At 36.0% G+C, this 144,179-nt stretch overlaps 1 pseudogene; it reads left to right on the plus strand.

Annotated features, from left to right (window-relative positions):
* Positions 1 to 17,715: 17,715 nt before the first annotated feature.
* Positions 17,716 to 19,307, plus strand: LOC118913466 (DNA repair protein RAD51 homolog 3-like; annotated as a pseudogene).
* Positions 19,308 to 144,179: the final 124,872 nt, after the last annotated feature.

Raw genomic sequence — 144,179 nt, forward strand, 5'->3', positions numbered from 1 at the left:
CAGCTATTCAATTTCAAGTCATATCCTTGACCTTTACATTTCCAATAACAGCGAACTCTCCATCTCAATTTAACACACTTTCCTCCCTACCACTTTTATCTTTCCAGCTTACTCTTTTTTGACACCCATCTCTGACAATCTTTAGACATCATCAGAACTTTTAATCCATTTATTCTACCAACTTTTCAGTGCTTATTATTACCCTCATGTCCTTTGTTCATCCAACTTATCCCAGCTTAAATTTATGGTAAATAATTATAATGAACCTTTATCTTAATGCTTCCCACTTGCTTGACAAAAATTTCTGGTTAAATCTAACTTTCCATCAACCCCAACCTAGAGGAACCCTGAATCTAAACCCAGCTGGAAAAAAATACACAATATTGTTGATTAGTCTATTGTTGTGACAAAAACTTAAGTGGGTCCTTAAGGCTACTAATGAATATTATATTTATCTAATCTTTTCTCACCAACTGTCTTAGATAACTGTTTTCCTCACACTCCAAATGCCTATTCCTATTTCTTCACACCCAGCTATTGACTTGGCTTCCTACTTCAGGGGGAATATACAAGCAGTAAAAACAAACCTTCTATGAACTGTCTTCACTACATTTAACTCCCTGCCAGCATCTGTGTTGACAACACTTTATGTTCTCTACTGTTACTATGGATGCTCATAATAAGGCAGCCCTTCAATTTATGCACTAGTAATTGACTCCAGCAATTTTCTACTCTTGCTTTTGCATTCTCAGCTTTTCCTTTTCCATTGGATCATTCCATCAGGATGCAACAAGCTATTATTTCAGCCATATTTTTAAAAAATTAAATTGCCTAGATCCAATTCCTTCATCTTGCTCACTCATTTCACCTCCAGTTTTATAGCAAAATTCTTTGAAAGAATCTATTCATAATGGTCTTCTGTTTCTTCCTTCACATTTTCTTTTGAATCCACTAAATTCAGTTTCACCATTATCACTTTAAAGAAACCATTACCAACTTCAGCAGTGATCTTCACTTTGCTAAATCCAACAGTCATTCCACAGATTTCATTCTGTTTCATCAGTCAACAATATTTGATACAGTTAATTATTCTCTCCTCAAATTCTCTCTATCTCTTTTTCACATAACTTATAAAACATCACCCTCATGTAGAATTTTTCCTATAGTTTGGCCACGCCTTATCAAAGTCTTCTGCTGTATCTCATTCTGTTTTGTTTTGTTTTGTTTTATCTCTGACTTCTAAATGTTGAAATGTTCCTGGCCGCTGGTCCTTGAACCAATTCTCTATTCAGTCATTACGGTGGTCGTGCTATCTATTTTATGGCTTGGCATATCATATATCTATGCTGATAGTTCCCAAACATGTTTCTACTGGGGCTCCCACATGAATTATAGACACATATTCTCAAGAACTTTGGCACCTCCACTTGTTATTTAATTGACACCTCAAAACATCCAAAACTGCTCTGATATTTCCCTAAAACTGTTCCTCCTTCAGTCTTACTAGCTAATAGTAACTTCATTCTTCCAGGTATTCAAGGTAATAATCATGTTGTCATTATGGACTCAACTTTTTTCCAATCCCATACATAGCTAGTCTGATAACAAATACTATGGTTTTCAATTTCAAAATATACTCAGAATTTTTTCATTTTTCTGCTTCATGTTACTCATTCAGTTGAAACCACTAGCATCTCTCATCTGGATGATTTCCATAGACTTTCTCCAGGTCTTCTGTTTCAGTATTATCATTCTTCATTCTTTTCTCAACACGTATCACTCCCCAGATCAAAACACTCTAACGGCCCTCTACCTCTGAATGAAAGACAAAGTTCTTACAGTGATTTTCAAGGCTCTAAATGATCTGGGGCTCTATTACCTCTCTGAATGTGTCAACTCTTTCTCCTTCCCCTTCTGCTATTCCTACTGCCCCAGTGCCACTGGCATCCTGGTTGTTTCTCAGATAGCCCAGAAATACTCCACATTTACACATGCTCTTTCCTCTACCTGGAGCCTTTCTCTTAGTTGTCCACAAATCTAGCTCCCCCACTTCCTGTAGGTCTTTATTCAAAAGTCATTTTCTCAGTAAGATATTCTTTGGCCACTCATTCTAAGATTTAAGCCAACCATCCTATCTCACCACCATTCTCTGCTTTATTTCTCCATAGCACATATATATGATGTAGTTATATTATTTATGTCTATCCTTGGCAGTAGGGTTTAAGATTCATGGGAACAGATTTTTTTTTTATTGCTTTTATTTACTGCTGTATTACCAGGACCCAACACAGACATTTCCTGGCACACAGTGGACACTTAACAAATAATTTGCTGAATTAATGAAAAAAATGTGTGAAGGAACTTTATATCTATGTCTATAAAATAAAGTGGATAAGAATGATGTTTCATTCTAATAGTTATTTTAAACAAAATTTCCCCAAAAATGACTCATTATTATTTACATCTTTGTTAAACAGTTACTATGTGGTAGGTAAGAAACTGAGAATTTAGAAAAGACAGAATCTATGGTTATAGAAACATATGTGGGCTGCCATGAAGTAAAATCCCCAAATCTCAACAGCTTAACACATTAGAAATGTATTTCTTACTCATCCAAATACAATGTGGGTCAGTGGAAGTTCTCCCATATCTAGTGGTTCAAGAATCCAGGTTCCTTTTATTCTGATATGTCTCAGGTCCAGAGTGTTAAAATTTAGGTGATGGATAGGGTTAATGAGGTCAGAAGAGACAGAGGCCACAACTAAATGGGAATTTGAACTGGGTTTACAGAGATGTTAAGGGACATGATGCCATAATTCAAGGGAAGAGATAACAAAGTGGTTAGTTAAAAACTAACCATTGTTTTTAAATTCCTAAACCCATATGTGTAGATACCACTGCCATTCACATTTCATAGGGCAAGTTTCCTAGTTACAATTTGCTCATTCATAAAATGATATGTAAACTTCAAATAATATTTGTTCAGGAAAGACTCTCTCTATAAAAAAGTAATTGTAAACTATACCAGGGATCATAAGGAAGTTAACTAAATTGAAAAGGGCATAATTACTGAAGTAAACAATGAGGAGTAAGATTTTCAAATGGAACTCTAAGATGAAAGTAAGACTGTGCCAAGAACAAAGAAAGTTTAAAAATTATTGTAAGCAGAACTACTTTAATATTCTACTTTATTTGCTTCTGTGAAGGCTAAGCTACATTTTAATGTTTCTGACAAGTAGTTTGAGACACTACGCATGACCAAAAGTGCAATAATAATATTTGCATGTTCCCCCAAGATTAACATATTAGCTGTTAATAGGTTATGAACATTGGTATTAAATATATGGCTGTTGCTTTATAATTCTTAAAACACATTATTCTAGACCATTATACTCCATCTAGTATGCAGATAGATTCAAGTTTCTCTAATTCTTAGGAACTCTTCTTAAGAGATTTTCTCAAAAATATGCATAAAATCTGCAATTGTTGGCAATAATACTTTAAAACTACTTGGAGATTTTTATGAGGACAACAGATTAACTATTATGATAATACAAATAGCATTATGTGAAATTTAGCTACTACATAATGATTTCATTCCCTATAAAAACTGTTTGTTGTCAAATTGGCATATAAAGTCATTAGAGTATTCAAATCATATCCAATTGGTAAATTTTCCATTGTACTATTTGAAGCTAACTTTTCAATAGACTGCTGTAATGAATGAGAACCTATCACAGACCGCATTTCATTGTCAGTCTCACTTCTAACATGATTCTGTGGCAAATCAAACTATTAGATTTATAGGAAGTGTTCTATGCAGTTGAAAAATGCAGAGAAATATGTATAACCATTCATCTCATTTTATTTTAACTTGGTTTCTCACAAAGATTGAAGATTTTTCAAGTATTAAAAAAAAATCCTTGCCTTCTTGACTGCATTTCATCAATTAAAGTTTCTGATATAGTGAAAGTGGTGCAATTATTACCTACTGCACACATGTCCACAGAAGTGAGCTAACTTTTGCTTTACTCCCAGGAGGAAAACTTACTATAGAAACATTACCAGTTCTTGTTGCTTGCTCATCAATTTGTTTTATCAACAGGGTTAGAGCTGAAATTAAAGTTAAAGGCTGGATATCCATCAGACTTCCACTTCTAAACACTGATATTAGATTGGCTTTAAATCTTAATCATTTACAAATACTTTAAGCTAGCAGTTTATATACATAACATCAATGTAGAGCTATATTATTATTATTGGTTACTAAACACATGGATAAATCAAGGTGTTTCTTGTAGTGGGGATGGAGGGAGAACATGTTTTAGCACTTTAAATTGTGTTTTCACTAGTCTTATTTAGTGCCATAAAACATATTACATATCTCTTAAATTCTTTTTTGTCTTACAGAGAACTTTCCTTCTTATTGGGGAATTTTTTCCCTACCTATGAAAAGGTAGAGTGTACCATGTAAAACGTAGGCTAGACAGCTTTTTAACCTAATTAGCTGGTGACATTAACTCTTTCCAAATATAATGTTTAAGTAGCTGGATTTCAGAGAGAATGTGAACACTCTGCCATAGCTTTCTATTGACTAATCTATACTTTATTCTTCCAATTGATTGGCATGCATTTGCATTCTTTTGAAGAAAAATATATATATATTCAGATAATAGATATTCTTTCAGTAAATTGTGTGCTTAAAATGAAAAAAAAAATTCTATGCTTTGGTGGCTCAAGATTGAACCTGCCTCTGTTTCTTCCAATGACATCATATAGTCATTCCCCAAACTAGATTTAAAACCTAAAAATATTACAACCATGGATTCATACAATGTATCTTCTATTGCCATCTCTTCCTCCACAATGAAATTAGTAACAAAATTTTCTTGCTTTTCCTTTAAACATATCTGTTTGATCCACCCCTTCTGCTTATTTTCTACTTTAGATACCAGTAGCTCCTTCCTTGAAACATTCTATAACCTGAAAAATGGACCTCTGATACTTTAGGTGTGATAATCTTCCTAAACATCAGTTATGTCCTGTTCAAAAGCCTTTAATGATTCCTCATTGCCTTAATTCCTGAAAGTAGGGAGGCTCGTCCATTTTTTAGATTGGCCTACTTTCAAAACCCTCATGAACCTCTGGAGGGCCAAGGGAACTTATAGAAAGTCCTTAAAGAAAGGGAGATGTTAGTCTCAGCTCCAAACTCTAGACTAAAAAATAAAAGAAAGAAAACTTTCATTTTTTGGGTCACATATTTAACTTGCCTGGGTAGAAAGTAGGTGGAATTCAAAGAATTTTTTTTTTTTTAGAAGCAAAAAACCAATGTTTGACTTCAAGACTCATGTGTTGCTCATTTAGGGAAAGGAAAACAGCAGCCAAGTCTTTAAATTCTCTTCCGAATCTTACTTTCTATAATACAGTAATTCTATCAGTGTTATATTCTTATATTTTAATTAGTTAGACATCCAAATTCTGTATTTCAATTGATACCTAGGTTGTAGAAAAACTAACATAGAAGCATCCTAAATTGACCATTCTCAGGAAGTTTGCAATCTTTTCTAATATATATATATATATATATATATATGCAACAAGGCAGAAAAACTTCAAGAAAAAGAGCATCAAGTCCTAGCTTTTGTGGAAGACTACCCTCAGAGTGTGACTGAGTGACCATTGATAGAAAGATGCAGAAGGCCTACAGGAAGAAATTAAGCCTAACTTGGTCCTGAAAGTATACAGGGGCTAGACAGCTTTTTAACCTAATTAGCTGGTGACATTAACTCTTTCCAAACATAATGTTTAAGTAGCTGGATTTCAGAGAGAATGTGAACACTCCACCATAGCTTTCTATTGACTAATCTATACTTTATTCTTCCAACTGAAGGAAAATGGACTGGGGCTGTAGCAGTCAGACAGGATAGCAGAAGGAAAGTTATAAGGTGGTAATGATCTTTAGAAGACCAGACTGATTAGAGGGGAGTAGTCATGATTCAGTCTAGTAGGTAATAAATTTCAGTGGGGAGCTGGAGCTAAGACTGATAAGAATAAAAAGAATTATATGAAGAGACAGATGCTAGAAGTAGAGTAGGAAAGTTCACTCAGAGAAGACTTTCAAAGAAAAATCGAGGACTTAGAAGCACTTTGGTGGTGGCAAGAGTTGTATTAAAGTTGAGATGTTATAAATGAAATCCTTAAAAGCAGCAGAGTTATTCACATTTGTTTAATAGAGGTGGATGAACTGTGTGGTGTTTCAACATCTTTTCCAAGCCTACAGTTCTTTCAACACATACATGTAGTTAATTAATGTTTTGTACAACCTACTCTTGCCAATGTTTGTCTTAGACTTTGAACCTAATATAGAATAAGACTTACAGTATTTAACATGTTGTACCTAAAAAATGAGTACACAGAATATGTTCATGTGAATATGTGCAAATTCTGAAACATGATGAAAATTTGGAATAATTCAGGAAATGTTCACATATTTAAAGAGTATATATGCATTTCTACATCTTAGTAAAACTTACCAGATCCAATTTCCCTGTATCATTATTTTGCTACTAGAATTAAAATGCAATTTAGGAAGTAGCAAAGTGATGATATTCTAGAAATACAATCTAAACAATCTGTGAGTTAGGACCTGGGTTCTGGGTGAACGATCAGGCATGAGGATGACATAAGTGGCATGTGAGTCAAATAATTTTATCTGTGAAGTTACCAGAAAGGTAATTAATGGTTTGACCTTGTTTTATACACCATCATAATTTCATGACAACAAATTAATCAAACGTTCTGTGAAAGAACAAAGTAAGAAAATGACAATTAGAATTGTAGGAGTACTACTATAATATTTGGAAATTACTACTAGTTTGTCTGTGCTTCCAATTTCATTTCAAAGTTATCCAACAGAGATAAAGATCAAAGAACACTCTCCATCTCTCAAAATCACAACAGATCTTGTAGTTGATCTTCAGATAAGTATACATTTATTTACATTTTTTGTCTTATAGAGGTAAATTGTGTAGACACTCTGTGAATATGTAATATGTCTCTCATTAGGATACAAACATGATTTTACATATAATAACTATACTAATCATTTTAATTAGATCTTTTAAAATTAGTGTTCATCTACGTAACACAAATTGCATATTAAGTGGGAAGTGTAATTACAAAATTAAATCAGTCTAATAACAGCATATTTCATACCAAAAAATCTACACATATGCTTATGTAACAAAGCCTGTATTAAAATACCCCTCTTCCATATAACCAGCAAATATTCTATTGTAAACTTTAAGCAATAAACAAAACTCTTTGAAATCAGGTACTTTGTATCTGTCTTTACTAGTTTCATTCCTTAGACATGTGTACAATGGCAATTGTTTGCCAGCACTATTAAAAAATAAAATAGGACTTTTTTTTATTGTGCCTGTCCAATCTCTAATTTCCCCTCTTCTAGTCATAGTAGCCCAAATGTCCTTAGGAAACACCTCTCTCCTGTTCTTGATAATTTATTTTTGATAACTTTGTTTCCTCAAACTCTCTCTTTAAATTGTAGTTATTAATCTATGTTATTTCTTTATTCATGTAAATTTTTGGAAATACCTGAATTTGGAAATAAAGGGAAACAACTATGTCAGTGTTTTTTAATAATCAAAGAGATTCAAATATTCTAATAATCTAATTTTAACTATGAAAGAGAACATTCTGACCTGGTCATATAGAGAATAAAACAGACCTGGTATATTCACTGGAGAAAAAAAACAAAGGAAAAGGTAACAGAGATGTTGCCTGTTTAGCTGAATGGAAACAAATTTAATTCATTAATACTCATTAAACTCAAGAGAGTTTTAAGTGTTTTCAATAATGTTTGGAATAAAAGAAAATGGAAGATTTGGTGAAGTGGAGAAAAATACATCAAATAGTTGCCACTGAAGCTATACATAGTTGTCTTCATGCCTTTCATTCTCTTTGAGAAACATTTTGAAAAGACCAAATTACTCAAAATCATTCTATCCACCTTAGAAATGATCAAGTAGAAGTCAATTTGCCCAGGTCATGTAAGAATCTAAAGGAAGTTTGGAAGCTGACTTTGGGCATAGGAATCAGGGAGAAAGCTAAAATAGAACAGCTGTAATACAAGCCACACAAATCAGAGGGACAACAGGATCAGATAACTTTGAAAAGCTGTTAAGGCTTCCTTGACTTTAGTTTTGTGTGTGTGTGTATGTGTGTGTGTGTGAGAGAGAGAGAGAGAGAGAGATATCTGACTTCTACTTTACTCAGTATACCTTTCTCGAGGTCTTAGTAAATACAGCAGTCCTTTTCACATGCTGGAGGGAGCAAAGATAACAGATATAGATATCCTATTCTAGAAGAGCCTAAAATTGAAAAAGTTGGAAGGAGACTTCCATTCTATATATTCATTTATTCATTAATTAATTACCTAGTTGTTCAATATTCTGAAATGAAGAAAGACCCGTTGTAATTTCCTACCATAAGAAAACTCCATTAATAGGAGTTATCCACTGGTAAAAATATACATAAGAGAACAGTTTAGAGTTAAGGAACTGTTTCAGTGGTGATAGCAGACAGAACTAAGAATTGTGTCCGGTGAGAGGAGTATGATCAATTATGGTGTCCATTTTGAGTGGCAGTTATGAAGGAATGGGGATGCTCAAGGGGCAGAAATTTTAAACTTTATGAGAATATAACAATTGTCAGCTATCTTAACACTGCAGGAAGTATAGAAATATAGGTGAGCCTATTTAGGGGTAAAGGGAAAAATAATTTCATTGCAAGTTTCAAATCTACAATTATCACAGAACTATTAGTTTACTATTAGAGAAGACTTTTTTAAAATAGACTTCTAGATAGATCAACATGTATTTATTTACATGTCTTCCAAAAAACACAATGAAAGAGAAAAGAAATAGATGCAAATGGATTACAGAAACAAATGGAGACAATACAAAGAGTTAGATTAAATAGCATTTATTGAAGGGACAATTTACACCTATGTGGGAAATGTTAAGGGGATCATAAGGGATACTGGGTACCCAGGGACAAGTGACAGTGTAACATCATTACTAGTCATAGACCTGAAGGGCAAGAGGAACAAATGCTGTCTCAGAAGCTTGGAAAAAACTGAAGATGAAAAGAGGAGCCTCTGGAGAGCAGTTGTAACTGGTAATGGAATGCAGTCGCTGCAGGAATTGCAATCAGACATGGAGCAAGTGTGAAATAACTATCCCAACTTTCTCACTGCCTGTCCTTTCCTCATGCCAGCACTGCCCATTGGCCAGACATCAATGAAAGCCAGAATGCAAGGGTTTCTGCATGATGCAATTGATAGTTAGCCTTCTGTGTTGTGGAGAACGGTGAGAATGAAGGACAGTTGATCTAGGAATGCAGAGAATGACAGAGATTAACCAGCACACAAAGAATGTGATTTCAGCTTCAGATTTCCTTGATCTGCTTTGGTTTAATTTTGATCTGTCCACTTGGCTATGCTGAACAACATTTTCCAGAATTCCCTGTCGTGTATGTTTCCAGTTAGGGTGGGCCATAGAAGAGACATCCAGAGCAGAAGGTAGGAGATATCCAGAGCAGAAGGTAGGCAGCAGCCATTTGCAGCTTACACACTTTGTTGCTTATCTACTAGCTCACCTTACAGCATGAGGCAATGGCCAGTCCCATTACTGGGACATATTCCTTGGATTCTCCTTCAGGTTTTCTGATTCCTGAACCAGTTGTATATATTTAGCTCCATGAAACAGTGTCCTGACTTCTGTGAGACACACACATTACTAAGATCGGGGGTAAAAAGAGCTGATCTGTCTACCAGAGCCCAAGCTCATGCTGGTGGCGTCCAACCTGTTCTTGCTTTTCCTTGCTTTGCAGCTATCTTTACTTCCTTGTTGCCTTAACTGTGGATCTTAAGTTCCACCATCAGATGCAAAGACAAGAACCTTGCAGACACTGCTTAGCAATTCCCACAATTGTATAAGGTCAAATTCCTGCACCAAATCTGTTAAAACATACAATCTACATATCTCCCCGTTTTCTACTTCTCTGATTGAACTCTGACTGATACATCTACTGTGAGTCTCCAGTAAAGTGAGAAGATAATAAAAATGTTAGCCAAACACATTGTAAGAATCTTAAAAAAATTCATGAATTAGAGGCACCAGGTAGAGGTACTGGTTTGGTTAAAAATAGGAAAATTATTTGAAAAACTTCAAGACTCTGTAGCAATACAAAAACTCATTCCTCAAACATCAGAAGAGAGAAAGGGTACTAACTGGAAAGACTAAATGAGAAGTTCTGGATTGGGGAGTACATAATGGGAACATAATGGGAACAGTGGGGAGTACATAATGGGAACATTATGTAAAATAATGCATAAAGAAGAGTGAACAAAACTCTCCCAAGTCCTATTTTGATGCACTCCAGATATGCTCACTGCCAAGGGTTTTAACTGGCTTCCCACCTGCTAACTCGGGCAGAAATTTAAGCCTGCTCTTTGAGTGAAGTGATCTATTTGATCAAAAGTGCAGCTACTTACATTTGGTGACCCCAAAGAAAGAGCTGGCACTTAGCTTTTGAGTACCTCACTTTAAACATGAATGGATACTCAATGATCAGTAGGCTCTGAAGAAATCCTCCCCTATGACAGAGATATTTTAATTAGGATAAAGGTTTATCTTAATTAAAAATTAGCAGCAGTTTACACAAGAGGGAAGTGATTTCTCTCTCACATAAAAGTCTGAACTGATATTATGACTTGCTCAAAAAAGCTGCAAGGTCCAAGGCTCCTTATATCTAGTATTCTGCTCTCCATTGTGTGTTGTCATGACCTGACTTACATATGTTTTCCTTTGTCATCTGTACCCCAGCCAGTAGAAAGCAGGGGAAAAAGCAACGTCATGGATTTTCTCTTAAGGGCATGTACACAAGTAGGTCTGTCATATGGCCAAACATAACTCCAAGAGAGGCTGGTAAATTAACTCTATTCTAGTGGTTATGTGCCCTGTTAAATGATGTAAAAATAAAAGGGCAATGGAAAAGGTATAGTGGAGAGACAACTGGAAGTCTGCCAGTTTTCTCTTTGGGGAAAAGAGAAAGAGGTTTCTACTATCTGTGGAAACCCCTTTCTCAAGAGAGCCAACTTCTAAACTGAATCCTATTGATGTACTCAGAGCAAAGCCCAGTATGCCTGTGTGGTAATACAGTCCTCTCTTTTAGATCTCAATATGGCTTCTGAAGAGCCAATGTTCCATAAATAAATACAAGTCACCATTCTACATGCTCATTTTACAGATAAAGTTGAAATAAGATCACAGAAACTAAATCTCTCTTTTGGAAAATGGAAGAATAGGGTGTCCACAGCATTCTCAAATCCTGCTAACAGGAATCACAAAAATACCATTCCTTCTCAGTGGCGAGAGCTTGCTGATTAGTCTGTCAAGCAGCAACCTGACTGTAGCTGGCACTGCAGTATGCCTCTCTGAGAGAATGCACTGCTTTGATAGCACACTTTCAGTTTGTGGAATTTGGGTGACAGGAGGTTGTTTTAGAAGTGATCTGATCATAGCTTCTAAAAATCAAGCTTCTGGTTTCTCTGACAATCTAATTGCCTCAGAAATTTAGTGGGAATTCAGTCACTTTGCTTCTAATCAATTCTAAACTGGAATAAAGACAGACCATATTCTTTCAAGACATAGTTTATAAGCCTAGTAACTCAGATCTTTTTGGCCTTTGAGTTCTACCCATCACCTTGTCTTGTGAAACAATAGGTTTGAATGAGAAGACAGCTCCACTCATATAATACTTGAGCTATAGTGGCACCTGTTACTGGCTGAGCAGTATACTTTCTTCAGTATCAGTTGGCTGTTCTGTTGTTTTATTTTGTTTTGTTTTAACACTTGAGATCCCAAACTATCCAACTCTTGGTCAACTTATTCTGTAAGCTGCACAGAGAGACAACTTTACAAATATATTCACCTTTTCTATATAGAAATATTAAGACAACACTCACGGCATGATCAATATTTCCTAGTTCACATATAGCTCATTGTCTATCTGCCTTCCAATATATCACAAGGAATAGCTGCAGTATATACTATTCCTTGGTATAACAAGGATGCCAGCTTTCTAGCCTCTAACATTTTTGTTCTCATTGTTCCACTATTTCCAATTAATCAAAGCCGTAAATTTTGATTATATCCCATGCATTACCCCTCTTCTGATTTCATAAATATAAAGGGAAATACCAAAAGAAAGAGCTAAAGAGTTTAAAGTTCTTTTCGTTAAGTGTACTCAAGAATAGAAAAATATACTTGACAACTTTTAATTTCAAATAGAATACCATATAAAATACTACACTTCTGCACATTAGCCCAAATTAATGGGAGCCAACCTGGACCCCAAGGTCAAATTTAAATGTATCCCAAATATAAATTTTGCTCAAAAATAAAAGGCTAAGTTTAGACATAATGTAAGATGATAGCACTGTCTAGGACAATGGTTCTAAACTGGGGCCAATGTTACCACCGACCCCGTTCCCAGGGTCACATGACAATGTCATAGACATTTTTGTTGGTCAGACTAGGAATGAGGAGATGATTCTGGCATCTAGTGAGACTTTAATGAGAGTAAGGGACATCCCACAGTAAGCAGTAAAGTCCCCTCCCTGCTGTACCAGAACAAAGTGTTATCCAGTCCAAAATGTCGATAATGCTGAGATTGAGAAACCCTGGTCTATGCCTCTGGATAGAGAAGATTAAACCTATGGATAAGATCTATAAAATCCTAGACATGGTACCCTTTCTCTTCACATTGACCAAATGAATACTGACATCTTAGGATAGAAGAGAGCACCAATAGATGTAATTCTGTCAATAGAGTTGTTAGCATGGGGGTAGAAAGAAGTAAAGATACCACAGTAGTGTTTGGACGGATTCATATTGCTGGCTGCTTGAAAGCCTTGTGGACATGACAGTTGATACTCTCCTGGAATCTGCCAGCTTCTCTCAACATCAGTGTATTAATTGCATTGACTAGGTGAGGGGCACTGAATTAGCATAAAACAACATCAGTTCACTGCAGGAAAATAAGGCACTTCAAGTATATGCTGCACTGATATAGTAGGTCAGTTACTTACTGGAGACTGATTACTAAAGTAATAAAGAGGAAGAAAAACAATTATTTTGATGGATAGATGAACTCCAGAGTGTATATACTAATTTAGTTATTTAATTTTCATTACACTTATGAAAAAGTAAAATTTAATACTAAGCATATTTCTTTGGGGAGTTTCATTTTTAATTAGATATGACTTGAGCTCTCTCTTTTCCCACTGCTGAAATAATGTACAAACTCAGTATGTGTGTGCATCACATACAAGTAGGTCCCTGCAATTGTAAATAATTTCCATTTCTTCACACATAGACCCAGATGGGTCTTCAGCAAAACACAATTAAATAAGACAAAACAAAAGCTATAAGAAATTATTGCAAGTGAATTTATCTGTTAAATTAATCATTTCCCCTGCTAACTTCTAGAGTTTGGTTTCAATTTTACATGCTTTTAAATCTTCTTTCACATGAAAAGTGAACTTCACTTAAAGTTAGATTTTTAAGAAATAACATACAGGTGGTAATCCTAGATGTATTCTATTGCTCCTAAAGTACTTATTCAGTCATGAAGGGGTCTTCTAAAGGTGTAATTTGTTTAATATAATCCTGTTGTGGCCAACTAATGTTCTCTCACTAAAATGATAGTAAGCATTTTTAAAATTCACTATAGTTTCCCAGACTTTAAAAAGAAGGCTAAAAAACAAGTAAATAAAATGAAAAAGAAAAAGAATTAGAGTGTGATCAGCAAATCTCAAAAATATAATTTAATTATCAAAGCAAGTTGCAGGTTTTACAAATCAGATGTCATTTATATAATTTTATACAATTTACTAAAGCAAAGCAATACTGCATGCGTCCTTGGTTATACACACACACACACACACACACACAAATGTGTTTAGAGAATTGGAAAGATACGAACCAAATTAATGATCAAGGATGCATAAACAGGGAAGGAAGGAGCAGGGAGGGAAATCAGCTGGGCCTATGACTGGAACATTATCTTTAGTGTTTTAGTGCTGCAGTGTTTTATTTCATTTGTTAAAGCAATATTTGAACATACTGTGGTGAAATATTAACAATAGCTAATTCTGCAGAATATGCAAAGATGTTTGTTGTATTGTTTTTTGAATTTACTGTTTTTTAAATTTTCTCTAAATAAAAATTTTGATTAATAATGAAATAGGGGCAGGGTATCTGATATACAGATGTAAATATTTACAGACCAAACAAAAAAGGATCACAGCATATATGAGCATCCACAAGTAATAGGGCTTGAGTAGGTATCTTGGGGAGAAGATTATGAGACATGGCTAAGAAAAAGAGATGGTGAGTTTGTGTTAAGAATTTCAGATGTATCCCAGGAATGCTAGTAAGCTACTGGAAGCTAATTGCAGTGTGTATTGGAAATACTGGCCTAATATAAATAAAGACACATTTTCAATAAACTTATCCATGAAGTCTTCACTGAAAAAAATAAGCAAATCTCTGAATAAGAAATACACATTTAATAATATGCCAGAATACATTTTCCTGAAATAAAGCAAAATTTGATTCTGCCCCAAGGAGCGGACCAAGTCCAGGAAATATTGATACACAATGATTCCACCAAAGTATACCCTCTGAAAGTCATTGATATGCAAAAATATAGAGTCATGTAGGTGCCCAGATGGTAAGAGGAAGTCACACAAGAGAGAGAAAGATGAATTGGGTGCCAGATGTCTTCACAGCAGCATTCAGGGAGTGCAACAAAGTAGAAGAAGAACGTTTACAAAATCTGACGCCACCATACTTCTGAGGGGAAGTGTGAACAAAGAATTTTATGCCTTATTGGGTTGTCCTTCATGTCCAAAGTCAGTGGATAGTCTCATACAGAAAATACTATAGGGTCCAGTGAACAGAGCACACATGAATCAAAAAAAGAGCTAGTGTGTCATAAATATTTTTGCAACAAAAAAATAATAAATAATTTCAAAACTCTAAAGTTGATAAACATACTAGAAAAAGCCTATATGGTAAACTAGGAGTACAATTAGAGATCTAAGTCTAAATAATTATGGGTATATGGCTACAGAACAAACTTATCTTATAAAAATTGACCTTATAAAACATTACTTAAAACTTGTTTCAAAGAATGATTTTTTTTATTGTTGACTTCCTGCTATTAAAAAACTAGGAAAATTAGTACGAGTGTACTTCCTTTCTCCTCCCCTTGCTTTCTTTATTCTACCTTTTAATTACCTCACCTTACATTTATTGAGCACACATGCACACACACTTCCAAAAACAGACCATTATTTTTAGAGGTCATATAGAACATACCACATTAAGGAAGAGAGATACAGTTCTACATACATCATCATCCACTCAGATTCCCTGCCCGTGTCGCAGGTAGTTCTTAACGTGATTTTGAAGAATGGTTTCAGTGTCTCCTTTTGGTAGAACACTTGCTGGTATATGAATAATGTGGCCCATAAAAATTGCGCCAAATAATAGAATCATTTGTCTCAATGGTTTTCTATATTTACAGAGATGAGAAATTAGGCAGACTGAGTAAATAAAAAATTCCTTCTTAACTTTGTACTAAATCACCCTCCATTCACTGATCTTTATAATCTGTAGAGAGACATTTATTTTTCTCCTTTCTACAACAGAATTAAAGTACAGCTTTGTTCTTCCAACTACACATACAATGGTATTTAATACTTTTGTGATAACTTATTTAAAAGTATTAATTTTCTACATGCACTACCCCACAGGCTATGAAAGGTTATTTCCCTAGACTCTGTTCTGTAAACAACCCAGAAATTTGATGAAACTCATTAACCATTTGTATTCCTTCTACTAGTTCACAGGTAACAAATTACAATCAGAGTTTCAAATTAGCATTGAAAATATGTAAGTTTAATTAACCTTGTTGCATTGTGAATGAAATGTCATATCTTCAAAGAAAATTAGAAAGAAACCCTTTCAAAACAAAAATTAAGAAACATAAATGCTGGTAATTCATAGACCTCTGTAACCTCAAAATGAATATTAGAGATTTCCTAATATAGACTAAAAATTAAATTTTATTTAATAAAATAAAGTTATTCGATTTCATAAAAAAATAACTTTTTCATACAAGAGATTTTGACTGATATATTTTCTCTAAAGTCACTCAGTTACTCAGCACATGTTCTAGTTATGTGACAAAATATGTTACTTAATATCTATTTCCTTTTTGGCAAAACACAGTAAGTTGTTATCAAATTGATAGCAATTAATTATGTTAATTTTTTTATTTATTTATAAATAATTTTATTATTATTATGCTAGTTTCCTCTCTCCAATCAGACATTCTTTTTATTTGTACCCTCAGGTAGACATCTTAAGGAAGGATTTATCTGAATAACACCAAAAAAATTTTGCCCTTAAGATGAAAAAATGTATTTGACAAATTAACCACCTAAGAAAGCCAAACATTCTCAGGCAGTATGCAGCAACTACATAAATTATTTTGTTGTCTCAAATAATAAATCAAGTGAAGTTTTTAAGAAGAATAGTCATCTTGCATCTATAGTTCATGGTATAATCAACATTCTTGCTAACCACATGTATCCCTTTAAAAACAAAAATTCTGTTGATTTTTCAACATACACTCAAATCAATACAATGACAGCAGGTTATATATATATATTGACTTTTCTATGAAAATTTAACTCCCAGTATGTTGCAAATACAGACTCAACTATTGGCATATCAGCAATTTCTACCCACTTTACATGAAGAGTATCATTTTGCTATCCAAACATTTAATTGTCGAATCCTTCTTCACACTTGCTCCATTCTACCCACAAAATATACATACATACAACTATGCATGGACATCCCTTGCCAACATCTTATGGTAGAACAGTCTATTCCCAGGATTGTGTAGGTAATAAAGGAGGGCAGCATATAGAAAATATGAAATTTCCTAATTCCTCCTGCACAGGGATGCTTCATGATTTCATTCAAACTGAATTTTCTAGGCTCAGCCCCTTAGTTCTTGGTCTTTATCAGTTGTTCCATGACTGAAAGGTCATGGATCAATAAGTTACTAAAATAAACTTAGGGCCTGACATAGTCAATATTTAATTCTGTTATGTAAGAATATTTTTAAAACCATCATTTCATTAAAGATAGGACATTTTAACTCCAAAAATGTAGGAAGGACATAATTTCAGAGAAAAATTAGGAACAGTTTATAATTTTACACCAGTATGGTACATAGCATGACAATTTTACTCATTCCACATCAAGCTCTTCGGTAGTCATCACAGGTGAAATTTATCCATGTATGTTATTAGTACTCATTGTTTTATTTCACACAGCATTTACTCCATATTGCCTCTTACGGGTATTTTTTAAAAGTCTGTTTCATCTTATTCATCATCTTTATTCTGCTTTATATTACCCAAAACACCTTGCCAAGTGATTCACTCATAGTGTGCATCCAGTATGTTTTTGTGGGAGGGATGAATGAATAAAATAATAGACATCTACATATTTAAAATATTTATTTATATAGGAAAAGCTTTCTTAGTCTTTCTAAAGGGTATGTGCCTTTAGACACTGATGGGGAAACCCTAATGGGATATGGGAGAATCACGAATGCAACGGTGTGGATGTGGAAAAATGCGGCATGGTTCCACACAGCAGCAAAGGCCGAGGCCCAGCGCGGCCAGGCGGCAGACCCCGCCCCCTCCGCCTTATGTCAGACGGAAAGGACGCAGGCGCTAGGTGTTCGGTGGCCGGGACTTTAGCTTCTCGGGGTACGCGTGGATGCGCACGCAGGCCTCCAGCTTTTGAAATGCAACGGGATTTAGTGAGTTTCCCTTTGTCTCCAGCGTTGCAGATGAACCTAGTGTCTGCCGGCTTCTGGACAGCAGAGGAACTCCTGGAGGTGAAACCCTCTGAGCTCAGCAAAGAAGTTGGTGTATCTCAAGAGGAAACCTTAGAAACTCTGCAAATAATAAGAAGAGAATGTGTCACAAAGAAACCAAGATAGGCTGGTCCGGCTGAGTCAGGCAGGAAGTGTACAGCACTGGAACTTCTTGAGCAGGAGCATACCCAGAGCTTCATAATTACCTTCTGTTCAGCACTAGATATTCTTGGGGGTTGAGTACCCTTAACCAAAACAAAGCAAAATTGTGGTGCACCAGGTGTTGGAAAGACACAACTATGTCTTGTGTTGTGGCTATAGATGTGCAGATACCAGAATGTTTTGGAGGAGTGGAAGGTGAAGCAGTTTTTACTGATACAGAGGGAAGTTTTATGGTTGACAGAGTGGTAGACCTTGCTACTGACTGCATTCAGCACCTTCAGTTTATAGCAGGAACACATATGGAAGAGGAGCACCCCAGGGCTTTGGAGGATTTCAGTCTTGAAAATATTCTTTCTCATATTTATTATTTTTGTTATCATGACTACATAGAGCTACTGGCACAAGTTTATCTCCTTCCAGACTTCCTTTCAGAACACTCGATTAGTGGTAGTGGACAGTATTGCTTTTCCTTTTCGTCATGACCTAGATGACCTATCGTTTTGAACTCGATTACTAAATGGCCTTGCCCAGCAAATGATGAGCCTTGCAAATAATCACAGATTAGCTGTAGGTTTAACCAATCAGATGACAACAAAGATTGACAGAAATAAGGCCTTGCTAGTTCCTGCACTGGGAGAAAGCTGGGGACATGCTGCTACCATAGGCTAATCTTTCATTGGGACCAAAAGCAAAAGTTGGCAACATTGTACAAATCACCAAGCCAGAAGAAATCTACAGTACTCTTTCAAATCACACCTTAGGGATTTAGAGATGCTGTTGCTACCATGTGTTCATTTCAAACAGAAGGTTCACTGAATTCCCGGAAACGATCAAGAGAATCAGAGGAAGAACAGGAATCCAAAGACTAGTCTCAAAGTGTATATATGCATTGATGCTGTGAGATGTGACTTATACAAGTAGTAGACTTGTTACTTTAAAATAAAAGCACACATTATGGCACGAAAAAAATAATACAGATACGTGCCCTTTGGACATTGCTGTGTGAAGAAATGCTGCTATAATCATCTGTCCACTAGGAGCAGGAAATCCTGAAATCAAGACACTTAGAGAATCAAATAGAGAGGAAAGACGAGGCAACCATGGAACTTTTCTAGACTTCTCTTTCTCTGAGATAAGCAGCTTCATATGTTTGAACCACCTTGGCTATGTTTCTGTCTCTTGTGATCTAAAATAGTCAAACTATGACATCTCCATAATACAAATCAGGAAACCAGAACTCGGAAATCCCATGGCTGGACTAAAGGGGTTTACTGAGTGAGTGGTAGAGGCATGGCTAGAATATAAATTCCTAGTTCAGTCCCTTCTGGTATATTATGAAGTCCCTTTCTTAAGAACTGGTTGCTTGCACAAAACATTGATTAGCAATGCATTGTATAAAAGTACAACTTATACACTAAATAAAATGTTTTGTGCAATAATGAAGCACATACGCATGTTAGCTTATGTTGAACCATATGAAACTACCATGCCTGTGTGACAAAAATGTTCACTTATTGGAAATTTCATGTGGTTTGACCTAACAATTTTATTGCCTTCCCATTGCTAATGTAGAGAAGATATATTAAATTACTATATATTAAATGGTCTTTATTTTTATTTTTAAGTTTGATAATTAGAGTTTAAAGTGAAATTTCCTTCATTTTTCTGTAAATGAGTTTTATTGCCCTTCTTTCAAGGGGAAATTCTAGTTTTATTAAACCAGGTTAACTTTATAAGCCTATCCATCTATGACAATGTTGTAAAGCTATAAGCACCTAAAAGACAGGCTCACTTTTTTTAATGAATACTTGCAGGGCTCAGTTAGAAATTGTAACATGCCTCAGATGATAAAGTTCTATGCATATAATAATATGATCTAAATATATTAAAACATGACGTAACAAGTGAGAAGAATTATACCTCCCATTAGGGAATGCTGTATAATGTTTGTACAAAAGAAACATGAGCAGTGACTTTTTGTGATGTTATAATTTGTTGTGATTTAAAGTAGTATTTTACAACTTATTTATAGTTTTTAGATCAGCCATTTGGGAGTTTATTGGGCCTTTCTCCTCAGTGTGACTCCCACTGATTATAAGAAAGTTCTATCTAGAACTCGACTTAATTGGATTAGCTTTCAGTGTTACTTGAATTGATTAGAATGTAGTACCGAGAGGAGGAATTCAACTCTTTTGCTGAATTCTTCACAGTACTTCCTGTTTACTTCCAAAAGTGTACTTTCTATAAATTGTGCATTAACAGGTTCTACAAGAGCTAAGATTATTTACTTTCAAAAAGTTTAAACACTGGTTTAAATGCATAGAGTTTTCCACAAAAATGAGATTAGCTGCTCAGTATTGCAGTGTAACAATATTATAAAAATTATTACAAAAATCAATAATACTTTCATGTCCAGAACTAATCTGATGGCAAGATCTTGTTTATATAGATATTAAACAAATGCATTATTAACATTTTTTAATGATTTTCTAGAGAAAAAAAGTCTTTTTAAAATTATCATATAGAAGTGGTATAATAAATGAGTATAATTTCTATTAACAGAAAGTTAATTTACATAAAACAAATGCTTGTTGAATTATTGAATATGATAATATCTACATGCCTATTCCTGTTTGTCATATCTTGTGCCTTTTGGCGACGTCAGAATTATAACAATCTGATTTATGCATTAAATTTAATGCATAATATGACACCATACAGATATGTATGCCTTTTAATGTATAATTTAAACATGATTGCTATATATTTCACCCATTCTTTCATGGTACTACCAATTTTCTCATGCAGTCAGAAATCACGATTAAAATGCAGGTTGCTAGATATGAATGTCTGTTTGAATTAATGAATATTTTCATAAAAATACTCCAACTATGAATGTTTTAAAAACCTTGTCATAACATTCACCAAACTTACACATGACAGCAAGCATGTGTTACTGCATTTTCATCTTAAATATTTGATGACTGCCTCTTTAAATCCAAGATTCATAACCCAAAGGCTTTCATTTTCTTACACTATGTGTAATTCAAGGGACATTTATTAGTACAGTCCTCTTTTTAAACATCAAATAAACATTCTGAAAAAAAGCAATATATGAACTTCCCAGAATTTTGGACATATTTTACGGTATTAATTATACATAATATTTTATAATGTGTATACACAATTTACACTCTCTTTCTCTCCCTCCCTCCCAATAGAATAAAGATAGGATTTACAATAAAGATGATTCTGGTTAAACATTAAAAACTACAATACAACTGGAATCTTTTTCAAGGTACATTAAAAATGTGTAAACATTTCATAACCTACCAACATTTCCAGGAAATGATTACAGTGCACAGCTGCAATTTATGAGATTCTGGAAAGCACCAATGCTCTTCTAATAATTTCTTAACAATAATGTCAGTTTCAAAACTACAAATTTAAATTTAACATAGGTAAATAATGGTAACAGGTGCAGTACAGTCATCTTTATTATTTAAGAAGGAAACCAACTTAACAGTTATAAGAACAATTCCATGCTAGGTTGCAGCTGAAGGTTGCCCACTGATGGGTCGCTCTCACTTGACCTTGGGTGTGCAGAAAGGTAGTTCACCATGGAAACCTCGATCTTGATGCTTTCCATACAGTAAATCATTTCAGTCTCTTCATGTAATTCTTCTATTGGCAGTGCAATTGAAATGTCATGCTCCACAAACAGAGAAGCTAGTAATTTCTTATGGGTGATTAAACCACCTTTCTAATGTATGAACTTGGATAAAGTTATATGCAACTATTTTAACACACACTTAGTTCATCATAATCTTTCCTCTGTATTTTTTGAACATTCTGGTAAGCATAGTTTAACATATTTTATGATTCTTTAAATACAGTCTGTCTGTATGTTGTCAAATATCTGATATCACTTGAATTATATGATGGTGTTTCTACCTACAGAAAGAATGTGTGTGCGTGTATTTATGTTTACATATAGAAAAAAGCTCTTTAAGTAATACTGAAATTTCCAAAAGCAGGCAAGTTTTAAAAGGACATTTTAGGCCCTAAGCCAAAACTGACATTCCATCTTTAATTGTGTGAAAATCAAAAGAATGTATGTATTTTAACAACAAATTATGAGAAAATCATAAAAATCATATTTTCTTTAAAAAGCAAGAGTTACAAAATTGCTTTTTCCTTTATGAACCGCTCATGTCAATATCTCTAGACAATCACTCCCTTCTGCTTTTATAGTAAAACTGCTTTTTTAAAGCTCATTCTATTCTACTATATTACTCTCACAATCACATCTGTCAAGACCCCAACCCTCTCTCTCCCACTGCCCAGCCCTCACATTTGTTGAAATCTTGGCACTGAAATCACAATTTTTCTATTCATAATGTATTCTGTCACCCTGGGAGATTTTAAAAGCCACATGGACAACTCATCCTGAATCCTGGCCTCTCAGTTCCTCCAAACCTCATATTGATGACCTTTTCTTTCACTGTCCTCTTTCCTAGACAAACACTGGACCTTGACATATCAGAAACTATTCCAACCATAATATTGGTATTTTAAAGATTCTGCTTTATGTTCACTATGAGTTTTTCTTTTATTTTTCTTTTATTATTTAATGACACTAACTACAACCTTAAAATTCATCACAACTGAAAATTTCAATTTGTTGCCCTCAAACAATATATCTCTATGATTTGTCCCTTTATAACTTCACCTCCCTCCCTACCAAGTTAAAATCTATGGAACATGATTCTAACCATTGTATTTATAAAATCTAAGTCCCCATCTCATCTGCCTTCCCATTTTACTCATTTGAAAGGGTCCAAATTTGGGTTATCCCAATACTCTTTGTTCTCCAGCCCTAACCTCAGGCATCTGAGCTCTGCTAGGTAAAAACAACAACAGGGAATGGCAGCACCTGTATAAAAATTAATAAATCACCAATCTTAATGGAACACTCATTACTTCCTGGAAATTTTACCATGCTTATTGGTTAATCCACTTTCTTTTTCTCCATACATTCTAAACCTTCTTCATTGTGTTCCAACCAGCAGTACTCTCACCAAAATCTGACTTTCAACAGATAGCTTAACTTCTACTACACAGAGTAAATAAATGCAATAAAAGGAAAACTGCCTGCCACCTAACCTATGAACTTGTTTGCATCTGTCCCAGTCTCTAATTATTTGCTTAAATAGGTGGTTTCCTTATGCTGATATTAGAACCCTTTCCCTCCTATTCTCTCAGACATTTTGGAATCAGTGACCCCTTCTCTAACATTGGCAAGTTCTCTTTCTAGAACACCTTTCCCACTTCAAAACTTGTAAACCGATAGTCCTGTAGATCTCTGTTCAAATTTCTTCTTCACTGAAGACTTGCTATATCCTCCAAACTAAGTCAGATCCCCCTGTTTTTCAGCCTTATTTTCCTTTGACTGTATTCCTTACTTCCTGCATTCCAATTGGCATTGTTTATCACAATTTGGAATTCTGCTTATTTAAATGATTATTGAATTAATAGCTGCCCTCCAATAGTGTTGGCACTACAAGGTACCATATGACACATACTAAGAGCTCAATAAATCTTGATAATCAATAACAATAGAAGAAAACACTTACACATCATGTACTATATGCCAAGCACTATATTTACAAAGTAATTTAATGCAGCAACTCCATCTTCATTTTATAGATGAAAAACTTCAGACGCAGGGAGGAGTTGACAGACAGTGTTACAAGAGTTTGGCTCCAGAGTGTATGATCTAAGAACTACATTCAACTGCCCATAAATGGATTAAGTAAAATTACAGTACACCCACCCAAAAAAGGCAAAAATGTTGAAGTGTAACTGTGATGAGATTTAGTCCATACTTTTTATGATATGCAGTATAAATATGAAGTGTCAAAGTTGAAGTATATTAAAAGTTCAGGACTGTCAATCCTTTGACACTGTGCCAAGGGTATATATATGTTTTATATTCATCTTGGGTTCTTTCATTTCACTCTGTTTTTTTCTAATGAAGGACAATATTCTAAGTCAGGTTAACATTAATGGCAAATAAAGAAGGAAGAAAAAGAAAATAAAAATCTGAAATATAGGACGTAGGTCTGTGTGGGTATTACAGCAAATTTCCTTTGTTCCACATGAATCCTCTGGGTTGGAGCAAATGAGTGTACTCACAGGAGACATAGGGGTGCTGAGGGATGACTGGCTATTGAGATACAACGATAATGCTAGAAAGGAAGAGTATCATAATGGAGGAGGCAGGGATGTGAGAGGAGCATTTACAGAGAAAGAGAAAGTTAAATAATATTCCTCTTCCAACCCTGACTTCACACCACTAAATTCTTCAGAGCTCAATCTACATAGCCTTCAAAATATAGGGAAGAATCACACTCCTTATATTTTATTATTCACCAACATTCTATAAAGTATTGAATAACCGAATATAATATCTGATTCAATAATCAAGAGAAGAGGAAGCAATTTTCGACAAAGCCATCCTCCAAGAAAAAAGAAACACACTTGAGAGAATATAAGAAGGCTTTCAACTCAGTGGGAAGGGAATGTGAAAGCACTTCACTGAAGCTCATTGTAGCTTGTGCACAGTTTGCCACCAAGAAATGCTCATTCAATATAGGGAAATGAATTCCCATTCACTAATAAACACAATCAAATGCAAAGCTGCTTTACAAAGTCAAAGTCTATAAATATCTCATAAGTGGTTTATGCCCTAACATATTTTCCCAAACTATATTTTATCACAAAGCGTTTTTCAGTTATTCTATTCTTTTTTTTTACTTCAATTGTTCATGGCACTATCACATGTTCCTTAAATTATTCATATTTTCATGGGAGAAGTCCATAATTCTCCATTCACGGGAACATATAGGGTGAGTACATTTAATTTTGCAGGTATTGTACATATGGATAAACAGAAAGCAAGAAGATCAATTACTAGTAGTGGTAACCATCAGCACCATCCCCTTGTCAACCAAGGCTGAAGTGTCATCTCACGACATGAACATTGACCCAGAAGTCAGGAAAATAGCCCAGGGGTTGCATTTTCCAATAATGTACTGGACACATATGACAAGCTTACAGCCGAGGAGTAAACAGTTCTTAACTCACAAGACCATCAAACAGTATTAAGTGCTTTGGAATCCATGGATAACAGGTGCTACAAGGACTGAAGCCCTCACCAGGTCACCTCTTTCCCTCCTGGTCACTCACCTCTTTGCCCCTCACATTAGGAGAATATCGATGAGAGGAAATGACAGAAGATGCCTTATGGCAAAAAAAAAGGGATGTAACGGAAGCTTATCAATTTCTCATATACAGATTTTAAGCCATGATGCTAAAAGTTCCACAATGATGCATTTAATCATTTGCTGCAATTTTCAAAATCCTTAGAAGATTCTCATCAAATGATAAAACTAGGTTTTATAGACAGTTATGGATTTGCTTTCACATTAAAATTGCTCCTAATAACATGCTATTAGCCAATTTTAGGAAGAATTTTTTTAATAGTTCAGTGAAGTGTAATCATCCAGTAAGATAGCATTACATCCAAATAAGGATTTAAAGTTACTAATGATAATCTAAAAATAGCACTTCAATGAGGAAAACAATTTGGAACTCAGCAAACGCTACAACACTAGTTAATAGAAGTTCACTGATTTACAAAACTCAGTGACTTGAAAATCTATAAAAAGTATTATCAAATAATCTAATTTCTAATTTTAAAAAAGGCTATAAAAGATTTTCTTGAAATGGTAGTAAAATATAACTTGAGTTGAAACAATTACTTCACTAATTTTAGGAATTCACACTTACTGTCATTGGTAAACAAGGTAAGTCTGCACTGTAGTCTAGTCAACTCCTAGGTGTTCAGTCCACTAAATCAGTGACCTCCAAAATGTGTCTTTAATCTTTTAAATTTTTAAAAGAATTCTAGAATTCTTTTATAATGAATTTATATCCCTCCCTTTCTCCATGAAAATCTGGAGACCTCTAAAGCTCAATTTCAAAATCTCTGCATTATAGGATTTCTCCACTGAGCTGTCCACCTTTCCAAGTGACTTGGGGTTCCCTTGCTACTATTTTCCTCACAGACATCAAAAGAAAGAAGAAAATGAAAACATTGTGATATAGTAAAATAGTTTTAGTACTGTTAGATTATTTTTTCCTTAAACAAAATATCAAAATAATATGTTAGAGTAAAATAGATTGTACATTGTTGGTTTTTGAACATGTCAGAAAGGTATAGCAAACCTTACAAAAAAAAAGACATATTGACCTTTCCATCTCATTATAAAACTAATTTGTGTTGTTTGTAGGAAGGAAAATACAAGGGCAGAAATCACCTAAGAAAAATATCTAAATGTGAGAATAAATGTCTTTAAATGTTAGTCAAATTAATTTACATATTTTTCTCTAAATTTAGCTGAAAGGAAATTATATAATTCCAACTTGGCCTTGACACACAGATACAATTTGCAATGAGCAGCAAAAGCAACTCAAATATTCTGACCATACCACACAGCCAGTGTGACGGAGAGGTCTGTGGGCCACTGCCAGGCCCTGGCTGTAGCTCAGGTCTGGGCGTTGCTGACACGGCTTCTCTCTCTGGAGACCGCCTGGATTCCAGCTAGCCCTCAGGGAGGGCAGAGTGCTGTCATCATTTTCTACTCCTAACTTTATAAAAGGAAAGAAGAAAGCTCAAATTTATTTTGTATCTCCACTAAATATCCCTGTTTACAGTAATGACAATTGAAAAATTTTTTGAGATAGTGTTTATAGGACAAACAATATTTTTGAGTGCATCAAATGACTGTTTGGAAAAAATACAAAGTACTTTGGTGAGTTAATATATAACTATGGAAGTCAATTTTTTAAAGTGTTAGCCAAACTGATTTACACTTTTTTTTTCAGAATATAACCTAAAAAAATGGTTATTCATCAGCTTAGCTATAAAACTCAAATATAATGTTCAATGCACAAGAAGAATATGTTGAAATTCAGTGCCAAGTTCAAAAAGGAAAATAATTCTACGAAGTGCCCAAATATTTGCCAACATGTAGGCAAAATAAAGATAGCTTTGCCTTGTTTTGGACAGAATCATTCACTTTAAACTCAGGTTCTGTTTTCTTGATAAACAAAGCTCTTGAATGTTTTTATAACTGTTTTCTGTTTTGTTTTAAGTAAGTTCCACTATGTTGTTATAGCTTAATAGATCTTGTACATGGACTGGAAGAATGAACTTTTCTTTACCAACCATTTATTAAGAATAACCTCAGTCGTACCCATTATAGTACAAACCACAGGTATATTTTGTTTTGTACACTAAAGTTTTCCTTTAAAGCACTGTGTCAGGTCATAAGTCCTGTCTCTGATCTTTCCCCTCCTCCTGCCAGCAGAAAACATAGCTGCCAACTGGATCTGTGTGAGGTGCATGTCTGGTCCTGTCTGTCCCTCTCCCATACTCATTTACTGGCTCCCTGCTGCCTGCTTACCAAATGAGACGCACTATGCTTTTTGCTTGGAACTCATAGGTTTATTTCATCTTCTTAACAACTCCAGAAGGTTATACTAATATTATCTCCATTTTCTATAAGAATATAAATAATTTGCCTAAAGTCACATAGAGATAAGTGGCAGAAAGGATTCCTAGCCAGGACTAGTAGACTCCAAAGTCCATATACCTAACTGACTATTCCAAAAATTTTTTAACATGCCAGAATCTACTTCTCTAAATTGATCTCCCAAGATGCTTTATATAACCCGTGCATACTCCAGCAAGATTGATTTGTCTACTGTACAACTCAACCTAGAGCATGGTAGGTGCCTCTCATTTACATCTGCTAACCTCCAGAGGAGAACATTTGTGACTAAGAAAATGCCATCATGCTAAAGCTTTCAAAACTCTTCCAATTCTCCTATTGATTACAATTTGCTAGTAATGCATAAGTGAGAAGAGAAAATTTTTTTCTTGATTGAGGCTTTCATTAATGTACTGAGAAAAGTATTTATGTTAAAATTTAATGCATAATAACTAAAATAATGGCAATAGCACTTTAAATTTCAAATCAATAGATAATAAGGGCAAATAGCAATGTTATCGATCTAATAAAGTGCAATTAAGGAACATAAAAAGTAGCAAAATCATAACCTCAAAAATATAATACACTAAATTGAAAGAATTATGAAAAAGGAGAAAATCCCAATCATGGTAAGAAATGTTAATACAATTATCTCAATAACTAAAACAACAAGAAGACAAAAAAATCAGTAAAGATATGAAACTTTTGAGTAAGACAATTAATAATCATGGCTTGAAAGTCCTAAATACTACTCAACATACAACAATGAATCAATAATTATTCTTGCATGCACATATGACAGATGTCTAAATATTAATCATGCACTACATCAAACTGCCTCGCCAAATATCCCACAGAAACAATATGATACACACCATGTCTCTGTATATAATTAAATTGAAATAAAAATTTAAAAAACAAGAAAGCAAACAAACATAAATTGTAAAAGATATTTCTACATAGCACATGGAAGGAATAAATAATAATATTTAAAAATATATAACATTGAATAATAATGAAAGTTTTACTTGTCAAACTTTTGAGAAGAAGCTCAAATACTATTTAGAGGGAAAAATACATCCTTAATCAATAATATAAGAACAGAAGTGCATAAAGTAGAAAGACTGAATATTAACAACCATGGAATAGAATAGACAGCCCAGAAATAAACCTGTACATATGTAGTTAATTAATTTATGATAAAGGAGCCAAGAATATACAATGGGGAAAGGATAGTCTCTTCAGTAAATGGTATTGGGAAAACTGGACAACCACATGCAAAAGAATGAAACTGTGCCACTATTTACAACATCCACAAAATGAACTAAAAATAGATTAAAGATATGAATATAAGCTCTGAAGCCAAAAAAGTCCTAGAAGAAAACATAGGTGGCTAGATCCTAGATACTGGCCTGGCATTGAAGTTTTGGACCTTACTCCAAAAGCAAAGGCAACAAAAGTAAAAATAAGAAGGACTGTATCAAACTGGAAAACTTCTTCACAGAGGAGGAAACCATCACCAAAATGAAAAGGCAACCTACTAAATCTGATTTTTAAAATGCACTGAGGATTTAAATATACATTTTTCTAAAGAAGACATACAGATGACCAACAGGCATATGAGAAGATGTTCCACATCACTAATCATCAGGGAAATGCAAATCAAAACCACAATGAGATCTCACCTCACACCTGTTAGACTGGCTATTATCAAAAAGATAAGAAATAACAAGTGTTGGCAAGGATGTGGAGAAAAGGAACATTTATACACTGTTGGTGGGAATGTAAATTGTTGCAGTCACCATGGAAAACAGTATGGAGATTCCTCAAAAAATTAAAAACAGAAATACCATGGTCCAGATATTCTGCTTCTGTCTACTTATCCAAAGAAAATGAAAACACCAATTTGAAAAGGCACCCCTATGTTCTTTGCAGCATTATTCACAATAGACAAGATATAGAAACAACCTTAGGGTCCACTGATGGATGAATGAGTAAAGAAGATATATTATAAAATACGATGAAATAGTATTCAGTCATAGAAAAGAAGGCAATCATCATTTGCAATAGGATGGATGGACTTGAGGGTATTATGCTAAGTGTAATAAATCAAATATAAATATTGTCTGGTGGCACTTATATGTGCATCTAAAAACAAAACAAATGAAATAACAAAACAAAACAAAATTCACAGATATAGAGAATAGATCAGTGGTTATCAGAGGAGATGGGGGTTGGGAGATGGGCAAAAGAGGTGAAGGGAGTCAACTGATGGTGACAGGTCAACTAAACTTATTGCAGAAGAAAGTTTTTGCAATTCATACCAATAACCATAAATTAGATTCTGAAATATATTCTAAGTGTACCACAATCAATAAGATAATGAAAAAAGCATATGTACAAAATTCAAAGAACAGAAATACAGAGCAACCAAACAGAATATACACTTGACTAAAAGAGAAGGAAGAGGAGAATTTAGAAGAAGAAGACTTAAGGCCTCATTTATAATTTAAAAGGAAATCTATAAATAAGAGAACCAAATGCCATGTTCAGCAGAGAGAGGTTGGAAGACAGAACTGAGAGAGTAACCATTGGATTTGAGAATCTAGAATCTAAGTCAGTGTGAAATGCATTAAGAAACAAATGTGAAGAAAGAAAATGCAGACAGAGTAATGGCTTTCTTAACAAGTTTAGATGATCCAGGAAGAGGAGAGATGTAGTAATAGCTAAGTTGGACACCTGCCCAAAGTAGGTTGATTTATTAATTTATTTACTTGATTCTATTGTGGCTGAACCATGAGCTTGTTATTAAGCTGAGAGGTTGCCACAAGAGACAGGAAAGTCCTCAAAATAAGAATGATAGAGCAATGCTCTTGAGAAAGCAATCAACTACACCCAAAGGATGCCTTATTTTTTAAAATTAATGTGTACAGGAGGACACTAGGCATCCATGAAGTTGAGATATATAAGAGAGCAAAGTAAGAGGCAGGGATTCTACCATGAGGTGAAAGAGAAATTATTTAGGTATGACATTGTGGAGATCTAAATAAATATCAGCCCCAAACTATATTTTATTCATGTAAAAAAGAGATTATGCAAAACTAAATTAAATATGGGTCATCATGCCCTTAAGGAGAAAAAGTGAGACCTGTTCACACATACCAAGAAAACTAAAATGCCATTCATCTCTTCTTTCTCAACATATAAATGTGTTTTTTTTTCCTCTTTCATTTTTTAAGATCACATAGCATTCTTTGATCCTTTCTTCCCATTCTCTAAAAGGATACATGGAGGTGAGAATATTTACCAAAGCACCAACATTAAGCTCAGGCTCCCTTCCACAGTTTAGCATTGTGGTTTCTATAGCAGTTCACCAAGGGCTATAGAATGATTTGGGCTAAATGCATTAAAGAGATGAGGAGAGGATAAATCATTAAAATCATTGTATTCCTTCTTCTCTCATACCCAAAAATGCTTCATTTTTAGGAAAAGTGTTACCCTCACTCCCTAACATGAAACTGACATTTGTCACACAGCCAAAATTTTCTAAAGATTTTAAAAATCATTTTTATTGACCATTTCTCAAAATATTGTCCTTCAGTGTTGAAAGTTATGTTTCAGGAAGGTAAAAATTTCAAACTGATATTCCTCAACTTCACTGAAGATTAATGCTGATTAGAACTTTCATCTTTTAGATTTATTTTAAACAACCAAACAAGGGAAGATGGTATTTTAAATACTATTAATATTGGCCTTTGGTTTTCAGCAATAAATGTAGAGACCAGTGAAATTATTTTATTTTTCTAGGACAGCAATGTTTTTCCGTGCATGTTGCTAAAGGAAGCATATTTATCACAGATTTTGTCTTTTATTTTAATTTCTCAGAATCAAAATGATTTACCCAAACTCAAAAGAAACTGTAATTATCTAAAGTTAATTACAACTTTCTTTTCTATATTTAATTATGTTTCCTTCTAAAGAATAAGCATCATTTATTAATTAACTTCACTTTATGTTTGGCACATTACATAGAATTACTGAAGCAGAAGGTAATGTATGAAGAGGAGTGAAAAAACAAACAAAAATACCCAGAACATACAGTTCTCAAACACGCCAAGTCATTTGTTCCTTTTTGCTTTTAAAAATCTCTTCAACATTTCATTAATATTCTTCTTTCTAAGTACTGTAAGAAATACAGAGTGCATGTCTGATACACTCTATTTCTGGACTATACAGTAACAAAGTGCATAAATTCATTTGGCTACTCAGAGTGACATCTTGAATTTACTTAATATATAGTTACTTTCTCTAAAATTAAACAATTAATAAGCCAGCAGCTATGTGAATCATAAATTATTCATACTTAGTCTACCAATGAACATTAATCAATTATAAAGAGATACAGAAATTAAGACCAAGAGAAAAAGTCAACCATAGCCTTTTAATACTGAGACTCTGCTAACTCAGTCTCTTTAAACATATTTGATTTGTATAATAGCATCAATATGCACAGCTATGCTTGCTGCTCAAGTTTCCAACAAAATAACAAATTTATGAGTATACGTATGCTGTCAACAGGTAACAAGAAATACTCATCACAATTCTGCAGTCTTTGACTAAAAGGGCTTATTAGAGTTCTTTCAAATTATTGTACCTCATCAAACATTTAATATTAACTCTCCTGACTTTCCAAAGAATTTGAAACACTGAAAAACATCTTTAGAATCTTTCTGTTTGAATACCAATAGCTTTATACCAATACATGTAAATTCTTAATGATCACAAAAGCAAAATATCCACCTGAACAACGGCCCACGCCAGTCAGTTGTCACACACTGCATCATTAATGGACACAGGTTCAGCAATAGACTTATGACTTAAAATCATCTAATGAGAAGTTTCAACAAGCTTATCTCCAACACATGTGATTTCTAAATTATGCAAGTACGTATTCTGATTAATTTATTTAAAATCAGTTGAAGAAAAGCTTCGGTTCCTAGACTGCATTTTTACAAGAAGTAAACCAATAAAATAATAAAAGTATATGGATGACAAATAAGGACTTAAAAAGGGAAATGGAATTAATCAGAGTATGAAAATTGGAATAGTCATTCATTTATAGCTATCAATCAAATGTTAGTGTCAAATACTACCAGAAATAGGCTTGAAATGATTCTTCAGTTGATATTCTGCAGAAATAATGTGCTTAGAACAGAGCAGGGCTATTGACAGATACCAGTAGATCTATTATCTCACTGTTCCTTGGTAGCTAGAAAAAACAGAGCTGGATTTATAAAATGAGAAATGAAGAACAGCTGAGTCTTTAGTTACAATTTTTTTTTCTATGTCCTTGGGCATTAGTAGAGATATGGTACCTTTACCTTAACCTAATGTGAAATACGGCCATCTCAACAAGATAGCCAAAGAAATATCCAAAACCCCTTAGTAGGAATGCTGAAGTTTTTGCTACTTCAGGTGGGAGAAGAGTAGAACCAGGACAGCTTTCCTGGGACTCAGAGAAGGTATTGCTAGTAGTTCTCATTCAGCAGGTATAACATTGCAAAACCTAAGCTTAGTGCTGTGAGAAATGTAAAAAAATATTGGATGCAATTACAATGCAAAGGAGCCTGCAATTTAATTAAGGAATTAATTTATATTACTAAAAGATAATATAGTACTCTATGAAAAGATAAGTTACATGTCATAATTAATGCCATAGATAAAAAGTGCTGCTAAAATACAAAGTAGATCTCATCAACGACTGCCAGCATGGTCACTTTGCTAGTAATGCAGACCCTCAGACTCCACTCCCAGCCTACTGAGTCATATTCTGCATTTTAGCAGATGCCTAGATCTTATGATTTATAAGCACACTCAAGTTTGAGAAGCCTATCTTAGATGGTTTCCCAAGAAAAATGGTACTTAATTCATCTGTTAAACTAATCATTTGTTCAAGAAAGGTGAAGAAAAACAGGTCAGGAAATCCCAGGCAAGTGATCAGAAAAGAAGAAAAGCACAGCTTGAAAGGGTGTGAGGCATGTTCCAGGAAGATTGAGCTTGCCAAATGAGCTAGGGCAAAAGAGGTTAGTAAGTGAACGGCAAAAGATAAGTCTTGAAATGTACAATGGGCCCATGTATGAAATAGCCTGAAAGTTAGGTGGACGGAACCACTGAGTATATTTAAACAGACCAGTCAGTGCTTTCGTCACCAAGCCTGGCTCACTGTTTAGATCCCACCCTTCAGAAAGGAAGAATTCACTCCCTTAGCCTTCAGCATTGGCTGCTGGTACCCCAAAGCTGAGACCTTTCTTGAGAGTTACCCTCAGCCAAAGGGAGCTGCTCCCCCCAGGTCTACACCCTCTTCCTGGAGGCAGCTCACATCCATCACTGGATGATGCAGGGGCACAGAGGCCTGGCCTCAGGGCCTCAGTTGAGGGTATCTTCGAAGGACTATCCCAGTGTCAGAATTCACTGTAGGGTGAGATGAGTTACATGGTACAAATGCATCTCATTTTGATAACTCTTTCTTCTCAGTCTTGCTCTTCCTCTCACAGGTATTGTTCCCAAGAAAGCTTCCCAGTAAATTTACTGCACACAATTTTCCATATCAAACAGGAGGCGAACACACACAGAAACATCTCAATTTTTAAAAAAGCAAAGATTCCTAGTCTCACCTCAGATTTTCTGAATTAGAATGTCTATGGGTTTTCATTGCTTCTCAAATATAAACATGCATTAATTTCTAAGTTCTCAAGTAATGCTGATGATCAGTGTCCCACACTAGGAATAAAGTTCAAATTCGACCACCGACTGTAGATTGTTACAAAACTCCTCAGAGATTCTGAGGTATAGAGACTCACATTTTTTATTTCAAGTTATACTCATGCTCTACTTTCAGAGATTCTGTTTTAATTGGTCCAGTATAGAGTCTGGGTACTGACTTTTTCTCCTAATATGCAGCTAAAATTGAGAACCACAGCTCAGCTTTTGTTCCAAAATATATACCTATGATACGGTAAAAGCAGGACTACAGTTGTCTCTCAGTCTAGTATCCATGCCATTTTTTTCAAAGCCCCATACTATCTTCCCTGGAAACTAAATAGAATTTCTGAACTGCCTCATTCACTATCCAAATTAGGTTTGACACTGTTAAGTATCTGAAATATATAATGAACATTATTACATGAATTTCTAAAAACATCATAGTAAAGGACCCATATGTGATTAGAAAATGAAAGTGGGTAAATATAATTTAATTATTCTCAGAATTCATTAGAAATCACTTTGAATCTTTAACAAATCTATCCCTTAGGGACATCATCCTCTGAGCAACCATTTCATCATCTCTGGAAACTGCACATTTCAAACTTCCTTCTTTATTTGGAGAACATGCAGTATCTCCACCAATCCCCAATTCTCCTGTAAAATTCTAATAGGAGTATTAATAAAATAATTTTATTTTGCTTACATTTTTACCCCTTATTGTAGCAACCCACAAATATTTCTCTGAAAAATTATAGTCATCCATTATGAAGAGTGAAAAATAGAGGCATAGTTAGCTACATGTGCATGCCACCAGTTTTCAACAGAATAGAGAAGCAGGCGGTAAAGCGCAAACATTTCAGCTGAGGTCTTAGCCACTAGATGCCGCTGATGTGGCTGGAGGCCTAGGGAGTGAATTCTACAGAACGATAAAGGCTTACATCTTAGAAAATAAAATGCTGTTACTATGGAGACCAGCTGAGATTATGGATAATGAGAGTACCATGTTTTCCTCTCTCTAAGGAGCTATTGTTCTCCACATACTGCTCTATGCTGAACATTACTGACCTTCAAAATGTATCAAAATCATTGGGACTTTCCTTTCTAAAAAAAGGGATATTTCATTCAGTACTTCTGTGTGAGTGAGAAGCTGTACACATCAATTATTCACACACATGCAAAATACGGAAAGGAACCATTATTCAATGCATTTTTATGATTTACATACAGAGGAGTGATCAATGGTCTTAACAGTAAATGATGTCATAGTTTCTACAACTTTATGTGTTTCCAGATTCCTTAAAATTCTCCATCTACAAAGACAGAGGAACTGAACTACTCAATAACTATCATCTCTGTAATAGCCTAAAATACCTAGCTGGAAATAATTGTAGGCAAGTGCATGTTTTCAATGGAAAAGGGATATAAGAAATTTCCAGTTTAGTTAGAGAAAATCTTGAAATAGACAGTTATTTTTCTTCTATAGCTAGCAGCAGACTGGAAAACAGAATCACAGGGAAATAGAAATTTTTTGCTAGAAGAACAAATGATAGCTATTGTTTTCTAACTAGTTGCTGATTATTGTCTTTAATAATACAGTAATATTGTGTCTTTTATATAACTCTCTCCAATAGAAAATCTGTGAAATTAATGTTCATATTTATATCTTCTGAAAAATTAAATGTAAGGGAAATGTTAAATGTGTACTGTGATGGTCTATAAGAATATACAAAAAAAATCCCCCCAAATTATTATTTGAACTTGCATAGCCCAAGAAAATATAAATTATTTAACATATCACAAAATTCAAGTAAGGGAAGAATTAATGACCAGATTTTTCATTTGAAGAGTTTATATAATAACTAATGAGTATGAAAAGTAATAAATATGTCATTTTTCATAATATATGATGGATTCTCATTGTCCCAGAAAACTCCACCCAACCATTCCTTTCAAAAACTATCACCAAGCTGCTTAAACCTAAAGTGAATTTGATACGCTATCTCTTTGAGCCTCATCCCTAATGGCATTAAGCAATTTGTGGAAATCATAACTTGATATGTAGTTCTTAACAGTAGTTGCATCTTTTAAAAACAAATAGAAGATTGAGCTGACAAGAAATATCTAGAAACAAATGTCAAGGGACATTTTAGAGTACTAACTTGATATGTAAGTCAATGTTTCCCAAAGTACAGGAAATTCTGAAAGTACAAGTTTGTGGCCACCCATATGCAGTTCTCACTTCCATGAAAATGTAATAGAGCCATTCAAGAGACTAAAACAATAGCATGATTTACCACACAATGTATTCCAACTCTCTGTATTACTTCCCTGGGGCTGCCGTAACAAAGCACCACAAACTAGGTGGCTTAAGACAACAGAAATGTATTGTCTTACCACTCTGGAGGCTAGAAGTCTGAGATCAAGGTAACAGCAAAGCCATGTTCACTCCGAAACCTACAGGGAAAATCTTAACTTGCCTCTTACTAGCTCCTGGTGGGTTGCCAGCCATCTTCGTCATTCTTTGGCTTGCCTTCTGCCTTCATATCATATGGCATTGTCTCTGTGTGTCTGTCTTCATATCACCTTCTTATAAGGACACCAGTCACATGGGAGTAGGAGTACTCCCTATTTCAGTGTATCCTCATTTTAATATTTAATTTGTAACAACCATACTTAGAAATAATGTCACATTCTGAGGTACTAGGGGTTAGGACTTCAATACATTCCCCTGTGGAGGGACACAATTCAATCCATAACACTCTCTCAATACTAGGAAGTATTTGGTATAGCACTGGACCTTATAAATTACTACCATTTCCTTCTCTCGACTTGCAACTGCTTTTTAGGAGATCGTGAGATTTGCAGGTGCTTTATGATACTATACTCAAACATTAAAAATGCACTCCAATGACAAGAAAGCAGGATGGACTAGAGACCCAAAAAATACAGAAGATTGATGACAGTCTCTTCTGACATCCTGCAATCAGGCAGGAACACATCTAAATCATATAATCTCAAAAAAGTATTGACTTTTTTTCCAGTTGTCATTGGCAATTAAGCAATTACGCTATGTGGATAGACATGAATATCACTGAAATTATTTTGAAGATATGCTTAACTCTAATAATGATTGTGGCTTCACATTTACTAAGGAATATATGACACATACCATTCACTCTTCTTTTTCATTTAACTATGTAAATAAGGAGATGCAAAAAAAATGCAGCTTTATGAATCAATGAATTCACCATAAATGCATCCCATGCTTCAATCTCCCAACCAGGGCAGTTATTTTAGTTATATTCAAGCAATGTAACTTTTTTCAAACTTTCATCAAGTATTCCCATCAAACTCCCTTTCAACACTATGCCAAAAAAGGAAACACAAGTGATTTCAAACATTTCAAAAACAAAAATATGCTCATTGAACCACTGAGCCTTTGAGCCTTTCATTCTCATCCATGAGGATCTACCATATTCCAGGCATTGTGAAAGGTACTGGTTTTAAATAGTTCTCAAGCATGGCAATAAAACTAGGGTATGGTGGTACATACGATGAATCCTAACTAGACTATCAAGATTGCTGAAATATTTATTGAGTATACAGTGAGTCCCTTGTATTACAATTTAAAGAAGAGTGCAAAGGCTATCACAAAATATATATTTTGTAAATTACATTTTGATTAGGATTATCAATAGTGATGCTAATGTAATTTTCTTTTAGATTTCAGGGGAAGCTTTGGATTGCTTTTGCAAGTGTTCATTTGAAGAAACAAATATGCAGTCACATTTCCAGTAGCCTAATGGCAATCACTTATATGTCCTATCAATACCACAAATTAAACATGTTCAACACTGAACTCATCATCTTCATTCTCTAACTCTATTTATTTGTATGCTACTGATTTCTCTTGTTGATACCATCATCATTCCATAACCCAACCTCAAAATTCAATCTTATTTTCTCTTTTTTCTTAGCATTCCCTTTATGATTCCTCCCATTCACTTTCTCATTTTTAACTCTATATATTTTTCTAACTATTCACTCTTCTTTATTTCCAAAAACACCACTCTCATTCCCTCTCTCAGAACCCTGGTTTTCCAAATGGTCTCTTAATTTACTTTTCCAGCATATTTATCTCACTAAAGCACAAATTTGATCATGATATCCCATTACATAAAAATATGTTCTTCCTCCCGTTGGTTCATGGAATAAAGGTCAAAGCCCTCTGTCTAGCATTCAAGGTCTTCCATATGACCGGTCTCCTATGACCGTGTCCTGTCTTCCTATTGTTCATCAAGTCCATAACACTATTTTCAAGCTAAAATAAGTGCTAGTAACCTTAGCATTCCAAGTTCATTACAATAGTCAAACAAGCTCCTCAGTGAGAATGTCTTTACATCATATCCAAGTTCTATTATTCAACTGTAATAATTACTATTTTTATTCAACACTATGAAATGACTGAGGTGAGTTACTGAAACCAAATGATATACTTCCAAATCCTTCAAAATCTATAACTTGCTTTAGTATCTCCAAGATGTCAGAAATATATATTTTAAAATCCACAATTGAATGATTTTTCTGCAGATTTTAATTAGAAGAAAAGCAAGAGTATGTATTTTATTATTAAAGACTGATATGTTCCTCTTTATATAACATAAATTGAGATTCATAATCTGAATTTGAAGTATTCCTACTCTGAAGTATTCTATAGCAAAATTCTTCAAGAAAGTATAGCAAAGAGTAAAACACAATTTGCTAACAATTAGTGTCCCAATTATTATTTTGCTCATGTAACTTTAAGTTCATTAGTCCACATAATACTTTCATATCTAAATGTTTAATATGATAGTAGAAGAAACATGTGCTTGGTGTAAAGTAAGAGGAGAAATTAAATTTCCAATTATATACTTGTGGATAAGAAAATTTGCAGTTTAGCTTTGCTACAACCAGAATTATTTTTATTTCAAAAATTTTTTTACTATGAAAACTAAATATATGAGTGGAAGTGGACAAAATCAAATTTACTTCCATGTTAACATAATTTTTCCAAATCAATGTTTTAAAATTTTTGTTTCATTTTTAATAATACTAGAACCTCTAAAGAAGCCAGTTACTATAAGATGAAAATTTGTAAGCAACCTTGTTTGACAAAATTATATTAATATACAAAACAGATGTTTCATTCTTCAGTATTTTTGATATTGCCAAATGGGAAAAATAAGAATTTTTCACTAAGAAAAATCTTTGAAAGTTCTACTAAAGATAGCAAATAAATGTACTTTGTCATATGCAATATGGCCCAAATACATAGTAGTGACTGATAAAACATAAAAAGAGAAAACCAAACATTCACCCAGGCTCAAAACCAAGATAGACATATCTATAAACCAGAGTTCCAAGAGGAATCAGAACAGAAGCCCAGGGCAGCTGGGCTCCTGGATGGAACAGGCACAGTGGCATCTTCTGTTCAGGCTACAGACTCAGGCAATGGTCCAGAAGAGAATGGAAAACCCAGAAACAGAGCCATGCATTTAGAGGAACTAGATATGTGATATGATGATGTATGCCTGTTTGTTCAGGGATGAACATCCTAGTTTATACCTGTTGTCTTGGTGCTTTGTCTGGTTTAGTAAGCATCTTGTTTGCTTGCTTGTTTCATTTTTTTAAAATGATTTCCAATAGGTTCATTAAGTAAAGATGTGATATCTCTTGTACTTTCAGAATTATCCATGCTCTGTCCAGAGTTGTGTGAGATGCATGTGTTATGAATTTAGTTAAACTAGCTTTGCCTCTTTCTTCCCAGATACAATTTTACTAATAACACATATTCTAGGAAGATATGCAGGATGTTTATTGGTAAGTGTGCTCTGAGAGGAGCAAATAAAGGCTCTTTCTAGCTTCCAGGAGTGGTGAAAGAAATGCTTGATGCTGGGTGCTTTTGCAAGCCCTTTATATACTAGCCTGTTTTACTACGTCTCACGTTTTGACCTACAAGATACATACACTGACAGAGCAGTTGGTAGAACATGCCTTGGCCTGAAATGTGTGGATTTTATACACAGTTCAAAATATTTATAGTCTAATATGAAAAACAAATAAAACCAAATTTTACTCACTGACAAATACAGACCATGGATAGTTCTGAAAGTAGAAAATACATCACATCTTTTGTAACATAATTAAAAAATAGCAAAATACTAAAAATTTCAAGTTTAGTAAGGAAATATAGAAGAAGAAAGTCTATAAAAAGGTACGGAGTCTCACATTAAGCAAAATGAAATAGTGAAAAATTCCCAGGAAACAAAAGGCCATAGATCTTCATCACTTTGTGAAAAGGAAGCTATCTGTAGAATCACAAGCTAAAAAAAGAAATAATAGCCCAACTCTCCTTTCTGAAAGTATATTCATGTACTCACTTTACTTAAAAAAGTGATTGAGATAAGAGCATTGGGTAGATTGCCAATTTTCATTTGTAAATTATAAAATAATTACAATGCCCATCATATAAAAAATGAAAGCTAGCCAGTCATGCCTACAAAGGAAATAAAAACTATAATTTTGTGTTTGAAAATTAGCTTATAGAAAGAACAAATGTAAAAACTTTAAGAGAGTGTAGTATTATAAGTTCAAAAAAAAACACTGAGAAACAAGATGTTTGAGAAATAGGAAGATATGAAAAGATAAGTGATAGCACTTAGGCAAGAAATGGATGTAAAAGAAAATAGTACATCAGAGATTTAAGAAAACTAAAGTAAGGGGAATACAAGAGAAAATCAGCAAAATAGATGATGCCTTCAGAAAAATAAAAGATGGAAAGGAGAAAAATATTTAAAGGCAAAAGAAATGAAGAAAGAATAATATAGATTTGAGATATAATGTTAAATATAGAAGATAAATTAAGAAAATTCAATTACCATAAATGACCCCTACAAAAACCTATAGCAATGGAATATAAGAAACGCTGAAAACTGTAATTCAAGAAAAATTTCCAGAAATGAAAGACCTGAAGTTCCTTACCTGGAAATCAGCCTATAAAGGTAAATGCCAAGATATATTCTCATAAGCTATTAGACTCTAAGATCTTTTTTGTTTCTCAGCAAAAAGATCAAGTTTCTTAAAGGGAAGGGAAACAAGATTATTATTAGACCTTTCAAAAGAAACACTTTATGTCAGAAGTCAATGGAGTAACAGTTTAAATAATGAAGAAAATAAAATAGGATCTACAAATGTTATGTTCAAGCCAAACTGATCTTTAATCATAAAAACCTCAGACAACCTGTTATGAAATGCAAGAATGTGTGGGATATTGTTCCCATCAGTCCTCCCCAGGGAATACAAAGACCATGAACTTCAGATAACCAGGAAGTCTGAAGATGATCAACATAAAGCCTAGTGGAACCTTGGGGTCTGGCCTTTCCATTAGCATGGCCAGCACCTGAGAGAGGTTCAAATGCCACCATCAGTTTCAACACCAAACACATCATCACCACCTCAAAGCAGACCAAACTGAGCATGTATTTGTTCCTACTTTTGAGCTTTAAAATCTTGAGTTGCTGGGAACTAACCGTTATGGGGGTTCTGATAGAAGTTACTCATTCAGTGTATATTATCCTTTTTATTTGGTGGCTCTCATGAAAAAGTTCAGGAAGTTATGTGACTAAACTCAACTTAATCTTGTCCACTGGGCCTCTGCAGAAAGCAATCGTGTTATGAACATTAATGCCACTGTACTGACACCACACACAAAAAACCAGGAACTCCTTTCTGTCTCTTTCAATACATGTATTTTTATAATTGGTGTGACTTCCTTTCTCCTTCACTCACTAAATACCATTTAGAAAAAGAATGAAAGGGAGGAGGAGAAGGAGAAGGAAGAAGAAAGAAGGGAAGGGCAAGAGGGAAGAAGAGAGGGAGAAGAGGGGAGGCAGAGGCAGAGAAGGAGGAAGAGAAGGAGGAAGTGGGAATGGGGATGGAAGGTAAGAGGAAGAAGGTGGGAGAGAGAAAGAGGAGGTGAAGGAAGGAAAGGAGGGAATGGGGAGAGGGAGGGGATACTGGTGAATGCAAAGAAAAAGGAAAAGAAGATAGAGGAGGAGGGGGGAGAGGAAGAGCTGATTATGGGAAGAACTATAAATTCAAAGTGTGTAACTGGACAGTGATAGCCAGGTCAACCCCGAGGGCAATGCCACAGCAGACACTGCAGTGTGAGTGACAGGGACAACAGGATCACAGATTACAGTGACCAGGTACAAGGCAAAGAGCAGCATCAGGGTGATTTTCATATCCGCTAGGGTGGCTTTGTGAATCTCCTGGGATTCTGCCAGGAGCTCAAGAGAGGTTTGGAAGGCCTAGAATCTCAATGGTTTAGGCCTGCTGGGCTCAGAAATGATGTGTTTTGCTATTACATCTGTATCTTCACTGTTCCTTCAGATTGATTAGCCTAGAGAACTAGAGATTACTTTAGACTGAAAACCTCAGAAAAAATGTTGTTTACACTATGCCATAAAAAAAAAACCCAAAGATATTAATAAAGTGCCAAATAAGTAGCTTCACACACAGTGTCACTGAATTTAATCCTATTTATGGCATTGTAAGAAACGTCCTTGTGAAATAACACTGTAACTGGTACTGAAAGAACTTACTTTGACACCCTATTTGCTTTGCAGAGCACTCAGAATTAACAAGTTGCATTTTAGTATGTTGAGAGTTTTGCGAAATTCATTTTCCCCTTACTGCTACTCCATAGGCACAATCCACATATGCTTAACTTTGCCTTCCCATGTAACAAATATGAATTAATGGACTGCTTGATAGCAAGAATTTTCTGATTTTTGGAATATCATTAAATAGTCAAAATCTTTAAATGCTCAAGTTAAGCCTTTAAAAAAATCAGGCTATTAAAAATAAATGAAATATGTACTGACATAATACTTATCTATGTGTATATTAACAAACTGAAAGGATTGTTATGAACATCATATATGCATAATAGTGTTCTTAAATTCTCAATGATATTTTCTCTTTCCTGGTACTAAAATACTCATAATAGGGGACTCATGCAGCTAGTATTAAATGCTCATAATAGGGGACTCATGCATGCTATCTGTTAAATTAGCTTGACAGAAAAAAAACTCACTAGAATTCAGAAAATATTGAGAACTAAGAATATATATTGTTTTTTTTTATTTTCAGTAAAAATAAATATCTCCTTGCAGAATTAGATACTCTTAAGATTAATCATACAGAAACTGGAAATTTAAGCATCCTTTCCTAAAGGAAATAGAAGTGTTTTGGTAATACACCAATAATTATAATGATATATATATATCTTTGTTCAAAACATTTAGGTAAACTCTGGAAATTTTATAAGACAAAGGAAACAATCATACAATGACACCTTTTCTGAAGGCCTGATATCACTCCAAATTGACACATGTAATTGCCATTTATTGAATGCCTTCTGTATACTTGTGGGTGGCTTTTTGTCCAGTTTATCTGAAACCCAAACAGGACTTCTCATTTCAGTTTTTTGGATAGAAAAGTTTACTTATTGTGTCCATGTTCACACAGGCCACAAGGTTAGAAACGTAATTCCAATGCAGATCTGACAGAGAACAACCCACACGATTTATTCTATGTTCCATATCTATCATGATCTATTTCCTAATAAAATTCGATGTTTTTTAAATTAAGGACAAACGATAATCTCTACGGAAATAAAGGAACAGTCAACACAATGATGACAGCACAGAGTCTGGTTTCCAGAAGATCCAAGTTGCTTCCCAATGTTTCCTTTACAAGACTGGCAGCGGCAATGACGACAGCCCTTTACAGTGGACGATTTCAACTGTCTGGCTAGGTATTTGCCTTTTACTGTAAGAGACCATTTCTACCCCGGGTTAGAGTGTAATCATATACTAATCACTTATTTAAGCTCTCTATTTTTTATGTAGTGTCCTGATGCTAGAGAAGAAGCAAGAGTTGTGCAGTCAGACTCAGATTCAGACCCTGGCTCCCTCACTTACTAGCTGAAGCACAGGACATTGGAGCTGTTACTCAGTCATTCTTATCTTCATGTCATCATTTATAAAATGGGGAAATTAATTGTTACCATGTAGAATTATGGTGTTGATAATGGCTAATATATACATACACATAAAGGGCATAGCCAATCCTGGATTCATAATAGGCACTGAGCAAAATTTCATCACCTTGATTTCTGTGCTTTGTTTTAACCTCATAATGCTTATAAAGTATACTTTTCAAAAAAATTGCTATAAGCATATAACATGAGAGTTATAACTCCCATGCAAATAATAAATGAACATTTGCCAGAGTATTAGTTAATGTAGGATTCAGTAAGATGTTAATAGTAGTTCAAAAAAGATTTTCAAAAAAATATACATATATAGGCAGTCAAGAGTACTGAAATGAGTTTCCTAATGGATGCAAAACTAGTTAACATGAAATGAAAATAATTTGATGTTTCTAATATTTGACAATAGCATGTAATATTAAGGTTACCTTTTTATGGGATGAAAATCAATCGTTTCTCTACTGGAGAAAATTTGTTTGCATTACTACAGACAAAAATCATCTGCATTGCTATTAGTTTTCTACAGGTTAACCTCAATCCTAAATTGTAAAATAGCTTGGTCAGTAGAAAGTTCATCAACTGTGCATACTTTACAATCAAATAATCCCTGTAGGTACCATTAGACAATCCCTAGTCCTCCCCTGAAAAGACACCTAGCAATCTCTTCTGCACCTTCCCATATCTGGGTGTGCTTAAAGTATAAAGCCTTGGTTTATAATCCTCTATCTCAGTTTCTGAACAAAAACAAAGCTTGTATTCTCTCAATAATAAACAAAACAAGCTTTTAACATCCTAGGTAAACTATACAGATTTATTTTTTAATGTGTTTCGCATGTATTTATATTTTCCTCTTTCTATGTCTTATTTGTCTGTTCGGATAGTGTATCTATTACAATGATTAAGAAAACTTCCTCCAGATGTAATCGTAGTACCTAACTAGGTGTCTAATCATGGGCAAGTCACTAGTAGTCTCTGAGCCTCTGTTACCCTCTCTGAAAAATGAGGAAAGTAAAGGACTGACTTTGTTGAGATGTTGGAAGGGTTAAATGAAGTAAGACATGCAACATTTTATAACCATTTCTGGCATGTGGTAATTATTCAATAAATGTTATTTTCATTTCACTGGAATTTCCTGGAGAGATAGGAACAACATTCATTGAGCCTTTGGTTATAGGGTAGCCACCAGAAGAAAAGGAAGCAATAAAGGCTTCTAGACAATGATAATAAAGATAAATGTGACAATGAAATAAACTTTAGAATCTGAATCAATATTGTGTTTCAAAACTCAGAAAGAGGCACATTTACTGGTTTTAGGTGGCAATTTTCTTTCTTTAGTGAAATGGCTTCATGCATTTTCTCTGGGAAGATTCAGTTATAAAGAAGAGATAAATACACAAAGCAAAGACTGTGCTTCACAAATAATACTCTCCAAAAGTTATTAGCAATGTCATATCGTTGATTTCTTTTAAAAATTTAATTGTATAGGTTATGTTTGGAGTTTATTAATTTATGGAATAAAAAATAATTCTGACTCAAGTAGCTTCCTTTGGCTTTTAAAGAAAAACATATTAAATATTTCACTCCCTTTCAGTTAAGGATGTCCAAACATGGAATGGTCTGATTTATAAGGTGATGAGTTAAGTGAGAATGATGCAAAAGAAATATGCTAAAATACCATACATAACTTCTATTTTTGTGATCCTGAACATACTCTGCTATAGCACAGAACCCCTGAATAATACAGGTCAAACTCAAATGTCTGGATTTTATTTTTTTGGTATTTTTGTTTGGTAATGTTCTTTTTACTCTTCAAAAGTTAGGGTTAGGAAAAAAAACAGTCTGATGCAATATGATGTCTTTGGGAAGAACAGATTTATATTCTATGAAACCTTATTAGGCTTGGAGTTCAACTAAGATGTTTTGAAATTGCTCAAATTTGGATGATATATTAGAATAAGATTCCAAAATGATACATTAACCTTCACTCTTTTTAGAAAAGATATATAAAACTTTGACAAAAACACACTGAGGGTAACAAAGTAAATTCTTGGCTGAGAGATGACTCATATACTTAACAAAAGTCTCTATTTACCCTTAACTCAGAATGTACAAATATAGAACACATTTCATGTGGGAGACTAAATTTCTATGTCCAAAGCCATGAAATTACCAACCAATAACCAAAATTTAGGGTCTCATAAATTAACTGAGTCATATCATACACTGTTTGAATTATAGTCCTCTAATATTTTACTACATAATTAAGCCAAAAATATGTAGTATTTATGTAATTCCATGGCTTAAAATTTAAATACAATTTGGGAAAGATTTTAGACTATATATTATTTAACCAACCAAATTTAATTTGGAAAGCAGTTTAGTAAGGAAAAAAAAAACACAAAGCAAATGAACAAGGAGCAAAGTTTTGACTTACTTTGAACACTCCATATAATAAAAGTTTAGAATAAATGATGAATTAGATATGTTAGACATTGGAAAAATAGAAATTACAAGAAATAAATTCAAAATGTTTGCTGTACTGTAATTTACCAGAAAAGCTACTGAAACTCTTCCCAATTCATTACAACTTTTTTGGACTCTTAGAGCAAGCAATACAGTATGTGAGCAGGCTCATAATTTGAAATAAATGGATATTGAAATGCCAGATTGGGGCGACTTGAGGATACAAGTATGGCCTGACAAATATAAAAGAAATGAAAGTAGAATGAAGATAGATCTTACCAGCTTTTAAATGTAGATTTCTAAAACTACATTTTCCAACTCTTTTTCTTCTCTGAGCTTCCATAAAAAGATTTCAAAAGGCATGTGGGCTAACATAAAAAAATGTACTACTGTGCTTGGGATTTCCTAAGAATATTATCTACTTAGAAGATAGAATCAGATACTAAGTTCAGTGAATCTGTGCCTAGTCACTTTTCTAAAACAGCAGACTTTTGGCTCTGTACCACCTGACAATTTCTTTGTCCAAGCCACACTAAAAATAGGTCTTTACATAATGGAAATGTTGAGGCCTTAGCTATAGCAATGTGAATGAGGACCACTATAATAAGGATTTCTCATCAACTCTTGGTTTATGTTATATTAACATATGAAAAAGCTATTTAAACATTAAAATTAATACATCATAAAACAATGGTAATGTTTCATAGAAAATATAGTTTTATTTGAATCACAACTACTCACAATAGCTATGAATGTGCCCATTCAAATTGCTATCATGAATATTGTATAAAATGAGAAGAATAAACTAAAAGTAAAATTAGAATACTGCTTTATAAATTATAATATGTCAAGCTAACAAATGGTAGACTTGTCATATTGAGCAACTAAATGTCTAAATGATCATTCAGCACTCATAGTGTAGGAAGAAAAAAACATTGGCTTTGTTGCCTCTAAAGCAGTTGCTCGATTTTTCATACTGTCATTCTGCTCTATTAGCAAAGCCTAACACAATTAGGTATGAATATGCAGTAATAACATGCAAATTGTTCCCTCACAATTGCCCTAAGGCAGCAGTCTCAGCCTTTCTAAGCTTGATTCCTTCTACATCATTACCGGCTTGGAATAATTCATCAGAATAAAAAATACCTCAGCCTTATTGCATGTGGCCAGCTAGTAAAATCATCGGAGTTGTTAACCACTCTCCCTCGATGGGTTTGTTAGCGATGCTGTCCCCAGCTCCCTGCCACTCCTGCACTTGTACATGTTTCCCTTGGGTAATGTTAGACACTACATTTGAGCTTGCCAGAACAATTAACCCTACTGTTAATTAGAATGAAATGTCAGGCGCACAGATGGTACAAGCTGGCACCCTGCCATCCCGCCAACTGCTGCTGAAAGCAGCTACCCCACTGCTGACAGCTGCTCAGCCGCGTCCCGAACCAGCAGATGTCAGAACTTTCCAGCTGAGGAAGGTTAAAAAAAGCAAAGAGGAGGGGCTCCTCATCCCAGCAGTGATGATGACTGTTTTACTGCTATTGCATCTATTACCTGTTGTCATACTGCACCAATCAAGAGGAAGTCAGCAAGCAGTGAGACACAAATTTAAAATAATGATGTTAATAATCATAACATAAATAAACACAATATGGCTATAATTCAATACAAGTATAAAAACAGCACAGGCAACCGATGAAATCACTGAACTTTTCACTAAGTTCTTTGTAAGCTGAGTGGCGTATTTCAACACATGTTTTCAGAGACAAGAAAATCTTTTATATTTCCCAAATCGGGCAGTTTAAAAGGCCACAAAATTTTGCCTATTTAATCTTCAGACAAGACTTCACTTTGTGTTTAGGATTTATACCTGGTGATGAAATTTTTACCTTTTTCTAGTGCATTTTGTCATTTCCTAATTTATACACATAATTTATGAGATGATAGTCTATCTTTCCCTTTATCCTCATACACCATACATAGGTAGTCAATAAGATAAGAGAGCAATTAGCCATGAAAATAAAAAGCCTAATTAGACAATAAAATCACATCTGGATATAATTTTGATTAGAAAACAACTTCAGGATTCCGACCTGAATATCGTGTTAATTTTATGGCTTAAAAAAAAGTAAGCATGTTATTAGGAATTAGTTGAAAGTTTAAGTTATTTCTAAATACAAGAGGACTGGATCATAAACCCCTAATCTTATTTTTGACATTAGAAAATGACAATTTTCTGTCTGATTATTATTAAACATGGAAAATGTGGAACAAAGGAAGTAATCTCTGTTCAGTTATGCTATTTTGAGGCATTCTCCTTAACAGTGTGCATGCAGGTGCATATTATAACTTGAATGCCACAAAATTTATAATTCACATTTCTGCTAGTTCTGTTTCAAACAGACATCACTTATTGGTAAATTATTCATTCAGTATTACATAAGTACACATACATATGAAAGAAAACACAATGTAAAAGACTTTGAGTATTCAAAAGGAGTTAAAAATCACACACAGGCCAACCATTCCCTCTACTTAGGCAAAAATAATCATATTACTAACAGATATATGGACCAAGGATCAGTTAGGGTTTTTCTCTCATACATAATAAAGATTAGCTTATACCAAGAGGAGATTTATCAGAAGATTTATCAGAAAAGTATGGAATGATACATTAAAAAGATTTTTGAAAAGTTGAAGAACTGACTTGTAAAGAACAGAGACAGTTTAGGAAACTAGGTGGCAGGAACAGTGGACAACCTAAGACACTTAGATGAATCAGCTCAAATCATTTCTTCTTCTAAGAATTTAAAGTTCAACTGGCCTACTTTAGTTCACATGCCCAAGCTCCACATGTGCAGTGCAATAACAATTCCAAGAGCACTAAAACAAATGTTTAGACTGTTACTATCAGAAGAAGAGCAAGTGGATTCTGTGTCAAGTATGATAGTGACAAAGGTGACCAAATATCCTGGGAGGTCAGTGCTCAGGGATTCCATGAAGAGATTTGACACACACTTGCTAAAACTACAGAGATGAGGGTAAGCAAGCATATGAGGAAGCATTCCAGGTATGATTTTAAGAATAAATAAGATTTTACACATGGTGATAAAAAAGTTGGCTGATTTGAGCATTGAATGTCTCACTACAACAAATCAATATCATTAATAATGACAGTGACAATTATTACTGCTATTATTTCTAAGTACTACATTTCTATAGAATTTTATGGTTTCTAACATATTTTCTTAGCTTGAGTCTTCTTTGATTCTTACAATAGCCCTGGGAAATATTGTGGATAAAACTGCAATATTTCCAGGATCTCTCACTTGGCCTTAGTGCATCTCCATATCAATATGTGTTTCCAAAGGGTGGAGAGAAGTAGTCCATCTCCATATCAATAGCTGATTACAAGGGCAAGCAAGGGCATATCTGGACTGGAGAAATTGGTGGGGTACCTTTTTGCAGCCAGGTCATGAGGGACACTGGCAAGCAGAAGTGGATAACTGCTTCGAAACAATAAACAGATTCTTCCCACTTTATTTCTCCCCTTGACTGATTCTGGTTTTAAATGTAATTTGCCCTGGGCTTGGAAAATATTTTCCCCCTAGAGTTACAATATGTATTACACATGTTCAGTGATTTTTATGTACAAAGAATCACGTGGCATGTTATAGTCACATTAGAGTCAATACATGAAAATACTTCATTGCTAATACACATAAAGAATTTGGTATTTTTCAGATATAGGTTTTTGAAAAGCTGGTAGTGTTTTTCATGCAGCAAAATAAATTAAATTTCTTAAATACCATTTACTATTTCATTATTTTATTCCAAAAATGCCAAACTACCAAATGGCAGGCACAAATCTAGATACCAGGAGTAGTGAAGAAAATGAGATAAAGCCACGCCCTCAAGAAACTCACAGTCTAATATGGAGATACGGTCATGTAAACAAGTGTTAAAATTGTTCATAAATGTTAGACAAAGATGGGATGAGGTGTCCTGTGGTCACAAGAAGGTGGTGGTTATGTCCTTCAGGAGGGCCATCAAGAAGAACTCTTGAGGGTGACAATGACTTTTGACATATTTGAAAATCAGTCTGCTTCAAAAATTCACAAAATATCACTTACCATAGAAAAAGAGGATACAAAAGATATTTATGAATTAAAATAATTACAAAAACTCATCAGAATAAATCTGCTCCTAAAATGCATAAACAATACTTTAAGCAAAACAATAAAATATTCGTGCTTTCAACTCTTTTTTTCGTAAAATATCTCTTTGAAAGTAACATTAAAATTAAGATGCTACTAAATTCAGTGTAGATGTTCAACTGGAAAATGTCTCAATTTTAACTGCATTTTGAGTTTACAATGACATATTAAAGATGCACAGTATACAATATTAAAGTGTTCCTTGACTTGTACAGAAGTTCTAATACTGAGATGAGATGTATATTAAATTGAAATTGTGGGTATGGCTAAAATCTTTTTGAATATTTTTGTTGGACAAAATGTGAAAATAACATGCTCATTTAGAATTAAAGTATATGCCAAGTATATATAAAATTATGTAATTTTAGCATTTCTATTAGAATGTTGAATAAATTCAATCATATTCTATGTGTGTACATGTATGCAAATAAATTTATTAGTTGTAAAAATTAATAAAATCATGTTTTTTGTAGTGTTTTGGAATTTATGAATTGCTTTCATATATAGCATTTTACATAATTCCTACAATGCTACAACACAAAAGATGCTATTAACTTCACTTTTCAGTGAGTTATTCTGGATCACACAGCTAATAAGTAGCAGAGCTAAAGCCAACCTAATGTCTTACGCTTATACTCAAGTCCAGTGCTCTTTCCAATTTAATACCATCTACATGCAACCAATTTATTACCATGCACATCACAAAGAATGGGCAGGAAAGTCCATCAGTGTAATATAACAGTATCACTGCCTTATTGTCAATTAAGCCTCTTTTCATTAATTGGAATCAAACGGTATAGACTTGCCTCAAAGAGGCAAAACACCCGCTCATCTATTTTTTTCTCAGCAACCATGACTAAAAGTCAAAAAAAGCCTGGAAAAATGGACCAGGGATATTTACTTGCACTAATAGTGCAAGTAAATTATTAATTCTCTATCAGAATAAATACATTTAGATTGAAAGATACTTCTATTTAGAAAAAAAAGAAAAGTATTGTCAAATAAAGTAAAACATCTTGCTTAGACAAATCTTTCCTGTCCAACCTAAGCACTGACAAGTTGAGACAGAGGAGGAGGGAAAAAGAGAAATAGATAGATAAATATATATAGAGAGAAGCACAGATGTAAACACACAGGGACAGGAAGTGAGACAATTTAGGGAACTGGTGAGGGTTATTAAGTAGTACAAAAAAAATGCAGTAAGAACCTTAGTTCTGATTCTAAGAAGAAAGATTCTAGGCAGCTCTTGTCTGTGTGGCAGCCTCCCACCCAAAACATTATTCCCCCAAAACACTTAAATTTCATTTATACTTTATTCATTTTGTCACATTATTTTAATTCCACCAGAGGATTATTCTCCCAAAAAAATGTTTTTTTAAAAAAATTTTGAGTATTTCCATGAGGGTTAAAATACTATTACTGTTGGTGGAATCATAGAACAATAAAAATAGGGGAAAAAACTATCTATTGCTTAATTTGAAAACCCCATTTTAAACAGGATGCTGAGTTGAAACTATTTGCTTAAAATCACAAAGTCCAACAATGTCACACCTGAGTATTCAAAGTCTTCTGAAGCTCCATGTAAGGACAATAACAATAATAAAAACAAACATTTTGGAGTGCTCACTTGGAGCTGCCAGTGCTCTGAACTAATTCCACATAACATTTAACAGTATTAAACATATATGATTTTCATCCTGTGTTGAACAGATGAGTAAGTAGTCTTTAAACTCTCTTTCAAGAAATGAGGAAAAGGACAAGAGAATGGATTAATCTTAGTTTCAGTGAGAGAAGGCCCATACTTACCAATGTTAGAGTTGGGGATTTTGCCTAATATTTAAGAGCGTTTCTGACAACCCTCCTTTTAATGTTTCTATCAACACCATTCATCCCTACCACCCACCACCAAGAAAATCCAGTAAACTACACTTTTCTTATATGACAAAATATCATTACAATCTACGACTTGAAGTTAGTGTTCCGTAAGATTCACATTATATGTTGGAAGTCCTCAACAACCTACAATATTACTTATTCGTATATTTCATTTAAACAAATACTTAGAATCTCTACTAGATATCACTTCATAAAATTTACCATTATTCCAAATATTTGAAAGCAACAGAAAGGACTACTCAATAATACACATTTGTGCTGACATATGCGTCTAGTTTGGAGCGCAGAGGTGCACCGTATCTTAGAAGAGGCCTATCATTATGCCTTTCATTTTCTTCAGCATGGTCATTTCCATCCCAGCCTGGCAAAATTCTCTCCAGACATGGAAGTTTAGCTCCAATGCCACTTCTATTACAAAGCCTTCCCAAATTACCCTGCTAGAAGTCATCAGCCCTTCTTTAAACTTCACTTGCAGTTTGAGACTGTCAAAGATTTATCTCATATTATTTTTACTTGTAACCATTTATGTGCATACATTATGTTTACTCCTAGATGAGGAAGAGCTTTGTGGGAACCCTGTACTCTTTATCAGAGAAGCAAGGATATTGTCTTGCAGGACTTCTCAATAAATATGTTCTATTTTTGAATGAATGAATAAATGAATGTTGAGAGGAAGCCATGGGGGAATGTAAAGAGAAAAGAAATAGGAGAGACAGGTTCTGAAAATGGCTAGAGAAAATGCCTTGAAAGTCTTTTATGTTGCCTCACAGTAGAATCACTAAAGGTTATTCCCAAAGTCAAACTTTCACATTAAATGCTTGCCTGTATTGGGATTATCAGAAGACATAGGTAAAACAAATCTGCTTTAAAGAAAGTATCCAAAGATATTACATACATTTTCCGTTTGCTGGCATTAGCTTAAATCCTTTTATCAAGTAAGAGAAAAAATTTAAAAACTGAGTAACCATTGGTCTGGCACAGAATGAATAAGCCCAAACTTCCACCTTCCTATTCAACGTTTTTTTGTGTCTACAGCTTCCAACTGGTTCTTAAGAGAAATAAACATGGAAGATGGGTGCCCAGTACTGTTGAAGTAATATGGCTATCTGATTTAATTTTCTTTTTTTCCTGCAGCTACCCATTGACTAATGGGGTATAATACTTAGCTTCCATTAAAGGAATCTAAAATTTACTTAAACTTTAGAAACAGCAAATAAACTTACATGTGTTTAAAAGAAAATTAAAGAAATGGATTTTGTATTTTTTTGCAAAAAGAAGAAAGAAGTATTTTGGGTGATCATTTAAGTGACAGATATGTTAGTCTTTAGAGTCAGGGAGTTCACAAGAACTTTGTTTTTGAAAAAAATTTAGCTATAGGTTCTTTAAAATTATCATTTATAATTTGTGCAGATTTCTCAATGAATAATGGATGATTTAAGGCTGTAGAGTTACACATTGATTTTTATTTAACCTCTGCTTTAGATTGTGTCTCCTTCATTCTAACAGAAAATAAATCAATTGTTGAAAAACATATATCAAATTAAATATGCATATTTTCCTAAGATTGTAGGCTGATTACCTTATTGGGGCACTTTATATTTGCAATGTTCTTTATGAACAAGTACAGAGTAATCTCATTGGCATTTAAACCAAATAGTTTTGCTGGGATGTTCTGATATATTAAGAGAAGGTTTAAGGTGCCATACAACTACATGTGTAAGTACACCCTTACTGATGACCTTACAATGCACTTAGTATCTTATACTTTGCTAATGCTGTCTCTACTACCACAAGCAATTTATTCTGCCTCATGTTCCTCAAGTGCTCATAAATCAGCATTAGGTCCTTTTTACTGAGTTGCTGATTTTAAGCCAGCACAGTAAGAAGCAGTATTTGGATTCAAAGTATAATATTGGCACACATATTGATTTTAATTACTCTAATTAGTTCATTACACTAAAAATTACACAGATCATTTGTTACATCAAACCTAATGGCATATGATCAAGGATTTAATATGATAATGAAGTAGATCAATTATCACTTATAAAGGAAGTCATTAACAAGTGTAAACATTGTCAAGCTGAATAACATTACAAATTATGAAGTTATAGTGAAGACAATTTGCATATACACCCTAATGTTATTTTATAGTCAATCTTCTTTTTTAAGAACAAAATCATTTTTGTTTTTAAATTCACTTGTGTGTGTCTGTTATTACTAATTTAAGCTATAGAGAAGCTGTTTTTTACAGGTTGGAGACTTAAATGCTTAAGACCGCATCTGGGGAGTTCAGTGGTAAAAATGTTGCAAAAATGATATCAGGGATGAAACTAAAGTCCATTTAGATTACTGAGTTGTTTGGCTTGGTTTTCATCTTGACAACAAAGAATTTGTTCACTCTGGTAGTGGAGTAGTCCTGGCTTATATAACAATAAAAAAACACCAATGACAGTTTTTGAGATACTTGTGATACTTGAGATATCGTGCAGGCTAGCTGATACACTTTTTTTCTTCAATTAAATAATAAAGCCACATATAATTACACTGAGCAAGGACTAAGATATCTGCAAAAAGATTTTAGATTACAACACTACATACTCATTTATTAATGCTCTTTGCCATCTGACATTCCAAAACATCTTAAATAAAAGCAGCCAACTGTGCACTCTGTTCCTAACCCAATGCATTGCCATTTATCATTATTATTGCTATCATTACCCTTTGCTTAGGGTCCTTTCACTCTGTTTTAAATCCATTTGACAATAGTGCACATTCAAGCCATTCAGAATTTATATTTCTGGTGAGAACTTGTAAAGTAGTATATAAAATATTTCCCTGATATCCAGATATATGATCTATTGTCATTCTTCAAATGTTAAACTTCTCCCAAAAATGCAATCTCCAAAATTCTCCTACACCACATCACAGAGCTCCCAGACATAATATGACACATTGTTATTGACAATGATAAATATAAAATCTACATTTGCATTATAAATATTACTGGGTGGTAAACTACAATAGTTTAAATGAAATGCAATGTCCACCTAAAATAACACCTTATTCTGTTGTCAAGATAGCATACCTGGAAGCCACCTTCCATGGAGTCATCATCTGGTTCCTCAGCTTCATTTTGTGTACTTCATCAGCTTCTTGTGAAGATTAAATAAGTATAAATACCCATAAAGAACTTAAAACAGTACTTGGCATGCACTAGTCACTCAGATGTCAGCTATTATTACTAGAAGGGAATAATACTATTCTGTGTTCAGTTGTCTGACATTTTCCTAGGCAAACAGCTTCCTAGAGCAGATAGTTGTGCAATGAATCCACATTGTTCATCTTCTGCATCAGGTAAGTGTGGATAAAGTGAAGGTTCCTATGGCCAGGATACTCACCTGAACCTAAACTACTTGATGATGTAACTGGCCTGCTGCTAGGCCACTGCTTCCACACCTGCAGGCAATAGCTATTATTGACTTGAGTCACTATATAAAGAGGTCTGCCAAGTGCTCTGGGTGGAGGCAGAGATGAAGGAGGAATAAAGACCTGCCGATTGTCGGAAGCAGATGTAATTCTAGTGCTTGACCTATCATCAGGAGAAGAAGCCAGGTAATAAACCCTTTCAATCCAAGAACATTCCATTGTCATTCCTTGGTCTCACTGAATCCATAGTGAACTTGCCCTGGGCTGAAACCCATTGGCAAGATAATTGGTGACATCAGAAGGATTCATTATTGAACAGGAAAAGAACAGGCTGCCCTTACGGAAGGGGTGCTTCAGTGGGGTGCCCCTATGAATGTGGAGACAGTCGATTGTCCCCAAAGGATATATGGTTGAGGTGGCTTGCTTCCTAGAAGGCTGGGCCTACCCCAGGACTGGAACCAGGTGGAGGTGATACCTGAAGCAGTAGGGATGGCCCTTGAGATAATAAGTAAATCCTTTGAGAAACAGAGTGGTGAGGCATTGTGACAGTGGGTTGGCTGATTCTCACAGTATTAAAAAAGTCTACAAAAGAGGAGAACATTCTCCTGAAAGAGACATAAGAAATGGCAGCATGAGAATGTGAGCTGCTAACTGCTGTGGATTCATTAAAGAATGAAATGGCACTGATATGAGAAGAGACAGCACAAGAATGCTGACTGTGAGGTGCCATTGAGGAAGTAAAAAATTTGTTGGTGACTGAAATGGCATCACTAGGAAGTACTATGGAAGAGGTAAAGGCCATGAAGGAAAAGAATGGACCCCAGAAAAATCACAAGAGGCAGGGTGAGAACATGAGCTGTGAGGTCCAGTGAAGGAGATAAAAGATTCCTTACAGAATGAGATAGCAGCCCTGCCAGATGCTCTAAAGGAAGCAAAGGCAATGGAGGAAAAGGATGTACTCCTGAGGGAAGCACAGGAAGAGGCAGCACAAAATGTCAGCTGCAAGACATTGAGGTGAAGGTAAGAGAGCTTGACCCTCACTTAGGGCAGCCCATAAGCGAGGTTACTCATATAGTAACAGACTTAGGAGAAGCTGAAGCAATGAGAGCATGGAAAGAAATAAGGTCTGATATTTACATGAAGAATTAAAAAGGCCCCATGAAGGTTATGAGGACCCAGATGTGGGTTGATATAATATGGGCAGGAAAAGAAAGAAGGAAATTAGATGGGAAGTCAAATAGAATCTTACTGGGCTGTGGCAACAACTGAAACCAGAGCAGCAGTTTCAGCCATTAAGAACAAAGAGGCAGAGGCCAGAGACAGAGCCACAAGCCTGGCCTGTGTGTTTGCAAGACTTCCTACTGGAAAGTGAGCCAACATCACTTGAACCCACACAGGAAGATGATTGGGGAACATGGTCTGATGAGGGAAAGGTGGAGGTACCTTCCCTGAGAGGCCAGGGTGTGACCGGAGGCCACATGTTGAAATAGCTATCCATTGGTCCCCAGTGACCATACAATGTGTCCCGGCTCTGATGGACACAGAGGCTGAATGTTCACTGATTCATGGTAACCCTGCGAGGTTTCCTGAGACCCCTGCTATTATAGATGGATATAGGCAGAAGGCTATCAGAGTGAAACAAGCCCAAATCCCTTTGGGAATAGGGCATCTACCCCCAAAGGAATATACTGTGTATATCTCTTCCAACCCCAGATATATTTGGAGATTGATATCCTGCAGGATCTGTAATTGCAGACCACTGTAGGTGAGTTCAGACTGAGAATACATCTGAAGACAGTTCTGAGGGAACAAGATAGGCACCTGCCCACAGCTTTGCCTGTACCTCGGTGGGTGACTAACACCAAGCAATACAAATTGGCTGGAGGACATGGAGAAACCCTCCAGGAACTGGAAAAGGTGGGTATTATAAAGCCCACCCATAGTCCTTTCAAATCCCCAGTGTGGCCAGTATAAAAGCCAGATGGCTCTTAGTGTATGGCTGTGGATAACAGAGAATTCAATAAAGTCACCCCCCCCTCTGCATGCTGCCATAACCCTCTGTTGCAGAGCTAATGGATACCCTCAGTCACGAACTAGGAACATACCTTATGTGGTAGATCTTGCTAATGTCTTCTTTGCCATTGACATTAATCAGGAAAGTCAGGAACAGTTTGCCTTCACATGGGAAGGTTGGCAGTGGACTTTACCCGTCCTTCCACAGGGATACCTCCAAAGTCCCATCATCTGTCATGGACTTGTAGCCCAGGACTTGGCTGCATGGGAGAAGCCGCCAACAGTGTGGCTGTACCATTATATTGATGATATCATGCTCACGTCTAATTCTCTTTCAGATCTAGAAGGTGCAGCACCTGGACTGCTGTGACATCCAGAGGAGAAAGGATGGGCTGTGAACAGCACCAAGGTTCAGGGACCCGGTTTGTCAGTCAAATTCTTGGGGGTCATCTAGTCGGGTAAGACTGAAGTTATCTCAGAAGCAGTCATAGATAAAGTCCAGACCTTTCCTACCCCTACAACTGTGACATTATTACATTAGTTTTGGGGCTTCTAGGCTCCTGGAGAGTGTTTATCCTGAACTTGGCACAAATTCTGAAGCCTTTTTACTGTTTGGTACAAAAGGGCTTCAGGTAGGACTGGGATGAGACATGTGCGTCAGCCTTTACTACAGCAAATTGGGCAGTTAAGGCTGTGCAGGTTTGAGTATAATAGACCCATAAAGGCCCTATGTGCTAGATTTTCATGTGACTAAAGATGGTTATGCCTGGGTCTCTGACAGCAGCTTGAATGAACTCACCAACCTATTGGATTCTGGTTGCAAGTATGAAAGGGGTAGAAGTACAATACACCTAGACAGAAAAACAACTGGCTGCCATGTATCATGCCTTGCTGGCTACAGAACCCATCAGTGGAATGGCCAGTAAAAGAAATAAACACCTATCCCAACATGGGGTGGGTATGAGACTGGACCCAAAAGCCACAGACAGAATGGTGTGGCACAAACGCATACATTGGTTAAGTGGGATGTGTACCTACTGCAGCATAGCACCATCTCTAGTAGCCCCTTGAGTGAAGAACTCCAAAGCTTATTGGGGCCAGTAACATATACTAGTAAAAAGCAGGAAGAGTTTACTTTAGAACCATTAGTAGCAGAGAGTCCTTATCGGTAGGAAAAAGCCCTTATAGCTAAAGATGCATGGTATAGAGGAGGCGACAGTGATGGGCAGCCTCAAAAATGGAGGACTGTAGCTTTCAATCCTTAAACCACGTCAACATGGATGGAAAATGATGAGGGAAGAGCAGTCAATGGGCAGAGTTGCAGACAGTGTGACTTGTGATCAGCCTGGAGCCCTCCCACATAGTTTTGTGCACTGACAGCTGGGCTATCTATCCAGGATGACTGTGTGGCTACCAACTTGTTACCATGCCAACCAGTTAGTTGGTTACCAACCCCTTTGGGGGCAAGAAATGTGGCAAGACTTATGGGCCTGTTGTCAGACTAAAACAGTTACAGTATGTGATGTGACAGGTCATTTGCCACTGGCATCCCTAGGAAATGATGAAGCAGATCAATTGGCCCAGGTACATTGGCTAGAAGAAATGCCTACCTCTGATGTGGCTCAATGGTTACATCAGCATTTGTTGCACATGGGGGAAAAGACAATGTGGGCTATAGCCCATCAGTGGGGCTTGCCTTTGACCTTTGAAGAAGTCAGTAGAGCCCGGCAAGAGTGCGTTATATGCTCTAAAAGGGACTTACACTGAGTTCCACAGCAACATGGGACCATAGCTAAGGGGCCAATTACCCCTTGTCAGGTGGCAGATAGACAATATTGGGCTTCTGTCCATGTCAGAAGGATACCAATATGCCATGACTTTTATGAACACCAGCTACTGGACTTCCCCTACACATTGTGCAGACCAACAGATGACCAAAAGGAGCCTGTAGCATCTCTTTGCAGCCTATGGCTGACCACAGATAATTGAGAGTGATCAAGGCACCCATTTTACTGTGCATGTATTACAGGAATGGGTGCAACAGTTGGGAATAAAATTGAAGTTTCTTGCCAATGGGTTTCAACCCAGGGCAGGTTCACTATGGATTCAGTGAGACTGAGGAATAACAATGGAACGTTCTTGGGTGAAAGGGCTTATTACCCGGCTTGTTTTCCTAGTGATAGGGCAAGCACTGCATTAGAATTACATCTGCATCTGACAGTCTACAGGTCTGTAATCCTCCTCCATCTCTGCCTCCACCAGAACACTTGGCAGAGCTCTTTATAAAGAGACACAGACAATAATAGCTGGTTACCTATGTGTGTGGAAGCACAAGCCTAGCAGCAGGGCAGTTACATCATCAAGCAGTTTAGGTTCAGGTGAGGATCCTGGCCATAGGAGCCTTCACTTAATCCACACAATCCTTCCACAGGAGACATGATAGAGAGGTACAGTTGTTTGTTAAAATCTGAACTGAACTCAGACACCAATATCTGTGAGGATGGTCAGTCTGTTTATGGACAATGCTACAGCGTTTCAACGAGAAAACCTGAAAGGGAGCCCTGAGCCCTGTAGACATGTTAACACATATTGCTGCCTCCCCAATACAACTGCAAGTACAAACCAAGGAAGAATCACTGAAGCCAAGGTTTGGCCACCAGAATAATATCTTGCTGCCAGCACCACTGCACAAAACCCTGGAGACTCAGTTGAGTTGATGTGGCCTTGGACATTTTGACAAATTGGACTAGTGATGGCTAGCTCTCCTGGCACCTTGGGGACAAGGCCTGGAAGCTGGCCTCCTGTGTATTCTTGAAGTAATAGCAGAGTGGCCCCCAAAGATCACAGTAGTATATCCTGAATGGCCAGAAGGTAGGAGCATCTTACCAGGGAGTTTTGTTTTATCATTATAGCAGTGCATGCACCTCTAGTAGCACTACATATAGACCCTTCAGTAACCCCCATGGGTAGAGGTATAAAAGTATGGTATAATAGACCTGGGTTGGACGCTTTCTGCCACAGTCCTGTCACAGGACCACTCTCTTGTATGCATCCTACCTGATGGACAAAATTTTCCAATGTTGAAGTCAGTAAAACATGTTCTTATCACCTTTTAAAGTCTTTGTGGATTGGGCACACACCCTAGTAAAAAAACCTGCTACTTGCTGTGGTGCATGAGCTCCCTATCCTTACCACTACTAAGTGTGAGTCATGAACTCATCTGTAGAACTGGTTTTGAATATAGCTGAAATAACCTCCTCAGGCTTGAGGATCATTAAAATTTTTGTTACCTGTATCAAAATCTTGTTGTATCTTAATTTTTATTAATATCTTTATGTTGTTGTTATCCTGTATTGCTGTTGTGAAATCTGCTTCAGTTTTCTTGCAACAGGAACCATTGCAGAAGATTGACAACATGTAGACTGTGAGGTGAGAATCCTGGAGGGGTGGATTGGGGGGGATAAAGTGAAGGTCCCTATGGCCAGGATCCTCACCTGAACCTAAACTACTTGATGATGTAACTGGTCTGCTGCTAAACTAGTGCTTCCACACCCATAGGTAATCTGCTATTATTGACTGTGTCTCTATATAAAGAGCTCTGCCCAGTGTTCTGGGTGGAGACAGAGATGAAGGAGGATTAGAGACCTGTGGACTGTAGAATGCATATGTAATTCTAATGCAGTGCTTGCCCTATCACCAGGAGAACAAGAAGGGAAGTAAACCCTTTCACCCCAAGAATGTTCCATTGTCATTCTTCGGTCTCACTGAATCCATAGTGAACTTGCCCTGGGCTGAAACCCATTGGCAAGACAGTAAGTACACCTCAATGCTACTACTTCTTAATGATATCCTCTTACTCAACACTGCCATCTCAATGCATCCTCCTTATTGCCATTATCTTCTAAAACAAAATTGACTCTCTTTTCACCAGTTCTCTTGGTGAGAAGAATAAGGCTAAGTTTAAACTCCTTGTATGGGGAATTTGGGGTTCCTATGGCCAGGATCCTCACTGAACTTAAACCACCTGATAATGTAACTGGCCTGTTGCTAGGCTACTGCTTCCACACCTTTAGGCAAGAAGCTATATAGAGAGCTCGGCCTAGTACTCTGGGCAGAGAGGCTAGTGCTCAACCTACCACCATAGCGAACTTGCCCGGTGATGAAACCCATTGGCAAGACACCTTGTAATGACATTTCTTAATTCTCCCCCATCCTTCCTCTACTCAAGATATGTGTGCACTCACACGAACAGGTTCTACTGCTTCCTAACTGGCATTGTGCATGTAAGCCTTGAGGCTGTCCACATCCTAGTTTGTTCCTCATGGCTTCCCCTTTTCCTCCCTAATAAATCCCTAATGATTCTTCAATATCTTTCCTCTCTAATGAATTTCATTCTTTGGTATGAGCTATATAACTGGGCAAGTTATTTACTTGCTAAACTTTAACTTCTTCTGTGAAATGGGTTAATAAAGTAATTATGAGATTATGTACACAACATACTTAGATCCCAGCACATAATAGGTGCTCTACTAATTGTACTTATTATTACTGTTGTTATTAGCATTGCTATTATGTATCTAGAAAAATGGAAGCCTGGGTTTTTCATCCAAGATACAATGGAGTATATTCTGGGATCAAAACATATGAATCCTTGGGTAATAGGTCCCCAATTCTTGAGTAATGAATGTATCAATAGGCAGGACACCACCAGTGAGCATTATGGGGATGTTTGCTTAATGCTCTATAGCCAAAAGATATACAGATTGCCTTAAGAGAAAGAACTTATCTGACAATAAAGAGGCAATTAATATGGAGGAGGGAACAATTTCAAACAATTCAGTATGAACAATTTCAAAGGCCAACAATGTCAACAAAGCTGTCCTGTAAAACCACAAAAAAAATGTTTATAGGAAACATTTAAATATAGCAAAATTCTATTATATTGTGATCTATGAATACTGTAACATGCCATTGGTTTATGAAGCATAAGTAATGTACCTAGATATTAGTGTACTATGCAAAAGTAAGGAGCAAAAGAGCATCTCCACCTCCGTTCATCATCTGTCATATAAGTGCTGTGCTTTGTCTGTCAAGATCAGGAGCTTTGGTGAATTAGTCATGGGGTTCTTTGTTTTTAATTCAGATAAGCTTACTGTTTGCTTTTGAAGCAGATTGTACAGTCCTGTTGGCAAGTAGAGAAGAATCCCCCTAGGAATACACTGAAGAGTAGCATGGAACCCCAGCCAAAAGCAGAACACAAACTGCTCTCCAGATTCCACTGCATGCACAAACACACTGCCTTAATTAATCCATCATTAACTTCAGAGCATAGCGCTGCGCCTACCACACCTGGTTTGACAGCTGGATTGAAAGCACCATTGACAGCTGGGGCTTATGCACTTGCCTGAAGCACAGGGGCTGATGATGGGCTTGCCTAGGGAGCTAGAGCCCTGCCGAGAGGTTATGTGTTTGTTGAACGTAATAGCAGTAATGAGAATATTTTCTGCTAGAGATTGAGGACTGGTATAACAGCATTACAATAAAATGCATGTATTTGGCAATTCAATGCCTAACCCTGCTAAATAAACATTGTAAAGTCATGTAAACATTTGAAAAAAATGTTTCACGTGGTAGAAAATAAGCTCCCATAGAACAGTATTTTTTTTTAATGAAGATACTATTGATACAGAATCTAATGAAGGCTTCACATGAGCAACATGGTGGCTACAAGATTCAACTGTATTATCAAGTCCTCCCTACACCCTATTGCAGTCACTGTCCATCAGCATAGTAAGCGTAATAAGATGCTACAGAGTCACTACTTGTTTTCTCCATACTATACTGCCTTCCCCATGACCTACCTAAATTATGTGTACATAGAGCAGTATTTTTAATATCAAATGGCAAAACTGATTTACTGCAGGTCCTCCTGGCCTGGGGTGAAGGGTGGGATAAAACAACCACTAAACATCAAAGCAGCTCTCTTCTAATCCTGTGAAGGATAGAGTATGAGAGTGTGAGTTTAATCCCAAATACGTGTCCCTTTCCTAGCTCAGTGCTCAGCATTTATACTTGAGGGTCTCAGTCAGGTATTTCTAGTCCTCACAACAACCAAGGATGATTAAGGGACTTAGTGGGGTGGAATGATTCCTCCCGTTGCTTATTAAATTCAGAGTGCTTCTTTTTATTTGCTACTATAATATAATACAAAAGGGTTGGGTCAGTTTTGTCTCCAGAAACAACAGTCTGATAATGTGCTTTTTCTCGAGGGGTCCTGCTCTTGCTCCAGCTTTGCTTAGCAGCAGCAGCACGATCATGAATAGCTTTACAGAGCCTACGAAATTAAGGCTAACCCCTTATGTGCATTTAAATGATTAACTCACCCTGTCCCTCAGATTCTAAGGGAGCTAAACTGAATTTTTTAGTGTTCTCTTAAAACACACTGCATTTGTTTTTTTCTCTGTATTTTTGTTCACATTGTCCTGACCCATCTTCCACCACTTAGGTTAAATATCATCATCTCCTGATCTTTACATCTTTTGGGCTACATGAAAGAATGTAAGTGGCTTGAACCACTACTGTGAATTTTGAAAGACAAGGCATGCTGCTATTAATCTTTTGCCAAGCATTGGTCAGTCAATATATTTTGAGAATAAATTAATGACAAACTAAATAATAAAACCAGGTCTCAACTTCCAGTGCCTTCCCTACCCCACCTCTGCTCTGCCCGTTACATTATTCTACCACCTGTGAATCAAGGGAAGACATTTAAAAAGTAAAAAGAAGAAAGCCAAATATATCCCTTGAATTGTATATAGTATGTGTCCCTTTATCAATAATAGCAGCTACCAGTTTTAAGTATACTCCTTACACTTTTAATTTCTGACTCATAGTCAACCAATGAGATATTATCACCCGTTTTATAAATGAGAAAAATGTGACTGAGAAAGGAAGTAAAGTAACACTTTTTAATGTCGCGATGGCAAAAAAAAATGATAGGCATTCAATTTCATAGCACTAACATATTTTGAATAGGTAGCATGTTTTAGAAACTATTCTAGGCTCTTTGACATAGTAAGTCATTTAATCCTCCCAGCTACCCTATGAGATAGGTCACTAATACAGATTTTACCAATGGGGCAACTAAAAAATGAAAAGGGTAAATACTGCTTGTCCAGCTGGTATCTGGTGGGACTTAGGTTTAAACTCAAGCAATTCAGCCTCAACCCTTACTGTGCTATAGTGTGAAGCATCTCTGATATCAGGCTCAAACTTTTTAAGTTCTATGAGAATTGCCTTAGGCAGAACTTACCACATTTAACAGTATGAGTGTGTGTGTGTGCGCATCTGTGTGTGTGTGTGTGTGTGTGCGCGCGCATGCGCGTGCATGCACATATGCATGCTTTAACTCTTTAAGGACATGGATGATGAGACTATGGCTGTCTCATCACTGTGTCTCATACAGTTCTAATATTAAGTTTTATAGAGTAGGTTCTCAATTAATATTTGAGATATTGCACTTAGTATTTTGCCTAAATTCAACAGAGAGTTCTTGAGAGACAATTCCCCATGGGTGTCCTAGGTTTCTGCACATCTTAGACAGGCACTGACTATCATTTATTTCAGACTCTTGTCTCATAAATGTTTATATAGCATATAACCTTGAAAAACAAACACAGTATCTTCCTCTAGAATAAAAAGCAAGTGTGCTTCCAGCTCTAGAGAACAGAAATACTCTCTCTTCCAGAGCAAAGAATAGTTATGTATACTGACCATTATAAAACATCAAGATGCCCTCTCCTGACAACAACCCATTAGTTATACAAAGATGGGCCTTATGTGGGATTTGGGGATAAAGAGAACTGATACAAATAGGCTCATGCTACTTGTTGCCCACAAATAATAAAGACCTTTGTCTTGAACTGAGGAATCCTGAGTCATCTTCTAGCAATCTAGGAGTTTCATTAGGCTAACGTGTTAGTGTGCAAGTATGGTAAAGTCTCAGACCCGTCACAGTTCTTGACAAAAACAAACAAGGTCATGAAAACAAATTTCCACTGGTCTCTCTGGGTAGCCAACAAGTTATTCCTGAAGTGGAAATTAGAAATTTTTTTAATTTTTAAAATTATTGATTCATACGTATTTATCTCCTAGAAGAAATTTATTGTCTAAAAAAGTCTGCAATATATATACATTTAAAGATCTTAGGAAACTTTTAAGCTGTAAGTTGATAAATCATAATGAATTTACTAAATATTGGAAAACAAAATTACAGTTATCATTGATTGGATATTGTCTTGCCAATGGGTTTCAGCCCCAGGCAAGTTCACTATGGATTCAGTGGGACCAAAGAAAATAACAGCAAAACGTTCTTGGAGTGAAAGAGTTATACCCAACTTTATTTCCAGGTGGCAGGTCAGTCACTAAAATTCCATTCACTCAGAGCAAGTCTGTATGCAGCAAGCCAGTCTCTGCCTCTGGGCCCCGCTGTCTGCACACCCGTCCCACACAGCCATCCTCTGGGCCTCTCTGCCTGCATAGCCATTCTGCACAGCCATCCTCTGGGCCTCTGTCCTTGGCGCTGCCACCACTCCAGCCTCTGCTCTGCTCTCCTGCAGCCTTGCAGCCCTGCCACCGTGTCACATGCAGAGCACTGGGCGGAGCTCTTTTTATAGAGTCAACAGCCATGAATTGTACACAGGTGTGTAGTGAGCTAGTCAACCAGGGCCAGGTGAGAATCCCGGCCACAGGAACTCTCATTTTATCCACAGATACCATATCTGGTTAAAGTAATGTTTTTAACCATATGTTAATATGTCTTGAAGGTTATGATTTCATCCATAAATATCTACCTGAATTTTCAGTTCTGCTTCCTCAAATGGATAGAGAAAACTCTGGCTTTATTCTTTTTTACTCTCAGGAACTGTGGCATAATATCAAAGGCTTAGGTTAGCGACAAAATCAGTATTAGAACAATGCCTCTTTGTTTATTCATAGAGTGTTGAGTTCCAGGCCCTGACTTAAACACTAGGACCCTGAAGATTAATAAGACTCAGTTTAGTAGAGATGTCTTTATGTATGTTTCCAGTCAAGCCTCTTAAATTCTCTGGACGTTAAATTCTTTATCTATTAAAGTATTTAGTTATAATTTATAGGTATACCACCTTTAAAATTATACGATTTTCTATAAACACTTGAAAGACTATCTTTGAACCATGGACTCAAAACCATCATCAGAAACTATATAGCAAAAATCTGGGTTCTAAAAAATTAGGGTTGTTTAAATATATCCACATTTTTCAAACAGTCCCCTATGTAGGACATTAGGACTGTGAACAGATATCCTGTGAGGTAATGTTAGCAAGACTCACTTATCATCCTGTCTTGCCAATGGGTTTCAGCCCTGGGCAAGTTCACTATGGATTTAGTGAGACCAAAGAATGACAATGCAATGATCTTGGGGTGAAAGGGTTTATTACCTGGCTTCTTCTCGCAGCGATAGGTTGAGTACTTCAATGATGTCTGCATCCAACAGTCAGTAATCCTCCTTGTCTTTGCTTCTGCCCAGAGCCCTGGGCAGAGCTCTTTGTATAATGATAAAGTCAATAATACTAATTGCCTATGGGTGTGGAGGCAGTAGCCTAGCAGTAGGCCAGCTACATCATCAAATAGTTTAGGTTCAGGTGAGGATCCTAGCCATAGGGACCTTCATTTTATACACAATCCACCCCTCCAGGATTCTCACCTCACAGTCTACATGCTGTCAATCTTCTGCAATGGTCCCTGTGCAAGAAAGCAGGAGTGTTGTAACCAGATTTCACAACAGCAACACAGGATAACAACATGGAGATAATAACAAAAATTAAGATACAAGATTTTGATACAGATAACAAAAATTATAATAATCCTCAAGCCTGAGAAGGTTATTTCAGTTATATTCAAAACCACCTCTACAGATGAGTTCATGACTCACACTTAGTAGTGTTAAGGATAGGGAGCTCCATGCACCCCAGCAAGTAGCAGGTTTTTTTACTAGGGTGTGTACCCAATCCACAAAGACTTTAAAGGCAATAAGAACATGTTTTACTGACTTCAACATTGGAAAATTGTGTCCAACAGGTAGGATGCATGCAAGAGAATGGTCCTTTGATAGGACTGTGGCAGGAAGGGGGTCCTGCCCAGGTCTAGCATACCATTCCTTTACCCCTCTCCCTCTGAGGGTTACTGAAGGGTCTTTATATAGTGTTACTGGAGGTGCATGCACTGGCCATAATGATAAAACAAAACTCCCTGGTAAGATGCTCCTACCTTCTGGCCATTCAGGATATACTACTGTGATCTTTGGGGGCCACTCTGCTGTTACTCCAGGAATATACAGGAGGCCAGCCTCCAGATCTTGTCCCCAAGTTGTGAGGACAGCCAGCTATCATTGGTCCATGTGTCAAAATATTCAAGGCCACTTACACTCAATGGAGTCTCCAAGGTTTTCTTCGGTTGGCGCTGGCAGCAAGATATTATTCTGGTGGCCGAACCTCATCCTCAACAATCTTCCTTGGTTTGTACTCGCAGTTGTATAGGGGAAGCGGTAATTTCTGGCAGCATGTTTATGGGGCTCAGGGCTCCTTTTCTGGGTTTCTCATTCAAACGCCATAGCACAGTCCATAAGTGAATTCACCATCCCCAGAGACTATTGGTGTCTGACTTCAGTCCAAATTTTAATGAGTCATTGTACCTCTCTATCATGCCTGCCATGGTAGGATCATATGGCACATGAAACTTCCATTTGATTCCCAACTCTTGTACCAATTCTTACAGTGCATGCCCAGTAACATGGGTGCCTTGATAGCTCTCAATTATCTGTGGTCAGTCATGGGCTGCAAAGAGACACTCCAGGCCTCTGTGGGTCATCTCTTGGTCTGCACAATGTGTAGGGAAAGTCCAGTAGCTTTGCCACCCAAGTCATGGCATATTGGTACCCTTCTGACACGGACAGAAGCCCAATATAGTCTATCTGCCACCTGATGAGGTCCATCGGCCCTTTAGCTATTGTCCCATGTTGCTGTGGAACTCAGTGTAAGTCCCTTTCAGAGCATACAATGCACTCTTGCTGTGCTCTGCTGACTTCTTCAAAGGTCAAAGGCAAGCACCACCAATGGACTACAGCCTACACTGTCGTTTGCCCAGTGTGCAACAAATGCTAATGCAGTCATTGGGCCATGTCAGAGGCAGGCTTTCCTTCTATACAATGTACCTGGGCCAATTGGTCTGCTTCAACATTTCCTGGGGTTGCCAGTGGCAAATGACCTGTCACATGATATACTGCAACTGTTTTAGTCTGACAACAGGCCCATAAGTCTTACCACAACTCTTGCCCCCAAAGAAGTCAGTGACCAACCAACTGATTGGCATGGTACCATGTTGGTAGCCACAGGATCAAGCCCAGATAGACGGCCCACTTGTCAGAGCAGACAACTATTGGGGAGGGCTTCTGGCTGATCACATCACACTGCCTGAAACTCTGCTCAATGACTGTCTTCCCCTCATTATCTTCCATCCATATTGTCTTGGTCTTAGGATTAAAAGCTACAGCCCTCCATCTTGGAGGCTGCCTACTGCTGCAGCTATCTGTACACCATGCATCTTTGAGCATAGGAACTCTTCTCTCCTGTTAAGGACTCTCTGATTCTAATGATTCTAAAGTAAATTTTTCCTGCTTATTGCTAATACATGTCACTGACTCCGATAAACGTTGGAGTTCCTCACTCAAGGGGCTACTAGAGAGGGTGCTATGCTGCAGTAGGTACCACCCCACTTGGACAGTGTAGGCATTTGTGCCACACCACTCCGTAGCTTTTGGGTCCAGTCTCATGCCCACCCCATGACGGGATAGGTGGTTATTTTGATTGTTGGGGTCATTGTAGCAATGGGTTCTGTAGCCAGCAAGGAGTGATACACAGCAATCAATTCTTTTTCTATCGAGATGTATCATACGTCTAGCCCATTCCAGAGTTGCAACAAGAATCCAATAGGTTGGTGACTTCATTCAAGCTGCTGCCAGAGACCCGAGCCATAACCTTCTTCAATCTCATGAACATTCAGCACTCAGGGCCTTGATGTGTCTATCACACTCAGGCCTGCACAGCTTTCACTGCCTGATTTGCTATAGTAAAGGCCAATGCACATGTCTCATCCCAGTTCCAGCTAATGACCTTTCATACCAACCGGGCAGGGCTTCAGAATTTGGGCCAATTGTGGGATTAAACTCTCTAGTAGCCTAGAAGACCCAAAAACTCTTGTAACAATGCCACAGTTGTAGGGGTAGGAAAGGCATGGACTTCATCATGACTGCTTCTGGGATAACTTTAGTCTTACCCGAACAGACCACCCCCAAGAATTTGACTGACAGACTGGGTCCCTAAACCTTGGTGCTGTTCACAGCCCATCCTTTCTCCTCTGGATATCACAGCAGTCCAGGTGCTGCACCTTCTAGATCTGAAAGAGAATTAGACGTGAGCATGATATCATCAATATAATGGTACAGCCACACTGTTGGCGGCTTCTCCCATGCAGCCAAGTCCTGGGCTACAAGTCCATGACAGATGATGGGACTTTGGAGGTATCCCTGTGGAAGGACGGGTAAAGTCCACTGCCAACCTTCCCATGTGAAGGCAAACTGTTCCTGACTTTCCTGATTAATGTCAATGGCAAAGAAGACATTAGCAAGATCTACCACATAAGGTATGTTCCTAGTTCGTGACTGAGGGTATCCATTAGCTCTGCAACAGAGTTATGGCAGCATGCAGAGGGGGGGTGACTTTATTGAATTCTCTGTTATCCACAGCCATACACCAAGAGCCATCTGGCTTTTATACTGGCCACACGGGGGATTTGAAAGGACTATAGTTGGGCTTTATAATACCCACCTTTTCCAGTTCCTGGAGAGTTTCTCCAATTTCTTCATGTCCTCCAGCCAATTTGTATTGCTTGGTATTAGTCACCCACCGAGGCAAGGCAAAGATATGGGCAGGTGCCTATCTTGTTCCCACAGAACTGCCTGCACCAAATGTACTCTCAGTCTGAACTCATCTACAGTGGTCTGCAACCACAGATCCTGCAGGATATCAATCCCAAAAATATATCTGTGGATGGGAGAGGTATACTCCTTTGGGAGTAGATGCCCTATTCCCAAAGGGATTTGGGCTTGTTTCACTCTGATAGCCTTCTGCCTATATCCATCTATAATAGCAGGGGTCTCAGGAAACCTCGCAGGGTTACCATGAATCAGTGAACATTCAGCCCCTGTGTCCATCAGAGCCGGGACACATTGTATGGTCACTGGGGACCAATGGATAGCTATTTCAACATGTGGCCTCCGGTCACACCCTGGCCTCTCAGGGAAGGTACCTCCACCTTTCCCTCATCAGACCATGTTCCCCAATCATCTTCCTGTGTGGGTTCAAGTGATGTTGGCTCACTTTCCAGTAGGAAGTCTTGCAAACACACAGGCCAGGCTTGTGGCTCTGTCTCTGGCCTCGGCCTCTTTGTTCTTAATGGCTGAAACTGCTGCTCTGGTTTCAGTTGTTGCCACAGCCCAATAAGATTCTATTTGACTTCCCATCTAATTTCCTTCTTTCTTTTCCTGCCCATATTAAATCAACCCACATCTGGGTCCTCATAACCTTCATGGGGCCCTTTAAATTCTTCCTGTGAATATCAGACCATATTTCTTTCCATGCTGTCTTTGCTTCAACCTCTCCTAAGTCTGCTACTGTATGAGTAACCTCGCTTATGGGCTGCCCTAAGTGAGGGGCAGGAATGGCCGGCCACTTGAAACCCAAAGAGGGAAGTGGGAGCCATTTGAAGCACATTTCTCATCCCTGCAGTAAAAGGCTCCCTATCTGGTTCATTTTTCTCTGGACTAAAGATGGCATTTTTCATGCTGAGCCTCTGGAACACCTGCCATCTGGTGTTGGAACTCAGTGTACATCTGTCATCTGGAAGGGGAGGATGGGAAATCACCCTGATTGGGCCACACAGCATAGAGTCCTGCAATTAGCCTATCAAGTACACAGTGATTTTCTGGAGTCTTATGTGCATTTTGTAATCACTGCCTCAAGGCAAGATGAACTGCTTTGGAAGCCATATTTCTCATCTCTGATCCCGACAGAACAATTCCATCCACCCCTATATCCCACAGATGCAGGAACCAGGCTGATTTTGACTCCAAGGACTTCTGCCTAAACTGAGATCCCAAATCCACCAGCTCAGCCTGAGTATAGGGGCAAATCATAGAGTTCACCATGACCTGTGGAGGGGGCTGCACCTCTCCTGGAGGAACCCTCAGTTGCTGTGTCTCTAATTTCTTTATGACCACTGGGCATGCTTTCAAAAGAGGAGGGATCAGTGCCCACTGCACCACCCCTTAATCCTTTCCCAGCTCCTCCATTTCCAGGGCTGATGGTACCTTTCTGTCCACTCACATGAGTGCCTCCTTTGCTACATCATTTACCTTTTCTACAGTGCCTCACAGCAATGCTAGCTCAGTCTTCAACAGCTCTCTTACCTTCACTTCAATGCCTTGCAGCTGGCATTTTGTGCTGCCTCTTCCTGTGCTTCCCTCAGGAGTACATCCTTTTCCTCCATTGCCTTTGCTTCCTTTAGAGCATCTGGCAGGGCTGCTATCTCATTCTGTAAGGAATCTTAAATCTTCACTGGACCTCATAGCTCATGTTCTCACCCTGCCTCTTGTGGTTTTTCTGGGGTTCATTCTTTTCCTTCATGGCCTTTACCTCTTCCATAGTACTTCCTAGTGATGCCATTTCAGTCACCAACAAATGTTTTACTTCCTCAATGGCACCTCGCAGTCAGCATTCTTGTGCTGCCTCTTCTTGTATCAATGCCATTTCATTCTTTAATGAATCCATAGCAGTTAGCAGCTCACATTCTCATGCTCTCATTTCTTATGTCTCTTTCAGGAAGATGTTCTTCTCATCTGTAGACTTTTTTAATACTGTGAGAATCAGCCAACCCATAGTCCCCTCTGCCTCATGGGCATGGGCACCCTGTTTCTCAAAGAACTTACTCTACTAAGGGCCAACCCTACAGCCTCAGGTATCACCTCCACTTGCCTCCAGTCCTGGGGTGTGGCTTAGCCCTGTAGGAGGCAAGCCACCTCAGACCACATACCCACTGGGAGACAACTGTCTCCCCATTCATAGGGGCATCTCGCTGAAGCAACCCTCCCATAAAGGAAGCCTGTTCTTTTCAAGGTCAACAATTAATCTTTCCCATGTCGCCAATTGTCTTGCCAATGGTTTTAGTCCCAGGCAAATTCACTATGGATTCAGTGAGACTGTGGAATGACAATGGAACATTGTTGGGGTGAAAGGGTTCATTACCCAGCTTGCTCTTCCAGCAACAGGTTGAGCACTAGAATTACATCTGCATCCAACAGTCTGCAGGTCTGTAATCCTCCTTTGTCTCTGCCTCTGCCAAGAGCGCTGGGAAGAGCTCTTTATATAGTGACTCAGTTAATAATAGCTAATTGCTTACAAGTGTGGAAGCAGTGGCCTCGCAGCAGGCCAGTTACATCATCAAGTAATTTAGGTTCAGGTGAGGGTCCTGGCAATAGGCACCTTTACTTTATCCATACATCCCCTCCTCAATTGTTCTTTAGCAGATACAGATATCTTTGTTTCCGATTGTGAAAAGGTTACCACTAATTAGTTAATTCAGAAGGAACAGATTTCACCTGATTCTGTCCCTTTTAGGGTTATCCCCTTCTAAGAACCTGCCCTCAGGAGGCTCACATATCAGCTTCTCCATTGTGGTAGGTCTAAAATGGCAGAATTTATCCCTAGGAGACTTATAATGTAATCAAAGGAGGCTCCAGTCTGGAGTAGGTATATGCAAAAGGAGAAATACCAGAAACGTAATTAGCTGTTGGTTTTAAGCCATATTATCCCAATAACTTTTGAATAACAAAGCTGACAAACTGATCTTCACCTATAATTATTTTGTCTTGTTTTTCAATTGCTTGGCAACTCATACAAAGGTAAAAAAGTGGATTTTATAAGCCTCAAACTCCATTAAAAACATGTTTTTGCAAAATGTACATAGTTTTGCCTTAAAATGTGAAAAATATGAGCATTTTGAAGTAATTGTTACCAATTCTCTAAGCGCCTCAAAGAACATTGTCTTGCCAATGGGTTTCAGCCCTGAGCAAGTTCGATATGGATTCAGTGTGACCAAAGAAATTGATAGCAAAACGTTCTTTGGGGTGAAAGGGCTATACCCAACTTTATTTCCAGGTGGCAGGTCAGTCACTAGAATCCCATTCACTCAGAGCAAGTCTGTATGCAGCAAGCCAGTCTCTGCTTCTGGGACCCTCTGTCCACACAGCTGTCCTCTGGGCTTCTCTGCACAGATGTCCCACACAGCCATCCTCTGGGCCTCTCTGCCTGCACAGCCGTCCCACACAGTCATCCCACACAGCTGTCTTCGGGGCATCTCTGCACAGTCATCCTGCATAGCCATCCTCTGGGCCTCTGTCCTCGGCGCTGCCACCACTCCAGCCTCTGCTCTGCTCTCCTGCAGCCTTGCAGCCCTGCCACTGTGTCATGCCCAGAGCACTGGGTGGAGCTCTTTTTACTGAGCCAACAGCCATGTATTGCCCACAGGTGTACAGTGAGCTAGTCAACCAGGGCCAAGTGAGAATCCTGGCCACAGGAACTCTCATTTTATGGAACAAACATCTTCACTGCCTGTGGGGAAGTTAGGGTTCCTATGACCAGGATCCTCACTGAACTTAAACCACCTGATGATGTAACTGGCCTATTGCTAGGCTACCACTTCCACACCTTTAGGCAATAAGCTATTATTGTGCTATATGGAGAGCTTGGCCCAGTGCTCTGGGCAGAGGCAGAGACGCTAGTGCTCAACCTACCACCAGGAGAACAAGTCGGGTAATAAACTCTTTCATGAGTTTATTTCACAAGTTCTTTCACTTTCAAAAAACGTTTTGCTGTCAATTTCTTTGGTCACATTGAATCTATAGCGAACTTACCTAGGGCTGAAACCCATTGGCAAGACAATTGGCAAAAGTCAGCAGGGTTCGTTGTTAACCAAGGAAAAAGATAGGCTGTCCTTACAGGAGGAGTGCTCAGCAGGCTGCCCCTGTGAATGGGGAGACAGTGGATCATCCCCCAATGGGTATGTGGTCTGAGGTGGCTTGCCTCCTAGAGGCCTGGACCCCACCCCAGGACTGGAGGCAAGTGGAGGTGACACCTGAAGCAATAGGCATGTCCCATGGTATAATAAGCAGATCCTCGAGAAGCAGAGTGCCCATGAGGCAGTGGAGCTGTGGGTTGGCTGTTTCTCACAGTCTTAAAAAGGTCTACCGAAGAGACCCAAGAAATGGCAGCATGAGAACGTGAGCTGCAAACTTCTGTGGATTCTCTGAGGAGGGAAATGGCATTGATGCGAGAGGTGGCACGAGAACGTGAGCTGCAAACTTCTGTGGATCACCTGAAGAAAGAGATGGCATTGCTGTGAGAGGAGGCAGCATGAGAGCACCAGCAGCAAGGTGCCACTGGAGATGAGATGGCAGCACTGCCAGGTGTTCTGAAGGAGAAAGAAGCCATCAAGGAAAAAGACAAACTCCTCAGGGAAGCACAGGCAGAGGTGGCATGAGAATGTCAGCTGTGAAGCATTGAAGTGAAGGTAAGAGACTGGCTGAAGACTGAGGTAGTATTGCTGCGAGGCACAGTAGAAAAGGTAAACGTTGTAGCAGAGGAGGCACTCAAGGGAGGGGAGAGAAAGGTGCCATCAGCCCCGGAAATGGAGGAGCTGGAGAAGGATGAAGGGGTGATGCCGGAGCCACTGGCACCTCCTGTATTGAAAGCTCACCCAGTGGTTGTCAAGAAAATAAAGACTCAGTGCTGAAAGTTCCCCAAGGAGAGGAGCAGCCCCTTCCCCAGGTCTGGAACACTCTATGGGCCGCCCCTACACTCAGGCTGAGCTGGTGGATTTGGGCTCCCGGTTTAGGCAGAAGCCCTCGGAGTCAATATCAGCTTGGCTCCTGCATCTGTGAGACTTAGGGGTGGATGGAATTGTTCTGTCAAGATCAGAGATGGGAAAGCTATCTTCCCTGACAGTGCAGCCTGTGTTGAGGCAGCGATTACAAAATGCACATCAGACCCCAGGGAGTCACTTCCTCCTCAGTTGACTTATGGCTGCACTTTGTGCTGTGTGGTCCAATCTGGCTGAGCTACCATCCTCTCCTGTTAGATGGCAGACATATGCTGAGCTCCAACAGGTGCTACGAGAGCTGGGCATAACAAATGCCATCTACAGTCCAGAGAATTTTAACCCAGATGAAGAGATTTTCACTACTGGGATGAGAAATATTGTACTTCAAACGGCTCCTACATCCCTCTTTGGGTCTCTAGTGGCCACTCTTTCCCATCACTTAGGGCAGCACATAAGCGAGGTGACACGTACAGTAGCTGACTTAGGAGAGGCAGAAGCAATGAGAATCCGGAAATAAGACCTGTTACTCACAAGAAGAATTTACAGGGCCCTATGAAGGTTACGAGGACCCAGATGTGGGTTGATTTAATATGGGCAGGAGCAGATGGAAGGGAATTAGATGGGAAGCCAAATAGGATCTTACCTAGAGCTATGGCAACAGCTGAAACCAGAACAGCAGTTCCAGCCAGTAAGACCAAAGAGGCAGAGGTCAGAGACAGAGGCACAAGTCTGACCTGTGTGTTTACAAGACTTTCTGCTGGAGAGTGAGCCAACCTCACTTGAGCACACAAAGGAAGGTGATTGGGGAACATGGTTTGACTGAGGAAAAAGTCAAGGTATCTGCCCTTAGGGACCAGGGGGTGTCTGGAAGCCACATGTTGAAATAGCTATCCATTGGTCCCCAGTGAACATATAACGTGTCCTGGCTCTGGTGGACACAGGGGCTGAATGTTCACTGATTCATGGTAACCCTGAGCAGTTCCCTACGACCCCTACTATCATAGATGGATATGGGTGTAAGGCTATCAGAGTGAAAAAAAGCCCAAATCCCTTTGGGAATAGGGCATGTATCCTCAAAAGAGTATACCGTGTAGATTGTAAGGTGAGAGTCCTGGAAGGGTGGAGTCTGGGGAAGTTGGGGTTCCTGTCGCCAGGATCCTCACTGAACTTAAACCACCTGATGATGTAACTGGTCTGTTGCTAGGCTACCACTTCCAAACCTTTAGGCAATAAACTATTATTGTGCTATATAGAGAGCTTGGCCCAGTGCTCTGGGCAGAGGCAGAGATGCTAGTGCTTGACCTACCACTGGGAGAACAAGCTGGGTAATAAATCCTTTCACCCCAAAGAACTTTCTGCTGTCAATTTCTTTGGTCACATTGAATTCATAGCAAACTTGCCCTGGGCTGAAATCTATTAACAATACACTGCCAATTTACCAGAAATGTATCTATTATATTTTTTTATTTATACTTTTATTTCTATAATTATTGTTTTATAGTTGTTTAAGAATAGTGAAAAGCATATTTTGAATATATTAAAAGGTCTGGTCATTCAACTGAATTTGAGCACTCAAACGCATGCAACATTAAGTGGCTGGGAGAGAAATTCTGATTATTGAATTGTTTCAAACACTCAATGGATGAGTCATTTATGGAAATGCATATTTCCAGAATATGAGAACCCAAGTGATTCAGAAAGTCTTATATTCTATACCTCACTCAATACAGAATATTTTACACACAAAGTATTCAATAAATGTTTGTTGAACATGCATCATATAACTCCAGGGGAAAATCCTGGGGCAAAAAACCTTTGAAACCGAAATCAATCAAAGGGAGAAATAAAGTGGGAGAAACCGGTTTATTTCTTACAAGCAGTCATCCACTTCTGCACTCCTGTATCTCTTGTGACCTGGCTGCAGAAAAAGGAGCCCTACCCAACCTCTCTGGTCCAGATATGCCTTCCTTCACCCTTGTAATTACCTACTGATATGAAGATGGACTACTTCTCTCCACCCTTTGTAAACACCTATTGACATGGAGATGCACTGAGGCCAGGCAAGAGATTCTGGAAATACTGCAATTTTACCCACACAAGGAAATAAGTAAAATACTGCATAACCTCATTCCCTCATTGTTTTTTTCCCCAATAGTAATTTTTTAATGAAACTTACCATAAGTTTTGGACTACATGTTTTCAAGTCTGTATATTCCACATTTATTTTTCAAGTATACTCTAGGAGAACAATAAACATGTACATGTGACTTAATTAGGGGTGGTGTTCTACAACTTGGTAATACTGTGGTGATGGATACAATAAAGATAAAAACAGATTAAATTATGTAATGGTTCACCATTGAAAACATCATATTTAAATAACCTCTGTGAAATGCCTATTTGACAGATGAAGAAACGGACGTTCAGAGAGATTAAATGAACACCAGTATGTAGCAGGTTGATTCTTGAGCCCAGTTCATGTGAAGTCAAATCCTCATTGTTTGATACTGTGACTGCCTAGAAACAGGTTTGCAATTAAGACAGTTGTTTAACTGCAAATAATTATCTATCAGCTGTCTGTCATATCTTGGATTCTGCATCTATTGAACTCTTATGCTAGAGTGGGTAAGTCAGAGTCACTGAGGGTGATGTCTGCTGTGCACTGCAAATGAAAAGGACCAGGAAGAATCCTGCTGGCAAAAACCCAGTAAGAATAAAATGGGGTTAATTCATAAAAAAAAAAAAAATCATTCTCAACAATGCTTTAAACAAATAACTACTTTAAGGATGTTGTTTGATCTTGAGAATTAAAGTTTTCAATTGTGGAACTATTTTTAGAATGCAATCAGCATATCATCAGGACATTTAGATTATGTCAATGAGTTCATTGTAGACTATACAGAGGACAGACAAGAGAAATGTGGATGATTTTTTCTTTTAACAAAAACGTGGATCATCTATTTGATTAAAAGTTGCAAGCAAGAAAAAAAACCTTTAGCAAATAAATAGTACACATCCTGAATCATTTAAAATCAATGCTTCACCTATTTACCACTGAATGGTTTCCATCAGTACAATAACATCTCATTCACTGGATATTTAGATACATGATAAATTAATTAAGAATATTTATTGCAAACTATGCCCAAAACATAATAATTTCAATGTATTGATAGATTTATTTTATATTTTTTCTTTTAATGTTAAAATTTTAATGAAATTTCTATACAAAGAAAAAATAAATGTTCTTCTGTCAAATAAGAAAAGGAAAAGAGAGAAGTTAGGCAAAATTCATTGACATTTTCTTTTTAGGGAGGAAATATATATTACAAATATATTTACCCACAATTAGATGGTCTTTTTGCAATTCACAATACATTTCCTTCCTCTATCTTCCATTTATTCCTATAAAACCAGCATTTACTGAGCATCCTTTAGTGAATAATAGTGAGTAAAAGGAAGAAACAAGATGTAAAAAGAAAAGGTTTTGAGGCCCTCAAAAATCTGTGTTAGAGGAACAGGAGAAAGACATATAAAATATAATGGAGAATTAATAGGAAAATAAGCTTACTCATATTATTTTAAAAGTGTTGAGTAGCAGAATTTCGAAAGCACCTGAGGTGCTCAGGAGAATCACCAAAAAATGACAATTGAACTCGTCTTGATGACTAAATATGCATTGAACAGGCAGGGAATAGGGACAGATAAATCACAGGTAGAGAAACACCATGTGTAAAGGCATCAGGCAAGTTTAGGCTAAGGAAAAAGTAAATTGATGTCACTATACATATATACTACACAAAGCTGGGGTTGGGGAGAATAGAAATAAGTAAAGGTGAAAAGGGACATGACTATGAAGAGCCTTTTTATAGGATTGCATATTTTATCAGCTGATAATCAGTGAAAGCTGTGGAGTAGAGAAACTGTAGAATCAACGCTGTATTTCAGGAAAATCACTCTAAGGACAGTGTGGATGGAGATTGTAACAGACACAAAACCCAAAATTTCAAAGGCCAGTTAGGAAGTTATTTGTTCCTTCCTATAAGATTAGGGAAGACAGGACCCAAACTAACATAGTGGTCAAGAGCTGGAGATAGGCTTTGAGATATATTTAAAAAGTGAATGGAGGACTGGATTAAAGATGGCAGCATGAGAAGTGAGAAAGAGTCCTCCTCCTAAAACCATATATAATATGAAAATATAATTAATACAACTAATTCTGAAAGAGCAACAGGAAAGAAGGTTGCACCAGAATGCATACACCTGGAGAAAAGAGCAGACCTCATGGAACAGGGTAACATACAAAGCTATGAGCATACCTCATGGAACAGGGTAACGTACCAAAGCTATGACCCAGTGGGGCCCAAGCCTTTCCCCCACCCCAGCTCACCAGTGGGAGGAAGAGAATCAGAGCAGGGAGGGAGTGGAGGCCTGGGACTGCTGAACACCTAGCAGCAGATATCTGCTCTGGGAGCATGAACCTGCATTGCATGGTGCTCTAATGATTTAGTGGAGTTGGAAAGCTAAGGCAGGTGGAATACCTGGAGAGACAGAGATTCCAACTGCTTGTGGAAAAAAGGGATTCATGTCCAGATGATCTGGGTGTGTAGTCTGAGAGACTTCCTAAAAGTGAGAGGGCTGCTAAAGGGGCAAGGATTGCACAGAACTTACTGCTCAGGAGAAAGGACAGGTAGACAAAATTGTCTGGGTGCACTGTGCCCAGCAGGTTGGGAGGTTAAACGATCTTCAGACGCTCCATTCCCCTGGCTGAATATGCAGCTCCAAGGTCCCCCACTATGATACACAGCCTGCTGTGTTTTCCTCCCGGCTAGCCTGCACTTGGCTCAGGGAGAAGACCCACCTACGGGCAGCTACAAACACAAACCATAGAGGCTTACACCTGTGTGTTCAGCCCACTGGTTCTGGCAGTGGAGACTGGTATAGCAGCCGGGAAGCATGAAACAGCTCTTCCCTCCCACCAAGCACCCTCTCCTGCAACCCCCAACATTGCTCGAGGGCCTGAGCAGCTCCAGAGAGTAGAGCTTCTGGGCACTAGAGGGCACCACAGACAAATTATGAAATGTCAAAGGAACTTGGTTCAAAGCAAAATTATGAATACACCTGAGAAAGATTGAAATGAAATCAACCTCATGAATCTACCTGAAAGACATTTCAAAATAAAAATCATTAACATGCTCATGGAGGTATAGAAAAAAATTCAAGAACTCAGGAACAAATTTAGGATGGAGATCCAATCATTGAAGAACACAATAGAAGGTATTAAAAGCAGATTAGATATGGCAGAGGAGACAGTAAATGAAATAGAAATTAGTGAAGAGGAATAAATGAAGCTGAGGCACAAAGAGAAAAAAGGACTCTAAAAATGAAAGAATATTCAAGAGGATTTGAAAGTATATGGCTGTGGATGACTTAGAGATATAAACCTAAACCCAAATATGGTGATTATGATGGTAGAAACTTGTTATCCTGATTCTTATACCTCCTTACATCTGCTCAGTAGATGTTTACAGTCCTGTTAAGAGACAAAAATTGTCATGAGGCAAAACTTTCTCTTTATTAATTCCTTTTGTGTCATTAGGAAAGGTGTGACTACATTATAGAATAATAGCAGCAATAATAGTGCTTTATATTTAACAACTCATACAACAAACTTACAGAGTAAGTACTATTATTATCATATCTATTTTAGAAATGGGGAAACTAAGGCATAGGGGGGTAAATGAGTTGACTAAAGATATACTGTTAAAAAGTAGCACAGCAAGGATTTGAACCTATTCTTGTGAATCCAAACTCCAAACATTGCATTCTACATGTGACTGCCTGTCCACTCACATTTCCAAACAATTTTCCTGGTTCCACCCCAACAAAGGCCTGTCATATCCTTACGGGCATGATAAAGCACATGAAGAGCTCCAGATTCAGTTCTTTGTGCAGAGGCCTAGACAATCACGGGACAAACAGTACTAAAATTTGGGAGGCAATTCTGACAGCAGCCGATCTTGGAGACAGCTTGCCTTTTGGTGATCTGTGGATACCTAAAGGCAAAGTGATAGAAGCTCAGTGAAAGAGTACTAAGAACAGCAAGTCACAAAAGCTGATTGAGAACTGAATGCAAATACTGACAACTCCTTTCCTTTGAGACTAGGAAAGAAACCAGGGCCTAGACAGAGGTAGAAAGACTAGCTCATGTCATCAACACAGATATACCCACCACGTGAGGTAAACTACAACACCTAGGCCTGTGTTTTAAAATGTGGTGCATTAATAGCAATCTGAGGTATGGTAAGGCCAATACAGCAGGAGATGATTGCTATTTAAAGAGTTCATCACTCACAGTTCCCAAGAGGAAAGGACACATGCTGAGGAGTTCTGAAGAGAAGGGACAGGGAAGCACTAGAAACAATCAAGAGGCAGAGGGAGAAGGAATACTGCAGACAAGCCCCTTTCTTATAATTTCTTTGGGAAGAAATGGATGAGGCAGGATAAGCAGTCTTAAGAATAGCTAGTTGAATGATTTCAGTAGGCTTTGGGGCAGAGGGATTGCCCCTAGTTTTTGGAAACCTAGCCCTACAGTGATTAGGGCAAGTGTATGGTAGACCAGAGGATGAAAGCCTGATAAAGGAGATGGGCTCTGGACTTGGTGGTTTGTATCTGAAAAGCATGCCTGGAAGTAGGACACCTCCCAAGGAGGAGGGGTGATGAGAGAGGCAGGGGGCCAAAGCACCGTGGCTCAGACATACGATCAGCTTGTCCGGACAGGATGTGGCTGGCATATGCATGTGGGCAGATGTTAAAGCATCAGGTTTACAGAAGGTAGAAACATGGTTGATACAACTTGAACATTGGTAAGCCAAAAAATAAAAGTAGCAATTCATCTAAGGGGCACCAGCAACTGAAGCTGGGGCAAACAATGAGCCCACAAATCCAATGAAACAGAAATGATGGAGGATTTGATGAAAAAAAGAATAAAAATAATAAAATCATTTAAATTAAACAATGCAATAGATGACTTGAAGGAAAGAAAGATAATTTATGAGTTTTCACATATGATAAACTTTCCAGGGTTCAGAGAAAAGGTACAAAGGGATGAAAATTATAAGGGAAAAGCAATGAAACGTGAGAGGTAGATCTGGGAGGCCTATAATGGAAATGCCTGACATGAAGCTTTTTGATTGAAGAGGCATCCACTTCAAAGACATCCATCACAAATAAACATGTTGTTAGATGTATGACACAGCCACTAGTCACACAATTTATTAGAAGGCAGGCCTCCCACACCCATGCTGTTCCCCTTTTAGAAAGCACTGGGTCAACTAGCTAACTGACCATTTGAGTGAGCCCACTTTTCCCTTCCTACACCCTCATTCCCACTCCTGTTTAAATTTACCAATAAAAGGAAACCTTTGAAACCTGAGCACCCCATCCTCCTACCCCAATAAAGGAGAAATGAAGCCCACACTCTCTCTCTACCCACAACATCCCTGTGTGTCCCCTGAGTATGCTGTATATCCTAGAACCTGTGAATAATAAATTTTTTTTTCCCCAAGTTCCCTGATGTTTGCAGCTGAGGTGTTTCTTGCAGTCATAGTGAAAAACACAATGGCTGGTCCAAACACAACATTGACTCCTGGCTAGCCACAAGTCAGAGGGGCCCAGGTGAGGGCCCCAGGCAATCTTTGACAATACCATCACTATTAATAAACTAAGACCTATACAAAACAAGCCCTAATATTAGAACAGGAACTCAGAGGGAGGAGAAGAGATAACAGAAAGACAGTAACCTAAAAAGTCTTTGAAGAAATTTTTCTGAGATGAAGAATGTCCTAAATCCTCAGATTGATTGGCTCAATAACTTCTAGGCTGTAAGGAAAACAGGTAACCTCCTATGTGTATAGTAGCAATATTCCTAAACTCTAAGGGTAAAGAGAAAATCTTGTCAACTACCAAGAAGAAAAACAAGATGCATGTAACTGAAAAAAAAATCTGAATAAATTCCGGTTTTTTCCATATAGCATTCTGGAGGGTACCAGAAAGTAGACTAGCAACTACAGAAACTTCCAGTAGGAAAACACTACAGGTAACACTAATCAACCCATCATTTATCTTTTGGGGTAAAAATTAAATATTTGAGGATATGTAAGAATTCAGAATATACACTTACCAACCCCCACAAAAGAAAATGAAAAAAGAAAATTCAGGCACCCAAAACAAATCTAACCAATTTACAAATAAACCCAATTAGAAACATCAGTGTGAGGAGCAACAAAGCATAAAGGATATAGCTGTGAGCAAAGACCTTGATGTTTATAATTACATGTATATTACATATATGATTATGCATATTTTATATCAAGTGTTAAATCTAAACAGGCAAGAGTAGATTGAAAGGTATAAAATAAATACTAAATAAGCATTCTTAATGATAAAGGATATGTAGTAGAAAGCCCTAATCTATCTCAGGCAAAGAGAGCAATTAAGGCAGTGGGGAGAAGGGGAAAGTAAAAGTTTCTACAGAGTTTATGAAAAACAGGAAAATAAAACATGAGGAGACCAAGTGTTATGAGTTGAATTATATTTCCCCAAGTTTCATATGTTGAAGTGCTACCCCTCTCCAGGTAACTTTTTTCATAAATGGTATTGTAAATGTAACTAGTTAGGATGAGATCATGCTTATGGGGGGACCCTAATCCAATATAAATGATGTCCTTATAAAGTGGGAAATTTTGACACAGATGTACACAGGCAGGAAACCGTGGAATAGGAAGGCAGAGATCAGAGTAATGCATCTAGGAGTCAAAAAAAGCCAAAGATTGCCAGCAACCACCCAAAGCTAGGCCTGAGGAATAGGATAGATAATCGCTTACAACTTCAGAATGAACCACTCTGCCTTGATTTTGAATTTCCAGCCTTCTGAACTGTGAAATAATAGCTCTCTATTGTTTAAGCTTCGCACTTCATGATATTTTTTTACAGCAGTGCTAGTAAACTAATAAAATGGGTAAAACTTTGTGGAAAAACAAGCCAGTATCTTGCTTTCAGATATTAACAGAAATATATGTTTCTGACTATATATGAAAACAGAGGAAGGAAAAAGTAAAGATTAATGGAATTGAAAGGAACAAAAGAAAGGAAAAAGGACCAAAAGAAAGAAAAAATAGCAACTGATCAACAATAAACAATAAGGAAAAGGAAAAGAAATGCTTAATAATATTGACCATATCATTCACTTTACTAAATATTAACAGAATGAACTCCTTTCATAAAAGATATTCTATTCAACTTTAAAAAATAGCCATACTTTATTTGCAAGAAAGACTTTATCATAGACATTAAAATATTTAGCATTATTAGGTTCTTCTCTTTTTCTCGAATGCACGAAAGACTACATTCCCAGGCCACTTGTTTTTGCCATTGAGCTGTGAGCCAAATTACTGAATAAGGGAGCATGGGCAACAGCTTTCTCTTTTCCTGCTACAGTGAACATGGGCACCTCAAGTTTAAATGGCAGAACCAAAAGATTAAAACATCCTGGTTTATTGAGACAATAGATAGAGTGCAACTGAGTGGGAAATTAAAAAAAAAACTTTATTGAATTAAGTGAAAGCCAAAAACATACTTTGTGGGATATTTGTCTCTGAATGTCAGGGTCAATTTGTTACTGAGACATAGTTTTTCCTAATATAGACTGATACACACAAATTAAATTCAGCAATTAAAAAAAAAGATTGGAATGAAAAGAATAAACAAAGAGATACCAGACAAATGCAACTAAAAGAAAGCAAGAATGGATATGATGAGGTACATTATAAGGTTAAAGCACCAAAATGGATAAAAAAGTGATATTGTGTAATGGGAAAAATCACAATTCAGAAATAAGATATAAGTAGCTTTAAATACACAAAGATCAATAACATGCTATCTGTATCAACAATATGGTATTTTAAAGATACAGAACAAAGACAATTAGAAGTATAATAAAGTGTTAAATAAGAGAATGAAACTTCAGTGTATGTCTTTCAGAATTTGACAGATCTAATAGACAAATGTTAGTAAGGTCATTAAAGAACCAAATAAGAATTGATTTAATAGAATATCCCTTGAATAGAGAATATTTATTTCCTTTATATGTTTAGTTTGGCCACAGTTTACAGCTTAAGATATTTTAAAAGATTATTTTTTATTAGAAACTAATAAAATAACTAAAATCATTAAGAATTTGTTAAAATGAGTTCTGGAAAAAGAAACTTAACTCATAGCTCTTCAGAAACTTCTCAGTATCACGAGACTCATGTAGTGAAGATAACTCCCAATACTATAATATATTCTAATTTCAGATTACCCTCCACATCTAAACAGCATCTAAGATAAATGATGGCTTATATTTCTTTCAAAATGGAGAAAAGAGAATTTGTTTGCCTAAAAGCCCTGTAATAGCCAGGTATGAAGAAACAGAACTTACACACAGACAACACAAAATACATTAGCTCAGAAAAATTCCTAAACTAAGTTACATTCTAGGCTTGAAATATCCCATCCATACATCACTGTACTGTCTCCATGTAATAGGATGGCCATACATTCTGGTTTGCCCAGGACAGTTGTGGTTTATGCCTGTTGTCCAGGTGTAATTATTAATAGCATTCCCTTTCACTTTCAAAAGTGTCTCCGTTTGAGCAATAAATTTTATAGTCACCCTACCATGTAGTGATACAGACCATTGCTTAAGAGAATAGAGGTCTCTGCACCTTTTCTATACAAAGATTTGTACAGACACTCAGGTCATCTATGAGCTCCTTTTAACTGACTTGAATGAAAGCAGTGGAAGCAGTATTTATGACCCTGACCCAATTTAAAAATAGGTTTATTAAGAAGACAGTAAGAAAATGCTGTGTTCCACTAAATGGGGCTCTACCAGAGAACATGGTAATAACATATTAGGAAAAATATTTCTTATTAAATATATAAAGCACATTTCTCTAAACAGGCAAAACCCATCTGTTCAAAATCAAATAGATATAAACTAGAATATAGTTTATGCACTGTGAAAAAAAGATTCAATATTAATTTGGTCATTTTGTGTATATTTTAAAAATTATAGTAGATAAGTTTTTAAAGTTATTGATAATAACTCTGGTAATATGGTGCCTTCTAGATTCTATTTTACCCCACATTGGTCATCATTTGTGATATGCATATTGACTTCTACAATTTACTTCCATGAGTAAATCCCAGTTAATTGGTTTATATAATAACTATCCCTCTGCTGTCAAAGTTCACATGCTAAAGTAAAATTCATTATTCTATTCTCCATACACAGTCAACAACACAAGGTTGTAATACAACTAAAATCATTCTGTCTACTTGTATTTGGTGTAAGGAACTATAACTTTAGCTGATGCCTGGGCTATGCTTGAATACCTTTTGTTTCTATTGCTAATACTCTCCATTTTATGCTTTCCATTTCATTTTTGCAATGCCTACTATTAGCAACATCTTAACCTGTGTACTTATTTTCAACCCTCAATATGAATATCTCTATTTACAATAAAATGAATGCAATTCTCTTCCTTTTTGGTCATTAGACAGCCAATACTATTGGCATTGTAGCTAATGGCCAACTGGCATTTCCACATTCTTCTTTACCAGCATCGTGTTGATTGGATTGCTTTAGACATTTGTCAATTTGTATAGATAGATGAATTTGTCTTGAATCTCTGTCAAATCAATGCTTAGTCATAGAATCTCTATTTATTTATTTGTCACAGAAATCTATATAACATTTTCCCTCATAGATTTAGTTAATTAGCTAGCATGGGGATGATTATTAAATATTGAATTTGAAGTCTATGATTGTTCTTGTCACCTTCTGGTGGTCCAATTGACCATCAAAGTTATGATAGCAATAGAAATGATAAATATAGATTCTTCTCAGAGAAGCAGTAGAGCGATTGAGGAATATAAGACATTTTATATATATTTTAAATTTGCAGTTTCTAGAATTCAAAAGTAGGACTTAAAACTTGTCCCTGGAAATTTGAGAAAACAAAATGTAATTTTAGAAAAATCAAGTAATCTTTTTTAATGATTAAGAAGTTATATATAATATTGAATATAATTTCAAAATTTATTGAGCTTCAGATTTTATAGGTATGTTATCAATTGAAAAAATGACCAAATTCAAAGCATCCAGTGCCAACATGCAAAGTACACATAAATCAATAAATAAATGCCTTCTATGTTCTGTACAGGATGAAAACCTTTGTTTCAAATAAAAGATTAATTATGGTAACATGTATGTATTTGGGAAGAGTTTATATTATGTAATTAACAAGAAAAGAGGGAAATGTTTTCCTTTTTTAATTTTTATTATAGTTTTATTGATGAGAAATTTTCAGTTTCCTTTGGTTTTGAAGTCAAAGTGAACAAAGTTCAATACATTAGAAAATTAAAACACATATAAGATACATGTAAGAAAAAATATTTGTCCTAAAAATTACAACCATTTGTTGTGCTGATAAAATGGTCTATTAGACACAATATAAAAACTACCTTCTCTAATGAACAGGGAAAACAGTGAAATTTGACTTTAGCCTCTTATTCAGCCAAACTGATTCCACTGTTTCAGCTTAAGCCAAATGCGTATTTCACTATCATTTCTGGTACCCCAGAAATTGTGCATATTCAATGACAATGTGACTATATTAGGTTAACATTTAATATAATCAATTATTAAACCGCGAGGGGTACAAAGCATGTTTTTCACATTCTTGTTAATATCTGAATATTTTCATAATATTCAAGGTATCTTTTGTGGTGAAAATCTGTTTTTGTATGTTGAAATTCTATCAACCAGTTGAAATATAATTGTATAGTTTTTCTTCCCAGAATAAAATCACATGGTTTAATTGATAAGCACCTTGAAAACTCTTCATTTTAAGTGGATGCATTTTTTTTTTAATTTCAAAAAGTTTAAAGAGTAGTTATGATGAGAGTAAGGATATTATCCAGTGGCATCAGTAGAAAGGAAAAATCGACTTATTATACTAACATGTAGCAGAGTGCCTGCAGGAGCAATCTAAAAGCTGGCAGGATTGAAAACTCATTGTTCTTGAGTTATAATGTCAAATCATAAAAGTTTGAACCTTTAAATGTAAATAATTAATATTTAAAGATTTTTTTTAATTTGATAAAATTTAAAATTTATTCTTGTATCCCATACATTCTAGAATGATATTTAGTTTCAACTTTCAGCTAAGTATTGACTTTAATATCCAGCCAGTTGACAGGGGGTTCATATTCAACCCATAGGTGAATAAAGGCTCCCTCTAATTCCCCACTAAGCTTTCCAAAAGTGAAGCTGAGTAAAACTAGAGAGAAGCCTCTCAGCCTTGAAGGTGCCTGGGCATCTCCAGGGAATCTGTGAAATGCAGATTCTGATTCAGCAGATTCTGGGTTGGAAGCTGGGAGTCTGCATTCCTCACAAGTTTCTAAATGAGTTCAGTGTTGCTGTTTGGGGCCCACACTTTGAGGAGCTAGTTCTTAGAAGACACCTCAGAATTGCTATAGACATGAAATGCATATGTGTGATCAACACCTGCACATTCTGAGCCAGACATCCTGAGAACTAACTCTATCCACTCTAGAAAAATTTGTGTTGGATTCTGAGCCAAAAAAAGGGGAAATAGAGGGACTCAGAGATTAAAAGGTAAACTGAGGCATATTAAAAATGTTAAGAGTTTATTTGACCAAAAATTCATTCGGATCAGGCTGTGTCCAATCTTGCTAATAGAAAGGAACACTGAGAAGATGTACAAAATGAAAGACTTCTATAGGCAGAGTGAGTGGGAACAAGGAAGTTATACTAGGTAAAAATGGAGAGAAGTTATTGCAAAGTTAATTTCCTTGAAGGGATGGCAGGGTCTATCAGGCAGATTAGCTAATTAGTGCTGGTCAGGCCATTCTTGATTGACTGGTCTAAGATTTTATTTCTGGGACAGCCAAAATTGTGTCAGGTTAGTGATGTAAGGCTCAGCATAAGTGACTCCATTTTGGGCCTGTAGTCTTGTTTTTTAACATAGGTTATGTCGTGATAGCTTAAAAATGTTCTTCTTAAATATAAAGGAGAAGCCTCAGGGAACTGAACAATCCACAGACAAGTTATATTAAAGACAAAACTTTTGTCTTTTGGGAAGTGACCAAAGTATCGTGAATTATATCATAGGTGTGAAACTTTAAGCAGTACCACATACAATTTCTATTACAAAGCAAAAAGAACAGTTGATAGAAATTCAAGAAAAGTTAACCAAAAACTGACTTAAAGGCCCTAGAGATAAAAAGTAAGAACATACAGCATTAATTTAAACTGAAGAGGAAAAAGACAAAGCAGGATAAGATGCTAATCATAGGATAAAGCAACAAGATGGAATTCTATAAGTACTCTATTCTAAGGAAAAGATGATTGAGAAAAAATAGACCCAATAAACCAAAAGAGGCATGAAATTTATTAGAACTAGAAAATGGCTAAGACACTAAAAAGCACTTCATATCAGTCTTTAGGTAGAAAAATTGAAGAAATTAAATCTGTAGAGCTGGAAAGTACTGAAAAACTAGCAAAAAAAAAAAAGCTATCAAGTCAGATAGTGAAATATTTTAAAATTTTGAGAACACATAAATCACCCAGCCATCACATATTACCAGGAGGATGACATGTAATCTAATATAGAGGAAAATTTAATGATGTTTCCATGGAACTAAATTTTTATTGTTATAATCATTCTTTAATATGTCTGAGCATCAACAATACATTAGGGCTGTATGTAAGGTAGAAATAGCTACTTCTGTATGAATTTATGAGTCAAGCTGAAAGACAAACCACAAGAGAAGAATAAAATACATTCAGGGGAAGGTCCAGAAATAATTTTCCCCACAAAATATTAGAAGATACTACATAAGGATAATATTATTATATTAATCCTTAGAAAAGATTATGAAAAATGAAGGTGATGTTTATAGAAAAGTTTGATTGAAAATACGCTAGTGAAATATAATAATTTCTATCTCATTTAGTCTAGACTCAGGATACTTTCTTACTACTGAATAACCTAACATGGGGAAACCATCCATTATTAACACAAAGGAGTAAATGAAGCACTGTGGCAGTGAGCTACCTTTCCAATCACTAGCTCTCAATTATTGGCTTAATTGAGCCCCATTGTACTAAGTGGTACTTTAACGGAAGGGAGGGCGTGATGCAACTACAAGACACTTGACACAAGAGGGAATATTTACCCATCTGAGAGAATACGTCCAGATACTGCACTGATAACAATCACCTAGTACCACTTCACACAAACTCCTCTCTACATTTCTCTACATCCTATAAACTCACTTTTAAATTCATCACTAGAAAAAAGGGTGATTTTTGCATATTTTCAAAAATGTTCAGAAAGTGAAAGTTATTTTAAACCAAAAGAGTTTTTCAAACTGCTTGAAAGCAACATCTTCTGTGTGACCTGTAGTGTCCAATGTGAAACTATGTAAGTGTATGAGTGTGTGCATTTTGAAATGGGGTGGGAGAAGCAATATGTGTCTATGAGAATTTACATACATTGTAAGTAGTAGAAATACATGAAAAAAAATGCCCTGTCCCTGTCCCTAGGCCATCAAAAAACAGGATTCACTTTGAAGTTCTAATCTCTTTTTGATCACAATAAATAACTCTTGGCTCAGATTCACTTTGCCAGGACTTCACTGAAGCTCCCTTGTGCTTAGAGGACGTGGCCCCATTAAACATGAGGTGGGTTATCTCTAGCTGGGCTGCCTAGAAAGGCTTTAGCAACACTATTCAAGGCAGCAACAAATATCCTTGGACGTAGCTACCTTACTTCTAGGAATTTATCTTTAAAAATCATTGTGGATATATGTGGAGCAAAGGTATACATTTGAGAATGGGTTTCAAAGTGTTTAGTACAAATTTAAATAAACATGCATGTATACTAGTAAAGGACCAATGAACTATTCTCACAATTCATTTTAATACAGTTCTATTTTTCTAGTTAAGTACTAATTAGTAATTAAATAATGATGTAGAAAACATTTAATAGCATTGAAAAACATCTGTTAAATTTAAGTGGATAAAATAAGTTACCATTTAATTTCCTAAGTATCATTTAATTCTGTTATATCTGCATATATAAATGTATAAAATAAATTATAGGAAAAAAGAATGAATGTGCAGGCAGGCGAAAATGTTATAATCTCTCTGGGAATGGTAAAATCACATAAGATTTTGATGCTATGTGTTTCCCCCTCCCTATTTTTCGTATTTTATAAAACAAACACATATAAGACACCAAAATTATATATGTGTGTGTGTGTGTGTGTGTATGTGTGTGTGTGTGTTTGTTAATTATACATCTAATTAACACTTGGCATCATTCTTTCCCAGGTATAGAGTATTTTTGAGAAAATAATTTGATGAATCAAATGAGGCAGAAGGTGAAAGCTGGATGCATGGGAAACCATATCAGCCATATTCAAGACACAAAAGGCGAAAGTAAGTGACTAACAGGCATTTAAGAATAAAACAATCGGTGTTCAATTTAACGTTTTTACATTTGTTGCATGTGTTCCATAAAAACCTTCCAAAAATCCTCAGTAAAGTTCAGCATGCTTATGAATGCTATGTGTAAGAGTCAGTTTCTTAGGTTGACTTTAGAAAGAGTTGAGTTTCTCTCTGAATGTGTGTTAAGTGTAAACCAAAGCTAGTACACAGAGGGAAGAGTTTAGAGGTAGAGGAAACTGTGAGAGCCTAAGCCTGAGAAATTCATGAACATATTGGAAAGGACTCTGCACTTACACAGGACATGGAAATAGAGTGGAGCAGGTCAGTGAATTAATCTTACTACCAACCACCACATTGGTGAGTCCAGAAGCAGAGCAACAAACAAAAGGGGGTTATTTTCAAGCTTTAAGATTTAATGGAATTTGCCTTCCTAGTTTTGGGACTTTTTTGGGACTTGTTATCATTGCCTTCTTTCCTACTTTCCTTTTTGGAATGGGAATGTCTATTCTATGTCTGTTCCACCATTGTAGTTCCAAAGTGCAAAATTTGTCTGGTTTCACAAATTCACAGCTGGAGGAGATTTTTGCTTCGGGACCTCAAGTCTCACTCATATCTGATTAAGATTACATTTAGATGTGACTCTGGGCTTTAGATTCTAGAATTCATGCAGGAATGAGTTAATACTTCTGAGGATGTTGAGGTGGAATAAATGTATTTTGCATAGGAGAAGGACATTAATTTTGGAGGGCCAGAAATAGAATGTGGTGGATGGAATCATGCCCTCCCAAAATCAAATGTTGAAGCCCTAACCCTCACTGTGTTGTTTCTTGGAGATGGGCCTTTGGAAGGTAATTAGGTTTAGGTGAGGTCATGAGTGTGGAGCCCCCATGGTGGGATTTAATGCCCTATAAAAAGAGATACCAGAGAGCACTCTCTCTCTCTTCCTCTCTCTTGTTCTCTGTCTCACTTTCTATTTTCCTCAGCCATGTGAGGACACAGACAGAAGGCAACATTCTGTACATCAGGAAGAGAGTCCTTGCGGAAGAACTGGTCTTGGACTTCTCACCCTGCAGAACTTTAAGGAAGCAAATGTCTATTGCTTAAGCACCCAGTCGATGGTATTTTGCTCTGACAACCCAAATTAATACACTGGTATTAAGGAGCTAGAGTATAACTGAAGCTGACAACTAGATTACAAATTTAAACCAAATAAAACCATAAGAAGTCAGACTCAATAGTTAGCCTGATTTTTGCCACTTTTCTTTCAGAGAGAAATTCCAGTTGTTGGTACTGACCTCAGCCAAGCATTCTGACACCTTTTTTAACCTACTTTAGTTTCTCCACATCCTATAGACTTGTTATTTCAACCCAGTCTCCGACTTTTGCTTAAATGCTTGTCGGTATTCAAAATTGATGTAGTCCTGGCTCGGATTTCTCTGTTTCCAACCTCAACTGACTTAAAAAATCTATTAATAGACTCGTGGTCTAAATTTGGGGTCTTCGTAATATTTTGCTTTTAAAGATTAGTCCTCAACACCCATGGGCATACCAAGCACCCTTGACTTCCTGCTCTGATTTTCTCACCTACATTTTCTCATCTTCAAAACTGAATTCTGCCTACGTACTCATATGAATGTCACTGTGTGGGTTTTTATTTCTTTCAGCAGGAAATTGTGGACTTGTGCCACCTGGACCACTAGTTTGTTGTGGTGTTCCTCCCACCTAAAGTCAACACAATTTGGAAGAAACTACTGGGATTCCTAGAAGTTCAGACTGAAGTGGATGCATAGTAATCAAGACAGAGACTTGGCGTGGGAGGTGGGGGCACACTAGAAAGAGTGCAAGTAGGTGGGAGTTTCAAACAGTGCTGTCTCAACCTAGTCTCAAAGGAAGAGCTCCATGAGGGCAATGTTTCTGGATGTCTTATTACTGATGAGTCTCTTAGGCCTACTACAGTGCCTGGCATCAAATAAGAATCCATTAAATATTTGTATAATGAACAAATGATGAAGTGATGGTTACATCTATATACCTCACTATTGAGATCACTCTCCAATAGAGTATTACTTCTTTATTAGCATTTGATGTTGCAATCCAACTTTACATAATTTGCTTCAGATAATTTATCTTCAGTTTTAAAAAACCATCTCCCCTCAAATTTTATAATAAATCATTGAGACATACCCTTAAAAATTTCTATTACAAAATTCATTAATATTATTTTATCAGATATTTGTGGCATATGCCTTAGTTAATGTTGGGGAGGGTGGCAATGGTTAGGGGTTTTATTGAAAAAGATTTCACTTTAATTCTGACTAGTCTATTCACTAAATGCTACTTATTATATCTGAATTTCAATTTTGTATTGAAATAAAATGAAGTAAATTTTCATTGAAGTACAGTGGAACAATTACATATGATTGTTAGATAGATGATTAGATAGATAGGGAGATACAGATGTTTATATAACCTATAAACATTTAGCCCAGGCTATATTCCTAAAGTAACTCAATGTAATATGAATATAAATATAGCTATAATGATAGGGATTTATCCAAAACCTATCTCTGTTGAATTAAAATAAGCTAAGCTTGATGATGACCTGAAGTAGTCCTAAAACCTTGGCTGCTGACAAAAAGTGAAGAGCTTTTCTTTTGAGTAATTAAACAATGTCCCACTCTATTGTTGTGGTTCCTTAATAGATTAAAATTTCAGCCACTTTTTATCTTTAAGATAAGACTCTGTATTAAAACAAAGTCCTATGTAGCTGAGTCAATTTACAAGTCCACTGCTAGAAATTTACCTGAAAAACCAAGATCTCTTATTCAAAAATTATATGCACTCCTATGTTAATTGGCACATTATTTACAACAGCCAAGATAGGTAAGCAACCAAAGTGTCCATCAGTATTTGAATAGATAATATACAATGGAATATTATTTAGCTATAAAGAAATAAATAAATTTTGCTATTTGCAACAATATGGATGGACCCTAGAGGGTATTTTGATAAATAAATTAAGCTGAGCAGAAAAAGGTAAATGCAATGTGATTTCACTTATAAGTGGAATCTAAAACCAAAACAAAGCAAAACAAATTGAACAAAACAGCACTAGACTCAAACACTGAGAAGTGCCTGGTGATTACTGTGGGGAAGAGATTGCAGTGGGTGGGTGAAATAGGTGAAGGGGATAGCCACAAAACTCAATCATAATCATAAACTTAATTATTCACGGGGATGAAAATACAGCATAGAGAATATATTCAATAGTTCTGTAACATCTTTCAATGTTAACAAATAGAAACTACAGTGGTTGGGGTGGTCATCTAATAATACAGGTAGCTGTCAAATCACTATGCTGTATACTTGAAATCAACATAATATTGTATATCAGCTATAACTCAAAAAAAATTTTTAAATAAAAAATAAACAATATTCCTTCAGATAATTATAACCTCTGGCAGAAATACAGCTAAACAAGACTTGTAATAACCAAGAAGCTGGGCAAAATTGAGCAACACTGTGCTCTCTGTTTCCATGTAACCAGTTTACCAGTAAGTATAGTCAATTCCAGTCAGACAGTTGTCCTGGTCAAGATTTATAAGGGATGATAAAACATTTTTTTGAAATACAAAATTAAGAATAAAAGTTATTTTAGAAGAGGTTCAGCAAAGTACTATGTGTGGTTTCAAGGTAATACCTTGCTAAGTTACTGTGAATGGAAGTGGTATACAAGAATCCCTACCCCAATAAAGAGTGTGTCCAAGTAACAGATGGTAATCATAAATCTACCTGGTTATCTGACTTGTTTGAGTCAGGGACAAAATTCAGCCAGAGCTGATTTGCTGGGAAAGAAGAAAAAGTGCTGAATACTGCTACAGATGATCTTCTCTCTAGATATCTCCCTACAGGATCATTTCTTCAGCATCTTTGTCATCATTTCTTGTGAATAAATGTTGAACAATTTTTTAAAATAAGACTGGTTTGGTTGAGCTGAGTGACTAGACTTCCCCACCATCATATGGTGACCCATGCAGTCCAAGCGAGTCTACAGGTGGCCAAGACTGACTAACTGCAGAACAACTAATTACTTAACACATTTAGTTATGATTGGATCTTCCTAACTCATGTGTGGCATCTGTCATATTACAAAAATTCTTGGTCTCAGCTCTAAATTAGTCCCTCTAAAACTGAAAAAAAGCATGGGTATAAATAAATATAGATGCAGATGTACATAACAGCTATCTACCAGATATTCAAGTCTAACTTAAGAATGCTGAATATTGTGTCTTCCAACCTCTGGTTTTATAAATATTCTGTCACTGTGGCTATTAACTTGATATTGTTTTCTCTGTTTCCTAAAAACATAGTCAGAGTATATATTTGCCTTTGCCTTTTAAATAAATACATACTATCATATATTCTTCCACTGTATTCCTTAATACTCAGAAAATCCAGCAAATCAAGATAATTGGCTCTAACACAATTGATATTCTGCTTTCATCCAGTCTAATTTTGTCTATTTAATTTCTACTTGGGGGTCTTGCCAGGCAAAGAGTAGCCATTCAAAAGTGTTTATGCAATTACCCCTAAATGCAATGTTTTGCCAAATGTCTAGGAAATGTTCCTCAAATGCTCTTCTCAAGCAATTTTTTTTTAATCCAAAACCCTCTGGATAAAAATATGCTTTTGTTAAGAAATGTTATACTTATGATTTATTGGCTGTATAAAATCCAAGATAATTAGGAGTTAACTAGTCAAGAGGTCCTCAGAAATTCAAATGTCCCATTTGAGGTTAAAAAAACGATACCTAGCCTGCTTTTATTACAGCTTCAAGTCATGAAGAAAAGTCATAGATATAAACTGATTTTGATAAATGTGACCCTCAGTATTACAAAAGTGAATAGTAGAAGCCATAAGCCTCCAATACTGAATCAGCTAGGAAGACAGATGTTGTAGGTAGAGTCGCCATTTATTGAATAATCAGCTTATTCATTCAACAAGCTATCAAGTGGCAGGCATTATGCTAGGTTCTGGGCTGGCAAAAGTAACTATCAAATTGTCTCATCCTCAAGGGCTTACAACTTAGTAATGAAAGAAAGGCATAAAAATAATGTGTTAAAAATGTGTTTCAAGTTTGACAATGGAAGTATCTACACAGGATTCTTTGGGAGCTCCTGTCATTCTATCAGTGTTGGAAGTGGCATTTTGTCAGTAAAGGCTTAATGGTGGAAGAAGGGCTTGAGTTAGAGATTGCCTTTCTGACAAGGGAAGAGTGTGAGTAAAAGCACAGGAAGGAGTGTGGAGATGGCAAATGACCTGCTTGAATTAGAAGAACATAGGGTATGATTGGAACCAGCAGAGGTGATCCTGGAAAGATGTATTTATTCATTCATTCAACAAACATTGAATGCCTACCATGTGTCCTGAGGAAATACTTGTCCTTACTGATTTGCAGTATAGGAGCTGGATATATACACTTATATATACATATATAGAATACATATATATATATACATACACACACATATATATTATATAATTTTTATAACTATATATTATTTTTAATTGGGCTAAGCACAATATAAAGTTATGCTACATGATAAATTACATGTGTACCCCTTATAGTCAAAACTTCCTGGAGATAAATTCAAAAAACTTCTGAATACAGAGCTTTAGAAGAAGAATAAGAAGAAGTAAAGCAAATATTAAAGGAAAAGGCACCTCATAAAGATGGGGATGTATGGACACAGGGATGACCTTGACCAGAAACAGCATGGTAAATGCAACATTATCACAAGTGATAAGTGTTATGAGGATAGAAGGGGAAGTAAGGTTAGATGCAAGGCTGACTTTTATGACTAAAGTATTTGGACTTTTATCCTGAAGGAAATGGGGAATTTTTGAAACCTCCAAAAGAAAAGCATCTTTGAGTTTGTTTTCCAAAGTAGGAAGAGGTGAGGGAGATTGCTTCACATTCTGAAATTAGGCTTAAATTAAGAAAAAAAAAAGGGCAAAGGATGGAATGGATGAACACATGGGAACCAAGAGGAGAATAAAAATCACGCTGTGTCCCTGGATATTCCTTCAAGGAAGAAATGCGTTTCAGGAACTAGATCCGAAGGAGGTCTGGAGCAGAGTAACCAACAGACCCTTGATGCTTCCACATCCTTCCCAAGGGAGAAATTGGAAGTTTAACAAAGCTCAATTATTCAGTTTGAGTAACAGCAACCTGATTTTTTATATAAGAAACTTGATGATCCACAAAATCTTGATTTTGGTAATACTGGAGTGAAAAACATTTTGGCTTTATATTTTCATTTTTGAGGAACTTTATAGAATACTTTGAATTTTTCCTGTCATTACTGATGTGTAATTAAGTGACACACCAATGGAAAATTAGTCTTTCAATGTAATTTTCCAAGGGTAATTATATGTATTGAAGAGAAATAAGAATTGCTCCTACGTTAAGATGGTGATCATATCATACCATCATTTATGATTCATATCATATTCATAACCACAGTATAATAAGATCAAAATGAGTGTTTCTAAGCAAGGACACTACACTGATTAAAATGGAAAAAGCTCCCAAAAAAATGTCCAATGTTTAAAAAGCTAACTTTTTCAAACAATATTGCTTCTCTCTCACTTAACAACTTTACATTTCCCTGTATGGCCCCGGAAGATGACTGGTTAGCCAGAGACGGGTAAGATTCCTCAAGGGAGGAACAACCTAAGACAGGCACAGTCGCAGGGGGGCCATCAGGTGAGAAATTGGGGATCAACAGAGGTGAGGCTTAGAACCTCACCCCCCCAGTTTTGAGAGAAATCTACATCCGTGGATGTTTTGTTGCCCTTGTCTAGTTTGGATTAATACTTAGTCTAGAGGCACACACCTGATCATCTACATTTCCCCTCTTACAGCACTAAACTATGTTTTCTACCTTTATCTTGCATCTACCTACCACTTCAGCATTTTATTAAAAATAATAATAATAATAAGGGAGAAATGTGGGATTCACATATAAATCAAGTATAAAAATCAAACGAATATTCACATTTGACCTGATTGTTTATAGTTCATAATGCATGATCAAAACCAAAAGTTTCTGTGATATGACTGCCCTTGCACTGTTCACCATGTAAGAACTTATTCACTATGTAAGAATTTGTTCACCGTGTAAGAACTTGTTCGTTATGCTTCAGAAGATTGGAGACTGTTGAGAATTAGGCTTGGGGTTGATTAATGATTGTGCATTGAGTCCCCTATACAGAATTTTATTGTTGTTACCAACCATTTGATCAATAAATATGAGAGATGCCCTCTCAAAAAAAAAAAAAAAGTCCAATGTTTCCGAAAAAAGATGAATTTTTAGAGCCTGTTGGAAGACAATTCTCCATAGGTTTCTCACATTTCTGAATGTCTTATGAAGTAAGGGATTGATTGACCTTTGTATGTGTCACTAACTAGGCTTTGTTCCAGACTATCTTTTCAAGATTATGTAACAAACAGTCTTGGAAAATAGTGTTTCCAGAGCAAAAGACAGGTTTGCTTCCAGCCTTAAGAGGCAGAGATATGTCTCCCTCCAGAGCAAAAGGTCTATTAGACTTCCCATTATAAAGATTCAGGTTCCCTCAGCTCTGGTTCCTCACTGAGTTTCCTGCAACACATACTGCACCTACAACATCTATCTGGTCCCATACAAATTGCTCTCATTGAACTACACGGTAAGGTAAACTGCTGCAAGTATGCCAATGCTCATGCTGTTCACTGTACCAAGACTAATAGAGTTATTTGTCTCTGACCTAGGAGTCTCATGTCTTCTGTCAGCCTATAGGAAACTGTCACAGGCTTAATTGTTAGCTTCCACATGGAATAAAATCTCAGACCCTTCACATTTTTGGTACAGCCAAATGGTCAAGAGAAACTATGACTGTTTGTAGATAACATTTTACTTGGGGTGAGTCTCTTAACATGACAACTTGACAATAATCATATCAAAATCTATGGTATCTTATATCCTAAGGAAAGTGGGTCTGCAGTATTCAGGGAGAATAGTGTACTGACTCAGACCCTCCTAATTCTACAAGAAAGTACTAAAAAACTGATATGAAAGATATTTCTCTAAAATGGCAATCATTTTTTCTGATTCAGGCACCAATCAGAAAAAACACCTTTCTCCTTTAGCATGTCTCATGGGAGTTATGGGAATAGAATCTGCAAGGAAGATCAGGAGCTTTGGTTCATTATTGCTCTGCTACTCTCAAACAAGCTACATGTCTCTGGCAAGCCAGTTTTCTACCCTCTAAAAAAAATTAAAATAATGCTTGCCTTACATGGTTATTATGAAGAAAATTTATTTAGAAAGAGGTATGATGTCTAAATAGATTGGTTTGCATAGATTGATAGAAAAATACATATAGAAAAATCTGTAAGTATCAGTTGACACAAGGTTGGCACTTAAGATGGTAGTAATTATCATTGTCACTTTTAATAATTAATATAAATCATGCCTACAAAAGTTTGAATTGAGTTTCAGGGGATTAATCAGTCTATAATCTTGTTTATATTTTCATGTGGGTAATACTCTAGGATAGGAATTAAGTTTCAACTGATGATGGCTACTCAGAGTCTATTGTACTGAGTTTCCTAGAAATCATTTCTATATGTGACAGATTTCTCATTGTGTTCACTACATTGCAACTTAAAAAATAATTTAAATTTAACTAATTTATTCAGTACACACTTAGCAACTGAGGAAAAAAATATGACATAGATTTGTTGTGTCAACTTTTGACAGATAGAAGCAAATAATTAAAATAAAATGTGACAATTTTAATCCACTTGCCTCCTTATTTGCATAAGGCCAGGATATAAATAACTAGTAAAGATCAAACATGATGATAACTGATATAATAGAGCAGATATAGACTGCCCTTAAAGCACAGAGAAAGCACTGACTATTCTGAGTGGAGACCTAACCCTAAAGATGACAGGTTTAGGGAATTCTAAACACTATGCTCTTTAACTGAAAGAAAGTTCAAATCAACCCTTCACCCATCCACCTATAGAGCAGATTTAGAATCTTGCTGAACTATCAGAAAGTCAATGTATATATGGTAAGGACATCTCTTCATTGTCTCCAAAAGTTTAAGGTTATAAGAGAAATAATTATGGAAACCCTTCCTTCAATTCCAAGACAGCATGCCTTACCCTTGTTCTTGATTCAAAGTTTTCTCTTTATCTCAAGAATCTTGGTCCATCATTAATTTTCTCTCTCTTTGGTGCAAAGGCTCTTAGCCTAGAAACAATTAGCTTTTCAGAGACACGAATAATTCCTTCAAATAGCATGCTAACATTGGTAAGTACATGCAATATATATTTTTCTGAAAGTGAAGAGATTTCATTAGGTAATCAAAGAATCTGTGACAAACACAAAAAGTTAAGAAGTGCTCTGGTGTTTGCTTAATTGCTCCCTCTCTTCTTGCCCTTTCTCATTAGCACATTTTATAAGAACACTTCACAATCATCCTTTATCTATTACTCTCTCTTTCTCCCCCACCTTACTGAAAAGCTTTTAGGAAAAGGAGTAAATGGCTATTGAATTTATTTATTATGGCTATTGAATTTATTTATTATTTGCAGATTAGACTTCATCCCATTACTTTCTGATTTCTAGTACCACAGCTTCATGCTTAAATTTTTCTTACTAAAAGAACACATGATTTAAGTGACTGAAAGAAAAGAAAATCTTTGCGCAATCTTATCTTACTTGATAACTACATGTGATCTATTTACTAGCCTCTTCTCCTTAAGACAGTCTGCTACTTTGACTTTCAGACACCACCAGTCTTATCTCCCTCCTACACTGGAGAACACCTTCCCTCAAGATATTTTTGTTATTCAAGGATCCATCATTTGTTCCATATGATAATTTGCATTCTTACAGTCTTCCTGGAGGAACTCACCAAATCAACCTTTTGCTTCAATTACTTGTAATTCTGATATTAGTTTAGTGAGCCTTATCTCATATTATAAATGAAGTCCAGTGCCTTATGTAAGATTTCTGTGAATTCTTAAGGGATTAGGTTTCCATGGGAACTCCAGGCTCTGAGTTCCTGGGCCTGCTGGACTTAATCTCACCTATATTTTATATTCTTCAGTTTTTCAGATCTCACTGCTTTAGATGGAAAATTTAGCTGTTTTTTTATTTTCCTTGATTTATTCCAAGGTGATTGTCAAGGGCATGTGTGAGCAGCAGTCTTAGCTGAAGGTATCATGTAAGTGGTGCGTGTGTGTGTGTGTGTGTGTGTGACATGGAAGGAAGAAGTGGCATAATTATATCACAGCATCTCTGGTCACATTTCTGTGCAGGCTGCAGTCCTTCACCATATTCCTCAGAGCACATTCTTACCTTCAAGATTCTCTCCTTGTCTCTCTATGTCTCTGTTTCCAGGCCATCTCACTGTATTAGGAAGAACAATTAAACTTTCTATCTCATAGTCAATTCTGAGTTTAATTTTTCACATTCAAAGATTCATTATAAAATCCATTGAAATAGAGACTTTGAATGTATAAAGAAGATTTAAATAGAAATGCTACAAAAAAGATATATAAAAACTGAAATCATGAACTCAATAAATACATTTAAAATTATATTAGATACAGCATAAGAGAAGATTAGCAAACTGGAAGATAGGTAAATAGAAAATATCCAGACTGAAGCATGGAGAGAAAAATCAAAGAAAAAGAAATGAGCATAGATGGCAAAAAGACTGTGCTGAAATGAGCCACATATTAAGTGCCAAGATCCTAGATAATAAAAAAAATTCAAGGAGCTCCAAAATAATTCCTCCACAAATAGCATTAGATTGAGAAATGTCAGCCAGAATCACTCAATAATTCCTCAAAAAAAAGTTTTTTAAGCTTTTAAACCATATAGAATAACACTAAACATAAAGTTTGTAGTTAGCATATGTAATAACTATGGGAAATAATCAAGCCTTTTGGTGAAAAATTACTGGAATTATCTATGATTAAAGGCATAATTTTAATATATATTACATACCTTATAACCTTATATAGCTACATCTCATTCACAGTAATATTCTATAAAGTCACCAAAAAATCTGAGTTAGCAAATACTGAATCATTGACCCTAGGGGAAACCCAGGCTCTGGTCACATTTTCATTGGCCTATCAATTCATAACCTTGTTTGATGTATGTTTATGTTTGAAGACATTTTATTTAATATATATTGTTGATTCATTGATATTGCATAGCCAACAGCACAATAACTTATACCTGAATGAAGTTCATCTAACACAAGTATTTTTTCACAAGGCACATCGTAGCCTCTTGTGTCTAGGATCATTAAACAAAATTTCATCACTATGTTTCATAGCTACTTTAAACAGTACAAATACAACAGAAAGGACAAACTTGCAAAAAGAGTGGCTCTAAATATGCCATGAAAAGGACACTTGCTTACAATATGTGAAATGAAATAAGAAGGCAAAATCTCCTTGTCCAGTTTCAACTGGGAACATGCATACTAAGTAACTCAAATTTTTGCTATTTAAGTATTGGTCTATGCGTGACTAATAAAGTGACATGAATATTTACTTGGGGTTACAAATAAATGTTAGCAAGTAGGTGAATTCACCAAATACAGAATCTGTGAATAATGAGGATCAACTTTGCATGTGTGTATACACACACACATACATGTATGCACCCACATATAATTTATATTTATATAATTTATCTTTAAATTGTTATAGTTTATATGTATGTACATTATGATGAGGCATGTAGAGAGGACACACTTTCCTAAACAAAAGAAGAAAGAAACTTCAATAAGGCCTATCTCTTCTCATACCTCTACCTCCAGATTCCCAATCCCATATGCCCTGATTTTCCTGTTTCTGTGGAACTCCTTTTCTAACAAACTCTCTGCATTTATTTATTAACTAACTCTCACACTTAATTCATTTATGTTATGTTTATTATCTATTTTCATTCTTCCTCTACTATGATATAAATTTTACAAAAGCAGCAGCCTTTGTTTTGGTCACTGATATATCTCAAGCAAACAATCAGAAAGAAAGAAATTAGCTTTACTGTTTCTTCTGCTCAACTCCTACAAAAGATCAAGGCCCATGGTACTTGCTCAGAGGGTAGTAAGACAGGAGCTATAAAGTAGTGGGAAGAGAACTGAAGAAGTAGTGGACCACTTCCATGCCTGACTTCCCCACTTACTTTGGCAATCTCATCATTCAGTGCCTTGGTTAACTATTAGAAAGAAGTAATGTTAACATGCACATTACAGTGTTAGCAAGTATCAAATTTTAACAAGATCATATAGATTAGGAACATTCTAAGTAAGCACAAAGTTGTCATTTTAGTAGTAATTCGAAAACAACTGTATAGTAAATAATATTTCATTAGCAATTCTTGGATATTTCCATTTAGGCTCAACAAATCACCTCTTCTCATGTCTTTCCCTATTTTTATCTTTTAGTTTCAAGTAATATATGCTTTAGTTGTCTGCTGTGATTCTACACAATTCTACACAAGATTCTAGCCATTTCAAATATTAGGTTAAAAATAGTTAAAATCAAGAAAATAAGCTAACAAAAGATACTCATTGTTAGAAAAAAGGAATGAAACTCAAGCAAACTCAAGGTCTACAAGAACGTATTGATTCACTTTAGTTAGTACATTAGATGAATTAGTTCCCTGCAATAAATGCACCAAGAGAATTTAAAACAGACATCTTATCTATAATCCTCTATATCACAAATGTGGGTGCACAAGGGAAAAAAGTTAAATACCTTTATGAAATCAGGGACAGTACCCTTAATTTCTCTTTTTTATGATAGGACTGTTTTTCTCATGAGATTTTGGCAGGCCCTTAAAATGGTGTCATTTTTGATTAATTCTTTTTGTACTCTGATGACAGCTAATGGAATGATTTGAAAGCTATTTGCTTTACAAAAAAGATCCAATAAAGCTGCCTTTGTGCCCATTCTTAAAGCTTTTACTTCTTTTTCTTGAAATAATTAGCAAAAGGGAAGAAAGATTGCTGTAATTACTAAGCATTATAAAGTATATCTGGGTGCCTGACATTAACAGTAGCTGTCATTAAAATTAGATCACTTGTCTCACTTTAAGGAAATGTTACTTTTTACTATTTTGATGATATAATCTGGAAAATAACTTGACAGGATACTAATTCTGATAACAGAATACAGGCCCTTCAACATATACTTATTTTTCCTTATTCAGAAATCTATAAGGTGATTAAAGTTGTGCCCTCAAATATATCAAGTTCACATGATTGTCATTATAAAAATGAATCAAAGCCATCAATTATTTCATAAGAACAGGTTGAGTTCAAGAATTGTAATTATAAGTCAATTTTAAAGACAGATCAGAAAGTAAAAGGTAAGAATATCTTTTCAATCCTATTCAGGTAATGAACTCCTTTGCTTTAGGGGCAAGACTTTGAGTGGAAAGATTTTAATATGCACAATGATTTCAAGTGTTTCTTTTTCCCTGTTAAAATTAACATTTGTGTATTACAACAATTTTTCATCAGTCCCTTGTTCATTGGTATTAGAGTAAATACTATCTATACAGAATAATTTTTCTTGATTACATAGCAATGTTTCTTATATTACCAATAAACGCATAAATCTTTGTTAACACATACGATCAGAATATTGTCATATGCAAAGAGCAAAAATAATGAAGAGGCAAAGGAAACAATAACCAGCATGAATCATTAAGACCTAAGTCAAAATATTACCAGTGTAAATTCAGACTATTTTTCCAGACACAGAAATATGTAAGTACCTAAATTATATCCTGAAAGAACCAAAGATCTTAAATTACCTTAATTAAACATTCTTACAGTGCCAAGAAAAGTCATAAGCTACACAAACATAAAGCTCTATAATTTGTTGAATAATTAGTCTTTAACAAGAAATTCTGTTATGAATCTTATATTTTCATGTTACATAGGATACATAATTATGGCAACTATGAAAAACAATAAAAACATTCAAAATTAATGGTACCTAAAGTTATGCTGGAAATTAATGCTTTTTCCCACTCTGAAACAACAAAATTGATTCTGTTAAACATGGTAAATGAAATGTAAATTAAAATTTTAATAAGGTGTTCGTTATCCCGTTTGTTCACAGCTAACTTGAACTCAGTTAAATTAGCTCCTTATTATGAGCACTAGAGATATGATTTCTTCTAAATCTCAAGGGCAAATAACTGTTAGAGGACTGCATGTCCCATGATAGCTCTATAAATTGTTATTAAAATTATCCACTGGACACTTTTTCTGTGAAGCATTTCATTTGGAAAATCAATTCTGTATTGTTAAAGATAGTAAAAGTCCTCTAAGAGCAATCACACCACCAGATACAAAGGCAAAATAAATCCACATATGGCTACCCTGGGATATTTATCATTGCCTTGGTTATTTTATCTCCATGAATTGCAGAAAACAGTTTCAACTTTCAACTAATTATAAAATATCATATGGTTTCTGAGACAGAGGACTTGTGGAAAGTTTGAAAATATTTTAGTATTTCTTAAATGTTCTTTTTAATATCCAGGATAATGTTTCTAATCTTTAGGCACTTGCAGACAGATCATCTAGTTAATGGGCAGTGTGTCTAGTGTATATCTATGGGTGGGTGGGGGAAGAGGATGAAGGGAAGAAAATAAGTTAAAATAGTTACGTTTTTCTAAGAAAACAATTTAAAACTGATAAGAAAATTTTTAATGAGAAAAAAACAAAGATTTTAATCTTAAAATAACAGGTATATAATGATTAAATAATAATTGATGAATTTGTTTTCAGTAAATTGATATAAAAATATTTAGCAGTTAAAAAATTCTTCGTGTATATTAAACTAAGAAGTTAATTAATAAAGGTTAACTAAGATGCTTTAAAATAATATGTAACTAAGCACCATATAAATGTTTAAGAGGTTCATGTCATTATGAAATAATGTGTCATACCTGAGTCCTCAAAGCTCAGACTGAGTAATTGATTATTTTGAGTCCAATCAACTTTAATAACAAAATATAAGCTCCACATTCTCAAATTTTCTCTCTCGTTCTCTTCACTTTTATGGTAAGTCTATTGTTTGCCTTGCCTTTCTAATGCCATGAAATGAAAACGTCAATAATACAGAATTGTGCCAAAATATTTTTTGATATTTAAAATATTAAATATTTTGATATTCAAGTGTTCACTATCCAAGCCATAGTCTGGTAGCATTAATCAGTAACTGATATTATGTGTCTGTTATGGAATTAAAAATTTCTCACAAATAATACACATTCAAATGCTTGTAAGAAAGACTTTTTTTCCCCAGTTTTGTTAGGTTTTAGAATAGGGAACAGATAAAATAAGAACTATTTGGGGATACATAGATAAACACAAGGTCTGGGTCTAGATTAGAACTTGAGTTCTTTCTGTTGAAGCCACTGGGATGTGCTATTGTAATGTATTCACTGCCAAGAGATACATTACTGAGCACATGATGGAATCTATCATATACAGAAAAATTGACTTCCCATCAACTGCATAATATGAAAAGAAAAATTATATAATGAGAAGCAATATCAAAATGTGAAACAGTACAAAATATAATCATCATTCACATATGAAAAACAAAGAGTATTACCTGCCCAATGCAGACTCTTAAAGGTAATGAACAATGAGAAGAGCCTCTTGTTTGGATGACAACATTCACATTTACCTTCTGCTATATTTATTGGCCATTTTTTAACTTTAATAAGACCTGAGAAAAGATTTCAATAAGGCCATGAGGTATAGAAAAGTTTTACCCATAAAGCAATAATTACAATACAGCATAGGTCAGAAAGCCACTAGCTCCCAAATTAATATTCATGCATTTCTGGTTAAGGCTAGTATTACAACTAAAAGAAAAATGCAAGCATTTATAAATATTTATGTATTTTGTCTTGATGGTACAGACAATTTTTTCTTTCTTTTTTTTGAAGACCAAAAATGAAAATCTTCAAAATGCTTTCACAGAAATGGAGACATAATATTTACTTTTTATCCATCTAGTCACACTTACATAACATTTAATAAACTCAGTATTGTTGTTAAAAAATTAAGTACCAAAGCCAATAAAATCAGAATGCACAAAACCAATAAATACTTCAAATGAGCTTATCCATATCCCTAAGGTTATATGAAATGTTTTCAAGAAAAAAAAACAAACAGAAATTGAGAGAATTACTGTTTTATATGATATTCCGCATAACCATTTTAAAGCATAATGACAAGTTTAAGATGTAAACATAATTTGTAAGACAACAAAAAAGTTTGAACTACTCTGCTAGACAGAGACCACAGTCACTTTTTGCTCTTCTACTCAGTCCCATCCAGATGGGGAAAATGGATTTCTCTCCTAAATGGCAGATAGTCAGATTATCCCACAGAGTTTTAATTATTTATCTTTTAATGTTTTACTTCTTTAAAACTGTGCCTTATTTTATTTAAATGCATCCAGATTACATGTAAAAACTATTTAATTTCTAAAACCTACTAGCAACAAAAGGATAAAACATAATTTGATGTGATTTTCCAAACTGCAGTCCACAAAAGCTGAATCTCAGAATTTTAATGGGAAATTTCCAGAAACAGACAACTAATGGGAGACACAACAAATGTCTTCCAATGTGAAAGAAGCAATAGGAAAAAAAAAAAAAAAAGCTGCTTTGCCTCAGAAACAAGCCTGATTCATTTGGTACAAATTTCAAAAGGGTAGATTTTCACTCAAGATAAGAAAAAATGTTTTAATAATTTAAAATATCAAATGATTTACTTGCCCATGGTTGGTCATGTTCTCTTTCAACTGAGGCGGGGGATCACTAAAAGATATGATAGCTATCCATCAGGTTGCTATAGAAAATAGTTCCTCATTAACGGTCAAAATAGAAAGAAAACCACTAATGTCCCTTAAAGTTCCAAATCCTGTGATTTAAAGACAACACCTGTCTGCAAAGTGTTACCTCCTTGGTTTTTCCTTTTCTTTCTCCTTTGAATTAGGGAAAATTGAGTAGGTGGGTGTCTTTGAAACTCAGAAGAGATTTTAAATGATTAAGATATGTTTGAAATGATTTAAAAATTGAAGGATATAACTGTATTGACCAGAGTGTGGATTCTGGGATTGTGTGTGAGCATATTTTCAGACCAACAATCACGTTCTTAGGAATTCTCTCCTGAAGAGATACCACACAAGGTTATCTCAAAATTAGAACTAGAGAATGTTAGTATTATTTATAACAGCTATAATTCTAAACAATTTAACGTGAACTGATAATTAAATTACACTACATTGAATAAATTATAGTATATGGAATATCAGATAGTCATTAAAATTAATGACGTAAAACCATTTTTACTTACACAAAAATAGGAAAATGCCCATCTATTAAAACAAAGTCTTTCTATGATCAAATACACATACACACACACAGACACACATTCAGACTCAAAGTTAAATACGGTGCTGATTTTTGTTTTCCCTTACACTTCTTTGTATTGGTAACTCTGTTAAAAGGGTATATATTATTTTTAATAAGTAATTATTGAATTATATTTATGTATTTGAAAAGATTTTTCATGATAGTTTATCTTATGGAAAGAGGATATAAGAAAAGAGAATAAAGGAAAAAGCTTGTATTGACATAGTGAAAATCAGCATACAAGATCAATACACAAAAATCAGTTGTATTTCTATAAGTGAGCAATGAATAACCAGAAAATGAAATTGAGAGAACAATAATAGCATTATTGCATCAGAAAGAATAAATAGCACCAAAATATGCTTAGGAATATATTTAACATGATAAACAAGTACTTAGTGAGTTCCCACTGCATGCTAGGCCCTGTGTAAACACTGACAATTAAGGCAGATCAAACAGATGGAGTAACTCCTCTCATAGAGCTTCTATGCAGAGGGCTCACATTTTTTAAATATCCCAGATAATAATGCAATGAATTTCCTTTACAAGTAATTTTGCATGCTTTGACAAGCGTTCTGAATTTTTTTAGAATTGCTATATTACAGAGCATACACATTTTTAAATTGTCACCAATATGGCTAATTGCCCTATGAGAATATGGTACCAAGAATATTCCTGCTCACAGTCTTCGGGAGAACACTAACATTATAAACAATAAAAAACTGAGCATATAACTCTGTTTAACAATTCCTAAATAGTTTGAATTTTGGAGTAAAATTGATTATCAAAGGGAATGGCATATGTTCTTAATTTAAATAATTTTTTTTTAAAAACCTGAACTAGAACTATTGTTCAAATAAGACAGTCCAAGAAGGAAAGCTCTTCCTTGTTGAAAGCTAGAAATTATTGTGTTTGCTACTGAATTTTCCAGTAATCATTCCTCATGTACAAAGCAGTGTTGAGTTATATTTCTTTTCAAAACTGAATCAAGTTAAAAAAAATTAATCAGGTCTTTAAAAGAAAACTGCCCACCAAAAAGGAAATTGCCTTCCCTCACATGAAAATATAGCAGTATGTTAGCTTATTAAAATGCCAACATGTAAGGTATGTGTGGTTGGTAAAGAAAAAATAAAAACTCCTGTCATTCCTGAGTTAGCAGGCTTTGGGAAGTGACGTAGTCTGAAATGAAAGAATATTTAGTTTACTAAAAGGTAAATGGAAGGCCATCAAAAATAAGACCTCCCTGTTAAGCATGAATCAAATTCCCAACTTTTATATACATATTTGCGATCAAACAAACTTCAAGATGTGCAAGAAAAAAAAATCAAAGTCTACTAAAGAAAAATCTGTAAACACTTATTACAATATGGAGTATATGACACATAATATTACTGAAGTCCCCAAAGATTTGGTTTAATATATTTTCCTATATTAGTGCTTGTAAATATAGGGGAAAGTAATGTGTTTTTATATTGCTTTTGGAATTATTCCCAATTACTAAACAGTTTTTTGTGTGTGTATTCTATAAACCATTTTTAAAATATATGTACCCTGGAATTATTATTCCAAAAATTATTCTTACAAGATATCTTTAAAATATGAAAACATTGAAAGTATTTTGTTTATATAGTAAACAAAAATTAACTGACATTTCTATAACAGCTGTTTAAAAAACAACAAAGAAGCAGACTTCTTCCCCACCACCCATTTCAACTGGTACGTACATACGAGTGGAAGGAGTGGCTAATACAGAACACAAAAGATAACCTATTAGCCTGCCATTTTCTTACCAAAAAAAATGATGTGACTTGTCCAAGAATTTGCTTGTTGGCACTGTCTGTGTACACTCTATATTTTAGTTATTAGTAAGAGTTACTACCTCTATGCTTCGACTTATTGACTATATTATTGTTCTATCAATTTTCCATTATGTTACTCCATTTCCTGATCTCCACTTCTGAAAACTCTGTTGCCTTTTAAAATAAAAAATAATTATTCTTTTCAGAAATGGGCACCGCCTCCTAACATAGAAAAAGCACTGGAAGTGGAATAAAGGCTTACATTTTAACTTTCTTCCCCTTCCATGAATCTTTGAACAACATATAAATCTTTATTATATATTGGTTTCCTCAACAGTCACAAAGATTAGTTCCTACCTGAACTAATCTTTCTCCAGATTGTAAAGGTGGCTTGTACACTATATAAAATGAATGCTCCTTGAAAACAAAAATATAACTATATGTAAAACTATACACATATAACTACATATAAATACATACATGTAAAATTATAGATAATGGATTATTTGAACAGTACACATACATAGTACAGAAATTCCAGTCTGGGACATGTCTTCTAGCCTGTGAAACTAACTATTAAAGGAGTTTATATGAGGAGTACATAACATAACATATAGAGAAGTCAGGACACACTGTTTCTTTTATCAATGTCTTTTACAGGCAAATATGTGGGCACACGCATGTGTACACACACACACACACACACACCCACACACACACACACACACCTGTATTTATCTACCAAGATGTTCTCAAAAAACTGATAAAACTCATGATATACTAAATTCTACCCATTACCGAATACAGCAAAGAGGGAGACTAAGGGGCATCTGGTACCAGCTATGATGGAATAATTGATACTGGATGAGGTATCTCATCTATATGTAAAAAGCCACAAAAATTTATCACATATCTAAAGGTAAAGGCTTAATCTATAAAATTTCTAGAATAAAATGTAAGGAAAATTATTTGCAACCTTGGAGTAGGTAAGGATATTCAAGGCGCTAACTATAAAAGAAAAAATTGATACACTAGATTTTAAAAAAAAAAAAACATGTGCTCTTCAAAAGTCATCATTAATGAGAAAGCATGTTATAGGCTGTCTTATATATGTCATACATATATATGACAAAAGACTTAAATCCCAAATATACATCATTCCTATAACTCAGAAATAAGACAAACAAGCCAACATAAAAGGAAAAAATGGGCAAATGAATTTAACAGACACATCATCAAAGAAGACATACGAACAGCCAATTAAGTACTTGAAAAGCTGCTAAATAATTGTGAAGAAAATGCTTTAAGGACAAAATAAGTTGTTAATATATATTCCTTAAAATAGAAAAATGAAACTACTGACAATACGAAGCATTGGTAAGAATGTGAAGCAGCTGGAACTCTCATATCCTGCTACTGAGAATAACAAATGATACATACGTTTATGATAGGACCCAGAAAATTCTACTCCTAGGCATTATATTATATAAATGAATATAAATATCAACAAAATATTTGTAAACAAATGTTGTTGGTACTTTCATTCACAATAGCCAAAAACTAATACAACCCAAATATTCATAAGCAGGTAAATGGATAAATAATAATGGTATGTTCATAAAATAGAATACTACTCAGTCATTAAAAGGCAACTGACACAAGTGAACAACACAGGTGAATCTTGAAAATGGTACGCTGATCAAAAAAGCTAGAAACAAAAAAACAACATATGCTATGATTCCATTTATATGAAGTTCTATGGCAGGAAAAACTCATCTCTACTGACAGAATTCAAGCCTGAGGTAGAAGCAGGGGCTGGGAATTAACTGGAAAGTGTTGGAAGAGAACATTTTCGGGAGATAGAAATGTTCAGTATCTTGCTTGTGCTGTTTGTTTCACGTGTGTGTGTATGTATATGTATATGTATATGTATATATATATATATGCTATGTAAACATTTGTCAAAAACACATCAAACCATATGTTTAAATTGGGTGCATTTTTGGTATGTAAATCATACCTTAGTAAAGTCAATTTTAAAGTTCTGCAAAGGAAAGTGAAGAAAGAAATCAGTAGAAATTGATTTCAGAGTTTTAAAGAGTTACCATCCCCTGCATATTAGACACATGGCAAATATGTATTTATTTATGGATTTACTTTATATTGACTTATTGCACACAACCATATGGAAAGTAAGCAAGGCAATCACTATTTCCCATATTTTATAGATTGAGATTAAGATATTGTGATACAGGGAACCACAAAATTAGTCAAAACGAATAAATTGTATTTCCATCAGCATTCAAGTAATTCCTAATACAATGATCTTTCCATATAAATTATCTTCATGATTCAAATCCAGTTATAAGTAATTGACTTCATGGAGTAACCAAAATACTTTCATTGATATTGTGTTAAAAAAAGATTATTGCTTGAAATAAGTCAGTTCTGGGTCTTGAAAATCTTTCATTATAAAAAGCATGTTTAAGAGAATGGTACTTGCTAGACAGCAATTTTTAACTATAGGTTTAAACTGTGTACTTTATTTAATAGAATTGCCTATTATAAAGGTTGGAATGAACTTGCTCCAATCCCCATGCAATACTTGAAACTTTTCCATGTTTAATTTAATGTAATAAAAATTGAGAACATAAAAATAAAGATGTGGTCCCTGCAGTAGAGGTGCTTACAGTCTAAAAGAACAAAAGGCATGTGCACAAATGGCTATTGTGAATGAATAATGGAACATTCTGGACTTAGAAAGGCACAAGTAGAAAACACCTTTACTCTTCCTGACCTGTGTGTTCACACCAGTTTTCCTGACCAGCTTAGTTCAAATTAGATGAAAATCTGGGAAGTTTTAAAATTTATTCATTCATGTTCAGATAAATCAAAGTCAGGTTAGTCTAATTACTACATAAGTTCTGAAATAACCCATAGAAGTCAATTGTGAAATTAGAGGCACATGAATCAGAGAGCTTACCTCATCTCAAGCCTTATTAGTAATTTCAAGTGGATACACAACCACAAGACACAAAGCAGAGAAAGGCCAGAAGACTGAGGGTATTTTCCCAAGCCTTTCCTCCATCAAACATACATACACCTTTGGCCTACAATAATCAAAGAGGTCTCCAATTTACAGTAGGGAGCATTCACATTAAGAAACAATGTGATTTTATCCTCCAAAGGGTTATATAGTTTACATGACATTCTTCGTGGAGAAATGTCTCACAAATTCAGAGTCTACGTTTATTTATTATACGTAAATAACTCTGTGACCTAGTTCTTTTCTTGCCCCTAATAACACCCAAAGCAGGTCCTATAGCTTTCAGTCTTAATTACTAGCCTTCTCATCATTTTTTTTCACACTAACAGTCTCATTTTGGTAATTAAAATGTCCAATCCAGTGTAATAATCAAAATTGTGAATTGTTGACAATTGACTTCTTCCTCTATCTTGCTTAGTGCTACCAAAGGTTGGAAAGTTTGTGGAGGGAGAAGTCTTTATTCAGGTGCTGCTTTCCTGAGTCCCCCTCCTGTCACAGAATCCAACACCTCAAAGATAGGCCCAGGGAAAGAGGGACAAGGGGAAATGGTCACGTCTCCCTAGATTTATGTGGCTAGTTGGAACTGTCATCATACAGCATCAATGAAGTTTGGGCTTCATGTACTCGTTGTTGTCCCTTCCTTTTGGAATGTTTAGTGGAGTTTCACAGAGATTGCCTCACTCGCTATCTCCAACAGCAACTTCAGTGATGCAGGCAATGATTCTCCTGATTCTCCTCTTTCCAGCAACTTAAACTTTGAATCAGCCTCCTGGGGCTTCCAGTGTTCTGTTCTTCCACCTGTTGATTTCAAACCCTTCTCTCCCACCACCCCATAGTCTTTGTGGATAAAATTCTTTTCAAGGAGTCTCCTGAATGTCTCTCTTCCATGCATCTGTTTACTCACAGGAAAAATTTACCAAAATACTCTCCAACTATAGAGGTGAAATTTGCCTGCAAGGTAGTCTTCTTTCCCTTTGTCTCTGTGGCCAAACAAGTGCTTTATGTACAGTCTCTTATCTTTAGAATTCTCTTTTTAAGATTCAGACACCAGTTCCCAAAACTTCAGGGACGCAAATGAACCTTGAAGTTCTATTCAGTGGTTTCAGGTAAGAGTAGAGCATCCTACTCCTTTTCCCTATTGAAGAACAACTTTCTCTAAAGGAATCTTGTGTTAATCCTTTAACTTCATCCAATATATTAGAATGGCCACTAACTTACATTAGCAAAACTGCTTTCCCAAATTCTTAGGTTATCCAGGATGTACATGGAAGTGAGACAAGAATTGATTATATAGTTCTTAACTTCCAGAGGCCCAGCTAAATTAAGAAGGAATAAATTTCAAGACAGCATGCATACACACACACACACACATACACAGACACATTATTTTTAATGTTTGGTAATACTATTAAGAAAGTAGAAAGTGATACAGGATGTAAAAGATGTACAATTTAAGTGCAAGTGAAGCGTGAATAAAGATAGTTAATTCTTCTAAATATTTCCAACAATATGGAAATATCTATATATTATATCCCAGACCATCTCATGTTTCAGACCCTTCAATAGAATAAGATTTTTTATATTGGGCCAAAATATACCTCTATAACTCTCATTGTTTCTCGTTCTGTCTTTGGAAATGACACAAAATAAACTGACATTTCAACCATAAGATAGCCCTTCAAAATACATGTCATATTTCTATGAGTATTTCCCTTTTTGAGATAGATGCCATCCCCAATACTTTCATTCATTTCTCAAAGTTATGGTTTTGACTCCCCTCAACATACTATATACTCACCTCTAAATCTCTCTGTCAATGTTTCTAGAAATAATTTATCTGAAACTGATGAAGTATTTATCCTGAAAGAATTGTTCTAAATGCTATATTTCAAAAATGGAACAAAAATTATGCTGTGACTTTTCATTACATCATACAATTGAATTTTGAGCTCTTAGTCAACAATGCCCACTCAATTTATTTTATTAAATTTTGCATATTAACATTACAAAACTACTAATTCTATTTAATAAGGATAATGTTAAAATAAGCATACTAAATGTCCATGTGACTTTGAGTTTCATTTTCGATATAGAGTTTTGTACTGGTAAAACCATAGACTAAAATCTCCTGATACAGACATTTAAAATAAGAAATTGAGGAATGACAGGCCTCTCACCAGTTGACCTCTTACCTGGACATTTCAGCATCCAATCTGAACCATCATGGAACGTATCAAACAAGAGATATCAATGTTTTGAAAAATAATGATTTTTAGGATAAAATCTGGATCTGAAATAGGATATGAAACTGGTATGAGACTAAAGTACAAAAACGGGTTTATCTATTAGATCAAACCAAACTAGTATGCAAATTAATATAGGCAAAGGGGATATGAAACTCTGAAGACACTTCTATCATGAACTTTCACTGTTTTTGAGAAGAAAGAATATATGTATCTGACACTGTGTATATTGTTATTTTGCACAAACAATATTGCCAAATGAGTTAAAGGAGATTGTTAGCAGTTAAAAAAAGAAAAAAGCATTGTCAGAAATTTCATGAAAGAGGTGGAAATTTAGGTGGACTAAAGAGTGATTAAAGAATGACTAAAATTGAGATCAATGGTGATGATGAGGATTACCATTCTAGGTGAAACAAATCCTGTGTGCAACAGTCAAGAGAATGAAATGTAAGGCATATTAGAGCATTGCAAATAAGTTATTGCATTTGGCAAGAGGGAGCAGTGTGTGATATGTGGGAAAAGATGGGGTGGGGTCAGAATATATAAGATTCTTAAATGATGAATAAGAGGTAAGGATTCCAATCCATTCAACAGAGATAATCATTGGTGGTTTTGATCCAGACAGTGATATGCATATAGCAATGTTTTACAAGGACTAAGCCAGTTGAAGTACAGCAGACTCTTCTTTATCCCAAGCGGATACATTCCAACACCCCTAGTGGGTGCCTGAAACTGCAGATAGTACTGAAATCTATATATACTATTTTTTTTTCTATATGTATATACCTACAATAAAGTTGAATTTATAAATCAGATACAGCAAGAGATTAAAAACAATGACTAATAATGAAATAGAACAATTAGAGCAGTATAATATAATGAAAGTTATTTCAGTGTGATCTCTTTTAAAATATCTTATTGCCCTGTTCTCAACTTTCTTCTTGTGATGATGTGAGATGATAAAATGCCTACAGGATGAGATGTGGTAAGGTGAGCTGTAGTATTAGTTAGGCCACTATTGACCTGATTATGTGTCAGAAGGAGGATCATCTGCTTCTGGACCAAGAGTGACCTCAGGGAACATGGAACACAAACAGTGGTAGTGATTAGAGAAGAGACTTCAGTTGGCAAATTTGTTGGTAAATTAATATCAACAGTCAATGGACTAGGTGAAATAAGAAAAGCTTGTTAAGAAAAGTCCTATCTAAGAGAAATTATAAAAGTAGCAATGTAGTCACAGTCTTAATGTGGAACAAAAAAGAGAATATCTTAGAAATTACAAATGTAACATGGTTGTCACTGGCAACGATACAGAAGAATGGGAGGTAGGTGAAACCTGTTAACTTGAGGTGATAGTGAAACACACCCCCTCCCCCAAAAAAAGTTTGGCAATTCATAACACAGCTTCTGACACCAATCTAGAAGTCAATTACTATGTGATCAATGGCAAAAGCCATAATCATGATAGTAAACTGGTCCTAAGGCAAGATGCAATAAAATGGTCTTGAGGCTTGGTTGGATGTATTCCTTTGAGAGGCAAGAGTGGATTTTTAATGTCTCCAGATAGCCATGTGGAGCCATAGGATCCAGAAGAGGCAAATGTTTGAAAAGAGAAGGGGTTTAACAGTGCCAAAGACTTAAGGAAATGAAGGAAGATTAACAACCCATCTAAGCAAAATTATTATATATAGAAAGGTACTTCTAGATTATTTTATATTAATTAGCTTAATGTTCCTACTATGATGCAATTTTTGCTACTCACATATATTGTTTTTTGTGAACTTCATCCAAGTCCTGGTCAATTTTCAAAAATCTTGAATAGGTGAAGTAGAAATTAAGGATAATTCTCTCAAATAGAAGTTTAGCATAACTTCAGTGGAGTTTTAATCGAGTAACAATTTCAGTATTTAGACAGTTGCTAAAACCAATATTTTAAAGGTAGAAATACATCTATTGACGTGCTACCTTTCAATTTTTTTGAAAATTTAATATGCATCTTAATAAACAGGTATAAGAACATATTAACTAGGGAATGGAATATGCTATCAAATACTCTCAACATAAAATTGAATGACTCATTTCCTAATTGTTTTTAAAATTCCATAAAGTGTCAAATATTGCAGAATAGATGAATAATAATATTGCTTTTCCCCCTTTCTCTGTGAAGGGACAGGGACAGTATAATAATCTTAAGGAGTTGGATAGTACAGATGATCTGATTAATTCACTTTTATTTTTGCTATGTCTGAATGACCACAGAAATTCCTTACCATTATTTTATTTCTCACAAAAATCTTGACATTATTTTTCATTTGGATTCAAAATAAATCCATCTGGGTTACTATCTTTAGTTCAGAATATTTATGTATTCTAAACTCCAGATAAGGAAAATATATTTAAAATTAGGTGAACTATTATCAATACCATGAACTAATATCACAATGACAAGAATTGTAAACATAATAAACTAATGTCCACCTCATGACCAAGTTGAGAGACAAGCAAACAATTATCATAAAACAAAGATTCAGACAATGAGACATAGTGATGTTTTGGGTGGGGGAGAAAAATCACATTAGTTGATTTCAATTTTATGTGTCACTTTGACTGAGCCATGGGGTGCCCACATATTAGGTTAAACATTTTGGTGTGTCCGTGAGCGTGTTTTTGGATGAGATTAACTTTTGAATTGTAAAGCAGATTGTCCTCCCCTACATGGGTAGGTATGATCTAATCCACTGAAGGCCTGAAAAGAGCAAAAAGGCTAAACAAGAAAGAACCTGCTCTCTCTTCCTGATGGCTTTCAAGCTTGACCTCGGCCTTCTGCCTTTGGACTCAAATTTGAGATGGAGATTTACAAGACAGACTCAGGCTCCTCTGGAATTCCAGCTTGCCAACTGGAGATATGACACTTCTTAGCTTCCATAGGTACATGAGCCAATTCCTTATAATGAATCTCAATAGATAAAGATAGATGATAGATGATAGATAGATAGATAGATAGATGATAGATAAATGATAGATGATAAATAGATAGACAGATCTTATATATCTCCTATTGGTCTGTTCCTCTGGAGAACCCAGGATAACACACCTAGTAATACTGTTCTTCCCTAATTTCTTTTTTATTTTATTTTATTTTATTTTATTTATTTATTTTTTTGTAGATAATTACTTTTTATTGAAGGGTAGTTGACACACAGTATTACATTACATTAGTTTCAGGTGTACAACATAGTGATTCAACATTTATATACATGACAATTCTAGGTACCAGCTATCACCATACCAAGCTGTTACAATATCTTGACTATATTCATTACATCCCAGTTACTTATTATTTTACCATTGGAAGTGAATACTCTTTTTTTTTTTTTTGTGAGGGCATCTCTCATATTTATTGATCAAATGGTTGTTAACAACAATAAAATTCTGTATAGGGGAGTCAATGCTCAATGCACAATCATTAATCCACCCCAAGCCTAATTTTTTTCAGTCTCCAATCTTCTGAAGCATAACAAACAAGTTCTTACATGGAGAACAAATTCTTACATAGTGAATAAGTTCTTACATGGTGAATAGTACAAGGGCAGCCATCAAAGAAACCTTCGGATTTGTCTGATTTCTCTCAGACTGTTCAAGTTCAGTTGGACAATATCCACCATATCATAGATAAGTTTTCACAAATGCCTAAGGTGCCTAACTGGTTTTCTTGGTTTCACTGGAGATGGCTGGTAATTACAGGTATGCTTTGGTTATGTAACTATACTCCTATTATGTTAATGTGTGTGTGCAATTTAAGTAGTAGCTTAAAACCTATACATGCTGAAGTTACTCTACAAGAAGATATGTCAATGATCAATCTTCCCATGTTTTCTTCCGCCTGCTACTTCTATAGCTTTTCTTCTTCCTTCCTAATTACAACCCTTAAATAGAATTCGTGCCTCATATCAAATTTACTGAGTATCATAATTCTTCCAAGTGGTAAAGATACCTCAAGACAAATGCTGGGTATAGAAGCTACAGGGCATAAATATGCAAAGAAATAAAAAGCTAACCATTTCAAACAATAAGGCTTCTCTCTCACTTACCAACTTTACATCTCCCTGTATGGCCCCGGAAGATGGCTGGTTAGCCAGAGACGGGTAAGATTCCTCAAGGGAGGAACAACCTAAGACAGGCACAGTCGCAGGGGGGTCATCAGGTGAGAAATTGGGGATCAACAGAGGTGAGGCTTAGAACCTCACCCCCCTGTTCTGAGAGAAATCTTCTGCATACATGGATGTTTTATTGCCCTTGTCTAGCTTGGATTAACACATAGTCTACAGGCACACACTTGATTATCTACATTTGCTCTCTTACAACACTGAACTATGTTTTCTACCTTTATCTTGTATCTACCTAATTTCTTTTTTAGTATTCTTTAAAAGAAATTTTAGAGAAATTTCTCTTTGATTAGTACATATTTAAAATACCTGATTTCTCAATTCCTGAAGTCAACTAATTAAAGTGAAAATTAAAGTGCAAGTAAGAATGAAATGGTGAAAATATATAATTTGGAGTCAGAATTCTGCTGACCTGAATTCCAGTCCTGACTGCTTCATTATTAACTTTCATGAGCTTCAACTACTGCATCTGTAAATTAATGAGTTTGGACAAAGTGGATGTTTTTCAAGCTTTTCTTAGCAGCACAATTGTTTCTTCAAGTGAAAATTCATGTGGAAAAGCAATATATTTTATATGCCCATAAACAACTAAAGCAGGGAGAGTGTCCATCCAATAATTAAGCACCATGGGAGGGAAATTGAAAAGCACTGAACCAGCTGGTGTCCCCCAGTCCTACCATTGGGGAATCTTCAAGCTAGCAATGTTTTATTAATCATAAAAGCAACATTTATTGACATCTGGGCTGCACACTTTATATACTTTATTTCAGTTATTCATCAAACACTAGATGGAAAATGAGATCCAGTTCATTAATCATCATACAGCTAATAAATGACAGAGCCAGAATTCAAACCCAAGGCATTAGGAATCCAAAACACATACTGCCCCTCACAAGTATTACCATTTGTTAAATATTTGCTAGGTTCAAGGCACTGTGCTTGATTAATACCCACAATTATTGTATAAATTGAGCATTATTATCCTCACTTTGCAGATGTGAAAACTAAGACTTGTATAACTTAGGTAAACTATTCATGGTCATGCTTTCAAAAGTTATTTGTCTTCCTTTTCTTTCACATCAGTAAGTTATTCCCCAGCAATTTCTAATTTTTCAAGCCCACCTAAAGTCTATCACATTAGTGATAAATGTTTGCTGTTCCCAGACATTGGATATGCATTGTAAAAATTTTTTCTTGGTGTGTGTATGTGTGTATTTCAAAGCTAGGCACTGTGGTTCTCTGCAGGTCTGTAACATGGAGAAAATACCGTTCTCTTTCAGGAACACACAGTTTCATTCCTCTATAATAGAATATAAGACTGCTCAATAGTTTAAAGATAATCATTATTATTACTCTAAATTTTCAAATAAATTAATTCCATTGAGAATATAAAATGACCACCTAATAGATGGAAACATTTAATATGAATTATCATTTTCAAATTGGTTTATATTGAAACATTATTACACATTTTCTATAAATATTATAAGAACAATCCCCATCTTCAATATTCTAGATACTGAATATTAACACTCTAAACCCACATACAACTACTAGCCTGAATAAAGAAAGCTGAATCTGCAAGGGTAAATAAATATGCCAGACAATCAGAGATATCATTTTTTGAATTTACAAATCAAACAAAATCAAAGAACACTATGTTTTAAATTTTTCCTAACTTAGAACCTCTTCACCTCCTCACAAATAGAACATGAGAAAGTAATTTTAAAGAGACATTGAGCCTTACATATCAAAAATAAAGTGCTGGATTTCATCCAGAAGCAAACTGGTAATTGTGTTAAAATGTGGATGCTAATCTCTCCCTGAGCTGCCTCTTGAAGTTGACCAGGTCATGCTAGTGACTGCCAAAAATCCCAAATTGGCACTTCTGAAGTCAGTGTATAGGGGTTGGTGAGCTGGAAAATTGCCTGAGGAGTTCCAATAATTTGAAAATCATCAACATAAATTTTCTTCCTAAAAAGAAGGCTTCTTCTGGAGAAATTGAACCACTATTCCAGAGGACTGTTGACACATAGGTACAACAGCACATCCAGAAATTGGCCTGAATTTGTACTTACAGTTCCAATATTGACACCTAGTTGTAAAGAATGGAAATGACCACAGCCTCATTTCCTAAGAAATAAGGAGGCTTCATAAAAAGAGAAAAAAAAATCTATGTTAATGTTTGACACAGGGCTTCATTTTGGGTAAGAATTCTCGGTGGTAGAATGTTTCTACCTCCAATAGTTCTTTAAGTAGTTTTTGGTGGAAAACACAGTGATTTCTAATACAATTGAGAGTGCAATTGAGGAACTTACTGGTTTTGCCTAACAAAGTTGCCATTAACTCTGCCAAAAGGATTTTACCAAAAGTAACCTCAAGTTACTTGATCAAATTGTACTGTATAGGATATTAAACACTAAACCAAACATCTTTAAAAGGCCTATTGAGAGTAGCCAAGATCCTTATCATTCAACCTGTGAAATGTTCTAGCTCTAAAATCAAGTTATGCAAGCTATTTATGGAACAATATTTCATGGCACTCTTTAATCAGCTTATTCCCTTCTGTAAGAGAATTCTTAACACACAATGAGAGTTTTTTTTTGGCGGGGGTTGTTGTTTTTATTTGCTCTGTGATCTTTTCAACCCCACAAATTCATAATACAGATGATAATCATCAAAATTTTCTAAAACACTTCCATGGAAGACACAACCAGCCAAAGTGATGACAATCAGATGAGGAGACAAAACTCTTCGAGAATCATCATTCATGTTCACTTACAAACTACATTTTAAAGGAATGCTAGAAAAAGTTTTTTATTTAATTTTTAGATATGCATTTAATTAACCAGAAATTTTTTCTATGAAAGAAATAGTGAAGAATGTCAATAACATACCCATTTAATAAATTATGGCACCAGTGCATTACAATGTTGTAAAAATGAAGGAAAAAATAAAATAATGCTGTATGGTAACATAGTATATTCATATAAATCATGACAATTGATTCTTACATAAGTTCTTTGAGTGACTAGGAAGGAATTATTAGCCCAAAGTTACAGATGGGGAAACAGGTAGAGTTGTTAGCATGGAGGGGTGAGCTACATGGATGAAGTCATTAAGAATGATGGCACTAGCATTATTGGAAAGGAAGAGAACAGGGCAGGTGCTGAACAGTCAGAGACTGGAAGAGAGGAGCCAGAAGTAGAAGCCACAACATTTACATCTGTGACTAATTTTAAGTACTATATTTATGGTAAAATTCTACTTTATACAAATGTCTAGGTCTTTTAAAGCTGACAGATTGAGCTATCATTCTGCCTGAGGTCCAAACATATAACTTGATTTAGATCATAAAAATCCTTCATATATGAATTTGGAGTTAGTTAAGCTGTTGAAAACATTTTACTTTTGACATCATGGTATAAAATGAATTTAAAGATGAAAAATAAATAACTAAATGTGTTCATTCAGCAAACATTTATTGAGTGTTCTTTGTATAACTTGCCCCTCTCATCATACTGGTGTCAGCTCAAGTGTGGCCTTCTCAAATATACTATGCCTGTCTAGCTAATGCAGTCAGCCCCTGCCCTTTCCAGTCTCTAGGATGGCACTTAGTAGTGTCTGAAATTACCTTATCTACTTGTTTATATGCTTAGTTTCTGCCCCATACCGAAGCATGTTGAAAGCTTGCCATTTGCCCCCAACCAGAAGCATGTGCACCACTCAGATTCTTCAACAGTGTTTGCGCACTGTAAATGCTCAATTTACATTTGAGAAAAGAAGAAAGATCTACCAAATTTTATACAAAACAGTAATTTTTCAAACATTTAATTCTGCAAAAATTGCAACTGATTCTCAGAAAAATACCGTGAAGTGGCTACATTGAGAATATATGTTTAGGAAACACCCTTCTATAATTCCTCAAGCTCATAGTCATCCAACATAAAATTAGCGTACAACAAACACATAGAAATTGTTGAAAGCCACCCGTGTTTTCAAGATGTCTTCATTGACATACACTCACCAGATTGAGTTCCATCTGCTTTGTTCATTCCACATTCCAGATGTAGGAGCAAGCAGCAAGCCCACACTAACTTTCAATAAAGTTTGGATTCCTAAACAGTATGAAGCACTGATAACTAATTAGAAAATCCACCCACTTAGATCCTCCAATTAGCCCATCTGGGCACAACTGCTATGACACGTTTCTACATACTGTTAGATTAAAAGCAATTACTTTCTCTTTGCAAGATAGTATTATTCAATCTACTAGGAGAAAATTTGTCTGTATTTTAGAAAGCACTGATACTTCTTACTTGTTTTGTTAGTTTTTCTTTAAGGCAGATACAGTAATATTCATTATATATTTTAGAATCTGCTATTTTGTTTCTAATTATAAAAGTGTTGCCAGATTGCTCTGTTTTGTCAAAATTAGTATCATGTTCTTCCAGTGTTCAGAGCTAGAATTAATTTTGTGGCTCCACAAACAGTGAGGTGAGATTACATGGCTGAGAGCTGACCTGGGAATGATGCATATTCATGTATAAAGAAGGTAAGATGCAACTTTAATGGGTAGAGCTTGGAGGACTTAAAGGAAGGTAGAACCACAACATGTGAGGAACCTGAGCCTCTGAATGATCACAAAGAGGTAAATCCAATAATGTACATCTCCACTGGACATTGGCTTAAATGAGATATCAATTTCTATTATTTAAGCCAGTGAGATCTTAGGGATAGTTTGTTATTCAGCTACTGTGATTTTCCATCATATTATTCATGGTAGAAAGTTAAAAAATACAAAAATATATTGTCTGTTCTCACATGCTTATTATTCTAGGGGAATTTCAGAATTATATTCTGTTGGAATTTTAATTGTATTTATAATAAACATATATGCTAATTAAAATAATTATTCATAGTTATAATCCTGTGTGTCATTATCCAAAATAAGGTATACATATACATTTATTCAAACCTCATTCTTCATTTAAGAACTGTATATTTCTTGTTACATTTATTTTGGTGTATTTGGCTTACTGTTACTTTTTTATTATTTGCAATTATAATTGCAATACTTTTCCCTCTATCATTTTCTTAATTATGATTTTATCAAGGCTGTTTCATATACTTTGTGACCAGTCACATTACTGGATTCTTCTATTCTTTCTAATAGTACTTGTTCCCATTGATTTTCTTGGGCTTTTCACATATATAATTGTATCATTTGTAATAATAATATTGCCTCTTTGCTTCCAATGTTTATAATTATTTCACTCCTTTATCTAATTTAATTGCCTATAACAATTCCAGGAAAATATTAAATAATAATGGGGAAACTAGGTATCCCTCTCTTATTCCTGATTTCAGTGGGGATGCTTGAAGTGTTTCATCACCAAGAATAATACTAGCAATGGGTTTAAGAAATGAATATAATTTCATTTAAATTATCAGTCTCTTCCTATTTTATAAAACATTTTTCTTCTTTTACCTGTAGTCAGTTGTGCTATGAGATTTCATATTGTTAAACATTCTTGCATTTCTGAAATAAACCCCACTTGGTCATGGCATATTATTCTTTTAATGTAGTACTGGATTTTATTTTCTTTATTTACTGTTTGCATTAATATTCATAAGTGCAATGATTTATCATTTTCTTTTTTGTGGTGCCTTTGTCAGATTTTGAGTCAATGTCATAGTTTGGGTTTTTCTTCAGAACTGGAATGTTTTCTTTATTTTCTATGCCTGAAACAATTTAAATTGCACAGGAATTACCTGTTCTTTGAAAGTTTAAAAACATTCATCCATTAAATTCTTTGGAATTTTTCCAGGCAAGGCCTTAATTTAACAACATAATGAATTCCTTCCATGATCAATGTGTTATTTAGCATATTTATATATTTTGAGTCAATTTTGGTTATTTTCAATTTCTTAGAATATTTAGAAAACTGAATGTTTAAATTGGCTATGTATTGTGTGATACTGGTCTGAAAATTAGAATTTCAAAATTTTCTAAAAAATGATTCAATAAAGGAGATACTGCCAATTGTGTGTTTCATGTAGGATAACAAAAAATGAGGACCCATGGCCCATATAATTGAAAAATGCTTTAAAACAAATATTAAGATTTCTTTTCTGTATGAGTTCTCAGAATCCTTAATATTCTTATGTGCAGTGCACCTTCTCTTTAAAGGAGATGAGGGTCAGTATAACATTTTCCATACTTGTCTGTATAGCCACCACCCACCAACCTTTTCTTTCAAAGTGCACCTCATGGGACTTGTGTCCTCTGGAAAAAGGACACACCTTGGGAAAGAAGTATAGGAAAATCCAAAGAATAAGTTTATTATTGCAGAAATATGTTCAAAATTGATGACACTAAAATGTTCTGGAATATTCCAGAAAACTCATAATAACACAAAAAAATATATAAACTTCAATGGTTCAAAATGATACTAGGCTTTATTTGACTCAAACATTCTTCATGCTCATATCTGTACTTACATAGCACTCTAAGAAATTCTGAAGATCTTAAATAATATATAAAAGATAAAGCTGCAACTATTTGAATATTTAAAAGCATTCAAACAAACTTTAACTTTAGTACCTAGGAACTTTGGGCAATTTTTACTTATATTAGCTAAAATATTGCTTATTTAAGCAGGGGTTATTTTATGTATTATAGATATTGACCATAAAATCAAGACTGTTTCCACAATATTCTGCTGTCTCTAATTTATAGATGAAGAAATTTTATATTCTGTCTAAGCAAAGCCTTTATACAACTCTTCAAGAGACTTGATCTTTATGAATTAACCTAAAATGGAATCTGGAAAGTTTCAAAAAGCTTAAGAAAGAAAAATAAATACCAATGTGTGACTACACCTTGTCAATTACAAATGTACATTCAAACAGAACATGTTTAGAAACTGATACTTTCTCATTTTCTGAGACCTATCAAGGAAACAGAACATGGGCCCCAATTCAAGAGCTATGGTCAAGAAGTCCAGACAACAGAATGGAAGAGTAAAGCCTTCCAACATCTGGAAATTTCCATACAATTCTTAGAAAATTATTACCTCACACCTGGTTAGCAATAAAGAAACAAAGGTGAACTTTATATCCTATAACTGTTAGAGGAAATTCAGAGAGAAAAAGGAATCCTTGAATACAGGCCTTTAAGGTAACCTACCTCATGTATAATGACTCTTTTATCATTTTATTAAAAGAAGTATCCAAATTAAAATAGTAAGCTCCTACTGGAAATCTACAGAAGCCAAAGCATTTGGCAGTGATGTGCTGGATCTGGCTTGCACAGCTCACAAGGACAAAGTGTGTGCTTCTTTTCCTAAACTCTCTGTTCTGTAACCTTATGTTGGTAGTTTGAAATAGGCTGTTGTGGGAGCACTTACATTATGGAAGTTGGCAAAGATTACAAATCATGACTTTCTTAGCCCCCAGAGAGTTGGTTATTAAATATTTACATGAAGATTAAATTATCCAAAACATATCAATAATATCAATATCAATAGCTACAAATTATGGTGCTCATGATAAATGTAAATTATATAATTAAACCATGAATTTACTCATTCTGAGTTCCTAAAAATTACTTATGCAGACAATGTATTTTATTAGTTTATTTAACTTTCTGCAAATCCTTCCACAAATGAAATATATCTAAATTACAATAGGTTACACCATAGACCTGTTTCATTATTATATATAAAAGATCAAGACACATCCTAGTATCTGATATAGCTACCTCGCTATCTTTGGTGTAAAAACCAATTTTTTCAAACAGTAAGACTTAGGAAGTGCTTTGGCATGTGTTTAGTTATTCTTTTTCTATATGATGATGAATTTACATATCTAAGTGTTTTTCTCTAAGTGTTTAGCCCAACAGCACTTAGGTATTTGAGCTAAATGTTCGACCAGATATTTGCAGGAGCCATAAATCATGTTTGTATTAAGAAAATTAAAGTTTACAGAATTAAATGTTATATTTATCCAAGATATTTACATTTCTATGACTGATTTTAATTATTAATTTCAAAAAGAGAAAAGTTTTCCACCTTTTTTAATAATCTTGTTGTAATAATCTCTGTGTGAAAATTTTCTTTCATATGATATAGTAATCTTAGTTATTTTATACAGCAAGTTGGAAAAGTGATATCTGGTACACTTGCAATATCAAAAGGTGTCAAGGAAGATAGTGTTATATTCTGAAATATCACCTGTTGAAATGTTTTTTTATCCAGCTCTTTCTGTACACACACACACACACACACACACACACACACACACACACCCCTTATATTTTAAAAACCATAAAATCTAAAGTTAAAAATCTAAATTCTAGCTAGAGGAGAATAAAGAATTAAAATACACCAACAATGAGGGTTAACATAACTTTTATTTTCACACCTGACCCTGAACTTCCCAGTAGCCAGAGAAAAAAGCAGTGAGAGGAAATTAAAGCCATGTGTGCCTTACTATTGGAAAGGAGAAACTTTAATTTTTCCAGAAAGAGAGTATTTTCTCTTGCTTAATTCATTTAATAAATATCCAATAAATACTGATTAATTGCCTACTACATGTTAGGCACTACACTGATGCTGAGCATACAGAAGTTAAGCAGCCATGGAAGGTAGATCTAAAAGTCAAACAAGTAGAAATGAGTATAATATGTGCTTTGCTGTTAGGGATATAGAACACTTTAAGGCAACAAATGAGTGTGTATTTAATTGAGGAGGCTGATCATGAAAGTTTTCATAGAGACTTTTCCCAGAAATATTTTAAAATTAAATGTATCTTTGTATGGCATGTACTTCAGGTAGAGAGTGGCACAAGCAAAGGAACAAAAACTCATAACAACAGGGCATGTTCAGGGAGCTTCCAGTACTTTTAGTTCTCTTGGAGCAGAGTTTGGGGTGCTAGAGAGAGAGAGATTGAAGGTCACAGCACACAGACAGTGACAGATAATAGAAGAAGAGAATTGGGGATATTGACAGTATCTACTCTGAAAGAAAATAAGCCTAAACCACAGGTGGTAAAGAAGGAAGGATAACAGGGAGACATTTCTAGACACAGAGTTCTCAATGAGTGAGTTAGAAAACTAAGAGGCAGTGGTGAGAATGAAATATTACAGTATAGTCTTTGAGTGGCTGAGGAATTCAAAATTCTTCCAGACAAGGAGAATTTCTGTGGAGCGAGATGACCATGATAAAATGGGAGTTAAGGTAACTGGAAATGAGAGGCACAAGGAACTGAGAGTCTAAGATCTGGTTGGAATACTCAAATTTATTGTAGGAGCTGTAACTTATCTACACTTCTTTAGATTTTTGAAATATGGCAAATTATTTAAAGTTAAATTCTCTACCTTTTCCTCAGAAACTTTTGAATAAAATTGGTGCTGGAGGATGATGTATCTCATTTATCTTTTGACTTGTCACTTATGGAAAATTGCCACATCCCTTTGTGTGTGTGTATGTGTGTGCATGGTAGTGCTGACATGCTTGAGATATACAAAGTGTGAATAGAAGAAAGAAGCTTGGTATTTGCAATCAGACAAACACAAGTGTTTGTTATTTGCCAGGCATGTGGCTAGCTCCTATTTTTACAAAGATTTTTCTGACAAGGAAACTAAGATTTAGCAAGCTTAAACAAATTAGCAAGAAGCAGAGCTGGGATTAAAACCCATACTATCTGACAAAGCCTCCATTCTTAAAATTATATTTAATATTTAATAATTTAAATAATTATTTATTACTCATTAATTGTTAAATTTTACTAATTACATCATTTAAATAGGAATAGCATCTACCTCTTAGAGATAGAATTAAAGATTAACCATAAAGACTAGAAGTGGTTGAGTGTTAATTTCCTTTGCCTGAAGGTCAGATGTCTGTTTATGAACATGTGTATGCATATATATTTACATGTAGTCGTTTATTTGCTAACTCATTCTAGAAATAACTTCATAAGTGTTCAATGAGTATGAGGTGCATTGAACTACAAGAACTGAAACTGATAATGCATAAGCACAAAAATATTTATACTCAGGAGGATAAACTTCCAAAAAGCTTTTGATTATTAAAAAAGAAAACTTAGAGCACTTTCTATGTATGTAGCAATACCCTAAGCATTATTCATTATGTCATTAACTTATTAATATCCATTGTAATATAAAAACATTACTATTATCAAAGAATCCAGTGAATACGAATAATAAGGATTCCTGAACAGTTTTTTTCATAAGAATTTTCTCTGTTGTTTACCTGGAGTTTTGCAACTGTAGGGAAAATTGAAGTTCCTGTGGCCAGGATCCTCACCTGAACCTAAACTACTTGATGATGTAACTGGCCTGCTGCTAGGCTACTGCTTCCATACCCACAGGCAATAAGTTATTAACTGAGTCACTATATAAAGAGATCTGCCCAGTGCTCTGGGAGGAGGCAGAGACAAAGGAGGATTACAGACCTGCAGACTGTTGGATACAGATGTAATTCTAGTACTTAACCTATGGCCGGGAGAACAAGCTGGGTAATAAACCCTTTTACCCCAAGAACACTCCATTTTCATTCCTAAGTCTCACTGAATCCATAGCGAACTTGCATGTGTCTGAAACCATTGACAAGACAATTGGTGACGTCAGAAGGATTCACTGTTGGCCGGGAAAAGAACAGGCTGCCTTTATGGGAGGGGTGCTTCAGCAGGCTGACCCTATGAATAGGGAGAGAGCTGTCTCCCAGTAGGCATGTGGTCTGAGGTGGCTTGCATCCTAGGGGGCTGGGCCCCACCCCAGGACTGGAGGCAGGTGGAGGTGACACCTGAGGCAGTAGATGTGGCCCTTGGTATAATGAGGTCCTTTGAGAAACAGAGCACCTGTGAGGCAGTGGGAACTGTGGGTTGGCTTTTTCTCACAATATTAAAAAAGTCTACAAATGAGAAGAACGTGTCTCTAAAAGAGACACAAGGAATGGCAGCATGAGAACATAAGCTGCAAACTGCTGTGGATTCACTGAAGACTGAAATGGCATTGATATGAGAGGAGGCAGCATGAGAATGCCAAATGTGAGGTGCTGTGAAGGAAGTAAAAGATTTGTTGAAAAATGAAATGATGCTGCTGTGAGACACTGTGGAAGAGGTAAAGACCATGAAGGAGCAGAACAGAACCCTGTAAAAGGCACAAGAAGAGGCAGTACGAGAATGTGAGCTACAAGGTCCAGAGGAGGAGGTAAAAGATTCTTTACAGAATGAGACAGCAGTGCTGAAAGGTGCTTTGAAGGAGGCAAAGGCCATGAAGGAGAAGGACTTACTCCTGAGGGAAGCACAGGAAGAGGCAGCATGAGAATGCCAGATGCAAGGTATTGAGGTGAAGGTAAGAGACCTACTTAAAACTGAGCCAGTGTTGCTGTGAGGCACTATAGAAAAGGTAAAGGGTGTAGCAGAGGAGGCACTTGGGGGAGTAGAGAGAAAGTTTCAATTGGCCTCGGGAATGGAGGAGCTGGGGAAGGACAAAGGGGTGGTGCTGGAAACACTGACTCCTCCTCTACTGAAAGCATGCCCAATGGTTATAAAGAAAATAAAGACATAGCAACCGAGGGTTCCTCTGGGAGAGGTGCAGCCCCCTCCTCAGGCCATGGAGCACTCTATGGTCCACCCCTATACTCTGGCTGTGCTGGTAGATTTGGGCTCCCGGTTTTGGCAGAAGCCATTGGAGTCAATATCAGTTTGGCTCCTGTGTCTTTGGGATATGCGGGGGATGGAATCGTTCTTTCTGGATCGGAGATGAAAAAGCTTGCTTCCCTGATGGTTCATCCTGCCTTGAATATTACAAAATGCGCATCAGCGATTACAAAACCCCAGGAAAAAACTCCCTCCTCCATTGGCTTTGGCTACATTTGTGCTGTGTGGCCCAGTCAGGGTTATTTACCATCCTTCCCTGCTAAATGGCAGACATATGCTGAGCTCCAGCAGGTGTTATGGGAGCTAGGCATAAAAAAATGCCATATATATACTCCAGAGAATAATGACCCAGATGAGGAGCCTTTTAATGCAGGGAAGAGAAATGTTGTGCTTCAAACAGCTCTCACATCCCTTCAGGGGCCTCTAGGGGCCATTCTTGCCCTCACTTAGGGAAGCCCATAAGTGAGGTTACTTGTACAGTAGCATACTTGGAAGAGGCTGAAGCAATGAGAACATGGAAATAAATAAGGTCTGCTACTCAGAGGAAGAATTTAAAGGGTCCTGTGAAGGTTATGAGGACCCAGAACCCTCATAGATGTGGGTTGATTTAATATGGACAGGAGCAGATGGAAGGAAATTAGATGGGAAGTCAAATAGAATCTTACTGGGCTGTGACAACAACTGAAACTGGAGCAGCAGTTTCAGCCACTGAGAATGAAGAGGTAGAGGCCAGATATAGAGCCACAAGTCTGGCCTTTGTGTTTGTAAGACTTCCTGCTGGAAAGTGAGCCAACCTCACTTGAACCTGCACAGGAAGATGATTGGGGCACATGGTTTGATTGAGGGGAAGGTCAAGGTACATGCCCTCAGGGATGGATGGGGTGAGGGGGACTAGAGGCCATATGTTGGAATATCAGTTCATTTGTTCCCAGTGAACATACAATATGTCTTGGCTCTGGTAGACACAGGGTCTTAATGTTCACTGATTTATGTCAACCCTGAGCAGTTTCCTGGGACCCCCTGCTATTATAGATGGATAAAGGGGTAAGGCTAACAGAGTGAAACAAGCCCAAATCCCTTTGGGAATAGGGTGTCTACCCATAAAGGAATATACTGTGTATATCTCTCCCATCCTCGAATATATTTTACAGATAGATATCCTGGGGGCCTATAGTTACTCACTACTGCAGGGGAGTTCAGATTAGAGTACGTGTGGTGAAGACAGTTCTGAGGGAACAAGATATGCACCCGCCCATAGCTTTTCCTGTGCCTCAGCAGGTGGCTAACACCAAACAATACAAATTGCCTGGAGGGCATGAAGAAATTGGAGAAACCCTCCAGGAACTGAAAAAGGTGGGTATTATAAAGCCCACCCATAGTCCTTTCAATTCCCCAGCATGGGCAGTAAAAAAGCCAGATGACTCCTAGTGTATGACCATCAATTACAGAGAATTGAATAAAGTTATACCTCCTATACATGCTGCCATCTCCTCTGTTGCAGACCTGATGGATATCCTCAGTCATAAACTAGGAACATACTATCATGTTGTGAATCTTGCTAATGCCTTCTTTTCCATTGACATAGAACAGGAAAGTCAGGAATAGTTTGCTTTCACATGGGAAGGATGGCAATGGACTTTCACAGTCTTTCCACGGGGATATGTCCACAGCCCCACCATCTGTCATGGACTTGTAGCCCAGGACTTGGCAGCATGGTAGAAACTGCCAGTGGTACAGCTGTACCATTATATTGATGATGTCATGTTCACATCTGATCCTCTTTCAGATCTAGAAGGTGCAGCGCCTAGACAGCTGCAACATCCACAAGAGAAAGGATGAGCCATGAACAGCACCAAGGTTCAGGGGCCTAGTTTGTCAGTCAAATTCTTGGGGGTCATCTGGTTGGGTAAGACTAATGTTATCCCAGAAGCAGTTATAGATGAAGTCCAGGCCTTTCCTACCCATACAACTGTGGCATTGTTACAGGAGTTTTGGGGTCTTCTAGGCTATTGGAGAATGTTTATCCTGCATTTGGCACAAATTCTGAAGCCTTTATACCATTTGGTATAAAAGGACATCAGGTGGGACTGGTATAAGACATGTGCATCGGCCTTTACTACAGCAAAATGGACAGTCAAGGCCATGCAGGCCTTGAGTACGATAGACCCATCAAGGCCCTGTGAGCCAGATATTCATGTGACTGAAGACAGTTATGGCTGGGTCTCTGGCAGTGGCTTTATCGAACTCACCAACCTATTGGATTCTGGTCACAACTCTGGAAAGGAGCAGAGGTACAATACATCTTGATAGAAAAACAATTAGCTACCATGTATTATGCCTTTCTGGCTACAGAAACCATCACTGGTATGGCCCCAATAAAGGTAACAACCACCTATCTCATCAAGGGGTGGGTATGGGACTGGACCCAAAAGGCACAGTGGTGTGTCACAGATGCCTACACTGGCCAAGTGGGGTGCATACCTACAGCAGACTAGCATCCTCTCTACTAGCCCCCTGAGTGAAGAATTCCGATGCTTAATGTGGCCAGTGACATATACTGGTGAAAAGCAGGAAGAACTTACTTTAGAACCATTAGTAGCAGAGAGTCCTTATCAGGAGGGAAAAGCCCCTATATCTGAAGATGCATGATACACAGATGACATTAGCCAAGGCAGTCCCCAAAATGGAGGGTTGTAGCTATCCATCCTACGACTGAAACAATATGGATGGAAGATGGTGAGGGGAAGAGTAGTCAATGGGCAGAGTTGCAGGCAGTGTGGCTTGTGATCAACCAGGAGTCCTCCCTAATAGTTGTCTGCACTAACAACTGGGCCATCTGTTTGGGCTTGACTCTGTGGCTACTGACATGGTACCATGCCAACTGGTTGGTTGGTCACTGACCCCTTTGGGGGCAAAAACTGTGGCAAGAATCATGGGCCTGTGGTCAGACTAAAACAAATATGGATATCATGTGACAGGTCATCTGCCACTGGCATCCCCAGGAAACAATGAAGCAGATGAATTAGCTCAGGTATGTTTGCTACAAGGAAAGTCTGCCTCTGATGTAGCCCAAAGGTTATATCAGCATTTGTTGTATACAGGGTAAAAGACAATGCAGACTGTAGCCCGTCAGTGTGGCTTGTCTTTGACCTTTGAAGAAGTCAGCAGAACCAGGCAGGAGTGCATTGTATGCTGTAAGAGGGACTTACACCAAGTTCCACAGCAACATGGAACAATAGCTAAGGGGCCAATACCCCTCATTAACTTGACTATATTGGGCTTCTGCCCATGTCAGAAGGGTACCAAAATGCCATGACTTGTGTGGACATAGCTATTGGACTTTCCCTACATGTTGTGCAGACCAACAGATGACCAAAAGGGGCCTGGAGAGTCTCTTTGCAGCATATGGCTGACCACAGATAATTGAAAGTGATCCAGGCCCCCATTTTACTGGGCATGCATTACAGGAATGGGTGCAATAGTTGGGAATCAAATGGAAGTTTCATGTGCCATACAATCCTACTGCAGCAGCCACAATAGAGAGGTACAATGGTTTGCTAAAATGTAGATTGAAGTCAGACAGGCAGAGGATCAGTCCATTTGTGGACAGTGCTACTGCATTTGAATGAGAAACCCTGAAAGGGAGCACTGAGCCCCACAGACATGCTAATGCATATTGCTGCCTCCCCTATACAACTGCAAATACAAAGAAGGAAGAACCATTGAAGCCAAGGTTCAGCCACCAGGATGCTATTTTGCCACAAGCACCAACTGCATGAAACCCTGAAGACTCCATTGAGTGGAAGTGGCCTTGGACATTTTGACACATGGACAAATGATGGCTAGCCCTCCTGGCACTTTGTGGACAAGGCTTGAAATATGGTTTCCTGTGTATTCCTGGAGTAACAGCATAGTGGTCCCCAAAGATCACAGTAGTATATCCTAAATGGCCAGGAGGTAGGAGCATCTTACCAGGGAGTTTTGTTTTATCATCATGGCCAGTGCATGCACCTCCAGTAGCACTATATATAGACCCCTCAGTAACCCCCATGGGGAGAGGGGTAAAGGTATGGTATGCTAGACCTGGATGGGATTCCCTTCCTGCTGCAGTCCTATCACAGGACCACTCTCTCACATGCATTCTACCTGATGGAGAAGATTTTCCTATGTTGGTGTCATTAAAATATGTGTCTTATCGCCCTTAAGGTTAGTGGGTTGGGCACACACCCTACTTGCTGGGGTGCATGGAGCTCCCTACCAGTATGACCACTATGTGAGTCATGAGCTCATCTGAGTATAACTGGTTTTGAATATAGCTGAAATAACCTCCTCAGGCTTGAGAATTATTATAATTTTTGTTACTGTATCAAAATTTTGTTGTATCTTAATTTTTGTTATTATCTCTGTGTTGTTATCCTGTGTTGCTATTGTGAAATCTGGTTACAATGCTCCTGCTTTTTTGCACAGGGACCATTGGAAAAGAGTGACAACATGTAGACTGTGAGGTGAGAATCCTGGAGGGGTGGAGTGTGGATAAAGTGAAGGTTCCTATGGCCTTGATCCTCACCTGAACCTAAAATACTTAATGATGTAACTGACCTACTGCTAGGCTACTGCTTCAACACCCTAGGCAATAAGCTATTATTAACTGAGTCACTATATAAAGAGATCTGCCTTGGAGGAGGCAGAGACAAAGGAGGATTACAGAACTGCAGACTGTTGGATGCAGACATAATTCTAGAGCTCAACCTATTGCTGGGAGAACAAGCCAGATAATGAACCCTTTTACCCCAAGAATGTTCCATTATCATTCCTCAGTCCCACTGAATTAACAGTAAACTTGCCCAGGGCTGTAACCCAATGGCAAGACAACAACTGACAACAACAGGATGTAAAAAATTGGGTTTGCTAATTATTTGTGGATATGTTTGAATCATACTGGAAGGGTTATGAAAAAGGGAAAGTATACTACGGTGATAAAAATTATTCAATGTTTGAACAAGATCCAGTATAGCAAATAATATCCTAATCAATATCTCCTGTATTTTTTTAACATTCCAAAAGTAAAAAAATACAAATCAATTATCTGTTTTCTTTTAATTACAGAAGCCTTTAAAAAATCTTTTTCCTTTTTTTTTCTAATGCAGTTGGCTATGATGCCATTGTTTTGTTCTATCCAGAACATTTTCCCAGTATGGCCTTTATTCTGGAAAGCAGACAGTCTTCCCTGGACAAAAAGATTAGGCAGGTGAGGCATGCCTGGTCAATCATGATTCCGTACACTTTTGGGCTTATTGACTGGTATGGTGGAACACATGTACCATCCATGTAGAGGCAATTGGGACCCTGACTGATATACAAATAATAAGAAAGAGTTTTATTTCAGGCTTTTCGTCAAATTGATAAGTGAGCAACACTGACTCTGTGGTAACTTATGAATATCTTTATCAGAAGGATGAGTGAAGCCTGTCCCCAAGAAGAGATGAGGCCACAAAAAAGAGAAGGAGATCCTGGAGATGGAGAGAGAAAACTGAATGAAACTAAAACCATTGGTACCCACATATCAAGCCGTAACTGCAATCTACCCATTTCTCAATGTCATGGCCAACAATTTGGATTGTATTCCATTTCTTACAATTCAAAGAATAATGACTAACACTTCAGGCTTATGTAAAATGCTGGTTTCTAATTTCAACTAGTTGGGCAAATTATGTTTTTTCCCTAGGTCTGAGTCCCCTTACCTGTATGATGATTGAAATGAGCTTGATACCTGGATCTTTGTTCTAATGTTCTATGATTCTATGACATAAGATATAATTAAAATGAAATGACTATTTCACACTATATCCTAGTTTTGCTCAAATATCTTTCTTTCTCTATTTCCCCAATTTTAACCTGCATGATTCCTACATAAAAGAATCAACAGAGAAGAAAGAGAGTACAAAAGAAAGGCATAACCAGTGCTATTTTGTAGTTTGATTCTTGATTTGGCACTGTTTTCATGAGATTCTGAACTATAGATAAGTTATCTAAGTAAAAATTATTCATTCTTTATGGAAACAATCCATGTATCTTTCTTATCTTTTTTTACTAAACAGTCTGTGCTAGAACTTATTATCTAAACTAAAACCATAATAAAGTCTATACTAATTAGATTTGACTCAGAAGTTTATTAAACACTTACCTCAATGAAAAAATAATTTACATATCACCCATTGGTTCTCTTTGGGTCTCATTCTTAATGCTTTGCTCTGCACATTAAACACTCAATAAACGTTTGTAAATTAAATTAAATTAAAGGAGTTGCTTTTACTGCAGCTCACATGCCCTCCCATGATTAATGAATCATCACTAAGTGAGAAATTAATGAGTGTGCTTTGTGCATCAGAAAAAAAAATGTGTTCTGTTTTGGAAAGGGACAAAATTTCACAGCAGGGGAAGAAAAGAGGTAACTCCAGGAATTAAGAAGAAAGAGGCTTGCAATTATAGCTACTGACATGTGTATAAACTCAAAACAGCTGCCAAAATCACTACCTGTGAGCTGACATACCCACTAACTTCGAATTAATCAAGACTTCACAAATTCCTTCTCCGTGCAATTAGAAAGGAACAAAAGATGGAAGAATCTAGCCAGGACAGCTCAAAAGCAGAAATGACTCCAAAGTTCATATTTTTCACCACTGCTATATTTCCAGTCACTCTACCCACATTTTGCTTCCTCTTTCTCATATTCAAAGAACCAGAGCACATAGGGAAGGTCAGACAGTTAAAGCTAGGTGGACCTGAATGAAAAGAGGAGGCAACTAGAGATGGGTATAAAAGTAGGAAATGTGGGTAATTCTGAATCCACATATGGCATTTTCGGGAATTACAGCAAATAGCGAGAATCTAAGCAGTCAGGCAATTCATAGCAGGAACATCCCGGCAGGAAGAGATGCTCCTGAAGGTGGAACGTAATTATTGGTGGGAAGCAACTGCAGTCAATAAGAAGTCTGGGTAAGCAAGCAAACATGAAAGGATGCAAAGGTATCCAGGAGACTGACTGTAAGTAAAATGGGGTAAGATTCAGGGAGAAAAACAATTCATGGATAAATTTAAGTAGGATACAGGGAAAAACAACATTTTGATCAAGGCTTGACAATACCATTTATTGTAACAAGGGCAAAAGCAAGAGGCCAGGCCTTACATATGTTTGGCCTGATGCTTAGTCAGAAGATTACTGTTCCAAGGCTCATTAATTATTTCTCAACTCTGAACAAAATTTGTCTTAGGCCAGGGTCAGTGGAAAACCAACTGAGGTATGTGTGCCAACTGTCTATCAGAGAGGAAATAGTTCACTAATGCCATTTCCTTTTTATTTTCTTCAATTTTTTTATCTGGGGACCAGATGGGGAAAAATTATACAATTAAAACATCTACTCTACTTATTCCTTCAACATATAAACAGTCCCACCAATATCTGACCACTTGGATTTTTAGCATAGCATTTTGTCATAATTTGTTTTGCTGTTTCTGATAGGACCATGGTCTTATGAAATACTGAGTGCTGTAAGCAGACAACAAATACAGAATTAGCAGCCTTGGGAAATAATGAGTGGAGTTAATAAAAAGAAGAAATACACAAGACAGACTAGATTTCAGAATCCTGGCAAAGGAGCTCTAGGACCCTCTCTTGGACATTTAAGTGTCTCCAAATGTAGGAAGGAGTCCACTATTACTTCTCGTAAATTATGTGGATGTTCCTGGGTGGTCATTGGAAATGAGGGACTTCAGCTTTCATTCAGAATAGCTTGCTGATTTACAAGATGTAAAGAGAGTAAAAGAACTGGTTAGAAAATTATACCAATGTCTCCTTTATCACTTTTCTATTCAGAATTTTTTCACTAATATCCTCCCATCCCTCTTCTCTCTTGCATGTTCTAAAGCATAACACTCAATAATTTCCTCCAGAAGACTGTCCTTACTTGGTATCAGTGACCAATGAACATGAGTTGTTGCATTTTTCAGTCAAAGGATATAGGGGGTGAAATATAATTTTCAGATTTGACATTGACTAACATTGACATTACAATCTAATGGTAATTAAATAAAATTCTGAAACTTAGAATAATGATCTACTGAAACAAATTCCTCCTACCCTTCTCAATTAATTATAGTCTAGTAAGTTTCTCCTTTGGTACAAAGTTATATCCACCCACAGCAACTGTCACATAGTCATGGACTTGTTAGCATTTGACAGTTTAAAAATCCATGTGAACTGTTTTCTTCAAATATGCTGGGATTTACTTTTCCTTTACAGTAAGATACAATAATCATAACATTTATAAGGGTTATAATCCTCATCCTTTCTTGATTAGAACATGATACTACCATGAGGATTGACTCAGTTTAAGTTATTATGACTTATGCTAATTTAATGGCTCTCAACTCCAAAAATAATGCAGAAATTTAAATCCACAATTTTTTAAAAATAAAGACTTTCTATGTGACGAAATAAAACTTGTTAAATTTTATATCAAAATAACTGCTAAAAAACTCTATGAACACATTTAATATAGGACGTTGTAACAATTAGTGTTCACTCTTGCCAACAGGTTACTTTCTCCATTTATTATGATTTTACAATGTAATCATCAGGCCAGTAATAGCTAATCAGGGCATAAAATAAAGTTGAAATGTTTTACCAGCCTTATAAACATTTGTGCTGCTAGATTTTTCACTAGTTGAAAGCAACAAGACAGCATGTTAGGTAGCTGAATATAGAGTATAATGGAATTGTACCATATGCCGTTTCAACGAAACATCTAACTTGGCTAAGAACATGCTTTTGATTTATTAGTTGACTTATGTACAAATATATGTGATTTCTTGATTCTTTTATTCGTCTCACACTTTTGATGCAATCAACCCTCACATTCTCTTCTCCTTTTCTTCAATTCTTGGGAGAATATACAGTCAATCACTGAGGAAATGCAGTAGGGTAACAGCCCTTTTCCCAATACAATTTTCCTTTTTTATCTTTCTGTTTTAAAATATATATTTTTGAAAGAAAAAATAAATGAGGTGATTTAATGGGGATCTTCCTCTCTGACCATTTTCAAATTTGGGCTGCTTTGATTTGTCAATTATGATATTGGAAATTGATAGGAAATGATAAAATTCCTCTTACTAATTTGTCCCTTAAAAAAAAGTTATAGTCTGTCATATCTTCCAGTAGCTAGAATTCTGAAATAAAAATGGGGTTTGAAAGACTAGACAGGCAATTGGTATATGCTTCAGCTACAACTAGCAAGCCCAACACTAAAGATAAGGAAACACATTTTATTATGAGTAATACTGATTGAATACATACCATATGCTGGGGAATATTAATGCATTTTACTTGTATTATCACAGGTAATGCTCCCAACAATCCATAATTCAAATATTGGCTTTAGCCCCATTTTACAGTTAAAGTAACTGAGTCTCAGGGTTTAAGTCACTGTCCAACATCAGTATACAATCTGAAGCTTGTAAGTTACAGCTTATAATTCAAATATAGGTCACCTGGACTCAGAGTTTACAATACTAAGTTGTTCTCTCCCTTATCAACTTTATAACATGCTAAACCCCTAGATTTTCTTAACTTCCTTTTCCTATTCTCTAAAACATGAATATTAAATCTACCTCTTCAGACATTTGGGAAAAATAAGTGATTTAAAAAAACAATGTGTGAAGAGCAAAGGGCATTAAGGCAAGATTCATGGATCTGAGGAAACTATAAAGACTCTCTTTTTAGAAGTGAAACTTTCTGAGTGATTTGCTCAGATAACCTTACAACTAAGAACCTTCACTGAACCACTCAATTATGTCAGAATCAAGGCTAGAACCCAGGCACCCAACCAATTATTTTCTTTTTCCAACTACCTCAGAAGAGAACCTGATAATGTGATTTGATAGACCTTCATAATGAGTGATGAGGTGAAATACAAGCATGGTTTCAGGAATTCTACACATCACTCCAATGGATGAGATGGGGACAGAGTATTAAAATAGGCATAATTATTCCCATTCTCCACTTTCACAGAAGGAAAGAGCCTTTGGCTACTGAGTTGTTTTTTTCTAATGGAGGTGACTGGCGGAGATACAGAATTAAAGTAACAGAGAAGAGATTTCTTTACATAATACGGAAATGAATCAGATTCTGTTCCCTCTTGAATCAGTTGTAGTTAGACTCCAACCTTATCACTCCCCCAGAACTGCTCTAGTTCAGGTCACTAGTGACCATGGGGCTAAAGCAAATGGTCAATTTTAAGTTCACATCTAGCTTGACCTGTCAGCATTGAGCACAACTGCTACTTTCTCCTTGTAGCCCTTTTCTTGGTTGTTCT

The sequence above is a fragment of the Manis pentadactyla genome, chromosome 3, assembly GCF_030020395.1.
Source record: "Manis pentadactyla isolate mManPen7 chromosome 3, mManPen7.hap1, whole genome shotgun sequence".
NCBI lineage: Eukaryota > Metazoa > Chordata > Mammalia > Pholidota > Manidae > Manis > Manis pentadactyla.